Raw genomic sequence first — 125066 nt, 5'->3', positions numbered from 1 at the left:
CTTGTGAAAAAAATAATGATATTTTGAGAAAAAATATATTGTGAGGTGAGTGGGTTTTAACTCTTTCAATTCTGCTCAAGACACAGAGCTTCTACCCCCAGCATTTCTCTTCCCATCAGAAGCAACCGCTGGGCACAACCCTTGACCCAAAAAGTCACACTGAAAACAATTTTTTCATGTTTGCATGAGGCCTGGGGTGACTTTTGCTACAGACAGACACATGCTGAGAAATAAGTTATGACTCTGCAGATGTTAAGGGGACAAGTTGCTTTTCTCTGACCCTAAACTCCCCCTTGCTCTCCCATCCCTGTCAGCAAAAAAAGATTGTGTGAGCTTCAAGAGGGGTCAGTCAGGCTACTTCAATCCACCTTCCTCAGCTGTGTAAACTCAGCCTGCTGCTAAACAAAAGCCTTTGTTTAATGCCATTCCAGTGAATGGCCAACTGCAAGCCTGGTCAGATGGAAACTGATATGAAATGCAGATTCTTTCAGAAGCACAGCATTTAAATTTTACTACAAATTCCCAAAGCACTAGGCTGAGAGGGAGTGGATAAAACAATGCCAGCAGTACCTAGCAAAATCTGTGTTTTACAGCCTTCTTTTACCTCTTTAACTCTTTTAACTGCAGTGCAACTATTGAATCAATTATTTTTTCTCGTGGAACTTGCATCATGTGAACCTGCTGCTTCACAAACTCAGTTTGCTTAACCTCAATGCAAGTCAGATGAAAAGATGTGACAATTGAAAGGAGCTTCAGATACTGAGCTTGTAGGACCATGTGAATCAATCAGAAAATGGTAAGGGCTATATCCCATCTCCAAAAATGCCAAATGCGATACATTTACACTCAGTTTCCTTACTCTGATTGCTATAGTTAGAAAGATGCTCTAGAGCTCTAAAATTATCATGAATCAATCTTCCCTTTTACTTTCAGTGTGCAAAAAAGATCATCTACCTCCTTACACTTCTTCCAGCAGCTCCTATGGGGCCCATCTGCTGTAGTCCAAGGGAATGTGCCAGGACAGGGTCTGGGGGATTTTTACAGAGGTGTAAACTGCCAGGACTCTGCCACTGCTTTGTGTAATAGCAAAGCACCTGTGCTACAAGCAGCTATGAGTGACACTAGACATGGATGTGATGCTCCAGTCACTCCCTCATTTCCACACAGTGCTCTCCAGCAGACAGTTTTGCCTAGTGCTGGTCATTTATGGGTCAATAACAATAAAAACCACCTAGCTCTTCAAAAGAGGACAATCAGGACTTTCTCTGACTCCCTGTTTGCCTGAGGCCAGCTTATTTGCCCTGAGACAACTTGGAAACTTCAACTGTTTAGGAAGCTAATAAAAGATAATAAAGACTGACAAGTCTTCATCAAGGACAGATCCTCCAGCTTGTTCTGTACAGTGCTCAGCAGTTCAGTGTATAGCTGCAGAATATATTTTCACTGCAGACAAAGCAGAAATAGCCTTTATGTGAAGGGAATGGGTCAAAAAAACTTTTCAGGCATAAGGTCAGGGGTTGAAGGCACAAACAGGCTCTCCCTGGGGGGCATCCTTAAAGTAGTGCAATTAATATACCGGGTAACACAAGAGTATTGTTTTGCTGCCAAGTAGATAATAATAACAGATAAAGGGAGAGAAAGCTGCAGGCTCTGAATAGCATTTGCATGCCTTCCATAATGTGTCTGGAACAAGTTCCATTTCTGGTATGTCCTCGTGGAAAGAAAAAGCCTTTGCAACAACAACAAATGGATTTAGAAGGTAGATGTTGGTCAATGGCAAAAAGATCAAAGTACTCACAAGGACTGAGGCTCCAACGTTTAGTGTTATCAGTCAGTTGTGAGAGATTCCTAACCCCAAGCTCTCTTTCACATTCAAGTCCTAGCAATATCATGCCTACATTGAAGACAGACTTCAAAGAAATCAGAAGAGGTAACCCCTGCTCTAAAAGATGTAAGTCTTACATCTTGCATTCATCTCCTATGAACTTTTGGTTCTGATAACATCATTTTACAGCCTTAGAGTGAGATCCACACTTCCTTTCTCAGAGCAGTTGGATTAGACATACAGCATTTCCCAGAAAATATGACCAAGAAATTTCCTTTGGCCCACAAAGCTGCATCCAAAGACACATGTACAAACACTGCTCCTTCACAGTTCTCCCACAGACCAGCCTGCAGTTCAGAGTTCAAGTCTCTTATGTCAACAGTGGCTGCAGCTCCAGGAAAGGACTTTAGGGGTATGATTACATCAGTAAAGCCCTTGTAGGATCTGTAGGCTGATGGCTGAAATCCCAAGGGAAAGCAGAACTGTATGACCCTTCTTAAATCAATCCAGAGAAGAAGGGCAACCAGCCAGGGAAGGAGCAGAAAATAAGGACTAATAGAGCCTCAAACACTTACAAATCTGTCATTACAATACATTTATGAGTAATTTCTGCAGAATGAAATTTAAAAACAGGCTTTCCATAAAGCAGAGAAAAGCCATGGCAATACGAAAGCCTCAGAGAGCTACTTCTTTCCACATGTGTCTGTCATGAGTTTTCACCTGAAATGAAAGTAAATGCTTCTACCTTCAGAGTGCAGAAGTTGAAGCTGTAAAGAGAGGATAGTTGTGCACAGGTGTGAAATAGAAACAAAGGGTTAGGGGTTTGGTCAGAGATGAAAAGGTCAGAGAATGAGTTGGGCATCCCTCAGCATGCTAGAGATGGCTGGTCTTAGACACCTTTCTGGTAGCCAGGAGAGCCAATACATGACAACATCATGTGCAGCTTGTGTCAGCTCTTGGTACACAGGATGATTTCTCAGAACCAGTCATGAGCTGATTGCTGGCATGAGAGATTTAGGGGGGTAGCATGTAGCCAGACTAGTTGTCCCACCACAGGGGAAGGCTTAACTACTTACATTTTATGAATTACACGTCAAATGTTCCCCTCTTGATACTCATTGTAAAGTATTTTCTTTTCCCCTTGGTCATAAAAACCTGATTTATATTTGCAAGTGTGAAGAATGAATTACTAAGCACCTGAGATTTTTTGAGGAATTATTCAGATATTTTATTGGTAACCTCTTCACATTTGAACTGAACCCTTGATGCTGCCTATAAAGACCACAAAGAAAGAAGGGCTGAAAAACTCTGGTTCCTTTCCATGCCAGGACAATAAAACTGCAAAGCCTTCCCAAAAGAAATGCAGACTCTCTTATTAGCCTAACTGTAGCACTGCATTCGTAGCTTAGCCTGAAAGCTGCCAGGCAATCTGTGTATAACTAGGAAAGATAATTTAATTTGTATAGCCACTAGCATCCACTCTGAGGCTTGTGCAGGGGCAGTGACAGTACTCAGATTCCAGCTTCACTCACCTTTCTCTGGTGTCTGTCACCAAAGCTGCACAGCAAAGGCAGTCTCAGTAGTTCAGCTCACACAGTTATGCCTGCTCAGACCTCAGCCTCTACACTTACATGGAGAAAGGTCTCAGTTTTGAAAACAGGTTATGGATGACCCATCCTCACTCAACAGAGTCATTGGCATAACAGAATCCTTGTAACTGGCTGACCTTCAACTACCTCCATCTTTTATATGGCTGCTTTTTTCAGGCATCATAGACCACTGAAATAAACTGTGGTCCCCCCCCCCCACCACATGTTGTTGAAAAAAATTCCATCACTCATCAAAATCACTGCAAGCTGCGACTATTCCACTAGGGATATACTTATTTTCTTCTATGACCTCACTATCCTTTTAGCTTGCAGAGCTGCTAGAGGGTTTTGCCAAGGCTCACGTCTTAGAACAATGAAAGAAATCTTGCATGCTTGACTAGAGACCCTATTGACCGAGCAGGGCTTTATCTGTAGTTACCATGTTTCAGCATTGTTCCCCAAACACCTGGGCCAAACCAAGCATTTCAACCTTTACAATGTCTAAACAAATTGTTACAATCTAATCTTCTTAAAGAAGGTTTTATAGGAAGCAGTCATAGCCAAAATCACAGATTGATTCAGTGCTTTTCAACTAGTTTTTGTAGCTTTAATAGCCAAGTTTCTTTGTGTTGATCCTCTTCTGAATGCAGCAGTTAAGCCATTCACAAGAAAGGTGACAGTGCCTACACCACAAATATATGGTTACAGACCTTGCAGACACATCCAAGCTGGCTTTAGACTGCACGAGTGAGAAGGAGTACTAGAACTAAATGAAATGTGAGCAGCCACAAATGCTTCAAAAACAGGGAAAAAACCTGGAGCTCCAGAGACTGTTGTAATTTTCCCAGAGCCATTTGATGATTCCCACAGGAAAGAGATAGAGCTCTTTTGAGTAATAGTGAGTGAAATTGAGGTCAAGAAATCATACAGAAAGACAGAGAAATTACTGTAACTGAGCAGCTCTATATGAAAAAAATAATTGCAGCTTAGTAGTATTACTGTAGCTTTTCACAGCAGGACAGATTTTATTTGTAAAGATAATCTTTTACTGGTAGAATTTATCTAGTGCCTCAAATAAACCAAACCACAACGATAAAGGCACAATTTTTGCTAACTATGCCTGCAGCAGGACCCTCTCAGTGGCAGAAAACTATCTGTACTTAGCTGGTGGGACATGTTTTAATAAAGGTAAGTAAACCAAATTTAACTAAATCAAACAGCTCATTCTACTATTGCCAAGGCTTCCTCTCATTACTCTCCAGCTACAAACACACAGATCTCTCTCTGTGTGCTACAGCTAAGCACCAGGAACTGAGGTCTGAAGTTATGGCTCAGGTAACACTCAAAGTTAGGCTGGCAAAAAGCTCCCTTTGAGTCAAGAATGCAAGATAATCCGTCTGTATACAGACATTTCTCCAACATTACCCAAAACCAAGAACCTCTTCCAGTATCTGAAGCCACAAGAAATATGGAGAGATACAACTTACAAGCCCAGGTAGTGACAGGACAAGGGGGAATGGATTCAAACTGAAAGAGAGTAGGTCTAGGTTAGATATGAGGAAGAAATTCCTTACTGTGGGGTTGGTGAGGCACTGGCACAGGTTGCCCAGAGAAGTTGTGGATGCCACATCCCTGGGAGTGTTCAAGGTCAGGCTGGCTGGGGCTCTGAGCTATGTGGTCCAGGGGAAGGTGTCCCTGCCCACAGCAGAGGGGCTGGAACTGGATGGTATTTAAGGTCCCTTTCAACTCAAACCATCCTCTGATTCTATGAAATACAGTCCTGTGACCTGGTGTTGAAGTATCATCTGTCTAACTTCCCCATAGAGCAATCTTCACAAGCTCCTTGCACACATGCAGTTGAGTTAAAAAGACTGTGTAGGATCTGAAAAGCAAAGACATGCAGTCAGCAAATAGTAATGATAAAAAATCATTTTAAAAAAGTCAATGGTTTCATAACCCTGAAAACAACATTTTTGTTGTATCCAGTAGAACGTTGTTTGATTTTCCTGTGAAAGACAAATTGTTATATGTTACAGCCAAGAAGATGGGATGACCTCTAGTTTCCTTTGTTGTGTACAAAGGCTTTTTTTCACCCAGGAGACTTGTTTGGTTGCAAACATATTGATGCAATAACTTCCCTATTAGAGATGATTGCATTTTTTGTTTGTGCATTTCCTTACCACATGCACCTTCTTCGTTGTGGTGAGTGGAGGGTTTAAACTGGTGCAGTGAATTATCTGGATATGGGATGCATGGGTAATCTTTGTCCTTGATCTGGTTACTGCTCAGAAGGTGTATGTGCACAGAAGACATTGTGACTAGTGTCAGTTCTTGGAGATACAAAAGTGCCCCAAAGTCACAATCCAGCTTATATTTGGGGCAAAACCCCTGCTCATTATAACAGTAAGCTATACACAACTACCCTTCTCTACTTTTACAACCTTTGAATGTCACCTAACCTACCTGACCCTCTGATCAAACTTTCAAAAGCAGCCTCAGAAAGCTTCTGCATGGTAATGATTGTCAAATCCACTTGTTTGGAATTAATGCTTTGTTATGTTGCAATAAATTTGTAACTACCGGAGAAAGTCACAAAAATTAAGAACATGCAATTCTGACCATGTCTTTTTCTCACAATGTCAGCTCAAGTTCAAGCCTTCATCAGTGAATTTCTATTCTTGGCAGCTCCTGGTATGGGTATTCCATGGCAGAGGAAATAAAGCCTGATACTTAGTGAAGCTCCTAAACTGTACAGTCTGTAGAGATCCTCTTCAACAGAAATGACAGTGAAGCAGGCTTTCAGAACAGAACCTCAGACTGTTTGTGTTCTAAGCACCCACACCATGCCACAGAGAGACCTCTGAGGAAACACCTCTTACTTCTGCCCTGTTCCATTTCCATATGGTTTGAGACTTCTGTGAAAAATTTGAAGGCATAAGTGAAAAACATTTCACAGCCATCCTACATGTCCTGTGTTTCTACTGAAGAAAATTTCACACACTAGCAAGAAACTAGTAGGAACAGTCACAAAATATATCAGGATATTAGAGAAAATCGTGCTCCCATACAGGTACTCTCCCTTTGGACCCATAGCTCTCTGGCTCCAGGTCTGCAGTATTTAGCCATGTTGATAATGTACAGTGGTGTGTTGACCCCAGGGAGCAGCCAAACAGCCACCCAACCTTTCACTCACTCCCATTTTCCAGGAAAGAAGTCAAATACACTAGTGGGTTGAAATGAAAACAGTTTAAAAAGGAAAGCAGAAGGTGCACGTGAAAGAGAAGCTAAAAGAGGGACTTATTCACTTCTTCCCACTGGCAGGCAGATGTCCAACCACTCCCTGAGAAGTAAGGCCTCAGCATTTGTAGTGGTTGCTTTGGAAGACAAATGCTGTTGCCACAGATGTTGTCCCTCCTCCTCCTTTCCCCCACCTGTTAGTGCCAAGCATGGTGTCATACGGTAGGTACACGATACCCCTTTGGCCAGTTTGGGTCATCTGTCCTGGCTGTAGTCCCTCCCAGTCCCTTGCCCACCCCAAGCCTGCTGGCTTTTGGCTGGGAGGTGGGGGAAGTAGAAAGCCTTGACACTCTGCACGCTCTCTTCAACAATTGCCAAAACACTGGTGAGTTATGAACACTGTTCTAGCCTCAAATGCAAAGCACAGCAGGCTACTGCGGAGAAAGCTGACTTCATAACCTCATCCCAGACAGACACTGTACCCATATTAATAGGAAAAAAAATTAAGTACAATTATCAAATAACTGCTTTCCAGCATTGTTTTTCTTGTGGGGAGCAGCCCACCTGAGTGCTTTGTTTTCTCTTTAGAGAACAAAAGAACAAAAGACCTTCCTTCTCCCTAATAAAAAACTCAATTAGCTTCCACACAGGTGTGAAAACTGGAAACCTGGGGAACTAACAAATTTCCATTGACCCAGCAACTAGCTAATTCCAAGCTGAAATGAATCAAACTTCAGCAATGCTGTTAAGTGCTCAATGGCTAAGGTAGAAGTAACTAAGACTTTTTAGATCTCTTTCTGTTTCTAGCTTCTCTATTTTTCCATTTCATCAATTTTCAAAATACCTATAAAGCAAGGGAAAAGAGAGGTCAATCTATTATTTTAGTCAGAATCTGGTGACAAAGTATAGAAAATTAGTCTACTTCACCCAGACTGTCAATCCAGATGGTAAATTCCAAGAACAATGGGGAAAACTTTCAACTGTTAATCTGGTTTGACAGACTTATTTTGGTTTAGGTCACTTTGTGCTTTTCCATGCTGGGACAAGTTTCAGTGTAAAAACCGAAGCCCCTTCCCTTGAAAACAAGACCACTAAAGATATTTTGTGCAGACATTCAGAGAACTGCAGTGAAGTGTTACAGTCTGGAGACGGTGGGTTGATTTTGATTGCAGTAGTGTTAGGGGCGGTTCTTGCAAGGGATGGGATAGACTGGGATCTCCACCCCTTGCTGCAGTTATAAAGGCACTAACATCAAAGGAAGGAGCCAGGCAGGAGTTGAAGAGCCAACTTCCTCTCCTCTGGAGCACTGGGTGAGCAATGCTGCAGAGCTGTTAAACTAGTAGGCAAGGAATTGTTTCACAGGAAGAGAACTTATCTCTTTCTTCTGTTTCCCAGTGAGAAAAATGTGGCTGAAGTTTCTTTTGGCTATTCTTCTCTGGCATGTAACTGCTGCAAAGGAACCTGAGCCGTAAGAACTACCCTATTGCTACTACTAGTATTTATGGAAAGGCTTTAAAGACAGTGCTAATCAGTGTTATTCATTTTGCTCTAAATATTAAATACTGCCAGGGCTCATCTTTTATATCTGGAGAGCTGAAGTGGAATGGGGATGGCAAGTGAATCGTTCTCATATAATATGATCAGACCTCCTACCTATTGCAGAACTTCCATAGAAGTTGACATGTGTCCAGAAAAGGCAATAGCAGTAGTGACAGCAGGATGTTTTGCTAAAGCCAGGTGGGCCCAGGGCTCAAATAAAGGGCAAAAGGGCAAGAGTTGGGGGCAATACCAGAGTTGGGGGCAATACCAGGGCTGGGCTAGTTCAGAGCTGCAGGACAGAGTGAGGAGCACTGGCAGTGTGTCATATTTAATGTAAAGTAATTGCTGGGTACTGAGTAGTAACAGTGTTATGTGTTTGCTTTATCCTGTGGAGGCTGTTTCTCCTTTATATATGAGTGTGATCACTTTGATGTTTGGATCTCACAGACAGTATGTCCTGATGGTGCCTGCTGTCCTCCAAAATGACTCTCCAGGTCAGGTTTGCCTGCAGTTCCTTAACCTCAATGAGACAATATCCGTCAGAGTAATCCTAGAATACAGCTCTGTTAGTACCACTATTTTTAAGAAAACCGTGACAGCAAACAGTGGTCTACAATGCTTCAATTTCAAGGTAAGTTAATTTTCATTTATGTCCCCATGGAATAGAAATGCAAACGGGGACAAGAAAATTAAAGCAGAGAGCGCAGGAGAGGAACAAGCAGGGAAAGAAATAAGACTTGTTAAAGGCAAAAGGAAGCATAGGAGAGTAACACAGTAATGGACAAGGAGACATTTTTTATGGACAACAGTAGTAAGATGATGAAGTTGGTAGAAGCAAGATTGTGTCTCTTCATAGGAGCCCAGGCCACAGATATTGCTATCCAGCAGGTTCTGGGGCAAATTACTTCAGGACTAACAACCTCTCCATGTTTTCCTGTTTTTTTCACAGATTCCTCCTGTCCACTCTGCACCACTGGCTTTCATCTCCTTCTCTGCCAAGGGCACCACCATCAGCCTAGAGGAGCAGCGGTCAGTGATGATCTGGAACACAGACAGCATTGTCTTCGTGCAGACAGACAAACCCATCTACAGACCAGGACAGACCGGTGAATGTTCTCTTTGTCTATAACATGGGCCTTAGGAGGCAATTTCTTCAGACAGAACTTCTCTGCCTGGTGTTTTTCAGGCTGAGCTACACTCTAGGCAGTTTCTTCAGAGTTTCTGTTAAAACTATTACAGTTGTTTGCTGTGTAGCTTAGGGAATCATCTTCAGGATGTCAGGAGACCGTCATCCCATGATCTCTATTATTTTCTTTGTCCCTTCCTCCCAGGTGGCAGAAGCTATCACTGCTGCTGTTTCATTACTGATGACAGGCCAGGATAGTGGGAAGAGGTGAATAGATCACTACCTGGCATAAAACCATGCTTCCAGAGTCTTCCCTCTGTGGTGCTGGTCAGCATCAAAATAGTCTAAACACCAAGAGTGAAATCCATTATTTCGAAATTAATTATAAGTGGTTAAAGACAAAATCATACTATTTACCTTCTGGCTCCTGAAGTGTTTGGACTTTGGATTTTCATGTTGCATTCTTGCACTTATGCTATTCCCTTACCCATGCTTCTCACCTGGCCATTAAGCAGGGCTACATTTATCTAGATCCATTCTTCAATTCACTTCTAGGCGTTAAGGCTTCTAGCACACACTTTAGGAAATACTAGAAGAAAACTTCTTCCCAGAGATTAGTCACATAATGCAGCCATAAGACTAGATTAGTTTTACTTTAATTGAGTTCTATCTACATAGATACATAGTATGAAGGAAAGCTTACCAGTTGGAATTTGGTGCCACCAAGGTGTCCAACATGGGTTCTTTATTGGTCAAATGGCTTGGTTTTGAGCTGGAAAAAGCAGCAGACTAAACTAAATTATTAAAAGGTAATGCAGTTTTATTTGTTCAGTCATCCCCTTTCTGTGAGGTTAAACTTTTATGAAAGTAAAATTTTCACTAGTAACATTAAAGGAAACTTTTATGAGAGAGTACAAGAACTTCATGCTAGGGAAAAGTCCCTTAATCAAAGTCTGTGTAGGATTCTTCTACCTTCAGATGCACTTCATTATGTGCATCCTGTGCAAGTGGGACTGTTGGAATATCCTGTGAAACTGGGAGTACTAATGAATGCAAAAATCATGCTCAGACAAACAAACTATGGTCAATGCTAACACCCTGTTCCTTGCCTTTCCAGTGAGGTTTCGTGTTGTTGCCCTGGATTTCAATTTTAAACCTGTTCAGGAGAAGGTGAGTGACCAGTAATATTCCCCTGGATTTAAAACTTCTGGGAGACAACTTCTTCTCAAATTTTACATAAAGGATTGCTGTGGATAAAACGAGATGTTGCAGAGACTAAATGCCAAAGAATTTACCTGATTTCATAAGCACGTGCTGTAATCCACCCTGTCATTAGAGGCACAGGGAAGAAGGCAAGCGTGAAGCAGTTTGAATTCCTGACACAACAACTTCTGCTGTCACTGGGAAAGAGGCTTAAAAAACCCCTCCACTTCATTGCCACAGACATTATCTTTGCTCTGACCAGAAAGCCCATGGTTCAGTCTCCTGCTATTGCCGTTCAGCAATTGTTGCTTGCAGGCATCAGTAAATCATCCACCTGGCACTTTGCCCATTTTAGAAATGGGGGAAATGAAAGAGGAAGTTGTTATCACAATTGTTTATCTCCTCAGAGGTATTCTTTCCACTGCCAGCAGTCTCTCTTCATGCTCATAGTCCATAAGCCAATCAATGGAAGGGTCTCCACTGACCTCCTCTCCTGTGCTTGTAATGCAGGAGACAGCACTGCAGTAACAAAAGAGCTGGTGCTAAAACGAAGCCCAAATCATGGTTTGTGTGCACCTCTATAACTCTGCTCACTCATATGCTCTGAGATTGCACTAAAAACACTATGATCAGAAACTGTCCCACCATTCTCATTTCATCTCTCTCCTTTATGAAAGCTTCTTATTGAAGTAAAATTGCTGTTAAGCTGATCAAAGTAAGAGATGAGCACCTCTTATTAATGGTATTATACTGAATATTGGTTATACATTTCTCACCGTCTTGAGAAAAAATAATTTTTGTTTGATCAGCTTTCTAATCTCTTCTTCCACTTTGTTTTTTCCTATTTCAGTACCCACTGATTTCAATTCAGGTAAGAAAGTTTTGTCTTTGTACTGCATTACTCAGGGCACACGTCCTTATGTGGGTTTGTATGTGTCCATACACAGGCAAATTCTGCTGCTGAGTACACCAGCAAAAATTAACAGAAACTCCACAAAACACAGGGATGCTCTTTGAGCCTGACTGACATGGAAAGCACACCTATAATCATTCCAGCAGTCAAAAGTTGTAGTGTTCTTATATCTGCCTTTGACTCCCCTCCCCTTCCCCCAGTTTGCTCAACTTATTTTGGGATATATCTTTCTGTAACTCTAGTGCTGCTAAAAACAATGAACAAATATAGGTTGTGAATACAACTACCAGTGATCTTAGTACTTTCATGGCATTTTCTGGTGATTTTTAACACAATTGCAGTTCATGTCTAGACAGCATACAAGTTTTTTACAAGCATACAAACTTACAAGTTTTCATTTTACACTGTGAAGTGAGGAGACTTTATTTTCTTTGCAGTGAAAACATACATATTTTGAGCTCTCCACATGTTTTGCTTCCAGTCATTGCTGTAAAGAGTCAAGGAAATGGTGTGAATGTGTTTTCTTTAGTCTAACTAGCATAACATATACTGAGAGGAAAATGCCACCCCAGTTAATGCTTCCTTCCTTTTCCTGGCAGCTGAAAAAAAGTCTGGGGTTGCTAAAGGCCAAGATTTGCATGGGATAAACTTGTCTGAAGGGAAAGCACAAAGAAGATTTTCTTTCTCTCCCCTCGTGGTGCAAATCTAGAGCGACATATACTAAAGAGCAGGAAGAGCAGTATTATGCAACTTCCCCTGATGATTGAGACTAATAAGTAGGCTGGCAGAGGATGCCTAAATCTGAGAACAATAGATGAGAATCTAGCAACATCAATAATAACATGAATAATCCGAGTACAAAGGAGTGATTTAACTCAATGTGTTTGCATTAAGCAGCTTCTCCAATGAGTTAAAGCAATCTGCTCTGTTTTCTACTTTGTTGCTGGTTTTGTGTGCTAAAAGCAAAAGATTTCCAAGGCAAAAAGCCTGTGAGTCTGTATTCTTTTTTTCTTCAGGATCCAAGAGGCAACAGGATCTTTCAGTGGCAAAATGTGAAGTCAGAGATGAACATTATTCAGCTAGAATTCCCACTCACTGAAGAGCCTATCCTGGGGAACTACAAAATTATCATAGCAAAGAAGTCAGGAGATAAAACAAGTCACTCCTTCCTTGTGGTGGAATATGGTATTTTTTTTACTCAGTGTAGAAAACATTATTAGAGATGAGCCCATATCAAGCAACCCTTTTGACTGCTAAAACTTCAAACAGCTTTCTGGCAGCTCCAATTAGTTGCCATTAAGAACTGGAAAGATAAAAAAAGAAAGAGAACAGTAAAACAACCAACAAAACAAAAACAAAAACAAAAAAAACCCCCACAAACCGAAGAAGAAAAATTTAACATTTTTCACATACTCAGCCAGCAAAATAATCTCCATAAGAAATCAAGTAATTCGCAAATTTCAGTGAGACAAACTAAATTTTTCCCAGCTATGTCCATGAACTTTCTTGGACAAAGATCTGCAAGGAGTCTAGACATCACAGGATTCACTTCAGAAGTCCTGTCTTCTCTTCAAAATGTTGCAGAAATATTTCAGTAAGCTGTTGCAGATCAGGCCAGTTCTTAATCATTTTGCCACTCCAGTTCTGAGATCCCATTCCTTCTGTGACTAACAATGAGATATATCCTCATTTTTGCTTTCATCTTAAGAAGGTCTGCAAATTTACTGTATGCCAGTATTGGGTTTTTTCTTTCCATTCTTTGTCCTAGTGTTGCCAAAATTTGATGTCACAGTCACTGTACCAGAAAGCCTTACAGTCCTGGATTCAGAGTTCACAGTGAAAGTCTGTGGATTGTAAGTACCAAGTGCAGAGTTGTTAGGAAATATGCTGAAGAGGAAGAACTTCCCAAGAACTGGGGAAAAAGCCAGGGCTTGGAGAAGAAACCAAAATATGCAGGGCCCCAGAAGAGGTTGGTCAGGGTTGATGTGGTCATTGGAGCTTTCATTTATTCGTGTGCTCATCTCATTTTATTGTATGAGTATTCAGTTCCACATGTTGGATAAATCTTTTGAGAGGCTCCCTGGCAAAGTACGATGTGTCCACTCCCAAAAACCCACTTCAGAGGGAGACCTTCATAAAGCAGAGCACCATTAAATTCTAGCAGGGATCTTATGGTTCCAGCTGTCTAACTCTTCCTCCAAGCTTGGTCCTTCAGAAGGAGCTTGCTTACAGCAACACCAAGATCTTGTAATTTGAATTCCAGAGTTGAAATCCTGATCCCCTTGCAGATACGAGGAGCTTTGCTTTGATTTCAGTGAGTCTAGAACTCCAGTCAAAGCTGAAGATTGGAGACAACAGTCTTAATTTGGTCAGTAGCCATGTCTGTTCATTATGAAGGTATTTTTTTTCTCATTTAAGTTGTGTCTTTGTTTCATGGGTTTAGGTGCGAAAAAGAACTAATTTTGATTTCTGAGTTTTATTTTTTGTTTGTTACAGCTGGAGAGTTAGTAAAAAGCCTGTGAAACTACTTTATGCTCTGGCTCAGTGCTTGTCTTGGATCTATTCCTGCACACATTAGTTTAAGATTATTTTTCAACTGTTAGCTCACAGACCTCATCAGTTCATATTTCCTCTTCCCCTAGGTACACCTATGGCCAGCCTGTTGAAGGCAAAGTCCAGCTCAGTGTGTGCAGGGATTTTGATTCATATGGGAGGTGCAAGAAGAGCCCAGTTTGTCAATCCGTTACCACAAATGTATGATACATAATTTATATTCCTCTTCATGCTTGTCCTCTCTCCTCTGTTCTTGTGTCTCCCCCTTTTCCCATCACATTTTTTTTCTCTCTTTGATCCTTCTCTTCACTCTATTCATCTCTTTGCTTGTATCACTAGCTAGGAGCTCAGGGCACCTCATTTCTCTTCTTGGCTTCCTGCATGTTTCATCTTCATGACTCTGTTTCCTATAAACATGTGTAAATCATGTTAAAAGTACTGGGAAAAGATTTCACTCACTAAAGAGTCCTGTGTATTGTTAACACCCTTTGCAAACTATGAGCCTTGAGAACAGGCTTTTTCTTCCCTTTCCAGCTGGAGACAGACGGTTGCTTCTCCCGTGTTTTCAGCTCCAACATCTTTGAGCTACATCGCACTGGTTACATGAGGAACCTTGACGTGAAAGCCACTGTGACAGAGAAAGGAACAGGTAATCCTTTCTGGACAGTCAGAAACAGCAGCAGTGGTGTGGGCAAGGAGGAGAGTAGGAGATACTCAGCCTCTACTTGCTGAGTACAAGAATGTCTCCCTGAGGAAGGTCCCTTTTTACAAGCACAGTGACCATCTCCAGGCAAACTCTGATGATGCTCTGTGCAGGACAAAGTGTATCTTGTCTTGACTCTGGGCATGTCTTCCAGGCCTGCAATTTACAGCTGCTCAGGTTATTTCCATAACTCAGGTGATGAGCACCATACAGTTTGAGAACATGGATCACCACTACAGAAGAGGAATTCCTTACTTTGGACAGGTAAGCAAGAGCTTAGAGGGCTTGTATTGAAGATGATAGACAGGCAATCACATAACAACAACGATGGCAACATCTAGGGGACTGTTTGGGGGGGGGAGGGGGGGGGGGGGTGTTCTCCCCTAGCTTCTTCTGTTACATACAGTGCCCTATTGGTAATTCTGAATACTGAAGGCTATTTGTTTATTCTGAGTTTGATTCTGCCAGAAACACTTTAAATCAGAACAATTCATTAACTAGCATTTTTCTAACTTGCATTTTAAGCTTGCTATTAATCACTGCCTCTCCCCTCAGAACTGACCACCACATGCCAGCCAGACATGAATAAAAACACTGGTGGATGAGGGAAGAAAGAGGGAAAGGAATTTAAGACACACACAAAAAATCTAGGAGATAACAACAGTTTCTCTCTCAAAAAGGTTTTCCATTATTTTGTTTCATGATAATACCCACATAACTCTGTCAGTGGTTTAAAGGGTAGGGATAAATCTCTCTCCTTCAGTTCAGCTTTTGTCAATGAGGAAAGGATAAGGGGGACCAGTAGCACTGAAAGGAGATAAGATTGTCTTTCAAGTGTGGAGATTTTTCCCCTCTGGAAAGTCTATATAACTTTCTTATTTGGTTCCCATTCTCACTCTGTTCTCTTCTTTTTAAAAATCAAAATGAATGCTCATTTCTAGCAACATAAAATTTACTTAGCGGGGCCTGTTATTTTCCTATTTGTTTGTTTAACACATAAACAGCAGAGACCCTCTAGACAATCAGAAAAATGTTCAAAAAAAAAAGATGTGGATAAAAGGCTTTCAGACACTGAAAATAGCATCAACAGACTCTCAAAACTAAGGAAGAAAAAAAGGAAGGGAGAAAAGAAAAAATATTTTTAAACTGAATATGTATAGTCAGAAGGCACTGATCAGGAAAGAGATGAGACATGACAAGTTCTTGCTCCACAAAACAACATTATCAATGGTGTGGCATATGCTGAGGAAGCTTCTGCTCCAAACCTCATTAGATAAGTCAAATACTTGCCAGAAAGTGAAGAGAGACATTTCAGTTGTCAAGTATTGCTTTGAAAGAAGATGAAAAAACAATTTTGCTGTTTGGAGAGCAAAGGAGTGCAAAATATCAGTATCTACATACAGAAAGACAATATGCTCAACATGTTTCACGTTCCCTTTTACAGATCAAGCTGGTAGACAAAGACAACTCTCCTGTTTCCAATGAGGTTATTCAGCTATTTGTCAATAACAAGAACACAGACAACTTCACCACGGATCATAAGGGTGTTGCTGAGTTTAGCATTGACACATCTGAAATGTTTGATCCTGAGATCAGTCTGAAAGTGAGTATAAAACAAGGCTGAATAGAGACACAGAGAGAGATGACTGGTCTCAAACTGGACCAAAAGAAGAGATGGAATTATATTTGAGTTCTGGTAATAAAAATGTACTTTCTCCATCTTATTTTACAGTTTAGAGCTCTCAAAAATGACCATAAGAGGAGTGAGGAAAACATCTGAGTTGTTGCAATGCAATGGCTTGTTGCAAGGCTGCTTTTCCCTTACCAGTTTGGCTTTAGATGCAGTTCTTATCTATATGCATTATGTGAACTAATCATTCTGATGTCAGAATGTGATGATGATTTCCCTAGCAATACATGTTTGTTTTCCTTTTCTTCCCCACTCCCTCTCCTGATCAGGCAATTTATAAAACCAGTGACCACTGCCACTACGAAGGCTGGATAGAGCCTTACTACCCAGAAGCGTCTCTCTCCGTCCAGCGCTTCTACTCTTGGACTAGCAGTTTTGTGAGGATTGGGCCTTTATGGAAAGATCTGAAATGTGGGCAGAAGAGGATGATCACTGTGCACTATGTCTTAAACACAGAAGGATACAGGAGCATCAATGCCATGAACTTCTACTATGTGGTGAGTAGGAGGTTGTGGGTTGGTTTGCTGAAAGGGCTTTACTGGGCAGCTATCTGGCAATCCATCTACAGGAATTACAGCAGTGAGAGCTCTTCATGGTATTCTCTGCCTCTCTCTTCCCTTCCTTTTGCTTCTGCTTTGTGACCAGCAGCATTGTTCCCAGCAGCAGCAGTGGGAGCATTCAGTGTGCCCTAAGGCTTATGCTTAAGCTTTCGAGATCATCTCATTGTGGATAGTCCTATCAATGCACAACAAACCCGATTGCTGCTTTCTCCCTCCAACTTCTACCAACCCATACATGTCTTGATCTTCTCTGCACAGGGCATGGCAAAAGGCAAGATTGTCCTTACAGGGGAAATTAAAGTTAATATCCAAGCTGGTAAGTTAAGTTGCCAATCCATATTTTTGCATTAAAACAAACAAACAAACACCCAGATGGTTGAATCTAGAAGCTGTTGAGAGGGCTGTATCTCTCTTTGTCCATGCCTGTGTGCATGATAGTAGCACGACCACTAAGATCACTATAAGGTCAGGTTTAGTCCAGCAATAAGTTCAATTGATATCAGTCAAATAGCATTCTCTAAAGATCTTCCCAGAGGATGATGTAGGGAATGCAGAGTGTCTGCCTTAGGAGCTAATCTGAATATGGCCGCATGTTCAAATCTACAATAAATCTGAGACCACCTGGATTAAACCTTGGCACATCACCTCCTGTAAAATGTTTCAGTTTATCATCTAAATCTAGATTGCTCCACCGACTGGTACAATTCCATGCCTGTTGAGTTTGGCTACTACTACAGTAGTAGTACTAGTAGTAGTAGTACTAGTACTGTACTAGTAGTACAGTAGTACTACTACTACTTTACTACAGTAAATCTTTGATATTCCTTCCTTATTGGTGCCTTTATTTCTTCTAACAGGCCAAAATGGCACTTTCACCATTCCACTTGTGGTCAGTGAGGAAATGGCTCCAGCCCTTCGGTTGCTGGTGTACACCTTACACCCTGACAAGGAGCTGGTGGCAGACAGTGTTCAATTGCCAGTTGAGAAGTGTTTCAAAAACAAGGTGAGAGGCACTAAGATATAGCAAGTCTTACCTGCTGTCAGGTGAATACAAATTCTTTGTGTATACATTCAACAACAGATCTCCAGTTGTGTTTCTTGTTTCCTTCCACTTCTCTCTGCATCAGTCCTTTCATTTTTCTTTTTTCTCTTTGGCCTTACATCTTTCCTCTACCGCCTGGCCTTATTGTCAAAAGATAGATCTTCCTTTAATGTCAAAAACATTTCAGGAAATCCACATAAATCCTAAATAATTCTTGCCTCTCTTAAACTCTACTAGTGTTCCATCTAGTTTCTGCACTTTCTGTCCTTCAGGATACTGAACACATTTTAGACTTAGCCCTAGACTATTGAATCTAATTTTTCACACTTTTTTGTTGAAAAATGCATTTAAGGTTTACGAGAACTAAATACGCACAGAAAAGAAAGAAAAAAAAATCAATCTGGGGTTTAAGTTTTTCTTCCTTTTTTTTTTTTTTAATGGTACATTTTCATTTATAATTTAAAAATCAAATTTCATCATTAAGATTTTTCTAATCTTTAGCTCCTAAAAGCTAAAATGCATGAAATTATAGGACAAAGCAAACCAAGTGACATGAAACAAAATGTTTCTAGTTACCCACTTCTAGTTACCCATTTCTAGTTACCCCTCCTATTTCTTTTCCTCTTATCTAACACAAATGTGAAATTGATTTTGTTCTGAATGGGTCCAAAACAGAATCTGGTTTATATATTTGCTAACATGGGCCATGGACCTAGGAAAAACATTATTTGCTCACTGTAGTGATTATTGCATGTAGACAAGTCATAATAAGGTTTGATTTGATTCGATAATAACAGCAAAAGAATCACAATTTGTTTTAAATTACTTGAGGTGGGCTTCACTTAAGCTATCACAGGAATCTAAGAGTGCTTATTGCCTAGGTCCCTGCTATAAAAGAGGCCTGGTGGAGACCAGGCAGATTTTCTGTGCTTTAACAGAAAATCCTTGCCCTCTCCTTCTTGCCTTCCACTCACACAGAGAGTTCAGCCCCAGCAGCATGGATTACCCATGCCAACATCTGTTCAATGAATTTCAGGTCCACCTGGAATTCTCTGAAAAGCAAATGAACCCAGCTTCCAATGTCAGTTTGGTCATTGAGGCTGCTGCCAACTCCTTCTGTGCTGTGAGGGCAGTGGATCAGAGTGTGCTGCTCCTGAAGCCTGAGACAGAGCTGACCACGGAAATGGTAAGCTGCCAAATGCCTTGTCTCCTTCCATGGCTTCTTCCTCCTCCATTACAGTGTCTTTCCACTTGAGATTGTTAGACTGTGTTAGAGCTCTACAGCTTTAGGCCTGTGCTGGTCATAAACCATCTCTAGTAGGCAATAAAGAGATTTGTTTCCTGTGGATTGGAAGTCCTCTTTCATGTGGAATTCAGTTTAACCTGTGACTGGTCTCTGGCAGCACAGTCCTCCAGCATATCTGCCGCTCCTCCCAGTTTTGTGCCATCAGCAAACTTGCTGAGGGTACACTCTGCCCCAATATCCAGGCAATCAGTGAAGGTTCAAGACTGGTTCAAGACTGGACCCAGTATTGGTGCACCCTGCTGTCCACCACTAATTACTGGCCTCCAACTAGACTTCGTGCCACTGACCACTGCCCTCTAATCCCAGCCATTCAGCCATTTCTCAGTCCAGGAAACAGAGCAAACAGAGCCTGTCAAACAGGCTGACATCTCAGCTCTGGCAATTTGCAGTATTTGACAGTGAAATTAAGGTTGATCTTCACACAGACACATTTTCTGTGTTTCCTTACCCCTCACAGATATACAGCCTGCATCCCCTACAAGACTTTCAAGGCTACATCTTCCAGGGGTTCAATCTAGAAGACGACTCCCAAGAGCCCTGTGTCTCATCTGACCACATCTTTCACAAAGGCTTGTATTACACACCTGTAATGTCTGGATTAGGCCCAGATGTGTATCAAATCCTCAGGGTAAATGTCCTGTACATTACTTAAATATGCTGAAGTAAGTTTCTGCTACTGTAGTGCTAGATTCTGCTAATGATCCTGTTAGTAAAACCTATACATGACAAACTCTCCTCTTGGACCTCTATGTTCAATTGATTCTGGTGCCTACTGTGATTTTCCAACACGCACAAAGCTCCCAAAAGTCTCTGCATACATGTCTCTGGGCACCTCTGTGGTGGAAACACAGTAATGGGAAAGAGGGAAGAATGGAACAAACCTCAGTTACAGTATGGTTATGGCTAACACTGAAATGTGCTTTTTACAGGATATGGGAATTAAATTTTTTACCAACTCAAAGGTTCGACAACCAGTTGTATGCACTAGTGAGACTGTAAGACGTCAACCATATGTATTGAATGAAGGACACATGGCTTCTGCACACCATGTCAAATCATCAGGTAACACAGGGGACAGGAAGGAGATTTTACCTTTCTCCTTAAAGGAAGTGGTATTCATGTGATAGGAACATGGACAGTACTCATTAACCACATTGGTTTTGATATTGAGTACTGGCCTGGCACAGAATGAGATAGCTTAAGCTAATGGCCAATGCCCCAAAGAGTCTTTCAGGTCTACACTTCTGATTCATGTCCAGTTTCACACTGGGAATTGTTGGCAATTGGCAGTGTCACACAAAACTAACACTGTTAGTTATTATGATTCCCTTCTGACCAGAGCTAGTTGGGAAAGACTGTGTGACTGTGGGACAGCAAACTGAGTTAAGAGCCAAGTGACCTGAGTTCTAGCCCTAGGTCTCATGCTCATATTTGGAGACCAAAACTCTTCAAATAATGATTTCTTTTTCCTTTGACAGCAGGTTATACCTAACCAGGGATACATTAGTAACATAAAATAATATTTGTGTGGCATTGCATATAGTCTCAGTTAGAAGGAAATGGTAAAACACTCATTGTCCTTCATACTGGCCCATGTACATTCAAACCTGTCCTTTCTGGGAGTCTCCGTTCTGTGAACCAGGTTTTACTAAATTCTCATTATCTCTTACCAGCTGAAGCTGGTAGGGAGGAACGAGAGAGGAGACTCATCCTTGAGACTATTCGGGAATTCTTCCCTGAAGCTTGGATTTGGGATATAGTTCAAATTAAGTGAGTACTGCTTCTTTAATCCCCTTGCCTTGCTTAAGGAATTGGTAAATATGCCCCCTGATGTCCTGCAAGGTGGCAATCCTTTGCCAACTCTTCTTCGTTTTTGGCCCATAAGACCCAGTTTTTCAATCACCAGCTGCCCATCTGCCCTTCTCTTTTCCATGAACAAAATATCAAAGATGTCCCTAAAGACACCTGTCCCCACAATGTGTGTACCATGAGCCATATTCCCTTTCTCAGATGAAGGACACCTCTATTTAAAATACGGATTTGCAGTACAAGAACTCTGATTTGTCTTTCCAAACCCAAGGAAATGATGGGCAGAAGAACTCTCAAATGGACTTTTCTCAGATTTTAGTGATAAATTCCATGTGGGATGGGATGTCTGCAGATAGAATAAGGGTAGTTCTGGTTTTCAAAACATGTTGCCTCTACTGAGAAGCAAGTTATATGAAATTTACCCTTTCTAAAACTTTCATCCTTTCTCCATTCCCATCAGCTCTACTGGAAAAGCCAGCATCTCATACACCATCCCTGACACCATCACCAAATGGAAAGCCAGTGCTTTCTGTGTGGAAGAGCTGGCTGGATTTGGCACATCTGTGCCTGCCACCCTGACAGCCTTGCAGCCTTTCTTTGTTGATTTGACCTTGCCATACTCTATCATCCGAGGAGAAGATTTCCTGCTTAGAGCCACTGTCTTCAACTACCTCGACCAGTGCATTAAGGTGTGTACTTCTGCCCAGATGGTTAGACCTTACCCCATCTCCAAAGAAGCTGCAGCAAAATGATTGGTGCAGGTGGTTGGATCTGCTCTTGATTGAGGTACTGCTCATTGTAGCTGACAACAGGTATCATGACTGGATTTGTCCTCTTAAACCACTACAGAGAAAAGGGAGATCTCTGTGAACTATAACTAGAATGGGTCTATAAAGCAACTCTCTCAAGATCCATAGAGAAAAGAAAGAAGTGCTTTGCAGAGTATCATTCGCCATCCACAGCTGTGCAAGCTATCAATGGCTTAAGTGGGGTCTTTTCCTTAGGAATCAGGTGTGCATAGGATGGTTTAACATCTCAACGAGAATGTTGTGAGAAACGAGGGAAAAATGTTCAGGTCACATCTGATGGATGATTAATCAAACGCTATCATCTCAGGCATTAAATCTGCTTTACACTGTTTACTCTGGACATAAAGAGATAGTCTTTCACCCCTCTCTAATAATAAAGCACCATTTGCATATGGTACAAAACCTTCACCCCATTACACTGCTCTTTCTGTTCTCAGATTAATGTTTCACTGTCGGATTCCCTTGATTATCAAGCCAAACTCATCTCCCCAGAGGATGATGGATGTGTATGTGCCAAGCAAAGAAAGACCTATGTCTGGAATATTTTCCCCGAAGAAACTGGTATGTGCTTTGAATCTACTTGGTTTTCTGTTCTGAGATTGATACTCATTTAGATCTCACCTGAAAAAACTTAATCCTTTTCCAACCTAGGGAGTTTGGTCTACTACTGGTCTTTTCAGTTGGGTTAAAGAGCTTCTCCACAACTTCAGTGTGTTTATCATTCCCACTTTTAGAGATCAGTTCTCTTCCCGTATGTCTCACCTACAGTGACTGACCATTCATTATGTTGAACTACTTTATCTTATTCATCAAAGTTTTCTTACTTTCTCAATCATCCTCTATGATAGAGGTCAATTTTTTTCCTTTTCTGCTGCTATTTAAGGTAATGTAGTGTTCAGCGTTACTGCAGAGACCAAGGATGATGAAGCTTGTGGAGACAAAGCCCCTGGGAACATCAGTATTGACTACAGGGACACCCAGATCAGAACACTGCTGGTTGAGGTACTGCTGACAGCTCTTCCTGTTTGTCCTGTACTCCTTTTCCTGCAGAAACTAAAACACAGCAGAAGTACCAAAAGCAAGTAAAAGTTTTTCAGGTTCCCTAAAGAACTCCTGGTATGGCTCTACCTGTGTGGGACAGTGTCTGGCTGTTCAACCCAAGTCCAAGTCCACTCCCATCTGATGTCCTCTTCCATGAGGATCAGTGGGTGCATGTCTCCCTCGTGCAGAGGAGAAACTGGAAATGAGGGACTCCATCTGATGGGATCTCCCTTTTAGGAGTAGCCAAACTGTACATGAGCTTGTAAACTGTTGTTTCAATCCACCTGTTTTATCATGCAGCAGACTGGGCAAGGGTGTGGCCTTTTTGTCACTGAATTTCTTCTGCATGCTTTTGTCTCATCCACTGCCTGTGTCTCCTCTTTCCATCTCCATGCAGCCTGAAGGAATCAGAAGGGAAAAGACTCAAAACTCCTTAATCTGTACAGAAGGTAAGGGTCTTATATACTGCTGTCTCGAGAAGAACTGAAAGGAAGGTTGGAGTTTGCATTCCTTCCTGCAGTGCTTGTTGATGTTTTCCCTTTTTACCAGAGTTGTCCATATGACAGCTAGTATGAGTGTAATAGTGTAATAGTTCAATTCCCTGCTACCAAATTACTGTGTGGTCTGGTGCACATCACCGAGGCAGAGTCTGTGCCGTGGTCAGATGTGCTCAGATGCTGAAGGAAGACTGCTGTGAAGCTCTCAAAGGGAGATGACCTTTCTGTGCAAAGTATGTCCTGTGTTTCATTCACTCATGGTGACTGTTGTCCTCTATTCCTTGGATACCTGCAGCTTACAGCTTTCCACCTCTAGTGGGAAGGGTAAATATAATATTCCTTTCCACACCATCTCAGTGCTGACAGCAAACAGTTCCTAAGGTTTCCTGGCTGGCCTAAAAGAGGCAAAAAAGCAGTTCTGACCCCCACCAAACACCTCTTCCCACTCTGTCACTGAAGAAATCCCCAGGTTCACAGATACTGCAGCCTGTGAGCACTAATCTTTCCCTGTTTTACTGTTTTCTATTGAGCAATGACAGTGACTGCACCACTTGATCTGTTTTTCACAATTTTGATTTTGCTGTGTCCATTCTCTCTTCTCTCTTGCTGTGTCTGTTCTTGGTGAATGCTGTGAGTTTCACTTTATTGCTGTCTCTTGTGTGCAATTTTGTACCGTGCAGTTTGTACCAGGAGCATTTCACTGTTACAATTAATATTCCTATACAAATGACAAATATTTTTCTCCACAGATGATGTAGTTATTCAAGATATAGCTCTAGAGCTACCTACAAACGTTTTGGAAGGATCAGCCAGAGCCTCATTTTCTGTTGTTGGTAAATATATAATTAATAAAATATAAAAATAAAGAAAATGTAGAAAATATAAAAAGAAGGCTCTTTCAGGATTCAGAATGTGAGTTTCCACTCCTTGTGTGGGAAACTTTTGAGAAAAGAGTCTGATTCTCTTCTTGTCCATCAATGTTCTGCATCGTCAAGATGGAGTTTAGATATCACTGCATCACTCTTCACTACTCTGCTTAAATTTAGTGCATTTGAAATTCTTTGCATGAAACTGCAGCACAGTTCTGAGTTATGACCTCAGCCAGACTCATGCCAGTATGACTTTTTTCTACACACCCACCTGCAAATCAGAGATGCCATTAGAGTTTTTTCAGTCTTTTCAGGACATGGACTTGGTTACGTGAGTCACTAGCCATAAAATCCTTGCTTTGTAATGTTGGTGACTTTCAGAAGCTCATTCCAGAAATCCCTTTCTGGGTCTGTGCTACCTTTCCTAGAAATAAAAATTTAGAGGTGGTCTATCACACATCTATCAATGTCTCTTTGCAGCATTAGTTGTTAATTCTGCAATAAATGTTGCAATGTAGCAGCTCTGGCTATTCCCTTCCATCCTCTGGAAACAGAAGTTTCCTGCAAGCTCCTTTCATTTCCAACAAGAAGCATCTGCTTGAAGTGGCACTAAAATAAGTGTTTCTGGTAAGGGCAATTTGGACTAAGTAAGGAGAGGCAGGGAAGGGACTCTTTGTTGGCTACAAAGCACAACAGAACTCAGCACTGAGAGCTTCATGCTTGTTCGGGTGGCTCCCAACCCCAGCTAGGCTTTTATGACTCTGCCTGTGGAATTGAAATTACTGGTGATTTCAGTGGCCATGAGTTGTGCTAATCCCCCCTCCCATCTCCTGCTCCCCAGGTGACATCATGGGCACTGCCATGCAGAACCTGCACCAGCTCCTCCAGATGCCCTTTGGCTGTGGGGAGCAGAACATGGCCCTCTTTGCACCCAACATCTACGTCCTGGACTACCTGAACAAGACAGGGCAGCTGAGTGAAGAGGTCAAATCCAAGGCCACTGGATACTTAGTGAGCGGTGAGAGCTTTGTGGTTCCCTTACAATGTGTGCTGAAATTCCTGTTGAGGGCCAGTGAGCAGAAGCACCAGCAGCAGCATGGCTACCCTGGCTGATGGCATCACATTTGTAGCACAGCCCAGTGACCCAAGGATTTGCCCTGATCAAGATATTTTTTACTTTTCTTTATCTTCTTATCTTATGCCTTTTTCTGGCATTCAAGCGCCACGTTTCCTTTGCGGTTTAGTCTTTCAGTCCCCTTCTCTTTTTCCATTCAGGCACAGTATGTATGCTGATTCTGTTAGTCTAGTTGGAGCACAGAGCTGACAGAGCTCTGCCTACCCTGTGACTCAGTGTTTCTGCAGGACATGATGTTCCATACTTCCATTCACAGGATCCCTCAGGGCTCCCCTCCTGCTTGGTAGATATACATGGCCTTTCCATTCTCACCCGCTGTGGTTTCAGACAAATATGTAAGCAAACAAAATAGGGTTTTGCTTTTACATCCAAGAACACTTCCTTTTTCATGTTCTTGCAGGCTACCAGAAGCAGCTGTCATACAAACATCCTGATGGGTCCTACAGCATCTTTGGCACCAGAGATAAAGAAGGGAACACCTGGTGAGTGATTGGGAGCAGAAGTGGCTCAGAGGAGAATTTGCATTCAATATCATGATGCAGATAAGTGGCAGTTTACTGGCTGAATCAGATGCACAGAGCTGTCTAGGACTGGGGGTTGGTAAGTACTAAAGAAATGCCTTCCATCCGCTGTCAGGCAGGGTGTACAAAGAGATGTTGATCCCTAAAGACCCAGCTGACTTTCTGATTCACGCTCCTGCTGTCTCCCATGAAACCCATTGCACTGTGGTGCTCTGTAGACAGGATCAGCCTCAGAGTTGTGCTGGACCTCCTTCCCATGTCCCATTTAGCTGCTCATCCTGTAACTTCTCTCTCTTGGAGGAGCACACAAAGAGAAAGCAACCCACCAACATGCTGGCTTTAACTCTTCATGGTCCTCAACAGCACAAATAGGAGGACTGGCTTCTTCTGTTTCTTCCAGTGCTCATCTCACAGCTTCATCTTTCCCTTGCAGGCTCACTGCCTTTGTGTACAGATCATTTGCACAAGCTGGCCACTTAATCTATATTGATGACAGTGTCCAGTCTCAAACCCTGATGTGGCTGGCAAGCAAACAGAAGATAGAGGGCTGTTTCCAGAGTGTTGGGACACTCTTCAACAATGCCTTGAAGGTAGCAGAGAATTACTACTTGGCCAAATTTACACTTTTTCATTAAGAATATGCTCTCCTATTACTGCCAAAAACTATATTTCACTCCAAATGCCTGTCTTCTTCCAAGGGCTAACTCTCCACATCTAATAATGACTATTTTCAGCTCAGTCAGCTTTCCTACACCTACTTTACATGTTATGTGCACCTGAGATAGGGTTACAGGACTGTAAGCTTGAAGGAGTAGTGTTTTTGGATTTAATAGCAAAGGGCTTCTCTGGATTTGTGAGCTCTTCAAGAGCTATGAGAATGCTCTCCTTCCTTTTGGATTGCCTCCAGAACCAGCCACACTCTCTCAGCTGAGATATGGCAATTCATATTTAAAGGCTTCTCATCTGTGGCGTTCGCTGATTATTCCTCTCTCCATGTTGTCTTCAGGGAGGAGTAGATGAAGAGCTGTCGCTCTCTGCCTACATCACCATTGCCATCCTGGAAGCTGGACACTCCAGTTTGGTAAGGTCCTGGTATTCAGATGGAACTGGTCCCCAGTTGTTGACTTGGGTCCAGCATCTGCTTAATTGTCTGGGTAGTAAAGAGAGAGAAAGAGAGGGAGAGAGCTCCCAGAGTAGGTGACCATGCTCTGCATCTGAACTGGTTGCTGTGATAGAGGAGGTCCCCATCCCTATACCTCTAAACCACCAGTCTTTGAGTAGAAACCGTACAAACCTCAGTGGGGTTAGATCTTCTCATTTGACAGACACAAAATATGTAGTGACACCCCTTGTCTTCCAACAAAAAGACTTGACAAATAGAAACCCACACATGACAGGTAGTAACACACACACTACAGCTTAGCCTCAAAGACAGCCCAGTCAAGAAAGTTGTTGCAGGTTAATCTATAAAATCTACAAATGGAACTAAAAGCTATGTTGGAAAAACAAAGGTCCATCAGAGCAAAAGCTGATCTGTCCTTTTCAAATAGTTGGTAGTACAAAGGCGACTACAGAGATGTTAGACTTCAATAGGTGAGTTAGCCTCCACTTTGTCATATCCTTTCTGAGGACATGGAGTCAAAGTGTAGATTTTTTGTGGGTGTAAACCTAGTACAACATCACAGAATTAAAGTTACACCAAAGTCAGTGAGGATAGAAACTACTAAGTTAGATTTGTTCAAGACAACAAACTCTTGACTACAGAAATGCAGAGCAAATTATTATGAAGGTAAGTAGAAGGAATTATCTGTGAATGAAACAGAAGAGTCTTCTGTTTATAGACCAGCTTCTCTAAGAACACCACTGAAAGCTATTTGATTTGTTTGATGCTTCCTGTGAAATCCCTTTTTGAAGAATTCTGTATTCTCTCTCCTGAAGTCATTATACAAGCTGAAATCCCACTCTCATTGCTGTGATTGTGACAGGATGAGGAACAGGTTTAAGGAAAATGAATTTTTGAGCAGGTGAAGACTACTGTCCTGAATAGAGCCATATGTTTTTTTGTTTTTAAGTACCCTGTAATCCGAAATGCTTTTTTTTGTCTGGAGACTGCATCTGAGAAGAGAATCAGTGATGTTTACATTCAGGCACTCATGGCCTATGCTTTCTGCTTAGCTGGCAAGGCAGAAAAATGTGAATCATTCCTTGCAGAGTTACAGAAATCAGCAAAGGAAGTTGGTGAGTTTCAGTCACTTGGGGAATTGGGATGTGGGAAGATGGAACAGATCTTACTGATGGTCTAACCTTGACAATATTGAGAGTATGGGCACATGAACCAAACTGCACAAATAATCTGTGGAGTTAATCTGCAGTGCATTCATTGATCTGCAGAGAGCCCTGTTGAGGAAGAGGCCTGGATGCAGTGGGACACCGAGGCAGCACAGGGCAGTGACACCTGTAATCAATATGAGTTCCTTCCTCTCTTTGTTTATCCAGATGGCTCACAGCACTGGGAGCAGGAGGAGAGGTCTCCATCAGACAAATCTCCCTCCTTCCTTGACCATGCCCCTTCAGCTGAAGTTGAGATCACCAGTTACGTGTTGCTGGCATTGCTCTACAAACCCAACCGGAATAAAGACGATCTCACAAAGGCCTCAGGGATTGTGCAGTGGCTCATCAGGCAGCAGAATCCCTATGGAGGTTTCTCTTCTACCCAGGTGCCAAAACTACCTTCCACTCCACAGCCAGTCCTAGGAATTGGGGCACTGTTTCAGTGTTCCAGCAGAGCTCTGACTACCTAGTCCTGTTTATCTTTTCTATTTGCTGTCTCTGAGAGAAACCAAACCTTTCTGTTAGGAGACCAAAATACTTTTTTCCCCCCTCTTCTCAACTATAGAAAGGTTAAAGCAATACAAGAGTAATTTGACTAGCAACAAATACAGATATTTGTGTCAGGGATGAGCCTCGAAAACAGCAAGTCCCATCTGTTAGATGACCCATGAGTTCTGTGTACCTCCTCAGAAAACACAGGCTTTATCACCACAAAAAAATCTAGAAGTGTACTCTGGTGCTCAGATTTTATGTTCTGAGACCTTTGTATTAGGATTCTTCTACCCTAAAGCATGCATGGGAACTCTGGAGTTTTATACAAATTCAGGATGAAGCAACTGCAGTTGATGTTGCAACAGTGACTTTGATCTCCTCTGCACTGGTCACACTATGCAGCCAATTGTCTTTTATTATTTTCCTTTTTTTTCAGGACACAGTCATTGCTCTTCAAGCCCTTGCTGCTTATGGTGAGGCCACCTACAACTCTGCTTCACAAAACAGAGTCAAGATCACTTCCAAAAAGCCTTTTGAAAACGTATTTATTGTCAACAATGAGAACAGGCTCCTGCTGCAACAGACTCCCCTTCCAGAGGTCCCTGGGAAATACAGCCTGACAATGAATGGCAGTGGATGCGTATTTGTGCAAGTAAATGTCTTCTCCCTTCTTCATTGTGTCTCACATTTTGCAGACCAGATAGCCATTGTTTTGATGATTTTCTAGCTGATTTCTCTTTATTTTTCCTAATTACTTGATTTCCCTAGACCCTTTAAACACTCTTCCCCATCCCACATTCTGACTCCTGGGGAAATCTGGCATGGAAAAAAGAGTCCTTTCTGATCAACGTCTGGTTTCTTTCTGGGAGGTGACTCTGAGTACAAGCACCTTCATTGTTAAGGAGTAGAAGTCTGATGTGTTTATCACTGATGCAAGCAAGGATCTTCCACATAAAACCAAGTGCAACATTGCCAGAAAAGTTCACTAAGTGTGACATTTGTTTTTTTTGAATGCAAAGAAAAATCCTTAGCATGCTTGAACAAAAGGGGGTTTTTTTTGGTTTTTTTTCCTCTTCCAGACAGCACTGAGATACAACATTCACCTTCCAGAGGGGTACTTTGGATTTCTGCTTTCAGTACAGACACCAAATGCTTCCTGCCCACGGGATAGACCAGCAAAATTTGATATTGTCCTCATAAGCAGGTAATGTGCCCTCAGCAAACCAGCTGCACAGATGACAAGGCACACAGAGAACACTGCTGTGTGTTTTCACTTCAGCTTCTGAAGTCAAGAACCACAAGCTGATCGACATGCTGATGATGTCAGCCTGTGAGACACAGTATCCCAAAGGACCACTGACAGGGCCCTCTGTTGTTTCAGTTACACGGGGAAACGAAGCAGCTCCAACATGCTCATTATTGATGTGAAGATGCTCTCTGGCTTTGTTCCTGTTAAGTCTTCCCTGGATAAGGTAAACTTAGAGGAGCAAGACTAAATTACTCCCCACAGGGACAGAGGAGAAAACCAGAGGCGTGGTTAAGAATCATTCAGCCCCAGGCTGTGCGAGGTGTTTGCACGGCTGCACTGTTCCTCACTGGGTGGAGGGAATGCCCTCCAGGGAGCTTCAAACACACTGACCTTCCTATATTTAAAACTAGGAAGGGTTTCAACTCAAGCCAGAGCAGCTGGCAGCTGCAACTGGGAGCTGGCACTGCCCAGGTAGGGAAAGGGTGAGAAACCTCTCAGACTAGCTCTGAGATGTAGATCACACCAGAGTCAGGCAGTATTCCCCAAGGGAATTGCAGTGATCAGTGCATTTGGAAAACGCTCATACCCTCAGCTAAGTCAAGTGGTAGGTTTTTATCCATCCTTTCAATGTATTCAGCAACATTTGGACTCTAAAAGTTAGCTTCCAGCCCTTGATATTTGAATAGGAGAAGAATGAATACCACTGACATGCAGTGGTAGGGTCTGAGGCAGCACTTGTTTTTTAATGTTTTGCAAACATATTTATCTCCATTTTCTTGTTTCAAAGCTCATTGACAGTCATGCAGTGATGCAAGTAGAAAACAAGAAAAATCACGTCCTCCTTTATCTGCAAAATGTAAGTTCTGGTCACTAACAATTTGATTTCCACAAAGGATGGAAACAGCATGTAATAGGTATAACCATAATATGGATATACCCTATAAGGTGCATTTATCATGTTCTCTTCCTCATCAGTTTTTTACTGTAATCACTAAGCTGCTTACTTCCCAAACTGCATGTAACATCCCAACCTTCCAAATGGCTTCAAACTGACACCTGTCCTACCAGCAACTAGAAAAACAAAAAAGTTAATTAAAAAAAAGCACATTGGAATTAATCAAAAATCTTTCTCCTTTCAGTCAAAAGCAGGTGAACACCAGAAAAGAGGTTCCCTTGTGTGTATGTCTCTTTGGCAGGCTTCTCATAAACCTTAGTCCATCCAACAGGACAGGGAACACTGCTTTCATTCTCCTCTGGAAAGATTTTCATTGCCTCTCTTGTACATATAATCTAATCCCTGAGTCAGAGTTTTCTTAGTATTAATTTGCTCAGGCCCTGTAGAACTAGTAGAAGCCAATACCCCAGTGATGCACACTGTAAATTGATTCCCAGTTTGCTGGTGGCACATAATATTCATTTCTGAAATGGGAGGGATTGAAATACAAAACTTTATTGTCCTGACAATTGGGAGACCCTGGAAAATTAAACCCAGTCCCTTTGGATAATTTTCCACCTCTGGCAATAGGATATGTAATAATTACAGAATTACAGAATCATGTGATACAAGCAGGATAAAAAACCTATTAGCTTTTCAGTTCAGTTTCCCTTTGGACTCTCCAGGCATGTTGAGATAATGGCTGTCCCATATCTGTATGTGTGCCATCAGTGGGATTTGGAATATGCAACCTGTCAGTTACCACCCTCACCTGCTCCAGATGGTGTTGTACAAATAAAAAGACTGATGCGATCTCTGACCTTCCATTCCAGATCTCACAGAAGGAAAGGAAAGAAATCACTTTCTCAGTTGAGCAGGACTTTGTAGTGACCCACCCCAAGCCAGCTCCTGTGCAGATCTATGATTACTATGAAACAGGTAGGTCTTTGATTTCAACCAGTGTGAAGAGTGGGGAAGGGACAGGGACAGCAGAGACACTGTGTGGCTTAAGGGAGACCCAGAACCCAGAACCAGCCCTGCTGCAACCAGCACTCTTCTGAACTCCATCAGTATCTGAATCTAAGGCCAGAGGAGAGACTCATTTCACTTTAATAAACTTGGTCTCATGCCCAACCAAGTTGACCAATAGGCATGAGTAGAGAGTTATGAAAATACACGCACTAGAATAAAGGACATTTCAAGGATCTCCAGTTTAAGCATGCATAGGTTATATCCACCTTCAAGGTAACAGGAACATTTCTATTCCTCTCCAGAAGAGTATGCTGTTGCTCAGTACACATCACCTTGCAAAGAGGTTGTTGCAGAAGTGGACTAAGGATTCAAAAAGGTAAGTGAAAGCCAGAAAAAACCAAGCAGATAAGAAAGTGAAGTATAAAGCAGCAGGAGTAGAGTGAGTAGAACAGTAACCACTCTTGAAAAAATGAAGTCTCCATGAGGCTTCTCAGAGAGCAGGCAGAGACAGTGGCCAGATCCTGTCCCATGACACCAGTGGAATCCAAGTGGGGACCACGTCACTGCCTGTTGGGAAGAGCTTAGCTTTTAGAATGAAAGCCAAAGTGCAGAATAATGGAAAGACTGGGAAATACCTTCAAAGCTTCCTCAAAAGCATGGATACATAGCAAAGAACCATTTACCTATGGCCATCCTTGAAAGTCTTCCCTCTGGAGCCTATGCTTCCCAGGCCCAAGCAAAGTTTTCCATATGGACTAACAGAAACTTTTTTCTTGGACAGTTAATACATTATCTGAGGAGAACATGAGGTGACATGAATCACAGAGGTGGTTTATTAACTAGTCAGAAGTATGATGCTGCCTGGCTGTAGAGGAGGTCCAGGTCTGCATCCTGCTCAGCACAGCAGTTCTGCTGGCTGGTATCTGATGAGCAGTTTCTTAGGATTCCAGGCACAGCTTTCTGCAAGGCCTTGGTCCAGTTTTTGTCTGTTTTGCACAGAAAGAACTGACTACCCTGTATCTTGAAAAAAAATTCCTGTGTTTTGCAACCTGCAGCTATTGGTTTGATCTCATTGAGGTTATTTTCTTTTGGATTTTCACCTTCAGGAACATCATAAATATTGAACAAGTGGCCAAGCACCCTATTTTCTTCTGTCATGAAGTCCTGGAAAGGGCCATATCACCTTAGGAATCACAGTGGGACTCTGTGACATTGATGGAGCTGGTGTCTGATTCTCTGTTGCCTTTCACATCACATCTCTCCAGTTCTGTAGCATAATCGTGTATACCTTTCCACCAATAAACCTGCCTGTTACACTGGGCATTGGCTTTTTTTCAGCGTCACGGAACAGGCATTTTAATGATAGTCCACGTGTCATGACTGCTGGCTGGGGGAGGGAGAGGAACATGCTGGTCCTGCCTGCAGCACTCTGCCTCCTCCCTCAGCTACAGCTGGTAACCACTGCCCTCTACTGTAATACACATCGTGTTCAGTGCCTCCCACACCCAGAGATGGCACCCACTGCTCATGGCTGCTGCACAGCCCCTCACCTTTCCCCAGCCTGCGGGGACACTGTCTTTGCCCCTGTGGCATAAGAGTAGGGGTTTGCGTGTGGACACAACAGAGCGACTCCGTATCATGCTTAGCAGAGGACAGGCTGAGGAAAGGGGCAGCTTGCAGTCCCGGCCCGGTGAGTGCCCGGTCCCACACCCTGGATCTCACCCTGCCAGGCCCTCCAGTCCACACGCCTGGCCAGAGTTTGTCCAAACCACACCACGATGGATCGTGTTACCAGCCACCGGCAGCAAGCCTCCCCGTTTTCCTGCCCCTCCGGTCATCCCTTACGCTTGGAGTCGTGGTGGTTTCTGCAAACACAAACACACCAGCAGAGCAGCATCGGGAGGGCTCGGGAAAGAAATAGGGATGCTGCTCGTCTTTCCCGGCAGCAGCAGCGGCGCCGGCAGCTCTCGCCGGGCTCCCAGAGCCGCGGGTCCCCGCCCGCCGGCGCCCTGGCTCCGCGCCGCCCGCATCCCGGGAGCGGGCATGGAGCGAGGCGGGCACCGGGCGGGGAGCCGCGGGCACAACGGGACCCGCCGCGGAAGGGCCCGAGCAGGAATTTAAGTGCAAACTGCTCAAGTGCCGAGGGCTAGGATGTTTCGACAGGATGCATTCCGCCGGGAGATTTGCTAAAAGCTGCGTGCGGGCTTGCGGGTTTTTTTCCCCCGGTGAAAATTAATCATCAGGTCAACACAGAACACAGAATGTCACTCTGCCCAAATAATTTTTTTTTTTTTTGCAAAATGCACTAAGCAGTTTGAACTTCACAGGGCGAGCCATGCAGGATATGCATGATGCTGATGTTTTAAGAAGCTGTTCTCTTAAGTTCCACGGACAAGGAGTTTGTGGGGTATGAAATAACTCAGGCTACAGTGCTGATCTCCACACAAAGTTCCAGAATTAAAACGTCGCTGGCAGTAGGAGGAAAAGGAGGAAAAAAAGAACAAGAATTTTGCATTCCTGACACAGCCCAATTGTAGCAACTGACTTGATTTACATGAGCATCAGGCTGCACTAAAGCAAGAGAAATCAATAGTTACAGTAACAAGGTTGAAAAGGCGAGCAGACTGAGTGGATGTGGATACAGGGTATGTATCTTTCTGAGGAATGTAAGGCCAATTAAGTTAAGGCTTCAGCATCTCACATGGAACTCATAAAAATCTCCTCAGGTCTGGCCAAATATGTTATTCTGTTCTGCCAAACATAGTTTCCTGGGAAGAAACAAGGTCCTGGGGGGGAAAAAAGTGCATTTTTATCATTCTTTTGGAGCCTTACCTTCCCGCTAGGCGAAACCTGACTATTAAAACATGAAATGCTCATTTCCCACTGCAATATCTTCCTTTGCATGCTGAAAACATAATGTTTGTTATCCAACTTTATCCTTTGACACAAACAGATAATTTCTGGTTGCAGTCAGATCTAATATATATCCCATGCTCACACTCTTGCTCCAGATTTTTATCTAGATCATGTCTCCCTGGCTTCCACTCCCACAGGGAGCAGCAATATTCTTAAAACACATTCCAACACCTCCAAGATGTCTGGAACCTTGGTGTCGTGTTTCAGTTCTAGGTTTTGTGCCACACACCTGAAACTGAAGCAATTATTTTAATTGTGGACTGAACAAGCACGGGACACCCACTAGACTAGGATCCAGGGAGTGTTCCAGGTCCAAAAGGTAGAATTAGTGTAATTTTTTAGACATACAGATTAAGCAAACTGTGTTGTCCAAATGTGATAAAATCGGGCTCACTGGCCCAAGAGCTGCTACGAGGTACCACACTGCTGCCAACTCAAAGGCATATGCACTGGTTTACTGTGCTTGGTATTGCACATCCCAGTTTAAAAAAGCTGAAATTTTTGTGCAGGACCTTGGACTGAGTCAGCAACACTACAGTAAATGGGAAACTCCCAACTTCACTGTGGGTGTCTGCCAGTGTCCTTGTACCTGCTCTGAAGCTTTTGGATCTCCTATGGGTCCATGCAGGGCTCTGCTAGAAGTGCATTAAAAGCTGTTCTGAAATGCAATTCTTATTAATAAAAAAGAGTTAACAAAGTATAATCACGTCATAGTGTCTTTGACTAAAATGCTCTGTCAAGCTTACTTCCCTTTTGTGTTAAATAATTCTTTGTAGAGTTTATTTGTACCATGGGAATTGCTTTGCTGCTCATGTGGAGTCCACACTCCAGGATCTGCAAAGGGCTGATGTTATGGCCTAGTTAAGAAGAGGACTTACAAGGACCATACCTGCTTTGAAAAGTGAACATAAATTTTTTTACAGTAGAAGATGAGTCTCATCCACAGTGCAGGCAGCAGGATGCAAAGTCCAGAGAAAAAAATGGGTCTCTCGAGAAAGATGAATTCTAGTGTAGAGGCATTCTCTTGCTTAGCCCCTTCAAATGCTTAGCCAGGGTTATCACCTGTCTGACTTAGAAGTTCAGGCCTTCTTCTCAGCACCTGTCTAAAATATGAAGTGTGAGTAATGGCCAACTAATTCAATGATCAGAGAAGACCAGAAACGTGTCAGAGGAAACTTCAGTGAACAAATGACAATGTCAAATTGCTCTGAGGAAACAACTCAGCTTTGTTCTCTGATTATTTCTTCGTTGAGTTCATTTGTACCTGGTGGAGAGTTAGGGAGGTAGGGCTTCATTCAAGTGACCCCAACCATCTGATTCATCAGTCAGGTGACACAGAAGCACGGTCACACCTCTGGTTCTATTGGCTGTGAAATGTCTAGCATCAGAGAAGGACTTCCTGAGGAACATCACTCCTACATTTGAATTTTTTATTATTCAGAGCAACAATGAAAACTTGCCTTGAGAATTTTTCAAGTGAAAAAGCAACATAGTGTAAGCTAATCCTGTAGCTCACATCAAGAGAAAGCTTCTTTCTGCTCAACCTTGTAAGGGTCACCTATTCAGGGTCAAGAAAACCCTAAAAGCAAGGCATTACATTGAATAGAGGACCTAATAGCCTCCTTCAAGGGAACGTCTCACTCTTCCCCTTTCTAATACTCTTGCAGCTCAGCACACTGATCTCCATTCCACCACATCACTGTTCCTGCTGGGCAAACCAGGATCTGCCTAATGAGCATGGCTTCAGCGGGGCTTCTGGACCCCATATTGTCACACTGTTTTTATAACCTAGCAGATTTTAAAATTCCTGTTTGAGAGAGAAGAGGGGATACATATGAACAAGGCAGTCAGAGGTGAAGGGAATAAAAATCACCACTGGGTATTGACAGGACCCTGTGCATGCTGCTAAAGTGCTAACCTCACACATTTTTTCAGTCTCCTACCCTTTGACTCACTACCCACAGGGAGGTTAAGGCTGAGTTATTACTGGAAGCAATTGCATAACTGTGCCAGATGTTTTCTACTTCTCTAGCAGTGATAAGCTCTAGGTCCCACTGGTTTTCCTTGCTGTCCTTGCTGTCACGGCAAGGTGTGTCCCCAGGGTCTGTGCCAAGGTAAAGCACATCTGGGAAGTTCTGCACATTGGCTATGGGATGCACAGCTGGCTCTCTCTTTGTTGCCCATGGCTGCTTAGGCAAGGTCTTATCCTCTTCCCGGGACAGGCTTTGTAGCAGGACATTGTGTTCAAAAGGTTCCTGATAAATGGTGTGTTCTCCAGCTGTGTTACACTGTCATGGCTCATACACCTTCCCCTGGCCTGAAATGTCAGCTCTGCCCCGCCTAACAAGTTGAAACAGAACAAATGAGAGGTGCAGGGGAAAGGATTACATGTGACAAAATCTGATTTCCTTGCCTCATACTCCATTAGGACTTTCTTGTTTGGCTTTCGTGCAGCATCTTCCATCTCAAAAACCTGGACAAACACACTAGCTGAGCCCCAGCTCTTCTCTGCACTGGGAAAAGACTCATGTATTGGGTACCAAACATCTGGCTTAGCTGTAGCACAGAGAGAGCTTGATGGCCTTGCTTTATGTTACCCAGCAAGTCAGGCACTGAGCTAAGCACAAAGTCCTTCCCTTTTGTCACCGCAGCTGGGACAGCAGGCTCTGGGAGACAGGGCTGAGGAGCGAGAGCCCCTGCACACCTCTGCAGCAGGTGGGTGTCACACCAGCTGGGTGCAGCATGGGCCATGCCACAGGGAGGTGGCATTGGCACAGCCTTCTGCTGCCTTCTTTGAGCAGCCTTCCAGAGGGAGGCAGTGATTCGGAGTTTTACTGTTTCATAGCTAAGTGAACATTAATTCTAAATGGGACAAATCTCTGAAATGCCCACACACTACGAGTATGGGTTTTTTCTACACTGGCACTTCCACTCATGGCCTTGTGCTATGAAGTGTGGATGGTGTCTGGAGATGGATGTGTCATGGCCCCTCTTGGTACCTGTTCTATTGTTACATGGCCCTTGGGAGAAACACTTTTTCCTTCCATCTGCTCATTGTTTCTCTGTACGAAGCTTGGCCTTTGCTCCTGCCACTGTGCACCTCTGAGGAAAGTCTGGCTCCAACACCATTGAACCTGACTTGAGCATAACCTCAGGGCCAGCAGAAGGACCTCCATGAGATACCTGTACCTCATCTGAGGACAGAGGGAGCCCAGACAATAATTTAACAGCCAAACAGAAAATCTATATGCATTTAATATGTTTCTTTATACGGTAAATTTTTATCTGAAGAGCCATAAGACTCAAAAAGTTGATTGTCCTGAGTGCTGTTCTCAGACACATTTGTAACTCTTTTGGCTTTTCCTCCCCCCATCCTTGGCAATATTCTGAGTAGTACAAAAGTATAAATTAAAATGGCTTGTCATTTTTTACTACATCAGGGATTATCTCCAGTTCTCTGTAATATCCAAAAATATCTGCTAACATGCAAACAGTTTCCTGTTTACAGATTTTAAAATTATTAGATATCATTCACTAGTTACCTTAGATGGATTTAATAATGGGATTTCAGCAATTTATCCTACTCTGTGTGTGCTGTGTACTGTAAGTATCAAACAGACACACTGTAGATTTCTCATGCCTGAAGGTAAACAACCTTGTTTATAGCCTTTTTTGCAACATACTGTATAAATTTCTTTTAAGGCAAGACCAAGTTTATACATAGAAGGGATGTTTGTTATAATATAGCTAAGAAAGACAGAAAACCTCTACTTTGTATAGGGCTTACCCTACAGATGGCCACCTCACATCACTCAAAATGTGGTCACAGGACCATTTATAAAATTCAGCTACCAATGTGGTTTGCAATTTAATCTACAAAGTGCATTAAAATGAGAATAATTCATTGATGTCTTTGCCATGCCTGAATTTACTCATTTGTTCATATGACACCACAGAAATATGAGTTATATTTGACAGCCCAGCTGTCCACGTCTGGGAAAGGCAGTTCATCTGCCACCAGGCCCTTCTCTCAGGTTAAATTATTCAACAAGCAACTAAAGTGAATGATCTTTATTCATTCTGACATTTTCAGTGTCATTTGAAGTTTAGCTGATGAAACCGTTTTATGGTATTTCATTTCATTTAATTTCCATTTCATTTCATTTCATTTCATTGTGTATCTTCCGGTTCCTGCTTGTTGCAACTTATAAAGTGTTCACATTGTCTGAGGTTGTTTGATAATGACCTTCCCTTCACTGTAGCCTGTGAAGTATTTTGTCTCCTACAATGACAAACCCTTTTTTATGTTGATTTATCTGAGTACTTTTTCCTGTCATACTTTTTTGTCATATGAAATAAATTGCTTTGGGTTCATTTGATTTAGATTCACAGGCTGGGAAAACTAATATCATAATTTGGATTTCCTTTAAAATAACAATACTGATTTTTTTTCTCCTGTAGTATTTTTTCAGCCTTTAGCTGAACAGCTAATACAATTTTGTTAACTGGAGCTGTTAATATAAGTCTTGGGTTTTACAGTGGGGTTTTTTCTCACCTGTCACCATACAAAGTTCATGTAGGTTCTAAGGAGAGACATTCCTTTGCTAGAGCTGCTCGTTTCCAACAGGAGTTCTTAGGTGAAAGTGCATGGACCACCATAGGCACAATACCAGTGTTTTCAAGAAATGTTTCCACAGCTTTTTCTTTTCACACATGTTCTACAAAGCCAAAGGTTGAAGTTCACTTTATTGCTTGGCTTTGGCCTTGAGGGTTGAGTGTTGTGCTACAGTCCTTGATGAGACCAAACAGGATCATATTAGAGAAACAAGTGTCTTTCTTGGGACTATTTACCTTTGGTGGCAGAGGTTCCAAAATTGCTTAAGACTTCTGGAGCAGACAAGGATTCCCACATAAAATTCTGCTGTGATAGTACTTAAGAGTATTTACACCCAACCACAGAAAACTTTTCTTTCTGCAGTTGCAGTCACCAGCAAGCCACTCTGTTTTTGGACAATTGGCAGTCACCTACAAAGCTAAAGAACAGAAACTGAAATCAGTGGAAACTATACCAGAACTGGGTTAAGGTCATTAAAATCACACAGCTCAATATCCTACTTTATTTTCAAGGGAAAATGTGTTTTCTACAATTGTCATAAACTTGGAGGTGTAGGACACATCAAATCTTTGTGTCATCTTTGCCAGGCAAAGCAGTCAGGACAGTACTGCTCAGAAGAAACTTTGCAGGATAAGGCATGCTGTGACTGGGATTTATCAATATTCATGATGGCCTGTATTAACTTATAAATTTCATCTTTTGTGTCAGTCATTCCAACTCAAAATAATATATTTTAAAGTGCTGATGAAGAAGAACTGTGAAGGAAATATTGTGGAAATTTAAATCAGATTGCTGTGATTGGATGCTGCCCACAGGGAATATTATCATGTTGAACACAGTTCCTATCCCCAACACTGTGGATTTCTGATGGGTTAAGGAAAACAGGGTATGAATCATTCAAAGGTTTCTAAACTAAGCATTATCCAAATAAATACCCTTCCCCCACTTGCAGAGTCTCTGGCCAAATACTGTCCCTCTGTTCCAGCTCCTCCTTGCCGCCTCTCCCTGTTTCCGGATGGGCCCTGGCCCCCAGCCCTTATCTCCTCCAGCCCCTGGGCTGTTTGCAGAGAGCAGTTATAAAGAGGCTGACAGAGCACAGAGTGGAGGAGAATTACAAGGTGCAGGAAAACAGCAGCACTGCTTGGCTCTCCACGACCTGCTCTGCACCATGGGGAAGGACAAGCTGCCCAGCAAACCAAACATCTTCCTCCTTCTTCTCTTCTTCCTTCCTGGAAATACTCCTCTCAACACAGAACCGTAAGCTACATGTGCGGAGGGGGGAGGGAGGTCTAAGTGCTCCCTTTTTCCTTCCATTTTCTTCCCACTAATAACCAAGCCCTGAGTTTCCTGCACGGCTCTGACAACACTCCCCACTTCCATCCTGCAATCCCCTGGCTGTCCAGCCCTGGGACCCCTCCCTACCACCATCGCTGCCAGTGGCCTCCTTCTACCCTCCCCCCAGTCTGCCCACAGTGCCCACAGTCCTGCCCTGCAGCTGCCTGATAGTCCAGACCTGGATCCTCACAGCATCTTTGCCTAAGTATGTTTCTACCTAGAAACCTCTCAGGGCCTGTGATATTGTGGGCATGATGCTGGAATCCAGGTGCTTACCTTTCCTGGAATATTCTTGTTTCAATCACTGAGTTACTTCTTCCCATTCTCCTGTTGCTTTCAAGCCAGTTTGTTCCCCTTTCCCCTGCCAGTTTGTTTCCCTTGGCAGCATCAGATGTACTTGTTCTCAGAGAGGATCTGTGACCTAGATTCTCTTCCTCCGGCACGGAGGCTGGTGCCAGCGCCCTCCCCGGACACCCCACGCCAGGGCTGGGCAGCCCAGTAGCGTGGCTGCAGCTCGCACTCTGCCGGTGGCCCCGCGGAGAGGGGCAGCCTGGCATGGCACAGGCGGGCTAGAGTCTGGCGTGCCCACCGCAGCCTTGCCCACCACAGAGTGTTGCTCTGAAGCCTCTAGTCTGGGTGGGAGCAGTCTCCCTCTTCAGACCTTGGCTTTTGGCTTTGCGGTGCTGACAGAGGCACAGTTCTCACCAACACGAGTCCTGTAATGCTTGCTGCAGAAATTTTATGCCCACGAGCACTGCCATAGTGCTGACAGAAGGTGCAGCATTACTGCTGCCACTTACTGCGTGGTCAGAGGTGAAGTGCTAGCTGGGTCAGCCTGAAGGACCTTTGACTCACAGTGTACCATCAGCCCCTCATTCATCTGCCCTGTTTGGGTGCTTCTAGGGTAAATCAGCCAACCAAGTCTGCTTTGGGGTCAGGCAGCGCTCTCTGGTCTCCCTACAGTAATCTGATGTAACTAAGATTAAGTAATCTTAATTCATCCTTGCTCAACATCAGGGAGAAAGGGAATGTTCACTGTTCAGACCTGTGGGCAACATAGAATCACAGAACCATAGAATGGCCTGGACTGGAATGGACCTTCAAGATCATCTAGCTCCAAGCCCCCTGCCATGGACAGGGACACCTTTCTCTAGACCAGGTTGCTCAGAGCTCCATTCAACCTGGCTTTAAACACTTCAGGACGGGGCAGCCACAGCTTCTCTGGGCAATCTGTGCCAGTGCCTCACCACACACACAGTGAAGAAGTTTTGTCCCTAATGTCTAATCTAAACCTACTCTCTTTCAGTTTGTATCCATTCGCCCTTGTCCTGTCCCTTGTAAATAGTCTCTGTCCCTTGTAAATAATCTCTCTCCATCTTTCCTGTAGGCTACTTTTTGTACCTTACCTCAGCCCCATTCTGGGAGGGAAGAATGAAGAAAGGCTGAGAGAGATGGGAGAGAGGGGGGACGTTGTTGGGGTGCACAGAAGGAAGACAGGAGCCCAGTAGGGAGGCAGTTCTGAGCAGTGAACTGCTAGGTGGCATAAGGGTAGTGGTTTTGTTGTGGGTGCAGGATAGATCAGGTGCTGTATACAACACGGAAAGGAAGCAACCCTTGAACTGAAGACAAAACTTAAACTTCCAGTCAAGACTTGCTTACTGTGCCCTATGCAAGTAGGGATATCACTTCTTTGGGCACAAATGGCTGCTGCTATTTCTGTTTCAGAGGTGGCCAGCTGGAAAGGAGACACAATTTAGGCTCAGATTATATATTAGAAAAAAACATATTCAACAAGTTAGTGCAGCACTGGAACAGGTGACCCAGAGAGATGGTAGAAACTCCATCTATGGTGTCTTTTGCAAAAGTCCTGTTCCGGGAGGGAAGGTGGGCTTGAGACATCCAGAGGTCCTTTGAAACTTAAACTTCTACAATTTTGGAAGAATGCAGCCACAGGTATTGTTCTCCTACTCTGGTTGTGCATGCAAGCTGTTTTACAATGCAGTGGACATGCTTGGGAGTACTCTGCATATGGTCAGAAGTGTGAGGTCATAATGACACTTGAATTGGCAGGTATGGATTTGGGCTGATGAAATTCACTGCCTTCTTTGGCTGGGTGCTTGTTCTAGTAACTACCTGAGAGTCAATACACAGACAGACATTATTCCACCCTAAGCGACAGTATTACCTTCTCAGTATAGATAAACTCATCATTTTTGCCTCAGCCACTATCTCCAGGGTCTCCTATTCCTCCTTGATGCATGCCTCTGTCAGAGTCTGCCTCTCTTTTCAGAACTACTCATTACATGCTGAGGTCTCTTTTGTCAGCCCAGATGCTTTTTGTCCTGGAATGTCTGTACATGGATTTTGTGACCAAAGTTGCTTAAAATGCTCATAGTAATTTAATTCATCTGTCTCTTTTCAACAATGCATCCCAAAACACCTAAAGAGAGATCTATAAACAGCATGGTTTATATCTTTGTTTCAAAGCCAGGGAAGCCAGCCTAAGGGGAAGTTCTTCAAGCTGGCCAAAATTTCAGCAGAACAGTGAACAGGAAGAGAAATGAGGCCAAATTCCCCATGAACTAGGTCACGCTGTCCTTTCTGTAGACTGGATGTTATTGTCACATTGCCAGTGCCACTGACAAGGGACAGCAGGAATGACATTAGGGGAAGAAGCATGGGCTGAAACTGTGGTAAGAAGGTTGTAGAAGAAAGGAAACACTGAAGAAAGCAGAGTCACAAGTTGTAACTCACTCTCTGGGAGGCTGGATTTCCCTCCTTTCACAGCTTCTGCAGTAACATAGGCTGAGCAGAGTTGCCAGCAGGCTCCTCACTACTTTATCCCAGTGTCCCATGGTGAAGGCAATGCAGGTACTGCCTGGGTCCCACTGCCTCCACAGTAGCTTTAGGACCCCCTGAAAAGCTCAGGGCCCAGGCAAAAATGTAGCTCTGGATGGACCCAACTGAATTTGTACTCCGTTCCTTTCTGAACACTTCCTGACAGTCTGTTCATTACTTATTACTGATTGAGAATTTTCCAAGACTGACCAACAGTGCTCAAGTCTGAGTAGAAGTAGCTCGTCTATTATTTTCCCTTTATGAACAGTTCACTTGCTATTTTTGCTACTCAGTTCTGTCATACAAAAACATTTTTCCACAAATACGTAAGTAAATTTTTAGAATTTTCTTACCCTGCACAATTATGAGAAAATTGTACTTCCCAGATCATTTAGGAATATACTGAAGAACAAGGGTCTCAGCACAAACTCTGGAGATTTTCACTGGTTCCTACCCTTTCTGTCCTATCTTTTAACCAGTTAATCCAGGACAGAATTAATAATTTGATTTACTAGTAAAATGAACCCTTTTGTCGAACGGCAGCTTAGTTTAAGGGTCCCTTGTGAGGGACCTTTGTCAAAAGCTCTTTGAAGACGCAAGTACACTTGAGTTGCAATAAAACACTACACTCTGAAATCCTTTGTGTGCTCGTCTTAATAAGGTCCCCAACTGCAAGCACTCACATCTTTGCTCAGCATGTGAAGGATTTGGAAACCTGGATAGGCAAAGGCTGGAGCAGCCAGACAAGTGGGTGGGTTTTTTCCTCGACTGTTTTTAGCTAACGCCTTTGAGTCTCAAAAGGAGATTGTGGGATATACAAAATTCAATTAACAGCCTGAAACCTTTCAAACCATCCATACTCCCTGCTGTGAAGCCAAACAAAACATCTTTTGTAAAGCACTCTCTATTAGCATAGAAATTGTTCCTTCTACTGCGAGCATTTTCCTGCTTTTAGGCTAATTAGTTAGAGCATTTAATATGTATAAACCCAAAATAAAATGAATGCTCATGTTATATGCACTGCAATTCGCAGGGATAGCAATGGATTAGGCATGCAGATTTGTTAATTTCCCTTCACTTAATACTGTTGCCTTAAAACTGTTTCACATTTCTGGTCTTTCTTGCTTCCCTCTCTTTCTAGGCAGTACATGGTGCTGGTGCCCTTTCTGATACACACGAATTCTCATGAGAAAATCTGCATTCAGCTGACCCACCTGAACGAGTCTGTGACTCTCAGTGCCACACTAGAACATCTAGGGGAGAACAGGAGCTTGATTGATGATGTGGTGTCAGAGAAAGACATGTTCACCTGCATCCCTTTCTCTGTGAGTATCTCATCCTTGTGGGATGGTCTCTTGTGTTTATTGATGCGGCATAGTAGGTCCAAACAGTCCAGAAATGAGAAATAAGACTCACCACAATCAGAGACCCCTAAGCTAAGACAAACAAAAGAATTAATTCAATGCGGATAACAGACTGTGGTAGTATTTTAATGACTAATTTTCCCCCATTATCAAATTCTGCGTCCCACATGATACTTCTCTACATGCATGACTCAGAGAGGTATGTTGGAACTTTGACAGAATGTGCCCCATGTTTGTTTGATATGTATAAGCCTGAGATGAAAATACCAATGTGGAGTGAAAACTGTAGAAACTGGGGGAATGGTTAAAGACAGTGAGGTTCATGAAGTCATTTGGCTGCTTCTGGAGCTTATTCACAATTTTTTGCTGCAGAAGGCTGGTTGGTGAGTAATGTAAGCAACAGTTTCCACACTCTAATTAATGAATGTGGGTTAATTTTCATTTTGATAAATCATGTGGTGGAATAAAGTAAGATTCAATATTTCTCTAAGAAAAGTGTATAAATGAAGGAAGGCAATCATGTTTTTTCTTGCTCCCTGCACTGAGTCTTTTTTGTCCCTTTAGGGAGCTTTCTGACCCAGCTAGCACTCCTTCCTTCAAAGCTCGGTGCAATGGGGTGAATCAGTAAAGCAGTTACCCTCTTCATTCTCCTTAGCTTCCAAAATCCAATAGCACAGCAGTGGCATTTCTCACTGTGACGGTGACAGGGGATACACTGCAGTTCAAGAGCCGCAAGTCAGTGCTGGTCAAGAATTCTGAGAGCTTGGTCTTCGTCCAGACAGACAAACCCATCTACAAGCCCGGACAGACAGGTACTGGGAGCTGGGCTGGCGTTGATTCTGACAGCATAAAATCTTAAGGATTCCATTCTCCAGAGGTGCCACACTTGTATTAAGACTTTCAGATTTATTTAAGGGGGGATCTAAAGTACTCAGTAAATCTATTTCTGTCAGCTGAGGTCTAGTTTATGGTACTTTCATCATTCCTAATCGTCATTCTGCAGGCACAGCATCTCAGCCATATGTAGACACAGGCTCTGATTCCTTCTACTCAACTAGAGGCACAAAACTAGGATGACTGCAAAGCATAGTCTCCCTTGGCTGCACCAGAATCAACAAAGCAGGACAAGCACTCCCAAGAGATAATTCAGTTCAGCCAAGGCCTGATTATCCTTCTAAATTTATCTGCCCCTCACTATCTGCAAGAGAAGGAGCCTAGAGTAATTGTTTCTATTACTTAGAGATCTCAGTTCAGAACCTGTTGATCCGTGGAATGAATCTGAGTCATAAATTATTGAAACATTGACATTTCCTGGTGACAGCTACCAATTTAACAGTGGAATTTCCTTTTTTTCTGTGACACCCTTCAGTTCAGTTTCGGATCGTCTCTCTGGACACCAACTTCTACCCGCTGAATGAGAAGGTAGAGCCTTAATTCCTTGTTGTTAGCCAGGAGATTTAATTCCTAATTAACACCATTGTTGTCATCACCCAGAACCACTGAAGACAGCCTTTCAAGCATATGATGCTCTCTCACACCGTGCTTTACCTGTTCCGTATTCTGTCCTAGGACACACTCCACCCGTCTCTATTGGCTGAGAAACACATCCCCCTTTTCAAAAGCATATAGATGTTTAAAACCAGATTTGCAAATGAGTGTATGTGGCTAGGCATGTGGGCAGGGATCTCTTCACTGAAAAAGATGGGTGGGACAAGTTTCCATTGGTAGTGATAGGTGTGCAGGTGTTGCTGGCAGTGGGTGCAATCCCACACTTAAAGAGCAGAGTGACAAGAACTTGGTTTTATGGAACTGGTCAGGGTGCAAACCCACTTTCTATTTTATTTGGCAATCAGTTCCTCATGCAGGCAAGTTCTTTGAAAACTCGTGCTTCATCACATTTTCATGCTGTGGTAAGACAAAAAGTCAGGGCTCTAAAATGTTATAGAAAATATTCCCTTAGCCATCAAGAACCAAGGAAACAGAGCAAGTACAGAAAGGGAAGAACCCAAAGGACTTCTTAGAAGTTTGTTCTTCTGCTCTTCAGTCCAAATCTGGAAATTACTTCCATGTGATTAATCTTTCTAACACTAATTTTGTTTTTCTCTTTCCCCACAGTTTCCCTTTGTCTACATTCAGGTGAGTGGATAACTACATTGTTATTTGCAGAAGGATGTGCAGGCACAAAGGTACCAGTCTCCAGCAGTGGTGTTTTCAGGTTGAGGTGCAAGGGAAAAATCATGGGTGTGTGACCTTTTCCCTTTGGTTAAAGGAAGGCTGAGTAGTTATGTATCAAAATAAGTTCCAACAATGGTTCTTTAATCACAGAATGTGCTGTAGGAACAAACTAATTAACCATTACAAGCCATGCTGTGAGCAGAACTACACTTGCCTAGAAGTCATCAAAAGGGCTTATTCCTCTTCCCAGTCAGAACTGAGAGTTTCTGTCTGCCAAGTGTGGTTGAAATTAGAGATCTGTGTTAAATAAGCTATCAAAACCAAAGAAACAAAATTAGGTAAGTAGACATTCCCTGTCTTCCCAAGAATGTTGTTTTTGTCTGTTGGTTTTTTTAATGGTGGAACTTCAGTGGCAGGCTAAAGTTAATAGGAAGGATGTTTCAATAATTCAAGCACTCACTTTCTCAGATGAGAACCCAAAATTTACAATCATTATTTGGGATCTCTTATTGTTGAAAAAACTAATGATAAGGGCTCATGGACAGACCCTGAAATTAGCGTGCACAAATTTTATTTCGGTTTACATGATTAATGAGTCCTACTTAGTCAGTCCTTTCACTGTTCCTTGCTGCATGGGGTTGCTGTCTCCATTCTGCTCCATCTGTCTAGAGCTGAGGAGTCACCACAACAGAGGTGGCAGAAGGTAGGCCAAAACCAGGTTGTGCCCCTTTTTTTATCCTCCTTTCAGAGTGCTGTCATTCTCTCTTCCCATGAGCAAACATCCAGAAAAGGGCTGCAGAGCTGGTAGGCCACTGGCGGTCTGTGAATGTTGGAGAAGGAAGAGTAAGACAGTGGGTGGTGTGGATTAGCAGGCTCAAGGGCAGCATCTCAGAACTACCTTTAGCTAGGGCTGTCCCATGGGCTCCCTTCCCTTTCTATGAGATGATACTTTACTGAGTACAGGAATTTCATGAAAGGAGCATAAACAAATACATCCTCTCCACTGTCTCCAGAAATATGTCTTTGTCTAACAAGCTGAATAATTTCATAACCTTTGTGTATGTGTGTGTGTGTGTGTGTCAATACCAGGAAAGCCTTAGATTTTCAGACCCTAGGAAGGCCATCTGTTTTCAGCTCAACCTGTAAAGCATGGTGTTTGTCCACGCTGTTTAAGCTAGCTTATGTAGGCCTTGTCCTTCATCCCACCATCCCCTCTCTCTTCCTCAGTGCTCCTTCTCAGTCCAACAGTACCCTTTGTTTGGATTTCACAGCTGTCTACAAGGCAGTCTTGTAGAGTGGGAAACTCCTGTGGCAGAAAATTCACTGGTTTACTCTAGAGTACTTTTTTCAGCCAGATCAGATCTGTCAGTGCAGTTTTACCAAATGAGTGCATGAAATTTGGACTGGACCAAAGGAAAGAGTGGCAGGAGTGAAGAAAGGTGACAGCCTAAAAGTCAGCATTTCTCGGGAAATAAATCTACATCAACTTAATGTCCTTAATTTATCTCAGTGAAGCACAAAGGCAGAAGTTAGTATGAGTCTGCTACTTCTGAACTATTATCCTGACCTATTGCTCATGTAATTTAAAAAAAATAGAGCACTTTTCTGAGGAAAAACACACTGGCTTTCAGGCCTTACCTACACATCACAGGAATGGCAACAAGCTCACAAGCCCAGCTGTAAACATTTTCTTGAATTTTTCTTCCAAGGAAGCCCAGTGGTGTCCCTCACAATAAGTGGTGGGCTTTTCAGCAGGGTTGAAACTTGATTATGGAGAGGACTTGGTCAGAGCCATGGGATGCATTTTACTGATTGTGCCACCCTCCCAGGTGGCTTCTTGGGAACATGGCCCCCTCTTCTGCCCCCTGACTGATGGCCTCCATCTGGGAGATGTCATTCACATCCCCATTTTCCCTAAGCCCTGAGACAAAATCTCAGTGAAGTAAATGCACATAGTCACACACCTTGAGTCACACACCTATCTAGAGTAAATAAACTTTTGGTGACAGCCAAGGCACAATGCAAAGAGCAGGCAGAAAATGGAAGACTATAAATACTAACCATCCTGCTGAGGAGCCTGAAAAGGGTGCCTCAAACTACACAGCACCACTGTGCTGTTTCAGTGACTTCTACAAGAAATTTGGGGCTGAGGGGATTAATTCTTCATAGTTAATAATGAGCAATACACAGATGTAGTAGTGATGAGTCTTCATTCCAGCATTAGGAGCATGGAGACATAAGAGAGGGCTCTCAGCTGGATGCCTATATGTGGGGTATACTTTCCTCTCTTCCTGTCACCATTGCCCCGTCTCACCACTAGCTTAGGACCCTTATACATGTGCATTTCTTAGTCCCATAGATAAGTCAGGAGTTTGACTCCTCAGCAGATTGTGTACTGGTACTTCAGCAGTCTTCATTCCAAGGCAATGTTAGAAAAAATCTTTTGCAGGCTGTAAAGCCTGTCAAGGAAGCTGACACTTCCCTCCTTTCTCCATGTGCTCCACTTACTTCTGATGTCAATTCTGTTCCCTTTTGTTACCTTGCCAGTCTGTTTTGCCTAGCTTCCTGGCCCCATCCTTTGCAGGTAGAGCTGAGGGGGAGGCAACACCCCCAGGCATTAAAAGTGTTTAAAAGCTTTCTTGCATGCTAGTTTTGCAGAACTGACAGGTTAGTGCTTTCAGAACCTCACAGATTGTTGAATAATTACAGATAGGCATTTCCCAGCTGGGATGTGTATACACTGGGCACTGCACAGCTTGGTGCCTGGCACTCTCCTATCTCTTGTGACACTGTTACCCTCACCTGCAGGATCCCCAGAGGAACCGTGTGTACCAGTGGCAAGGAGTGGAACTGGAAACAGGCTTTACACAGCTCTCCTTCCCCCTCACCTCGGACCCCATCCAAGGCTCCTACAAAATAGTTGTGCAGAAGAGCTTCTCATCCCATGTGGAGCACTCCTTCAGTGTGGAGGAATTTGGTACGGAGAGGAATTTGACAGTAATGCCTTTTATTGTGACCACTCAATTTGGAATTTCCAGGGCACAAAATGGAGGAGGGAGGGACTGAATATACAGGCAATGGGGCTCATAGGGGCTGAGCAGAAAGTGCTAAGTATCAGAAGTGGTTGCTGACTTTATGGCATCTCTGCAACCTGCCTGAGCTTGTATTTGCTCATAGTGCTCTTGGGAGCACAGGACATGCCAGAATTCCTGTGCATGGCTTGTGGCACCAATCTCAGCTGACTTTGTCTCAGTTGCTTTTCAGTCCAGCAGCTTATTGCAAGTAGCACTGGATACGAAGTAAGAGATGGCAATATTTTGGTGACCCTATTTTACTTCTCTCATCATCTGCATAAGGTCTCTTTCTCTATTCGTGGTCCTCTCTATTTTTGCTCTTCCTTGTTTCTGTGAAAGCTTAGAAAACATGTTTGGTAGAAAATTTGTGACTGAAGAGCAATCCACAAATGTTACAAAGGGACTGGTAGCAGAGACTGAGTAAGGAGAAATATGCTGCTGCAGGGAGGCTTTTAACTCCCAGCTCTCTAATAAAACTTCTTGGGTGTCTGTAGACCTGAGAGTCTGTGGCTAGATTCACTTGAAAACTCTGGGTATGCAGGACAATATCCCATGGTGCCTCTTGGTGAGCCTAAGAGCAACTCTGGGTCTCCAGAACAGTAAGAATCAGCCAAGAGAATCAATGATTCAGGGCATTTCAATGTGGTAAATTACAAAGGTGGGGAATGTGCAGCTCCAAGTCCTAGCTACAAGTTATGCCTTGTGAACATGACACACAGGGCCAGTGTGTCCTTCTGAACTAACACAGGTGAGGGATCTACTCAGCTGTCTGGTGCCAATGGGATCACATAAGCCTGTGCTGCAAATAAGGGAAGGTAAGGACTACAAACTTCCTTAATTGCCTTTGAATCCAAGCAGTGGTGAAGGAAGGTTGAGAAATCCTATGGAAAGGGTAGACATCTGTACTGAAGACCACAGAGAGGTTCATATGAAGATGATCCTGGTTCTATGCTTGGGTTGCTGTGTAGTACACAGCTCTCATTCACTCCTCTCACACCAGCCTTTCTCTCTCCCATCTAGTGCTGTCCAGGTTCGAGGTCCTGGTGAAGGTGCCAAAGATGATCACTATTAAGGACAACGAGCTTCCAGTGTCTGTCTGTGGTCTGTGAGTCACAGAGCTCCAGTAAATCTCTCTTGCTTATCCTTCACTCTTCCCTACTGCTGAGGACCACAAGAAGAGCTCAGGGAAGGTTTTTAAACTTTTCCCAGGCATCTAGTGCAGACTTATTCATTCTGTCAATCCTGAGCCTGCTGCTTGGCCTGAAGGGTCAAAGTGAAGGGTCTTCCCTGTGTTCCTTAAAAGATTACATCAAACAAATCTGCATCTCTCTCTTCCCAGTTTATTTCACATTTTCTCTTTCTGTCTTTACATTTTATCAGTTAGAGCTTCTCTTCCAATACTGAACCATCAAATACTCTGAGATGTCAGATCAGACATCATTTAAATTGGTGATGCAACCCCAGTGTTCTCATTTCTAACTCATAAATAGCTCCTTCTGAGTACCTGATTGCCTTTCAATTTCTTCATTGAACCCTGAGCACTTTGTAATACAAGGATGTTCCTGGCTGAAAAAATTTTCTAAAGTCAACCTTTTTCTGCAGAGACCTCCCACCTAGAATAGGATGAATGTTTCTTCCATGGATGATGGAAGAATCTCACTATGGAAATGCTAGAAATGTAATCACTAGAATAATTAAAATATCAGATTAGTCAGCCTTTCAGAAGTATTAGGAAATCACCTACAGAGGTCTTTAAGGAGATGTGTCTGAGTGTGATTGTGACTCTCATCTGATACATTGTTTAACACATTGTGATTAGGTACACCTATGGGAAGCCTGTTCCTGGTTTGGTGAATGTCCAAGTATGCCGGAAATATTCCCAGGCTGCTTCAAGTTGTTATGGAAAAGAAACAGAATCTGTGTGTGAAGAATTCACTAGGCAGGTGAGTCCCAAGATTAAAATGTAGTGCTTTTTCTTAAGGTTAATGGGATATGTTGTCTCAAGACGGATCAAATCTGTTGGGAGATAGTCAGGCACCAGAGACAGCATTCTCTCCAGGGAAAAGCAGGGAATGTCACAGGAAGGCATTCTTAAGAGAGGGGTCATTAAACTGGAAACAGAACTGATGATGAAAACCTCACCCTGTTGAAACTAGTGACAGACCTCCAGTTGCCAGCCATGAGGTCCTTGTAATTGTTCCACAAACTGAGAAAAGATCTTTGAAAGAATTTCGTAACTGTGAGAGGAACTGACTGGGAGCAAGGAGCAAAGATGAGAAGAAAACAGGAAGGCAGTATAGATAAAGAAGAACAAAGAAGAGGAGGTGGTACTGTATATGGGTTAAATACAGGAGAAAGGGCAACAAGAAAAAGAGAGAAGAAAATGAAAGGAACAGGAAGAAAACCAGAACTAAGTCAGGAAGGAGTTAACAAGGAAACCAGTGTGTGCCTTGGAGAACTGTGTGTCAGCTACCTCACAGAACACAGAAAATGTGTGGATGAAACACTAGGAAACAGGCTGAACACAAGTACTGGTCTTGGAGACAGCCCTTGAAGATAAGTCTGGAATTTCATGAATAGAAGTTAAGCATGTTGGGTTTGGGGTATCTATTCTCATTCCTCAAGGCACAAACTTTGTTCACAGAATTTCAATTTTCTCTCCAATCCCTTGCTTAGGCAGATGCTCATGGGTGTATTTCTGTTGTGGTGAGGACCAAGGTGTTTCAGCTCCTACGCAAGGAATATGAGATGAGCATTGAGGTACAAGGCAAAATCACAGAAGATGGCACAGGTATGTAGCACATGGAGAAGGCAAAGTGATGGCAGACCATAACAGGAGGAACCGGAAAGCACAAGGAAGGTGGAGTAACATGACTAGAAATTCATCAATAATCCCTCTTTACTGCGCTCTATCTCAGGAATCGAGATGACTGGAACAGGCTCCTGCGGCATCACATCCACCATGAGCAGTATCAGCTTTGACCTGCTGGACAATGTGTACAAACCAGGGATCCCACTCTTCGGGAGGGTAGGGAACTTCTGAGACCATGGGCAATGAATGGCAGAGCAAACACACAAGTGCACAATCCCATCAGATGGAGTAGCGGGGTGTTACGTGGTTCAGGTGTTTCATGTTCATGGTGCAGGTTACATGGTTCAAGAGGCAGATGGTACGTGGTTGAGGTCCCAAATGAAGCTGGCTGGGGGAGTTAAAACTACTGAAGAACTTAGGATCCTGATAGATAATTTCCATGGGCTGACCGGGTTGTTTAGCTGAGAATTTTCTCAGTTGTTCCCTCTGACAGCACAGGGCATACCTCACACATTTCCACATTCTTTTCTTTTATTCTTTTCTATAAAGAAATATCCTGTCTGGCAAGGAGGAAAAGAGGGAAGAGGATGCATTACTTGGGAATTGTTTTTTGTTGCTAGTCTAAAACCTGAAGTTTGTTATTGCTTTGTTAGGTGAAGCTGGTTGATGGCACTGATGCGCCACTTGCCAATGAAACCATCGTGATTACTGTGGGTGGAAACAGATACAAAGGGAACTACACTACAGACGAGCAGGGGCAGTCCTGGTTTTCCATAGACACTACCAGCTTCACAGAACTCTCCCTGGAAATCCGAGTGAGTGGCAGAGACAGGGGTAAGCCTCTGTCTTTCTCTTCAACAGGTGAAACATCTATCCATCTTATCAGCTCTCAGTCTTTTCTGACAACTGGAAAATAAGGCAAGTTTCTTGTCAGATCACCGTACTTCTCTGCGTCTTCTCTGCAGATTATCCACAATCTCCTAAGAATGAGAAATATGGAACATATCCAGAGTTTTTCTGTGGACTTTTATGTGACTTTTTACCTGATTTCATTTGACTATCAACCTTCTATTTTTCTTTCTTAGGCAGATCATAAACCTGAACTGAACTGTTACGACAGTGACTGGATGACACCATCCTATGAGCATGCCACGCGCAGAGTAACTCGGTCTTACTCCCTCAGTAAGAGCTTCCTCAAAATTGAGCCAAAGCCTGAGACATTAAGTTGTGGCTCCTCAACAGAGGTCCAAGTGCACTATATCTTCACACCAGAGGCCATAGGGGAGCAGAAGAAAATTGTCATTTATTATTTGGTAAGACATATTTGGGGTTACTTTGATCTACAGCCACAGAAAGTACTGTGTCATCTCTAGCTCTGTTCCGTGATGAGCAACCAGAGCACTGCTAGATGGCCAGTAATGATGGAGAGGGTTTGAAATGGAAAGTGTGGCCTGCAACAGTGCAATCTAAATACATTTCCCCAATGTTTCTCATTTCTTTGTCCTCTGTGTGCAGAATTTTGGGAGACCACAGTAATTGGGGCAGACTATAACATGCTGACCTTAAGAACTATGAATTTGTTCATTTTGGGGATCAGAGAAGAGAGATAATTGAACTGTGACCAAACAATGACATGTCAGTTTCTCTAGGGAAAAAAGGAAGAATCAAATGAATATTCAAATAGAATGTCTTTCTCCCGAAATTTGTTTTTCTGGTTGTCCCATTTAATGCCACTAGCAGAGGAGATGAGAGTAGCTTTGGAGAACAAGAAAAATATCAGCGGAACAGACACTTCATTCCAGTGGACTGTACAGAACATCAGGGGGACTTAGGCTGATATTCAAAAGAGAGAATAGAAACCTGTGCTAGAGAGGTCTACATGCTCATTTTGAAGACTGCTAAGAATTAATGGAAGGACAAGATACCTGCTTATCTCAGTAGCCTGGGAAAATTGGGGTTAAATATGCACATACAGCAGGTAAACAAAAAGTGAAAGAACTTCCATTTTTTATAGGTGTGGATCCCACAACTTGAGATTCAAATATGGTGCTATGGAATAAATATTCCACATCAAAAGTAACTGAATAAAAGGCACTTTTGACTATGAAAAAGGAATCTTTTTCTAGAAATGAGGAAATTACATTTAGGCTATTGCTTACTGCCTGACTTCAGGTACCTTATTCAAACTCATATTCTTTGCAGCCTGAGGTCTTCTGTCCCGACTCTGTGCAGTTATAAAACTAATCCTGGTGAAATTTTTCTTCACAGTGTTTCACAGTGCAACTGAGAGAGGAATGAGGAGGTTTTTTGACCTCCAGCCTGTTCCAAATTGTTAAAAACGTGCAGATGACTCCCAAAGTTATGTGTGGTTAGAGGCAAAATGGACTTGAACCTGATCTATATATGTAATGCGTACAAAAGCAAAGATAAGAATGATCAGTGTGGAAACACTGGTCCTCCTAGGAGCAAATATTTCTGTGTCCAAAGACCCAGTAAATTCCAGCCTGGCACTTGTTTAGCATCTTCTTGGTGTTTCTCACACCCTACAGTTAACCCAGTGAACGTTCCTTCTCCCGCCTTTCAACACCGGTAGCAACAATTACAGGAAGATTTCTCTGTTACACAGGTGATGGCCAAGGGACAAATCATATTAGCTGACACCCATGATCTCACTGTGAATCCTGGAGATGGTGAGCAGAACTATGTTTTTTTAGTATTTCTGATGATAATTTGGGCCAGGGGGGATGTAGATAAATTACTTCATTTCAAACACTGTATTTAATATTTCATTCAAACTTTGCATGTAATGTTTGAATTTTCAAAATAAAACCTTTTTAGGTGAAGTGGCTTTGGTTAGTTTTGTTTTCTCTGAGTTCCAACAGGCGCTATTTTTTTCATGAGAAAATGTTAGAAAATTCAACCAAAAATAAACATAAGTTTTGGCCATTTCCTAAAACCAGCACTTTCTGATGGCCTCTCTACCCTATTCTGATTGTGAATTCTTACCAATGTTGGGAGATTCACGTGTACAACAAGCAGGAAGAGTGTGTCTCCTTTTCTTTGTCTCTCTCACATTCCTTAATTTATATTTTTTTTTTGTATTGTTCCTGCCTTGTAAGCATGCAAACACATGCATACCTATATTCTAATCAATAAATTTACATTTATTCACATAAATATCCAAGGATTACACATTTCAGGAACTGAGGCTGGGATGCAACTTAAAATGTCTTTTGAAAATGAGAAGAGTGAGACATTTTATAAGTCTGTGAGGAGGAGTTGCACTGCAGTGGATATAAACAGATTATGGCACTAAAAGATCTTGTGTGCTGTACAAAGTTCTGTATCCTCACTAGAAACAGTGACTAAAGTCACACCTGGGCTAATACCAAGGGCTGATCTGTCACCTTGTCTAGACTGTGACATAAAGCTCAGGCCCAGATAAAAGGGGTTTTCCAGCACAGAAGGGCATTTTCTACCCTGCTTGGAGCAATAGTTTGGTGTTCCAGATAAGTGCTTGCTTAGCAGTAACCTTGCCAAGTTATTCTTTCAGCCACTCCGCAACCTTGACTGCTGTGACCCTTTCCAACAGTCATGTTATCTTTTTTTTGCCTTGACTATTTTCTGTAGATCTTGGAGCATGAGGGAAAAAAGGGGTTGGGAGCATCAAGAAATTATGCCAGGTGTTAACTGGGGAGAATCTCAAAGGCAGACTGAGGCCCTCCAAACTCATCTCATTTGTCAATTCACAACCAGTCTTTGAATGCAGATGTCTTCAGCAACAGCCATAGATTTTAGTCACGTGTCTGTTTTCCAGCTCCTCATAACTAAAAACTTTCAGCATGAGTGAACCTGACCTTTTTTATCTGGGACGTGAACTTGACTTTTTTATCAAGGGAAGACAAATGCATATACTGGAACCTCTTGCATGTTGAATAACCTTTTTTCACTCTTAGCTTATGGGACATTTCGGCTGACCTTCCCTGTCAAGGCAGCAATTGCTCCTGTGGCACAAATGCTTGTGTACACCACTTCACCCAGTGGGGAAGTCATCGCCAGTTCAGAAGATTTCCGGGTTGAAATGTGCCTCCCCAATAAAGTGAGTACAAGCCATGGTTTACACAACCCATGTTTGTCTTGTGGACAGAAGTTCAGTTTAGATTTCCAGAATGAAGGCAGAATTCACAATGGGTTCATGAAATGTTCTGACCAGATGTTGACTGAGGATTGATGAACCTGAATAAGCTACAAAGCTATAAAAATAAAAAGTGGGACAAGACAGAAACAAAAAGAGAATCACTCATCCTTGTTAATTATATTGATCAAAGATGAATATGCATTAGACACTAGCAGAGCTCAATTCACAAGGCTAGAAGTGTCAGAATAATAGATGCAACAGTGTCTGGAAAAGTAGATGCTTGAACTTCCTTTTGGATTTGCAGGTGAGCTTGAGTTTTGCACCCAAGGAAGGTCTTCCTGCTTCCGACACACACCTGCGACTCCATGCCTCTCCAAGATCCCTGTGTGCCCTCCATGCAGTGGACAAGAGTGTTCTCCTTATGAAGCCTGAAAATGAGCTTTCTCCCAGCTCTGTGAGTCTTGGCTACTTTTGGTAATGAGCAAGTACAAGAACAAACCAAGTACCCACTAATACCACTGTAGACATGGGGCTATGTATTTTTACAGTTGCATTCCCTACACTTGCTTTTTAGGAGCTGGCATTCACCAACAGAGTGTTAGGTTTTGTCTGTCCCTGTAAGTGCTGACCTGCTGCATTTTTTCCCTGTTTTTTTGCATTTCCCCAGGTGTATCATCTTCTCCCACTGAAGGAAAGCCGGGGTTATAGCTTCATGGACTACTACCTGGAAGAAGACAACGTAAATCCATGTGTGTCACTTGACAATCTGTTTTTAAATGGATTTCTCTACGTACCCATTTCATCTGATGGTGAAGGTGATGCCTACAACATTCTCAAAGTAAGCACCAGCCTTTCATTTTTCTCTTTTGTTCCCTTTTGGAATTAAGTCTCCTCTCTTCTTCTTGCCTGTCCTGAAGGGCTTTTTAATGGAAAAAAAAAAAGCTCATTTGCTGTAAACTTGCTCACATTTGTATGAGAAAATAACCAGGACCAGTTCCTACATCTTAGCCCATAGGTAGTAACTATTTATCTAAACCATTTGACCTTTGAAAGGTTTCCTCATAGTAGAGACACCTGCAAAAGGGCTTGGGTAAGGAAACAGTCCTGAGAAATTACCTGTAGTATCATAATATTAGAAACTCCACATTCATTCATGTTTTCTTTCTCTGGTTTAAATAGGTCTCTAATAAAGTAGCAGTTAATTTGATAACCCACAAATTCGCATATACCCTTCCAAAGCGTCCTGCACAAATCTTTTTGGGTACCCTCACTCCAATGCATTTCACACAAGCCATTTTCACCCAGGCAGCTGTCCCCAAGGTAGGCCTATGGCCTTGCCTTTCCATCTGATCATCCCAGGATTTAGCCTTAGAATGAGAATAACATGATAGAGACCCCACATCTGTGTCAAACCAGCCCATCTGCGATTTACATACAAGCCTTCATTATTCTGACCAATACCAGACTTAGGTATACCCATTCTTGACATACTAAATAAAGTTTATTATCCAACCATTTTTTGCATATTTTTTGTTCTTCTTTCTCTTTGTTTACTAGGAATTGGGCTTAAAAGTCTTCACTAGCAGCAAGATCCATAAGCCTGAACTCTGCGAGCATTACCCAGAACACATCATGGAAAGGAGTAACAGTGGTTCTAGTACCTTTTTGGGTTTGCCTCTCACACAACCTCCTAAAATTTACCACCCTACTTCTTTCCTTCCCTCTTTGAATCTTTGAATATTAATTACACAGGCAGATCTGATTGTGTTCCTGTATGCAGACCTAATTCAGGATCTCTCCCTTCTGGACCTAGTCCTGAAATATGAAACTGATTCACCTCTGCCTGCACCTTACCAGGCAGCCAGATGAGCCTGACTAGAACTGTGCGTGCTTGGTGACTCCCATGCCAGCCCCTACAGCAGGGAAGGTCTTGTAGCACTAAAAGAGTCTTTCAGCACAAAGCAGTGGGGTTTTTTTCCCATCAGATCTGAGTCCAGCAATGAAAACCCAAAAAAAGGAGCATCTACTTCTAGGCAGCCACATTCTAGCAATAGCTAGAGGAACAACTAGGGCAAAAATGGGCCAAGACAAATGAGAAGGTGGTACAACCCATGGGTCAGTATTTTACTACTGGGGGCTGAGAAATTTGGTTCTGTTCCCAGTTTCCCTGCTTACATGACTATCAGGGACTGGGTAGGTCATGTCACTTCTCTGGAGGTTCAGTGACTGTGAAGATAGGAGAATGACATTGCTTTTGTTTTCTTGTTTTCTTAAACAGATCTGAGATTAGCAAGACTCACCTATATCACTTCCAGTTACTGATTTTTATGGTGCAGTATCCCAGCTCCAATTAAACAATTATAGTTTTTGGTCCAGTGACAGCTTCTATCCATCTACTCATAAGACATCAGATCTTTGGTTTTGAAATGGAGGATTTGTCATCAGAGTATGGCCCAAGACGGCTCTCTGCTTTGACAAGATGTAAAGTCTTCTAAGGCTGATGGAAAAGTCATTCATAAGGCAGAACAGTATGAAACACTGTGAGAAAGCATCTTTCTGCATATTTGCTAATGGCCAGAGATGTAAAGACCCATATTCATTTTTTAAAAATTCCTAGACAGAGGGCTAAGTGTGTCTTCTGTTTCTGGTCATGTATAAATGCAATCAATTCTTCAGCCAGATTATTAAACTATGTGCCATGGTAATATCTGGGGGCAGTATGTTTCACATTTGATTCTGTATTGCTATAGAAATATAACCTTAATAACACCATCATGCATGGTTCTTTCGGCACTGCTGGGTTTGCTGGCAGTGGGGGAAGAATGCTTAACTTCATCCAATCTCTGTAAGAAGAGCAGTGACATTAAGAAAAACTAAATACTGAGATGGCAACAGAGAAATTAATGATTCCAGTGGCCAAGATGTCAAAGCTGTCAGTTTTAAAATTTTACCTAACAATAACAACTACTTGGAGGGAAAGTATGTTCCTGGTTTAGAATGGAGTTTGACACATGTTTTCCTTTCTCCCTGTCCTTGAATGAATTTGCTAGTCTCTACAATGAATCTGCATGGAGAATTGAGTTATGTCTTGACAGAAGGTACAATTGATGACGATCCTATGGAGACTGTCCGGAAGTACTTCCCAGAGACATGGATCTGGGACATAGTTTCAGTGAAGTAAGTATTTAAGGGAATGTAGAGTGTGGTCACTAGGACAAAACCTTGAAATAAGTTAAAGCCTCAGTGGATGTATTGGTACTTCAGTGAGAGGAGTATTTCTAGTAGACAAAGGGATTTTTTATAGACATTAAGTATAGGATGCTTCAGAGGAACATGCAAAAGCCAGTGCCTATATCGCAGCTGGTCAGGGGTTTGCTGTCAGCAGATGTTGCACTATAGGCTGTGAGGAGAATAGATGAACATCAGAATATAACTGAAGTCTTGTTCTCTGTCCCTCACCAGCTCTGAGGGAAAAGCTGATCTAGAAGTGACCATCCCTGACACCATCACTGAGTGGAAAGCCAATGCATTCTGTACTTCGGCAGACACGGGCTTTGGCCTGTCCCCAACAGTGTCCCTCAGAGCCTTCCAGCCCTTCTTTGTGGAGCTCACCATGCCCTACTCTGTAGTGCGTGGGGAGTCCTTCACGCTGAAAGCCACCGTTTTCAACTACCTGCCTGCCTGCATCAGGGTAAGAGATGTTCATAGCTTTGCTCAGCCTAACAGCTTAGGCAAGACTACAGTGGGTCGCTTTCAACAAGGTGTTCCAAGCCAGATGACTGATCTGCAAAGATAATTTCAGCCAACATCCCAACCGATCTAACTGCTTTAATGCAACTACTGAGGCAACTGATGGCATAAGAAGAGATGTTCCAAGTCTTTTTCCATAGCCCCATGGGGTAAAATCATCTTTGCACTCTGGCCCATATTGATGTGGAGTAGATCTTTTTTGTCTGTGTCTCATGTTGGCAATTGTCTTCATATTAGGAGTAAATAATGCAAGCTCTCCTAAAGTACATGGACCACCCTCAATGTTTGAAGGGATAGCTGGCCATGCTCTGTCTCCACATACAAAAAACATTCCTTTTGGTGATTGCAGAGGAATAGAGCTAGGTGCAGATGAAACTACAAAAGTACTATTACACCAAAATGAGTGGTTCTTATACAAAGGGTGATGTATGTATGTACAAATCCTTGTTGTATTCGGTGAAGAGGGAGTATGTTTTCCCCACAAAGTTTTGAAAGCTACATTTGATTCAGAGCCTAAAGCTCTGCTATTGAGACCCCCAGCCTTGTCATCACAAATTTGTGTCATTGTTCTATAGAAATATAGAACTTGGGTTCTTCACAGATCACAGAATCATTGCATACCCACATGGAAATTCCAGCTTCACGGGGTGGATACCTGTGTTCAGCGTTTAGTCTCATCTCACAAAACTTCACAGAAGATTTTCTGGAATGTGCAGACCTCCTGTAATTTGTTGCATCTGTCTCTAAGACACTGAGTTATATAACTTCACCATTCTTACCGGCAATTTTTTCCAACAAAAAAAAAGAGAAAATTTGGTAAAGGATTAGTACAGAATCTCAATCACCTCTGCTTAGTTTTTTATAAATAGAGATTTTTATTCTAAAAGGAGTGAAGCTGGAACAAGGAAGGACACTTATCCAGTCATTCCAATACACTCTCATTTATGTCCATGTCTTTCCTATTTTGTTTGCTATTTTGAGGTTCCTTACTCCACTTTTCCTTGTTCCCTTATTCTACTTTTCTTTGTTCCCTTACTAGCTGTCCCATTGCTGATGTTTTATCTCTTCATCTAACTAATCATGAGAAAGATCTTGAATTCATAGCACAACTGGTCTGTGCTATTCATTTTCCCAGAATCGATTTCCTTGCCAAAGATCCTGTTCTTTACGCTTACCTCCCTGATCTCTTACAATTGTACACATTTCAGTCATTTTCTCCTTTATCAGGCAGCTCTTGCTCTGCAATACCCACAAGGTCCTCAATCCCCCAGGAAAACCAGCTCCACCACTTTTTTCCATGCATTGCATTGTCTGCAATAACTCCAGCTCCTCTGCAAGTCCAAACCTCATGACCCCTCTCTGTACAACTGGCAGGTCAGTGTGTCTCTGGCTGAATCTACTGATTTCCTGGCTGTATCAGTGGGGAAACAGGAAGAATCCTACTGCATCTGTGTGAATGAAAGAAAAACGGTTGCTTGGGCTGTAACACCAAGATCTCTAGGTAAGAGACCGGATGACAAGATACTGGGATCAGATATCTGTGTATGGCATCAGATCTTTGGTGTGAGGAGCTAGGTGACTCCAAACCTGTTTGGAAGGACCTTCTCTGTGTCAGAAGTGAGAAGTCCAACCCTGAGGTGAAGCACTGCACTGGGTGTAGTGTTTCCAGGTCCTAAACAACCATGTGTTACAGGCCTTGGCTTTCCCAACATTTTAATAGAAATCACAAATTCCCTTAATGCATGCAAAGCACCCAGACATTCCAGTTGGGAGCTAAGAATATCTTGTCTTAGTGTGTCTGGGTCTGAAATTTTTTAATCAATGCTTGCCTTCTCTGAAGCCTCCCAGAAAAAGACCATTTGATTTATGAGACCTTCCCCATCACTACTCTTCATGCTGATGGACTAACACCTGCTTGAGCAGCCATCACAAAAGAGGTGGTCTGGAAGGCTGCATCTGGATCAAGATAAAACCCTCTCTCAGATTTAGTTCTCCTCTTGGAAAAGCTTCTCTGTAATGCATCACAGAGTGCCAAGCACAAACACAGACCTGTATTTCCTTGGCTCTACCTGGCAGGACTGACTGACCCCTGTTTCCTCCAGGGCAGGTGGAGTTCTCAGTGACCACTGAGGCCCTACAGAACCAGCAGCCCTGCGGGAACTCCATTGTGGAGACCCCTGAGAAAGGGCGGAAGGACACAGTCATCAGACAGCTGCTGGTGGAGGTACGTGGGCTGCTAATTTTGGTGGCACAGAGAAGTAGCAATAGTAAGAGCAATAGCTGTGTGTGATAGAGGTTTTCTGGTTTAGCCGTGAGAGCAGCAATAACGGCTTGTGGGACTCTTATTCTGCAAGCTTTTACAAAAGAAGCACTGATAAATCTGACACAGGCCAATAGAGCCCATAACTCATAATGTTGCCATCTCACAGTCAAAGCAGGGTCTTACATTACATAGAGGGACAGGAATAATAAGGCAGGCAATAATGACAGGTTTTTCTGAGACACCTCATATCAGAGATAAATGAGAAATCCTTGGGTTTGCCTCTAGTAAATCACAGGGATAGGTTGTGAATAGAACACTAGACAGAAAGCTTATACTTCTCCTCCAGCCCATGGCCAGTACTCTGGAACAGTCATCACAACCTACAGATATTTCTAAGCAAAACTACCATCACTGTTTTGAATTGGTTTTATTACACTTTGAAGAATGATCCAAACAGTGTAACTAACCTTTTATTTTTCCATTCTTTTGTACACTTCTTTCCTTAAGCAGTGTTTTGCCATGATAAAAACATAGTTTTTCACATGGTAAGTTGCCAGTCATAAAATTAACCCACAGTATAAGTCTTCTGGAAGCTATTGGCAAACAAAAAGTACCAGCTTGTTGTATAGGGAAATCTATATAATAGTAAGTCCTCCTTACATGACAGACATTCCAGTTTTCAGTAAGGCAGAACTAGGATATATTTTGCTTCAGGAAATGTTTTGCTAACCTGAATGTAATGACAGAACAACCATCCTATCTGCTAGGTTTTTTTTTTTTTTTAATTATTTACAAATGGATTTGAATGTATAATACATGAACAACTGTTTAACATTTCAGGAAATTTTCCAAATTTGTGTACGCCTTCAGGAAAAAACTGTTTTGTTCTTTGAAGATACAGGAAGATAGAGCACTGTAAAGTCTTTTCTCCCAGATGGCAGGGGAATGTAAATTACTGAAAAAGTATTAGAGTTACTTCTGGCAGGGTGTCTGAGAGATTGCTCATCCTATCCTGTTATTGTAATGTGGTAATTAATCTACAGCAAGCCCTGACGGGATGGAATTGGAGATTAGCATCCAAGGCTGAACAATTAATTAACAGGGATGGATACAGTGTAACAGGCTTGGGGTGAAGCTGCATTGTCATGAGCACAGGGATGACAATATTCCCTGCAGCAGGCAGTGCATCCCAGAGAGAGAGAAGTGAGTGTGCCAGAGGCCCCAGGGCATCTTCTTGCCCCTCCAGAAACCAAGCCTCACCGAGAGGTCTTTGGGGAAATGGATTTTTTTTTTTTTTTCACCCAGGAATTTCTCATCAAAGAAAATCTTTCAAATAATCACAGTTTGTAACTTTTAATTGCCTGTTGAAATGTTCAAAATCAAACAAAACAATGGATTTCTCATTTAGTTGCACATCAGAATGGCATACTGAAACAAACAAGAAGGTGCCTTTTCAAACAGAAGCATTTTGCTCTATCACAGTTTATCCAAAAAGCTTTTTTTTTTTCTTTTTTCTTTTTTTTTCCCCTGGTCTTTTAATACTTTTCTGTCTTTTCATACTGAAGAATGAGAGACAATATGTTCTGACTGCGTGAGAAAGTGAAGACAATAACACCATTGTTTACATGCTGGGAAAAAATATCAGCTGGCAAAAGCCAGAAACCAATAAGGAAACACTGGGAACTCTCCTATTTAGAGGTTAAAAAATTGATGCAGGGAGCTCACTAAAATATACTATGACAAAAAAATGTTTCCTAGTAAACATTTGATTCCTGAGTTTCCTGCAAAATATTTTCACCCATTTCACCAGAAAAGCGGTGTTCTTTTCTAACTTCAAAGACTAGACTAGAAACTATTAACGAGTTGACTGTGGCATGTATTTAAATTCTGGTTGTTTTAACATGTCACTTGTGGTGCTTTGGAGTGCTCTAGCTGCCACCAGCCAAAGTTCTTGCATACATATCCTCCCAGTGTGCCAGGCACTCAGCCTTCACCACAGCCTGGAGAGCTCTGCCAGGCTGGGCCACAGTGGGAGGCACCTTGGATGGCAGGGTGCCATGGCTCTGTTGATAACATCACCTTGCATGTTATCTCCATCTTGCCCTGTGAAGATGCAGGGCGTCTCTCAGTAATAAGAAAGAAAAGAAAATATATTACATTTCATACTTGTAATTAGCCAGGATGTTACAGTCCTCAATTATCCTCAGTTTAGCACATGGAGGAGAAAACTTTCTAGGCAATTTTCAAAGAGTCCCTTTTACTTTCCCTTTTGATATTTCTTTTCCTCTGTTGCTGTTGTTTCTTCACTTTTTGCTTTTTTCTCTCTTGCCTTCTTCCCCAAGCCGGAAGGGACTGAGGTGGAAACCACGTACAACTCTGTGCTCTGTGCATCTGGTAAGAGCCATTTGTTTCCAAAGACTTTCTTTGCTGAGGTAGAAACTAAAGACAAAGGAAGAAGAAAAGGTTTGTGAGTGCTCCACTCTGAGAAGAAAGGTGTAGGGATCTGATAAAACTGAACAAACTAGATGCATATCCAGCTATTAGTGAACACAATTCTTCCTGGAGGAGAAAAGCTGAGGATGTAATAGTGTCTACAATTAGAGAGAGAGAAGCATATCTTTTAGGAAATTAGGCTGGCCAGGTCACTGCAGGGAGAGAATACCTGGGATTTAATAAGGTTATCTCTAATGCCTTTCATGTAACAGGTGTAAAATCACAAACCAGACTCTGCAGTAAGACAGGTGTGCCCACCAAAGCAGAAAAGGCCATAAAAATAGGATGGAAAAAGTGTATTTGTCAGTCAAGGCTGGTTGATGATGCCGTATAGAAGTCCATGACAACCTGTGTGTAAGGGTATTGCAGGCCCAACACAAAATTTGCAGGATGGGAAACTTGGTCAACAAAATTGCAGATGAATGGATTTGTTGAAGTCAGGAAACCCCTCTTCAGGAGATGGTGTCTCACCCAGGGATAGTTGCTGCTTGTGCATGTAGATACATCTGGAATTGTAATCAAATTAATCTGCTTTTTATCCCAGAAAAGTCAGTGTCAGACACAGTCTCCTTGGCTCTCCCAACAACTGTGGTGGATGGCTCAGCCAGAGCATATTTCTCAGTGCTAGGTAAATGAAACCTCCTCAAAGTGTCACATGCTAGTGTCACAGCCCTCCAGGCTGTGCTCAGTCTAATGGCAAATTTACACTGTGAATTGTCCCATTCCCCAGGTGACATCATGGGCACTGCCATGCAGAACCTACACCAGCTCCTCCAGATGCCCTTTGGCTGTGGGGAGCAGAACATGGTCCTGTTTGCACCCAACATCTACGTCCTGGACTACCTGAACAAGACAGGGCAGCTGAGTGAAGAGGTCAAATCCAAGGCCACTGGATACTTAGTGAGCGGTGAGCTTTTGCCTTTCTGTTCATCCCCTCCCTTGGCTACTGAATAAGGACACGGTTGGTCACTGGCCTGGATGATCTGTTGGAGGCTGTCTCTAGAAAGGAACAGGATACTGGCAGGTTAGGGGTATACAATGCAGTATCTGTGAGAAGGAATCCGATGCTCAGTTGGAGGTACAGGGTGAGAGACAACAGCATCCAAAGAGGAACACAGAAAAAGTCCAGGGCTGGCAATAACTCAGGATTTCTTTCCATGAGAAAAGGACTATATGAAACACATAAATCAGACTATAACCATTAATCATGGCAGCTGCTTATGTAGATGTTGAATTCTCCTTAGTATTGAGATGTAGAAAGTATTGCTCATCTTTGACCAGGGCAGAATTTTACCACATTAGCTAGGGCGTGATGACAGGCACAACACCAGTACGTGCGCACACAGTGGGCATCTCCTGACTAGCAAGGGGCTGTTGTGACTCGGTTATTTTTGCAGGAGAATTGCACTTCCTCCAAAGAAAATGATCCTGTTTTCTGCATTCATATCCTGTGTAGGACTCACATTTTTAATCAGTTCTCCTCTGGGAACCATTCTCTCATTTCTTTCAAGTCTGGGATGCATTACCTCTCCTCATGAAGTCTTGGGCAGAGAGCAGCAATGACCACAGCTACCCAGTTTCCTGGTGGTTTTGGTGAGAAGAAGAGCAAAAGAATAGAGATATTCAGAGCCAGTATTTGCCTGAACTTCCTTTGTAATACTGAGGGGCATAGCTCACACTTGTGCCAATAGTTAAGGGGCACACTGTGTTCCAAATGTCTCCTACATTTCCTTTGCATGGCTGCTTGAAAACCACTGCGGCAACTGAAATATTTTTTCACTCTCCATTTCAGGGTATCAAAGGCAATTGAAGTACAAACACTGGGATGGTTCTTATAGCACCTTTGGGCCACGTTACGGGAAAGTTGGAAATACCTGGTAAGACCTCAGCACCACTGGCTTTTTGTTTCTGCTTTTCATGCCCTCTCATTCCTCAGTGTTCTCTTGTTCTCTCAGTGCTTGGTCATTGTGGAGTTTGAAATGGAGGTGGAGATGAAGTTATATGGGCCCTATGACCTCTGATGGGTAGAGGGCCTACTCAGGATGTCTTGGTTCCCTCTATCACTTTCAGGCTCACAGCCTTTGTCCTCAAGTCCTTTGCCCAGGCCCGGCATCACATCTTCATAGAGGAGAAGCACATCCAGGATGCTTTGATCTGGCTTAGTCAAAAGCAGAAGGAAAATGGCTGTTTCCGCAGTTCTGGGGCGCTCCTGAATAATGCTATGAAGGTAACGTGTCTCCTGGTTGGCTCCACATGGGCTTTGTCAGGCTGGAGCTTGGCAACTTGGCCACTCTGGGATCAACAGAGTTATTTCAGCACTTGGGGGTTAGGAAAGAGTGAGGAGTTATATATGTGAGTTATCACAGAAGCGGGAAGAAGTCAGCAGCCTTTTCTGAAGGACCTAGCATGAAAAGGAGGCCAAGAAGAATTTGCCCCTGAAGAATGCAGATAAGTAGCACAGGGAGAAGCCAATGTTGTGTGGGATCAACAAGTACCTTTGTGCTTCCCTGCAGGGTGGAGTGAATGACGAGGTCACACTGGCAGCCTACATCACTATTGCACTGCTGGAGATTCCTCTGCCTGTAACCGTACGTGTCTGCACCCTAGCCTGAGCCACAGATGGTACTAACCTGCCCTACCAGTGTCCCAATGCCCAGATTAGCAGGTCCCTTTACCTCTGGAAAGAAGAAATCTTGTCTGAGTAGTCTTTCCATTTAAGCCTAGACTGAACTAACTTTTTCTTCAGTTTTTGTCCCCTGTCTAATCCTGTCTCCTGTATACACATTTCACTTGATATTTTTCTGAGTTCTTTTGTGGATGATAATGGATTTGCTCCATACAGCTTGGATTGACAGTGAGTTAAATAATATTTAATTCTCTGAAGTGAGACAAATAGGTTTTCTACACCTACAGAAATCTCGTTTTGTTTCTTAGAATAGTACAATCCTGTTAAACCACTCTTGGGCCTATTGTGCAGACACAACACCACAGGTCAGTAAAAAAGCATGGCACCCTCAGGCATTCATTCTCATTTTCTTTGCTTCTTCTAGATGGTTTTATGGGAAATCCCCATCCTTAATCCTTGAATAATAAGGTATACCTATAGGTAATAAAGTATAGGTATAGGGAATACCATCATGGCACTCTGTGAAAAACCTGAGGCCTACTTAAGAGCAGTGTGGGTTTGGTCATTCTGATCCCCTGACTTTGAGACAAGGTGGTGGTGCAGGTAAAATTGGGTTATGAATCACAGCAGGACTGCTGAGCCAGTGTGGTTGCCAGGCTGTTGCAGTCCCTCTGCTCCAAATGTGGTAGGGAATGTTTTGTGTCTAAAGTTTTCTCCTGTGTAGCAAGAACCAGCAGAAGGAATTATTTTGTCAGTAAGGTGACATGGATGACACTAACTTCACCAGAAGAGTATTCTTTCTTTGTTATGTGCTTTATTTAGAAGCCAAGCTCTCAGGCAGAACCATATTGGATAATGAGGATGTTTTCCAGCTCCCTGTCTGAGTCTAAAACTTCCTCTGAATGTGAAGGAAAGGGTTTGTCACAATCTGCATGGAGAATGGGTGCATTTCAAGTTAAGCTCTATGAACTAAGATTAGCACAGCCCTTAAGCAATTAAGGCTCATACAGAGTATTTCTACAAGTAAAATAAGCCATATTAGACCCTCATAAAAACCTTAATAGCACTGTCCTCAGCATGTGTGTCTACTGTCACATCCTGTCATTAGACTGGACTCCCCAATACTTACTTTACAAACAGTAGTAGGCATAGACACAACCAATTTTGGTTTTATTCTTTGCTTTCTTAAAACCAGCTGAACTGCTTCTCCAAAAGGGATCACAAAAGATTTCATCTTCCAGTAGACACACAGTGAAAGTCAAAGTACAAAGCAACAGAAAAATATGTCTTTTCCTTCTAGACACTTTATTAAGCTGTAAATATGCTGTTAGCTTTCAGGTCATGGCATGGTCTCCCTGCAGAGCTACTTTTTCAGTTTTATAGAAGCTTTTCCATCACAAGTGAGGAGTAGTCATGTGTCTTGCTGAAAGGTCATAGGGTAACAGTGTCTGTTAGTCATAACATTGTGTAAAGTAGCTACATTTTACTTTGCTGTAGTGATTGCACTCTTAAACCAATAGATGCATTGTTAATGTTAACATCACAAAAAATACTCTACAAAATACAAAGAAACCCACACTTTTTCTTGTGCAGAGACAGAGATCACCATCAAACTAGAAACTACATTACTTCCATCAAGTGAAATTTTTTCAAAACGCCCTGGAAAAGGGTAACCAAAAAAAATGAAAGGATAGAGCAGAGGGTAAAAGCACAGAAGAGTCTCGGGATGAGAGTAGGAGGAGGAAAGCAATTATTCTGTACACCTAAAGCAAGGAAGTATTTCACACCACTCCTCTCACCCCAGACACAATCAGGCCAGTAATTCTTCTTGAGGAAGAAGGATTGGAGCCCTGTCTTCACAGTCTTTAAATCAAACTAGGAAAAACCATTACATCAAGACATATTAAAGAAAAGTAGATTCAAAATAAGGAACAGCCTTTGGCTGCCCATTTGTTCTAGGAATTATTAGGCCTGGAGGTAAGGGATACACAATGGTAAAATCTTTGGTAGGCCAGAAAGTGGGGATACTAAGGGTCCACAGGTACCACCCCTATTCCTGGTGTTCTAAGATGGACGTCAGTAAGCCCACCTCCAGTTCAGTCTCTCTCTCCTTCCAGCATTCAGTGGTGCGGAATGCTCTGTTCTGCCTGGAAACAGCAGCAAATCAGAAAGAAAACCACGTGTACACCAAGGCACTGCTGGCGTACGCCTTCGCCCTGGCAGGGAACAGGGAGAAGCGGAAGGCATTGCTCGACTCACTTGAGAAGGAAGCTGTGAGCAAGGGTGAGCGTTCCTGGTGGGACACGGCTTTCACCAGCCTTACCTCTTCCCTTGGCAGAATGGCTTTTGTTGGTGGGGCAATGGCTGCAGGAATGGCCCCTGTGCGTAGGGAAAGGTGGAGGGAGAGGAAAGACTTGTGCAAAGGGATTATGTTTTTGAGAAGTCCCTCTCAGTCCTTCTTCTCTGCTCCAAGGCAGCTCCCCAGGAAGCAGCAGGCACCATCCCCTGGGTGCTGAGCTGAAGGGTGGCTCTGCTCCCACCTCTCCTCAGCCCACTCCTCTGGCCACGCCAGGCACTGCTTGGCAAAGGCTTAGCAATGCTCAGGGACGTTCCTTCCTTCCAGGACACGGGCTCAACACAGAACAAAGGTGACTTTGCCCAGCACAAGGCATGTCAGTCAGAGAAGAGATGGGTGTGCTGAGACAGAAGATGAACATACAGGGCATTTTGGAGGCCACAGCACAAACTCTGAGTCTTCTAGGAAAATCAAGTAATCACTTGGAACTAATCAGGTTGAGTCAGGCTGGCCAGAGGGTTTGCCCAAGCAGTGGGTAGTGGAACTGTGAAGGGATTATCCCCCACACCTTTTGCCTTCTCCACCTGCAGGGGACTGGTAAGCCCTGGTCGCATTCTTTGGGCCATTTGGCCTCACAGAGCTTCTCACTGCCCAACGCTGGCATCTCTTCTCACAAAGGGAAGGAGTGGCGTCTTCCTGAGGTCTCTGGTTCCCTGCGGTGCCCAAGCCCAGAAATGTCCATGTGAATGTGGGGTCTAGGACAGAGTGCTGTCTAGGCCTGGGGCTCAGCACTCTCACAGTCATTGTTAAGCTGAAAAATGTGTAAACCTGACCCTTCCCACTTCAGCCTGCATGACAGACACAACCTGGAGGCTCCGTCCTCCCAGCTGGAGCGGCAGCAGATGAAGAAGTGCCTTGCAATACTTAATAGTAATCATTGCTTGTTGTCTCGTCTCGCTGGCTCCTGTGAAGATGGCTCTGTTCACTGGCAGCGGCCTGGGAAGGAGCCAGAGGCTGATCTCCCGTACTATCGCTCCCGAGCTCCCTCTGCGGAAGTGGAGATGACGGCCTACGTGCTCCTGGCTCACCTCACCTCGCAGCCAGCCCCTGCCCAGGAGGAGCTGGCATTTGCATCCCTTATTGCAAAGTGGATCAGCAGTCAGCAGAATCCCAATGGAGGCTTCTCCTCCACCCAGGTGAGCTGCTTCCCTCCGGCCACCATGCACATCCACCTCAGAAGATGGGACGTGTCAGAGAACCAGGTGGGAGCACAGGAAGGTTTGCCAGGAAGGTGGGAACTGTAGTCCTGCAATAGATCCGTGCAGTACCTTCCACGGCGGCCAAGTTCCCAAGAGGCCAAGGGAAGTATGTCAGGTAGTGCCTCTGGGAAGGGAAATATGCTGAAGCTGCTCTTTCCCTCTGTCTTTTCTTCTTAACACTGGAGAAAGTGGGGCTGGAGGGGAGGGTGCCTGTGACAGAAAGGGCAGGCTGCAGGAGGACAGGCTGTAGGAGGACGGGCTGTGGAGAGGCTAATTGCAGCCCCTGAGTGCTGGGACTCATCTCTTTCAGGACACAGTGGTGGCTCTCCAAGCCTTGTCCCTGTATGGAGCTGTCACCTATGCCAAGAGCGGGGCAGCTTCCACGGTGGCCCTGCGATCTGGAGGGGACTTCCAGCAAGAGTTCCAAGTGGATGCCAGCAACCGGCTGCTGCTGCAGCGCGTGCCCCTTCCCCAGGTGCCGGGGCAGTACAGCGTGGAGGTGTCTGGTGAAGGATGCGTCTACCTGCAGGTGAGGGTGGCATCCTGGGAAGGGAGCCCCTTGCCAGGCAGGAGCAGGGAGAGGACAGGATCAGAGAACCATCCAGGCTGGAAAAGACCCTAAGATCATCGAGTCCTCCCACTGAGGTAGAGGAGAGTAAAGAGTAAAGGAGGGAGGGGAGAAGTGGAAGGCTGTGGGTAAAGGGAGAGGAGGAGAAGAAGAGTAGAGGTGTGTGGAAGAGAAAGAGTGGGAGAGAAGGAGGGAAGGCTCTGCAGCGTGGAGGAGCTGTGAGAACGGGAGAAGTGGGGAGGCAGGGTGGGGAGAGGGTCCCCTCTCTCCCACGCTGCGCGTGCACACACGCTCACACAGAGCTGCTGGCTGTCCCCTAGACAAGCCTGAGGTACAACGTGCAGCCCACGCAGGAGGAGGCACCCTTCATGCTTCATGTGTACACAGTCCCAGAGACGTGTGAGGACTCCAAGGCTCACAAGGTCTTGGACATTGGCATAAATGTCAGGTGAGTCTGCATTTTGATCTGAGCTTTCCTGTTGAGCCATGGGAGCTGGGGGAGGTCTGGTTGTCCCCAGGGTGAGCCAGTCTGGGAGAGCAGCACATTCCTGGGAAGGTGGGCAGGAGGCAGCTGTTCTGTGAGGAGAGGCTCTGGAGGAAGGACTTGTCCTGCCGTGTGGGCAGCCCAAGGCTGGGCTAGTGAGAGGCTGCATAGGTGACTAGAAGCACCTGGCACAGCTGGAGAAGAAGGTGCTGGACTGCCAGGACTCAGTGGGGTGCCAAGTGTTACAGAAATGCTGGAAGTGTGCCCAGCTTTGAGTTGATGTGCACTGAATCTTTGTTGCTTGGTTCCTTAGTTACACAGGGGAGCGCAATGGCTCCAACATGGTGATTGTTGATGTGAAGATGCTGTCGGGATTCGTCCCCTTGAAGTCCTCAGTGAGGAAGGTAGGAGCCTGTTTGTCATACAGGCAACGTTGAATCACAGAGTCATTAAGGGTGGAAAAGATCTCCATCTCCAAGCTCTGACCAAATGCCACCATACCCACTTATTACCATATTGCAAAGTGCCCCCTCTACTCTTTTCTTTAACTTTTTCTGGGATTGTGACTCCACCACTTCCCTGTGAAGCCTGTTCCAATGCTTAACCACTCTTTCAGTGAAGCAATTTCTCCCAATATCCAACAGGAATCTCCCCTGCCACAAACTGAGGACATTTCCTCTTGTTCTGTCACTAGTTGCCTGGGAGGAGAGACTAACCCTTGCCTGGCTACAACCTCCTTTCAGGGTGTTGTAGAGAGCAATAAGGTTCCCCCAAGGCTTCTTTTTTTCACACTAAGCAATCTCAGTACCCTCAGCCGCTCCTCATAAGACTTACATTCCAGTCCTTTTCCCAGCTCATTGTCTTTCTTTGTAGTTGCTCCAGTAGCTCAAGGTCTGAAGTCAGGGCTCCAAAACTGAGTGCGGAATTCAACGTGCAGCATCACCAGTGCTGAATACAGAGAGAAAACATCCACTTTCTCAGTTTCGAGACACCTTTCCAATGTCTGTAGCAAAGAACAAAGCTTCAGCTTGATTTTTCACTGTCATTTGCACATTTGACATGTACCGTGTTCTCTTTTCATACATGGCTTAAGGCCAGCGCAAGGGGAGGCAATGTGATCAGTCTAGGAAAAATAGACAAAGTAATTTTTTCTTTAGACTCGTGATGGGGACTTTTATTTTCACTGTGTCCCAACAGCTCCCCATAAACTTTGTTTGTGCATAGTACATTCAAAAATAGTGCTGTTTCCTTTTTTCCTCTGCTGATCTACAAACATCTTCTAGCATTGTAACTCTTTAGGTCTTGGGTAACTGTTTGGGATGCTGAGTAGGTGCCTGAACTGCAAAATAAAGGCTATAATTATGTGGTGCAGAACTAGCAAGCCAGAAGGAGCGTATTTTCATTTAATTGTTCCATCACTGTGCTTGAACCAGTGCTAAGTCTCTTCTGGAGAGGTTCTGGAGGTGGTACTTCTTCAGCCAGGCTGGTGAAGGGGAGGGCTGGAGACCATGCTACTGCTGTGGCACACCAAGGAGGCAGTTCTGTGCTACTTGCTTAGTTCCCTGAGTACTGCAGTATTTCATCCAGAGTACATCCCACCCACAGGGCTGTGCAAGGGGCACAGGGAGACCACCATCAATGCAGTAACATCTTGGTCTTCTTTCTTCAGCTGGAAGGCCACCCCGTTATTGAGCGCACAGAGCTGAATACCAACCATGTTCTACTATACCTGGAAAAGGTGAGGATGGGGCAGAAACACAGGCATTGGGACTTTTGGCTACATAGGGCAAACAATCTGGGACTCAAAACTACCATGGCTCTGACAAGAATGAGACTGAATATTTTACTGTCTTTTTCTGACTACAAACTCTAAGGGCTGCTTCCCTCCCAGCCCTCAGCAGGCATTCCCTGCACCCTGAGCGCAGATCAGGCCCTGCTCTCCCCACCAGCAGAGCCTCCCCCAGGGTGGGGGAAGGTCCCAGGGATTCCCCTTGTCCCTCAGCCAGTCCTTCAGCGCTGTGTCGGGCCAGGCACGGGTGGCCGGGGAGAGCGTGGGGGCCTGGGGTCAGTGCGGAGGCTCAGGGCAGCCCCTGCAGTGCAGAGCCCCCCTGAGCCTCCACTGCTTCCCTTCCCAGCTGGGCAGGGAGACCCTCAGCTTCTCCTTCACGGTGGAGCGGGACATCCCCGTGCAGGGCCTGAAGCCAGCCCAGGTGAAGGTCTATGACTACTACGAGACAGGTGAGTGCCAGTAGTGCCCGTGGGAGCGAGGAGGGGCAGTGGGACACGAGGAGGGGCACAGGAGCTCTGGGGACCTGCAGCTGCCCTGGCCTGGCATGGCCACCCCAGGCCTGCCGGAGCTCTGGGAGCGCAGAGGGGCCGGGGTAGAGCCGTGGGTGCTGGGGGTCCCGTGTTCATTTCTGGCCCCAGAGGGCGGCCGTGCCCGTGCTTCCAGGCAGACCTGCTGCTCCCTGTGCCGCTGCTGTCCTGGCTGCTGTGCCAGGGTGGCAGTGACAGAGCTGTTTGTCCTCACCTCAGCCCAGTGTGCTGGGAGGAGGTGTCTGAGCAGCCCTTGGGTACACTGGAGTGGAGGTGCCTGTGCGGGTGGCTCTGCCTTGCTGCCACTGCCCCCAGACAGGGCTGGGACTGGGGCTGCCCCTACCCCAACTGGGATCTCTGGGGGAAACTGGGGATGGTGGCACCAGCCTGCTCTGGAGGCCTGGGAAAAGCATCTCTCTGGCACCCATCCCTCTGCCAGCAGTGCCAGGGGTCATCTCAGCTCACTCTCTCCCTTCCCTTCTGTTTTCCAGACGAGTTTGCCACACAGGAATACAGTGCTCCCTGCACCACAGGTAGGGTACTGCTTCCTTCACTGCTCTCTACATCTTCTTCATTACATTCTTGGTCTTCCAGCCAGCACTTGTCTCTTCCTGTTTTAATTTGGATGAGATTGGCCCAACTTACATGCGCAGATCTTGCATATAAAACTGAGAGCATGGGAGTTACAGAGATGGCAAGTTTGCCTCTGGTAGCTACTGTCTGGAGGAAGTCTTCCTTCCTTCTCAGGTTCCCACTGCCCCAGGGTCTCTCAGGAGGCAGCTGTGCCTCATGACCCTGGGCAGCCAGCCCTCAGTCTTGATTTGGAGTCTGAGCTGGCTGCAGGACAGAAATACTTTGGGGGATTCTCTGCAATGCAAGACCAAGTGTGTTTGGCTTAGGAGAACAGGTAATTTAGGAGCTTCTGTAAAATCTCTGACCAAGGTTATTTCTCCTGTCCTTTATGGAGTCCTGCAATATGAAAACTGGCAGGTCTTGCTTTCCATTAGTTGCCCAGTTTCAGGTGTTTGGAGTATGGAAGCTTCTGGAAAGCAGAGTTCCTGGGAAATTGTTTTTCACAGGGCCTGACTGTGACATCTGAGAACAAAGTGATTTGGACTTGGAGAAGGCAAAAGCTTTGCCCCTTGCTGGTGGTAAATGGTGGTATCTATCTCCTTTCATGTTTTTATCTGATGTCTGGGAAGAGTCTGAACTACCACACTTCTGTTCCATACTGCTTGTTAACCTGGGCTGTGTCCATAGCTACAACTGTTTTCTGCTGATTCTGGACCTACAGCCTCCCTTCATAGAAAAATGTGCACAAGTCCTAAGATATTGAGTGGACAGTAAAACATGTCCAAAGGGTATTTTGGCATGGTCTGGTTGTCCAGTGTGAGACTCATTGGAAGACCTTAGATTTTAGGCTACTTTTCCCCAGTTCTGTTAACATGCAGATAAAGTCCTGTTCCCTTCCATCTTCTTTCATCTTTGCAGAGGAAGTAAACCAGGGAAATGATTGAAGAACACTCCCAGATGCTGGAACCCGCCTGCCTCACCACCACCACCACAGTGTGACAGATGAATAATGTCTGCAAGGAATGGAAAGTGAACTTTACAAATAAATTAACTGTACTCACCAATGATTTTTGAACACTTTGTTCCCAATTCTGATTTTTCCTGCTCATCTTTCAGTCACAGCTTTAATCTCCCTGGCTTCTTAGGTTAAAGAGTAACCCATCTAACAAGGCCTGTGTGCAGGGAAATAAGGCTAACAAGTGAAGAAAAAAAAAAAGAGGACAGAATGATTTAAGTGGAGATCAGCCTTTCTAATGTATCTATGTCTGTGTTATGTTCTCTGAACTCATCATCTGAGGTGCAGACTAATCAATGGAGAAGGACAGGTAGTTCTTGGGGACAATTTCTCTCCCCTGGCTTACAAACCATACCCTCAATTGAACTGGTCTCTGCAGAAGGCCTATCCATGTCTCCCACCATTAGGCAGCCTGGAAGATCAACTAATGTTACATGCAATCCAACCTCTGTGATCTTCCCTGTAGACACCCCTCCTGGGATTATTTCTTGTTTGTAGAAGAGTGGGAGGAGACAGAGTCTGCCCTCTTCAATGATTAGAGAGTGCCTGGGGGCAGGAGGGATGTGTGCATGCATTCTGCCTTTGGCTGCTAACTTACAGTGGTCTGTTCTCCAGTTGAAGCTTGGGTCTTCCTGTGGAAGCTTCCATTATCTCATGTCTGCTACTTCTGGGAGATTACCAAGGAGAAGCTAATGGCATTTGCCACTAACCTACCTGCCTAAGTCTAGTTTAAATGATACATTCATTTAAATCATATAGTTGCTTTGATGAAACTGTCTATAGGCCTCTTAGATACCTCCAGGAATGATCCCCCTTTCTTCATTTTGTCTCATGAATTTGTGGTTTTAACTTTTGAATGCAAAAAAATCTTATGTGACTGTTTATTCTCATGAAATGCTTATTGTTAGGTATCATGGCGTGTTGTGCATCCAAAGTATGCACAGCTAGCTGTTCCATCCAATTTTTGGCTTGGTGTGCCTGTACAAACAGTATTATTGAGAACAAATAAAATTCTTCATCTATTTTGCTAGATATTAATATTATGTCACTTTGTCTTCTGTGGTGTTTGGGGTTTGACACGACTTCCCACAGCAGTCTCCTGGAGAAATTGACTGCCCATTGCTTGTAGAGGTGCACTGTTTGATGGATAAAAAAGCTGTCTGGATAGCCAGGCCCAGGAAGTGGTGGCAAATGGAGTTCCATTCAGCTGGTCACTGGTGGGGTTCCCCAGGGCTCAGTGTTGGGGCCAGTCCTGTTTAATTATCAATGACCTGAGGACATCAAGTATACCCTCAGTAAGTTTGAAGGAAACACTGAGCTGGGTGGGAGTGTTGATCTGCTGGAGGGCAGGAAGGCTCAGTGGGTCAAGGCCAGTGGTGTGAGGCCAAGTGCTAGGTCCTACACTTGAGTCACAACAACCCCATGCAAGTCTACATGGTTCAGCAGTGGACTGAGCAGTGCTGGGTTAATGGTAGGACTTGACCTTACAGCCTTCTCCAGCTTAACAATCCTGTGAGTGACACTGTTAAGGTCCTAGTCCCTCTCTGATTTCACTTCAGCTGCTTAGAAACAAGCGGACGCTGCTAGAATGGGAAAGCCCACAGGTCTTCCCTTCACTTCTATCTGGTCTGCTGCAAAAGATCAGATTGGACAGGTTCACCCCATCCTCGCACCTCACAGCAGTGATTTCTCAGTGCAATCAAAGGGGGTATGTGATCAGAAGTTTATGCCCAAGGATCATCTTTCAGAAAACACCCTCTGTAGAGGCAGAGAGACAAACTTCCAGTGCATAATGGATCCGATACGCTGTCCTCTCTCCTTAGAGAACTGGCAAGTATGGAGAAAAATCTCCCAACTGCTAAAATCTATCTGCCTTCTGGTATTCTTGAGGAGTTCCCAAACACCACCTTGCCAGGAAATCTTAGGCCATGACACAGTCTGAACTATGGATAGGAGAAGAGACAAGAGTAACAGTAACAGAAAACAAAGCCAGAGACGTCTGATGAGAATCAAGACTTTATTTATTTATAGTGTTGCTTCCTTTTTGCTTATGAGGTGTCAAAGATCTTCTAGGGGCAGAGACACATAAACTGAGAAGGCAAGGCTCTGACAAGATGCATTCTTCAGGAATTTCCTTGTTCAGCCTTGACTGGAGGTGGGAAAAGGACAAAGTGAGGTAAATATTCTGGTGAGTGGTGTCCAGAGTCCTGGATATCTCTGTGTTCTGGTGGCTATGTGAGTTCAAGCCCTGTTAAACTATGGGAAACTGCTTCACCTAAAAATGCTCAGTTGCAGACAGATAACAGAATGGGAATGGCTGGACACATTCAAAATATCTATGCTACAGAGAGGGGAGGCAGATTCATCCTGGAGCTCCATGAGCTATTCTAGTACACATTCTCTTCTCAGCAACTTCATTTCCCTGGGGAAGAGTTTGAAAGGTCCTTGCTAAAGAGATGTGAAAAACATCAATATTGCACCATGATATTTGGGAGACAATTCCTCAGTACCTTTCAGTGCCTGCAGCATAGCTGAAGTGGCCCTAAAAAGGACAGAGACACAAAAGGCTGTGTGTGGTGTTCCATCCCAAGGGAGACTTGAATCTTATTTGCATAAAGTGACACAAGCAAAGAGGAAAAGACAATTGCCACTGTAAAATGAAGTCAGTAACACTGAGATTGCTATTCCCAGGGAACAAAAATAAAAGCTGTATCTGATCTTACAGAGGAAGCTGAATGGCAGCATTGCTTTTGATCTCTGTACTGAGATGGGGACTGCAGTAGGCACAGTGCAGATAAATGCTGAGAGTAGACACAGGCCAAGGAAACACAAAGCCTACAAAGACTCTAGTTGAAGACAACCTGCAATAATCCCTGCTGGAGTATCTCAGTTGATCATGTGCACCCTACCTGTGGTGCAGGGAGCACTGTATTCCTGTGTGGCAAACTCGTCTGGAAAACAGAAGGGAAGGGAGAGAGTGAGCTGAGATGACCCCTGGCACTGCTGGCAGAGGGATGGGTGCCAGAGAGATGCTTTTCCCAGGCCTCCAGAGCAGGCTGGTGCCACCATCCCCAGTTTCCCCCAGAGATCCCAGTTGGGGTAGGGGCAGCCCCAGTCCCAGCCCTGTCTGGGGGCAGTGGCAGCAAGGCAGAGCCACCCGCACAGGCACCTCCACTCCAGTGTACCCAAGGGCTGCTCAGACACCTCCTCCCAGCACACTGGGCTGAGGTGGGGACAAACAGCTCTGTCACTGCCACCCTGGCACAGCAGCCAGGACAGCAGCGGCACAGGGAGCAGCAGGTCTGCCTGGAAGCACGGGCACGGCCGCCCTCTGGGGCCAGAAATGAACACGGGACCCCCAGCACCCACGGCTCTACCCCGGCCCCTCTGCGCTCCCAGAGCTCCGGCAGGCCTGGGGTGGCCATGCCAGGCCAGGGCAGCTGCAGGTCCCCAGAGCTCCTGTGCCCCTCCTCGTGTCCCACTGCCCCTCCTCGCTCCCACGGGCACTACTGGCACTCACCTGTCTCGTAGTAGTCATAGACCTTCACCTGGGCTGGCTTCAGGCCCTGCACGGGGATGTCCCGCTCCACCGTGAAGGAGAAGCTGAGGGTCTCCCTGCCCAGCTGGGAAGGGAAGCAGTGGAGGCTCAGGGGGGCTCTGCACTGCAGGGGCTGCCCTGAGCCTCCGCACTGACCCCAGGCCCCCACGCTCTCCCCGGCCACCCGTGCCTGGCCCGACACAGCGCTGAAGGACTGGCTGAGGGACAAGGGGAATCCCTGGGACCTTCCCCCACCCTGGGGGAGGCTCTGCTGGTGGGGAGAGCAGGGCCTGATCTGCGCTCAGGGTGCAGGGAATGCCTGCTGAGGGCTGGGAGGGAAGCAGCCCTTAGAGTTTGTAGTCAGAAAAAGACAGTAAAATATTCAGTCTCATTCTTGTCAGAGCCATGGTAGTTTTGAGTCCCAGATTGTTTGCCCTATGTAGCCAAAAGTCCCAATGCCTGTGTTTCTGCCCCATCCTCACCTTTTCCAGGTATAGTAGAACATGGTTGGTATTCAGCTCTGTGCGCTCAATAACGGGGTGGCCTTCCAGCTGAAGAAAGAAGACCAAGATGTTACTGCATTGATGGTGGTCTCCCTGTGCCCCTTGCACAGCCCTGTGGGTGGGATGTACTCTGGATGAAATACTGCAGTACTCAGGGAACTAAGCAAGTAGCACAGAACTGCCTCCTTGGTGTGCCACAGCAGTAGCATGGTCTCCAGCCCTCCCCTTCACCAGCCTGGCTGAAGAAGTACCACCTCCAGAACCTCTCCAGAAGAGACTTAGCACTGGTTCAAGCACAGTGATGGAACAATTAAATGAAAATACGCTCCTTCTGGCTTGCTAGTTCTGCACCACATAATTATAGCCTTTATTTTGCAGTTCAGGCACCTACTCAGCATCCCAAACAGTTACCCAAGACCTAAAGAGTTACAATGCTAGAAGATGTTTGTAGATCAGCAGAGGAAAAAAGGAAACAGCACTATTTTTGAATGTACTATGCACAAACAAAGTTTATGGGGAGCTGTTGGGACACAGTGAAAATAAAAGTCCCCATCACGAGTCTAAAGAAAAAATTACTTTGTCTATTTTTCCTAGACTGATCACATTGCCTCCCCTTGCGCTGGCCTTAAGCCATGTATGAAAAGAGAACACGGTACATGTCAAATGTGCAAATGACAGTGAAAAATCAAGCTGAAGCTTTGTTCTTTGCTACAGACATTGGAAAGGTGTCTCGAAACTGAGAAAGTGGATGTTTTCTCTCTGTATTCAGCACTGGTGATGCTGCACGTTGAATTCCGCACTCAGTTTTGGAGCCCTGACTTCAGACCTTGAGCTACTGGAGCAACTACAAAGAAAGACAATGAGCTGGGAAAAGGACTGGAATGTAAGTCTTATGAGGAGCGGCTGAGGGTACTGAGATTGCTTAGTGTGAAAAAAAGAAGCCTTGGGGGAACCTTATTGCTCTCTACAACACCCTGAAAGGAGGTTGTAGCCAGGCAAGGGTTAGTCTCTCCTCCCAGGCAACTAGTGACAGAACAAGAGGAAATGTCCTCAGTTTGTGGCAGGGGAGATTCCTGTTGGATATTGGGAGAAATTGCTTCACTGAAAGAGTGGTTAAGCATTGGAACAGGCTTCACAGGGAAGTGGTGGAGTCACAATCCCAGAAAAAGTTAAAGAAAAGAGTAGAGGGGGCACTTTGCAATATGGTAATAAGTGGGTATGGTGGCATTTGGTCAGAGCTTGGAGATGGAGATCTTTTCCACCCTTAATGACTCTGTGATTCAACGTTGCCTGTATGACAAACAGGCTCCTACCTTCCTCACTGAGGACTTCAAGGGGACGAATCCCGACAGCATCTTCACATCAACAATCACCATGTTGGAGCCATTGCGCTCCCCTGTGTAACTAAGGAACCAAGCAACAAAGATTCAGTGCACATCAACTCAAAGCTGGGCACACTTCCAGCATTTCTGTAACACTTGGCACCCCACTGAGTCCTGGCAGTCCAGCACCTTCTTCTCCAGCTGTGCCAGGTGCTTCTAGTCACCTATGCAGCCTCTCACTAGCCCAGCCTTGGGCTGCCCACACGGCAGGACAAGTCCTTCCTCCAGAGCCTCTCCTCACAGAACAGCTGCCTCCTGCCCACCTTCCCAGGAATGTGCTGCTCTCCCAGACTGGCTCACCCTGGGGACAACCAGACCTCCCCCAGCTCCCATGGCTCAACAGGAAAGCTCAGATCAAAATGCAGACTCACCTGACATTTATGCCAATGTCCAAGACCTTGTGAGCCTTGGAGTCCTCACACGTCTCTGGGACTGTGTACACATGAAGCATGAAGGGTGCCTCCTCCTGCGTGGGCTGCACGTTGTACCTCAGGCTTGTCTAGGGGACAGCCAGCAGCTCTGTGTGAGCGTGTGTGCACGCGCAGCGTGGGAGAGAGGGGACCCTCTCCCCACCCTGCCTCCCCACTTCTCCCGTTCTCACAGCTCCTCCACGCTGCAGAGCCTTCCCTCCTTCTCTCCCACTCTTTCTCTTCCACACACCTCTACTCTTCTTCTCCTCCTCTCCCTTTACCCACAGCCTTCCACTTCTCCCCTCCCTCCTTTACTCTTTACTCTCCTCTACCTCAGTGGGAGGACTCGATGATCTTAGGGTCTTTTCCAGCCTGGATGGTTCTCTGATCCTGTCCTCTCCCTGCTCCTGCCTGGCAAGGGGCTCCCTTCCCAGGATGCCACCCTCACCTGCAGGTAGACGCATCCTTCACCAGACACCTCCACGCTGTACTGCCCCGGCACCTGGGGAAGGGGCACGCGCTGCAGCAGCAGCCGGTTGCTGGCATCCACTTGGAACTCTTGCTGGAAGTCCCCTCCAGATCGCAGGGCCACCGTGGAAGCTGCCCCGCTCTTGGCATAGGTGACAGCTCCATACAGGGACAAGGCTTGGAGAGCCACCACTGTGTCCTGAAAGAGATGAGTCCCAGCACTCAGGGGCTGCAATTAGCCTCTCCACAGCCCGTCCTCCTACAGCCTGTCCTCCTGCAGCCTGCCCTTTCTGTCACAGGCACCCTCCCCTCCAGCCCCACTTTCTCCAGTGTTAAGAAGAAAAGACAGAGGGAAAGAGCAGCTTCAGCATATTTCCCTTCCCAGAGGCACTACCTGACATACTTCCCTTGGCCTCTTGGGAACTTGGCCGCCGTGGAAGGTACTGCACGGATCTATTGCAGGACTACAGTTCCCACCTTCCTGGCAAACCTTCCTGTGCTCCCACCTGGTTCTCTGACACGTCCCATCTTCTGAGGTGGATGTGCATGGTGGCCGGAGGGAAGCAGCTCACCTGGGTGGAGGAGAAGCCTCCATTGGGATTCTGCTGACTGCTGATCCACTTTGCAATAAGGGATGCAAATGCCAGCTCCTCCTGGGCAGGGGCTGGCTGCGAGGTGAGGTGAGCCAGGAGCACGTAGGCCGTCATCTCCACTTCCGCAGAGGGAGCTCGGGAGCGATAGTACGGGAGATCAGCCTCTGGCTCCTTCCCAGGCCGCTGCCAGTGAACAGAGCCATCTTCACAGGAGCCAGCGAGACGAGACAACAAGCAATGATTACTATTAAGTATTGCAAGGCACTTCTTCATCTGCTGCCGCTCCAGCTGGGAGGACGGAGCCTCCAGGTTGTGTCTGTCATGCAGGCTGAAGTGGGAAGGGTCAGGTTTACACATTTTTCAGCTTAACAATGACTGTGAGAGTGCTGAGCCCCAGGCCTAGACAGCACTCTGTCCTAGACCCCACATTCACATGGACATTTCTGGGCTTGGGCACCGCAGGGAACCAGAGACCTCAGGAAGACGCCACTCCTTCCCTTTGTGAGAAGAGATGCCAGCGTTGGGCAGTGAGAAGCTCTGTGAGGCCAAATGGCCCAAAGAATGCGACCAGGGCTTACCAGTCCCCTGCAGGTGGAGAAGGCAAAAGGTGTGGGGGATAATCCCTTCACAGTTCCACTACCCACTGCTTGGGCAAACCCTCTGGCCAGCCTGACTCAACCTGATTAGTTCCAAGTGATTACTTGATTTTCCTAGAAGACTCAGAGTTTGTGCTGTGGCCTCCAAAATGCCCTGTATGTTCATCTTCTGTCTCAGCACACCCATCTCTTCTCTGACTGACATGCCTTGTGCTGGGCAAAGTCACCTTTGTTCTGTGTTGAGCCCGTGTCCTGGAAGGAAGGAACGTCCCTGAGCATTGCTAAGCCTTTGCCAAGCAGTGCCTGGCGTGGCCAGAGGAGTGGGCTGAGGAGAGGTGGGAGCAGAGCCACCCTTCAGCTCAGCACCCAGGGGATGGTGCCTGCTGCTTCCTGGGGAGCTGCCTTGGAGCAGAGAAGAAGGACTGAGAGGGACTTCTCAAAAACATAATCCCTTTGCACAAGTCTTTCCTCTCCCTCCACCTTTCCCTACGCACAGGGGCCATTCCTGCAGCCATTGCCCCACCAACAAAAGCCATTCTGCCAAGGGAAGAGGTAAGGCTGGTGAAAGCCGTGTCCCACCAGGAACGCTCACCCTTGCTCACAGCTTCCTTCTCAAGTGAGTCGAGCAATGCCTTCCGCTTCTCCCTGTTCCCTGCCAGGGCGAAGGCGTACGCCAGCAGTGCCTTGGTGTACACGTGGTTTTCTTTCTGATTTGCTGCTGTTTCCAGGCAGAACAGAGCATTCCGCACCACTGAGTGCTGGGGAGAGAAAGCCATCGATTAGAAGGCTGGGGAGAAATTAGGTTTTTGCCTTACTAAAAGCACATCAACCTACTGAACTTTCAGGAGGGGACTGCCAGAAGGAGGTCTAGAAACAAGTAGGGTACAATGTCTCACAGATATAGCAAAAATGACAGTTCTTATACCACAGGGCTCAACAACCAAGTTATTTTTCCAATCTGGAGCAAATTCTGGTCAGTTCTGTGTTGCCATAGACTGGCACAGCACAACTGGCTCAACTTAGGATGCAGACACATACGGTCACAGGCAGAGGAATCTCCAGCAAGGCAATAGTGATGTAGGCAGTCAGCGTGACCTCGTTGTCCACTCCACCCTGCAGGGAAACACAAAGGTAGATGCTGACCTCACCTAGCTTCATATCTTCAGTCTTTTCTCACACTCCAGAGGGCATACTGTATTCTGCATTGCAGACCTTTAGTTCACCTCCTTCCTCTTGCAGCTGATGTGAAGGTATCACCATTAAGTACAGAATGGTGTGTGGCTCCCTCCCCAGTGTTTGCTATTGGCATGGGAATATCCCATCTGCCTCTGTGCTCTGGAAGCTCTACTGGCCCCATCTGACTTATGGCCAAGTTCTAGCCTCACAAAGAAACAACCAGGGAGACATGTTACCTTCATAGCATTGTTCAGGAGTGTCCCAGAACTCTGGAAACAGCCGTTCTCCTTCTGTTTGTAGGACAGCCAGTTCAATGCATCCTGGATGTGCTTCTCCTCTATAAAGATGTGATGCCGGGCCTGGGCAAAGGACTTGAGGACAAAGGCTGTGAGCCTGAAAGGGAGAAAGAAAGGGCCTGAGCAGGCCTGTTGCCCATCTCAATTGATAGAGCCCATGTGCACTTCATCTGTCCTGAAACAGGCAAGAAGGCTTGGAGAGCTGTGGGTCAATTAGTCAGACCTTATATATATTATATCCTTACCTCAAAAAATTCTGTCAAAAAACTGTTTTTCACCCTGATTTTTGTCTGTCATTTTTGTCTCTCACTTGGCTCAAAAAACCCTGTGATCCCTTTGTGTTGATGCTACAGCTTAAAGGACAATGATTGTTGATCTGTCTCTAAAAAAACCTCTTCAAAAAATGTAGGCAATTGCATGCCAATTAGCTAAATATGCATAACAGTAGTACTCAAAATTACAGGGAAGAATAACTAAATTCCCACTAGCTCATGGTCTGCTGGTAGAACTCTTAAACTGTAAATCCATGCTTCATGGGTTTCCCAGAACTCCTCTAGAATTTTAAAGTAAAGCAGAACATGTTAAAAGAGTTTTTGTTAAGAGTTGTTGCAAGCAGTTATGGAAAAGAAGCAGGCATGTGGTAAGAAGACAGCATGCTGTCAAAAGCCAATTGCCACTTCAGAAACTAAAAGAAAACTGAGGGTGATGAGTTCTTCCATTCTTATCCTTACTTAAAATTGAAAACACATGACAATGATATACAGGAGCAAGTCAAAACTTTTCAATAAGTCAAAATGGCAACACACATGCTCCTCCAGTCTGTCTTTGCTTAGTAGCATACAAACATTTGAAAAAAACCATTCAGCACTGCTCTTGGATTATCAACCTTTCCACTTGTGTTTCCTCATATGTTTCCATATGGAATCATCTTTTCCAGCAGACTACTCAGCAGATGCTAGTCTAGAAGAGCTGCCACTACAACTCTTCAGCTTTCTTCAGCCAGATAAATCCCTGCTCCCTTCTTCCCTAATTTATCTCCATTGCCTTTTTTGTCTGTCATGGTCCTTGGAGCTGCTGGTGGGAGGAGGTACTTCAGCCATATATCTAGCTGATGTAGCCTATTTATTAAAAAGGAAGCAGCATAGGGACCACACCAGCTCTGGAAAACCTGCTGGTCTACAACAGCATTTCCTATTTACTATCCTGCAGTATTTATTATAAATGTGTGGGTGAGAAAGAGGAGCATATTGGAGAGGCGTAGGTGGCATTGAAGTCTCACCAGGTATTCCCTGGTTGGCCATAACGTTGTCCAAAGGTACTGTAAGAGCCATCTTGGTGCTTGTAGTTCAGCTGCCTCTGATAACCTGCAACAGAAAGATAAGGCAAGATTCAGATGCCAGAAAGAGTCTGCTGAGGGATGGGGAAATAGAAAAATATCTCCATCAGCAAATGCAAGTGAGAGAGGTGTAGGTCAGTCCTATCCTAACCAATACGAAGTGCTGGTACCTCCTCAGCTCCATGCATTGCTTGTAGTGCATGAGGAAAAGCAACACTTACCTCTCTACAAAAGGATGGCAGGACCTATTAATGACAATGAATGCACTGTACTGCCACCCCATGAGAAAAGTGCTTGCAATGATCAGGCACAGTAATGCTTAAGCAACAGAAAATAAAAGAAAAAAGCAGCAAAGGGTCGCCTCAGGCATAGAGCAGAGACCATTTGTCTATGAGAGAAGACATCTTTCAGCATCTGGCCAGCATCTGACAGACAGACCCATCCCAGGCAGGACCTAGAAAAAAACCAAAGCAGAAGCAAAAGCCATGTCCCAGCTCACCGCTCACTAAGTATCCAGTGGCCTTGGATTTGACCTCTTCACTCAGCTGCCCTGTCTTGTTCAGGTAGTCCAGGACGTAGATGTTGGGTGCAAACAGGACCATGTTCTGCTCCCCACAGCCAAAGGGCATCTGGAGGAGCTGGTGCAGGTTCTGCATGGCAGTGCCCATGATGTCACCTGGGGAGTAGGAGATACCAGAGGATGTTAACAATATCTAGGGCTGACTATCAGAATCAGAGGAAGCTACTGAATGACAGATGCAGGAGGTGTCAGAGAAGAACATAAAATAATCTAGATTGATAAAGATCCTGGAACAAAACACAGAACAGCAGAGAAAAAGAAAAGAGGGAAATGAGAGAAAGGTTAGGGCATTGTGAGAAGACTGAGAAAAAAGGCATGCAGAAAGGGAAAAGGAATAGCACAAACAGAAGGGAAAGTGCTCAAGACAGAAGAGATTAAAGACAAGAATGAGCTGTGCTAGAAACCAGGAGAAAAAGCTGTGAGGTAGGTCAACACAAAGAGTCAGAAACAGCACATGGTTCTTCTGTCAGGCTGTTAACTCACCCAGCACTGAGAAATACGCTCTGCCTGAATCTTGTACCACATTTTCAGGTAGCAACAGGGAAAACTCCTCTTTCACAGGCGCTCCTGAGAAAGAAACAAGACTACTTCAGCGCAGTTCCAAGAAATGGCTAATGGAAGGGGAAGAGGCCTCACTGAAACAACAGGAACTCTTCCTATTAGAAATGCCCTGATTTCAGTTACTTCCTATTTCCCTGGCTGTAACACAATCTCTGCGTGAAACCACTCCCAGGCACTTTTAGGCACTGCAGATGCATCTACTGCTTTCTCCTGAGCGTGCAAGAAAACAAGAGCACTTGTAACTCCAGTGTCAGAACTCAAGTGAGCAGGGATACAAACATTCATGCTAAATCTGTCCTAGCTCATACCCTGATGCTTAGGCAGGATGGTCAATTCTTTAGGACTTTCTTCTGTCTCATGTTTCAAACTCCCAACTGATGTGGCATGTTTTGATTACCCAAAAATGTCAGGCTACACAGAATATGATAGAGGCAGGCCTCCAACATCCCACCCATCAAACCACACAGGAACAAATAGAGAGTGTGGGAAGAGTGGGCATTACCTTTTACACAGAGCACAGAATTCTGGGTTGTTTCCTTCTCAACTCCTTCAGGCTTGGATGGGATGAAGGAAAACAAGAGAGGTGAGAAATTAGTGAGACAGGAAATACAGATAGGAATCCTCATAAGGACAGAGGGATATGTGAAAAGTGTAGGAACTGAAGAAGGAGAAGCAGTCACAAACATTCCCTGAAATACAGAGCTCTGAAATAATTTAAGCAAATAAAAGAAATGTGATCCTAAATGACTGGTGTTGTACGTGGAGGAAGGACAGGAAAAGGAGAGGAAAACACTGCAGGACTACCAAATGGATGACCTGCAACTACTGCTCACAGTGAGATACACTTAACATCCTCGTGACAAAGGGACTACAGCATTAGTGAGAGCTGTGCTGAAGAGAAGTCTGCAGTGCTATTTATTGTAATGCTGCAGATGCTTTAGGGAAACAAATTGTGTATGTTAACAATAGCAAGGGAAGATGTTGCACCCTGTAGTATCTGGTGACACCACTGATAGCATATGACATAGCAGGCAAACATTAGGGGGTTTTATGATACAGAGGAAAGCTCAGAACATAGAGCCTAACTGCCACATTACCACTTTCAGTATACGATAAACTAAAAATTTCCTATAAAGGATACCTAATACTGCCACTTAGTATTTCCTTGTGTTCCACATCACATCAGCAACACTTCCTGCCACAGGAAATGGGTAAGCTGTAAAATTTCAGCATGTTTTCAAGTGGAGTTTTAACGGGATTTCTCTACAGTCATCGAATTCCCATAGGCATTTGTGAGTTCCTCACCTTCATCCTGGTGCCAATCTACGTTACCAAACCACAACTGCAAAACACTCAGCTTAAGAGGCAGTTTGCTTGGCCATTCAATTAGCTGAGAGGCAGCATGTGCTGACCGGCACATTTACTGGGGATGTGTCAAAAGAAGGAGAGAAGCTGTAAAGACAGTGTATTGAAATAGCAGGTGACAGGTGGGAGCTAAAGGGAGGGATGGATTGCAGTAGGAGTCCTGTTACAGTAGAAGACAGGGAAAGTTTATTGTACCAGGAGACACAAGGCACATTATTAAGCTGAAGTCTTTATGCAGCCCTATCAAAGTACAATGATGTAAGACCATCATATTGCCGTGCTGCATAGTGATCCCATAAAATCATAGACCAGACCAGGTTAGAAGGGATCTCAAAAGGTCATCTGGTCCAACCTTTTACAGAACGGAAGCTAGATGAGATTATCTAGCATCCCATCCAGTTGTATCACAGTGTAAGCTGTAGCCCGTAGGAAAGGTCAGTCCTCCCTTCACACAGCCCACGTACCTCCACCAGCAGCTGTCTGATGACAGTGTCCTTCCGCCCTTTCTCAGGGGTCTCCACAATGGCGTTCCCGCAGGGCTGCTGGTTCTGTAGGGCCTCAGTGGTCACTGAGAACTCCACCTGACCTGGAGGAAACAGGGGTCAGTCAGTCCTGCCAGGCAGAGCCAGGCAATGGCATTCACTGCTACTTTCAGGAGTTTCAGCTTGCAGGTTCATGGATGGAGATTTCTGTCGTGGCTGGGCCCTGCTTCCCACAAAAACCAAGCTCTCGATACCAGAAGTCACAAGAGCTGTGCTGTCATTGAAAGGTTACTCTCTTTTGGGGACTCTTTTCCAGAACACCACAGTACTGAGTGTGACCAGCCCCACTGCTGTTCAGCACACTGCTGTCCTGCATGCACACCACAGCTGCTACCACACCAACAGTGAAAACCAAGTGCGAAGATCCCATGGGGAAGACATCTAATCTCTGGGAAGAATGGAGCTAACAGAACATCTCTGCTGGCCAGCAACATCTCTGGCTTCAGGAGATGCTGTCCAAGGCTTGATGGTACTGCATGTGATGCCAGACACAGAGTTGGACACTATGAACTCCTCAGTCTTTGCCTCCCAAATAACAGTCTTTGCCCCCAGATCAGACACACTCAACTGAAGTGCTTCCCAGGAAAATGTGTTGCTTTAATACCCAATACTGAATGGGGAGAACAGCTCAAAGAAACCCTTGCTGCGGTTTTCAGCACCCTGAGACCTTTACCTAGAGATTTGGGAGTCACCAGCCAAGCCACGGTTTTCCTCAAGTTCTCACAGAGACAATGAGATTCCTTTTCCTTTTCCACCAGAGTAGCCAGGAAATGAGTAGACTGAGCCAGAGTCACACTGACCTGCCAGTAGAGAGAGGTGCAAATAAGAAAGGGTGATCATGAGAGACAGGGAGCTAGGAAGCCATGGCAATTGCTGTTTCCTCAGTAGGAGAAGGGAACTGGAGCTGTGGATTCTGCATTTGGAGTATATAGGAGATATAACATAAAATGTCAGGGGCAAGGGGTCTAGGGCTGCTGAGAGACAAGGTAAGAAGGCTAGGTGAAGGCAAGGCTGCACAAGAAGGTACACAGCTACAGAGAACAATTTAAACCTCACAGCTACAGAGAACAATTTAAACCTCCCTTACCCTGATGCAGGCAGGCAGGTAGTTGAAAACGGTGGCTTTCAGCGTGAAGGACTCCCCACGCACTACAGAGTAGGGCATGGTGAGCTCCACAAAGAAGGGCTGGAAGGCTCTGAGGGACACTGTTGGGGACAGGCCAAAGCCCGCGTCTGCCGAAGTACAGAATGCATTGGCTTTCCACTCAGTGATGGTGTCAGGGATGGTCACTTCTAGATCAGCTTTTCCCTCAGAGCTGATAAAGCACAGACAGCAAGGACAGATGAGTTTTACAGCATTTTGGTGACTAGCTGTACCCCTTTTGGCCTACTGAACAGTATTTGCTGTGTGAATGATGGAGCACAGTACATTTGCTACTGTAGGACCACTCTACATCTTCTTCCAGTCCATTCTTTGGACAAACCTAACTATGGCTCAAAGTAATTTCATCTCAGAGTATTGCCAAGTGATCTCTGCAAACAATGAAGGACAAACACTTTGGGATTCATGTTTTCACCTTATAAACTGAGTTTTATTAAAAAGGAATGAACTAACCCAAAATACTCACCTTATAGGTACTAAACTCCAAATCCAGGTTTCTGGGAAATACTTTCGGACTGTCTCTGTCACCTCTTCAGGAGTGCTTAACTGCTCAGAAAATCTGTCTGCCAGAAGGCCTGAATGAGGCAAGATGAAAAAGAAATCAACTATTGATAATCCCAAACAAGACCTATATCAGCATCATGCTTCAGTCTGAGAAAAGTGTCAATCAATGTGGCAATCAGAAGCAGATGCTTGTGGCTGTAGTGAGCTATATTAGCAACAGCAGTGGAGTTTCAGGGCCAGGGCTTATTAGCAAGGAGAGCTAGCCTTCCATTATTTTCTGCTGGTCTCCAGCAGACCTCAAACTTTGGAAGGCAGCACTTTACAAGCTTAAAAATAAAGGATTTAGAGCAAAAACCTATTTAGGACCTTCTATGTAAGTGATGCCTTTTCCTGGTCTTAAAATCAAGAGTCAGACACGTTTAGAAGGGAAAAAGGGATTTTACCTTGGTATTTATTTTAAGGATTCTTAGGTGCACACATCCAGGTTGAATGCACCCAAATGCACACTGCAATGCACACCCACCCACAATAGATCTGGTATAACATTTTAGGTCTTACTAATTACTAATCTATCAAAGATTCCCCAATGAGAGGCTCAAATGAGGCCCCCCCCCCCACCTCCCCAAGGAGCCTTCCCCTGGATGGTTCTATCTTAGTTTACAGAATGTGTTCTGGAGAGGACCTTGGGATCTGGGGCACACTGATCCCTGACTATGAAGCTTCTAAAATGTTTAGTCTCCTAGCTTGACAAACAAGTCTAAGAATGTAGGCAAAAAGCACTAAGAATACAGAAGTTATAAAAAGGTATAACAGGGGTTATACCTGAAAATATAAAAGAATATATAAATATATATATATTATATTAGTATATATATTATAATAGTTATATATATAATTATTATAATTATTATTAATATATGAAATATAAAAGACAAAAATCATGGCATCACAAGCACCCTTTTCTCTTTCAGGTACAGCCTTGATGTGATGTTCTTCTCCATCCTAATCAGGCCAGCTAGCAATGGAACATCCCTCTGTTGAAGTGTTTTTTGTAGGGTCATTGTGACTCAGAGTGCCACCTTCCTGTCAAAGCTATGGCCTTCTCAAGAACTAGGCTGAAAATGCTCGAAATAAAAACATGCAGCCGTAATATGGGAAGTCATTTTGACTAAAACAAAGTTTTCACATACAAAAATTATTCCAAATAAAATATTCTGTGTTTGGGATTACATTTTTTAAACATTTTGTTTTGCTTTACTTTTCAATAACTGGAAAACAAAGATGGGGTGGGTGGGACATGGTTTGCTTGGCTTTCATAAACAGAAAGAGAAATGCATCCAAGCAGAAAAAGAAGAAAATTTCTTAGTGAAATTCTAATTTTCATCATCTTTACTTTGGCTAATTAAATTTCTGCATTTGGATAACAATTGAGTAGCTAACAAGTATTCATACTAACTGTGCAACAGGCATCTCCAGAGCCTGAGAAGGACTCAGGGACAGGTGAAAGATGCTATCAGAGCTATATCACATTGTTCCTGGCAAAAGTGGCAGGTGGCTAGCTTGTGTTTGTCTATTGTGGTGTTTCAGTCTTCTTACTGCTGATTATTTATATCTATCTGTCAGAAGTTGAAATTGTTTTTAAACTGGACACGTACAAAAGCACAGGTTCTAGTGCCAAGGGAAAACTCTCTGAATCAGCTATCCAGCTAGAATAACTTATAATTTCTAAGATATTTTCTTTAATATGAGACTGAAGGATGATAAGGCCAATTCTGTTGCCCAAACAGTTACAGTGTAAGAGTTGAGATAGCCCTTAAAAATAGGATCATAGGATGGGTCCATTTCAGGCTGGACTTCTACCATACGTGTCTTACCCTGCCTCCCAAAGCCTACCAACTCATCACTGAAAAATTTGTCACCCACTTCATGGTTTTGACCATACATAAAGCTGGCTGAGTCAATGAGAACAGCCTGAAAATGGTATTGGAGGATCTGTAGGTGACAATCTAGGAATAGAAGTTGACTGTAAAAACCTAATGAACAGAGAATTTGTCAGCAGAATTAATATCCTCTGCTCTGCCGGTCTTTGAACACGGTCTGGTTCTGCTGATTTCTAATGTGGAGTTACCAAAGCTTGTCTGTAGACCCACACAACCCATTGAGAAGCTGAAATCTGCAAACCCATCAGCTCAGTACTACTTGCAAGGTTTCAATACACAACGCCAGCTCTTGTTTAAGTTTTCACTCCAAAATACAAACAGGATCTCTGTTCGGAACAGCAGTGATAACAAAACCAAGTTCCTTTACCACTTGTCCTCATTGCATGCATGGGTCGCGGAGCCATGGTTTCGGGTGCTGCTAGGCCAGCTGCTGGATGGATGGTATGCCTGTGATTACTAGGGCTGCAAAACCAAGGCTTCCTCACGTTGGTATTTGTGAAAACCTTTAAACCCATTTCCTATGGGAGAGAAACCAAAGATGTTTTTCTGTTACTGAATCCTGTTGAGGTTTACACAGCAGACCTGACATTGGCATTTTACTGCCTCAAAATGGAAAAGTTGTTATTGTGTGTGGATTGGACATTGAGATGATCCCCTGATCCTTGGGTCTGAGTGCCTGGGTGGCTCAGAGAGACAAAAGGATATATCCCATCTGTTTCTAGGACACTGGTTCCAGTCCAATTTCAGCCTAGGGGTCAGGATTAGCCAGGAAGTAGATATACAGTTTTCCCTCTGGAATGAAATGTCTGTGGCTACAATGCAGCTCAAGGACATACCGATTTATTCAAAGTAACTATAACGGCATGGGATCATTTACTTCCAATTAGAACCTCACCTCAAGTCAGCCTCAAAGCTTTTCCTGTAAGAAAACTTCGAGGCTGATCCCTTTTCTACCAAGTGGGAAGCATATCTGGCATGACGAGTAAAGCTTATGACCCTCACTGAATGTGCCTCCGGATAGAAAGAAGTGTCAGATCATTCAGATGAACAAACCCTTCCCTTGTTAGGTTGCATGATGCCACAGAAGGCTAAAGCATTCTCAGTCATTCTCCCACCCCACTCCCTAACCATGCCAGGGGGCTATACCTTTAGGATGCTGTAAGTGTCCTCTTCATTCACCCCCATTACTGGAACATAGGTGATCCCATCCCGAACTATTGGCTCCACAGTCATGCAATTCCACATGGGCTCCTCCAAGGGTGCGTTTGAAGCATAGATATAGCCATGGAGTTCCTTCACTGGAAGTAAGTCATACACCTTGGAAGAAAGAGACAGAGTATTTGGCATTTTAGTGCCCATTGTTGCGAAGCACAGCTGAGGGAGTTCAATGCAAGCACCGTAACAGTCACATCACCAGCACATACAGTCACATTGCCATGGTCCTCCCTGTGCTGGGAGCAGTAAGAGTTTGGGAATCAAAAAAGGGATCCAAATTTGGAGATACTGCCTCTTTTTTTATGCTCTGCATGTTACTCTGGTTATTATGGCTCAAATATGTAAAAAATTACATTGGCCAAACCATCTGTAACACTTTGTCCCTACTCAGGGATTGTCATTTTCAGCTTGGCAAAAGACAAATAAACTCTTTGACACTTCCAGATGCTACCACAAAAAAATTAATCCATGGATGAGGAGAATAACTGAAAAATTATCATCAAACACAAAACAGTGTTTGGCTCTGGCCAAGACAAGCAGGCCCCTTAAAAGAGCTTTCTAATTCCCATCCATAAAATCACACAAACCCCTTAAGAATCAACTGCTGCCCAGTTCTCATCTTTTTGCCCACTGGAGGAAGATGAGAAGCAGCACAGGGGAGCATCCCTGTGTCAGCTCTGACAAGAGGGACTGTTCCCTGTCTCCACTCCAGCACCAGGCTGTGCTTGCTCTGACCAGGCTCCAACTTGTTCCACAGACCAAGAACTTACAGAGGTGGGTGACAGGTCAGCTTCTGGCTTCATGAGGAGAACACTCTTGTCCACAGCACGCACAGCACAGAGGGAGTTCGGGGAGGCTTGGAACTGCAAGTGAGCATCTGAGGAAGGCAGGCCTTCCGAAGGGGAGAAGCTTAAGTCCACCTGTAACCACAGGAAAAGCTATGTCACAGATGCCCAATTCTCACAGGTCCTTTTCTTCCAGCTGAGTGCATTCAGTTCTAACTTTACAAGGTCCCCATATCCATGCACACCTCCTTCTATACTTCATCTGTGCTACTGTTCCAGCAGTGCCAGGGTAATCACCACCAAGAGTTCTTGGCAACTTCAAGCATCACAATTGCTCATAAAACTCGTAAGGTGGTTTCAGGTTTTATGGTCACTGTGAATGTGATGAGGCAATCCCACATAGGGGCTAGATGTGATCAGTCAGTGGAGCATGTCCTTGAACCAGGAGCAGTCACTGTACTGCACCCAGAAACTGTATGTGGAGAGAAAACCAGCTTGCAAAGATCTTGCTTCGCAGATTCTTTGGTAACATGACGAGCAGCGATGCCCTGGAGAAATATTGCAGTAATCTGCTGGGTGGTAACGATTCTGAAGAGCTCACCTGCTGGCTAGGCCTTCCAGACTCCTGTGCCTTCTCCAAAACCTAACTCACAACCCTAAGTACCCCCCGCCTACCTCTGCCCTGGAAGTTCTTGCTAGCAAAAGTTGTCACCACCATCTCACATGATTTTATAATAAGACAGCTGCCCTGCATAAATCTTCTCTCTCCTCAGCACTACAAATCCCCCCCGAGCATGCCAGGCTCAAAGCATCCTCAATGTGTTGCCTGACAAAGCAGTATCAGCTGCCAGTCTCCCTCATGTCCCAACCAGAACACAGCATGCCTTCTGCTGACACCTTCCACCTTTCCCAGGGTGGGATCTTGAGACTGCAAAAACAATATTCTTCAGGCAGAAAAAGGACTATAGCAAGCTTCTTACTAGGAAAACTGTTTAGCATGGAGATAGCCCTAAGACTGTCCTATGTGGTCTGACAACAGCTTTGGATCCAACATGCTTTCGGAGAGGAAAACAGTATCAACTAATGTAAATCATTTGACACTTGGCTTGCACCCGGACCTTCAAGAACTGCACAATATGAAACCTAATAAATGAAAAAAATTCGGGTGACCAAGCTCCTACAGTGACACAGGTCTCAAGAACTCATTCAGCTTTGATTTTAGGACAAGGGACTGTCTTCAGCACGGTCCTGTCTGGTATCTTTAAGTCCTGATGGGAATTTTTCAGGTTGTTCTCTTTTTCTTAGTCAGGACCATCTGTAGGATCAGCTTTGACCAGTTGCTGAGGAGGGTGTTATCAGTGTAGCCCCTGCTAGCACATTTTTTCATTCAGTTGATCCTCTCCAGGCTAGCACAAACCAACAAGCAGTGAAGCTACCTACAACAATTGATACATTGCTTGTCCAGTGTTAGTGCATCTAAAGAAATTAGCTCAACCAGGCTAAATAAGTGAGCTTGACCACATTGCAGTCTGGTGGCTGCTCCCTCAGGAAGGGGACACTTACCTTATTGTTGAAACATAATTCTGTGTAGAACTTGGCTGAATCAGCAATCACCTCCCTGCTGGGGACCGTGGTGTAGACAAGCACTTGGGCCACTGGAGCAATATCAGCTTGTACAGACAGCTGTAGTGAGAAGACACCATTGTCTAGCAAACAAAACAATGGGAAAAATTTAAGTTGCAAAAAACTTTCTCTTGGAGCAGCCAAAATTCTAGGTTTGACTTTATGCTGAACTTTATCCTAGACATTATGAAATTTCAGGCATCCAAGTGGGATGAATTGGTGCTCACAGAGATGTGTAAGTCTCCCTGTCTGACTGAAAAGCCTGTTTTCCAGTGCATAAGTATGCTGAATTTTGCTTCAGCTTCTAAAAACAGACCATCAGATGTATCTCCAAGGAGTACTGGAGCTCCAAAAAATGTTGTGTCAGGAGAAAGATAATGGCACAGGGGATTAGAGCAAATCTGTGAAAAGCCTAAAGGCAGAGAAAATAAAGGTCAAACTCTTCCCAGATCTTAGAGGACACGCAGATATCGATCCCTGCATTTACATGGATGCAGCATGTATGTCTGCCACAGTTGCCTAGCCCCCATAAGAGTGACAATTTGGTAGGGGAGAGGAACTCACCACTTTCCTGGTCCAAATCCAGAAAGTGAGTGCCTCCTCGTTTAATGTTTCCCTTGGCCATCACCTGAATGGAAGGAGAAACTTGGTTGTGACTGAAGTTTTGCATTAGCCAAACCTTTAAGTGGGGGACCCTGCAAGGAGAGTTACTGAGCTGTATGTCTGCTGTTCACACCCAGCTCTCTGCCTCCCTGTAGCACAGTCCCAGTGCTCGCCCAGAGGGCACAGGGACATCCTGACTTTTTTTACTCCCAACTCAGACCCTCCTTTTTGTTTCTAAAGAACATATGAAGGATGACGAGAAAGTGTTTAAAGCCTGCTGCCACAAACCACAACATCTACTTCCACCCCCCTATAATTGCCAGTGACTACCTCACTGTATGGCAGGTGCAAACTTACCAGGTAGTAAAAGGTGATTTTCTTCTGCTCTCCTACAGCCTCTGGAGTAAGGATATAATGTACTCGGATCTCTGTGGAAGAGCCACAGCTCAGTGGCTTGGACTTGGGCTCAATTTTGAGGAAGCTATTACTGGGAGAGTAAAAGCGCTTTAGCTGGAGATAACTTTCTCCATAACGTGGAACAACCCAGGAACGTTCATAGCAGAAGAGGTTTTGTTTATGAACTGCCTGGAAAAGGAGAAAATACATACATAGATCCTCAAACACAGGTGGCCAAACTGGAGACAAAAATCCATGGCCTAATATTAAAGTTTTAGTATTTTTTTGGTACTGAAGTAACAAGGAAGTCTACAAAATGCAAAAAAAAAAACCAACCCAACACATGAGTTTGGAAAGTGCAAGACAGGATGGTGGTATCTTTAGCAAATCATTGGGAATGATCTCACTCCCAGAGAAGCTGAAGTTTGTGTCAAACAAGCTGAATCATATCAGATTTTTGTTTACTATCAGGGTCACTTTAAGGGCCTTTTACACTAATGCCTTGCCCTCTCTAATATTCTATTTAGTCTAAACAGAAAAAAAGGCAATTTTCATTTCTTTCCGTATCATAGGCACTGAAGAAGGGATAGTGCTGTCCAGTTCAGATATTACCAGTGCCAAGATCAAGCTACAGATGCTATAGAAAAGGAGGACAATCTCCACCTAATAATTCAAAACCTTAATTGAATAGAAGTTTAGGAGCTGAGAGAGTCCACGTCCTCCTAAAGATGAGATCAAGGGGAAGACACTTCACATTTAGAAGGGCCCTATTTCAGCATTTGATGTGCCTCACGTGCCATTTTTTCTTTATCTTTCTCATTATACTTGGGAATTCTTGCCTTTTCTTTATCCTGCAAAAATCTGAAAACTTCAAGCATCTAGTAGTAACTTCTGGAAAATTTTTAACGGTTTTAGTCTGTGACAAGGGAATTGTAGGGAGAAGAACAAATATAATTCTAGACACAAATATCCTCCCCTAGTCCAGGATGTGATATTATGAGATATGCACATTACACAACAAATTGCATTTCCCACTAACTAAAAGATGCTCAGCAGCACCTGTTTGTCCTAGACAAACAAATTCTTCAACTGGGAGAGAATTTATGTGAATGGTTCACACTCTATTTACAGCAGGAAAAAGGAAACCTTTTAAAAGAGAAAAACAAAAACAAACAAAAAAGCCCCACAAAACAAAACAAACAAACAAAAAAACCAGGAGCTGTATGTAGAAAGTTGAAATGCTAAATTAAACTCCGAAAAATGCAGATGGGAGATAGACCCACCCTTGACTAGGTAGGGCTGGTGATTCCTTGGAGCAGAATGGACTATTAGGATCTCTTGATGTTTCTTCTAACCCCATATTGCAATTGCCAAGCAGAAATCAAATATTTACAAGATGTTTACAAAATATTTACAATTTGTGACCTGGAATCTCAGTTTGCTGTACAACTACTTCCACCAAACTGGTGTCAAGGCTCACACAAGGAACAAGGAACAATAATCTAACTGCTTTTGCATATATTGTAGAAACTTTAGAGCTTCCCTTCCAGCCCCGTGGGGTGCTTCATTACCTTCTTTGTCCTAAGGACTTACCCTAATTCCAACATTTTCAAAGGCCAACGTGGAAGTGTTTAGGGCAAACTCTGCTATGCCTTCTTCATTTGTTGTATAGTTTTCTTCCTGTCTTCCTTGAAAAGAAATTCTCACAGTCTCATTGGCAATTGGAGCATTAGACCCATCCAGAAGTTTCACCTGGAGGAGGAAAACCAGCGCAGTATAGGAGAGGAATGGCTGCCACCTGAACAGACTGGTAGAACACCACGATAAAGATGTTGGGTCCATGTCAGACAAGGAAGCCTCAACAGCACTTTACACACATCTGTTTCAGAGAGCTGTGGATACAAATATGGCTGCTAGCAAGAATTTTTCTTGCTTCTTTCCAGTCCCGTGAGATACTTTTCTCTCTCACAGAAGATATTTGTAGAGTTCTATAAACTATGAACACCTGCAACCTTGCAAAACTTTGCTTATGGTACAGAAGAAAAATATTTTGACAATGGATGTTTTAGGATTTTAGCCAATCATCCCATGGGGTGGCTGATCCTTTGACCAATTAGACTATGAAGAAAAAGGTCTATAAAAGAGTTGTAAAATAATTAAATCAATCAATCTTGCTGCACAATTCCTGCCTGTTGGATCTCTCTTCTCCTCCCTACCACTGCGGGATACCGTGATAGACAGCTGCAAACTTTCTGAATGCTTTTTCTTTGCCTCTTTCTTCTCTCCTCTCTGGGCCAGGGGAGTTGATGGGGAGATTGACATGTACTCACACCCCTGAGGCCTCCAATTAAACACATGACTGGTAGAAGCAGAATTTTAGTGGACAGAAGAGGCAGAAGCACAAGGGCAGAATGAGGGCTGTGCTCTCAGCTGCTGTTCCCCAGCTCGAGAGCTTTCAGAGGAAAGGAGACCCACAGGGATTAGCAGCACTGAGGTCCAGCATCCTTGCAGAGCTGGGGCATACATCTGACCAGAAGGTTCAGTAGCATCATTGATTGGCACTCATGGCATTCCATTCTCATGGTTTCCCTACCTGCCCAAAGAAGGGGACTCCTCGCTTGTAGTAGGTATCTGAAAGCGCAAACTCGATTCTGCTAATGGTGGTTGTGATCTCAGAGAAGCTTGTTCCAGTCAACTCCACTCCTGCAGAAAGAAGCATGAAGAACTAACTTGCCTCTGCCTGACCAGAATTCCTTTTACTCTAGGCCAACTCTCCTTTGCTGGACAAGCTATTTTGTTGGTGGTCCTGGACTAGAGGCAGGAAAACTCTAAGATTCCAGAATAGCAAGAGTCTGGTTTTGCCCCTCATTCCTACTGGGCAGGCCCCTCTGCTGCTCTCTCCTGGTCTCATTACATGGCTCTTTCATCCAGATGATTCATACCTGTATCCTCCTCTTTAATCTTGGCCTCTACATGGAGCTTATTCTCATATCCACTTCTCTTGAGCTGGAATAATTTGGTCTTTACCACTTTAGATATGCAACCATAGATGTCTGTCTGTTGGAGGAAAACAAACAAGACCATTATATTCTCATTTATACAATGCTTATTCATTGAATCCATCACTGTGTGTTGTTCTGAACTGAAAGAGAAGACCATAACCTCACAGATAGTCTACCTCTGTTGATGTTATCAAAACTGGAAAAAGACATAAATAACTTAGCAAAAAGCATACTGAGGTACTTACAGCAACATTAGAGTGAAAAGCTTGCAAACTAGATGATTTTTGTGTATGCTTGTGAAGTTTGAAGCTGCCAACACTTGGTACAAGTGCACAGGGAATTAGTCAATGTATGCCACATAAGAAATGTTTGTCAGGCATCAGGCATGTTAGAAAATAAAACTGCTTACTTAAAATGAGTAAGCCATATGAGCGATACACAAACCAAAGCCTGTGTATTTGTAGAAAGGAGATGACAGCTGGAAAAGTATTTCCAAAGCTTGCCACCTCTCTTCAGCAAATTCATGTACAATGCAAGTCTCCACAGAAGAGATGCCTGGAACAGAGGTTAGCACTACAGTGTTTCTATTTTCTTTTGACATGGATAACAACAGCAATGGCAGAAGCAGCTGTGGACATCAAGCTATAGCAGAGCCCAGGGACCATGAGAACATCTTCTGTTTGCTTTCTTCTCCTGGCATATTTCCACAATTGCTATTACTCCAACTTCTCTCAATTAAGCCAGTACTGTTGCACCTCTTTGTGCTCCAAACACCTTTCAGTTTTGCTCTTGCCAGTCTAAAAGGTGAAAAAAGTGATTTTTTTTTCTGTATGTCTTAATCACTGCTGCTAAACACGTATTTCTTTCCTTCTTGCCCAAAATGTTTCAGCCTTTCCCCTGGTTTCTGTTCCTTTCCTTTCTCTAACACGAGCTTCTGACCCCATACACTGTCTCCAGTGTAAGCCAAGTCCAACTCTGTTGTCATTGCTCATAGCTTTTCTATCTCACTTTGCTCTTATACTCTCTACACTCCAACTGAACTTTCTGCTATTTCTTTCATCTCTTCATTCTCCATCAGATTCTGGCTTCTACACACACTGCTCTTACTGCACAGACCTTCCTATTTTTACCTTTCACATTTCATCTTGCACCCAATCTTCTCCCATTCTTCAGCCCTCCTTAAAATACATGGATTTTCACAGAATTGTAGAATCACATAATGGTTTAGGTTGGAATGGGCCTTAAAGGCCATGTAAGTTCCAATTCCCCTGCCACAGGAAGGGCTACCTCCCAACAGACTAGGTTGCTCAAAGCCCTATCCAGCCTGGCCTTGAACACTTCCAGGGAGGGGGCATCTACAACTTCCCTGGGCAACATGTGCCAGTGCCTCACCACACTTTTACACTATGTTTGTACATACTCAGAGCAAGCCTGTGCCTACAAGGCATCCTCAACAAACCACACTTTCTCCTATCACTCTACCCACCAGAGTAATCATGACTGACCTGTCCAGAGAACTCCTCACACACTGCTTTACCCTCTTCACCATAGCAGGACACGGCTGCACGTTCGTACTTCCGGCAGACACGGAAGCTCACGAGGCCAGGAACAGGCTTCCCAAATGTGTATCTACCAGCAGGCAGGATTGAAAGGAAAACAGAGACATTAGGAATGCAAGAGGGATGTAGAAAAATTACAGGCTCATCCCAATGAAGCCAGGATTCTTTCCTAGAGCTGCCTCCAGGATACACAGGGTCATCACAGGAAATAAAAAGCAGAAAGGAATCTGGTACCATACGCTAATAATGATTTTGTTGAGTCCCCCTCATCCTGGAGAACATGTTACAAGCATCTACCCCACCACCCAGTTCTGATGGGACTGGTTTGTGTATGTATGAGCACCGGGTCTTTACTCTCACTCTTCAGCCCAAGCCATGGCTCTCCCTACAGGGTGTATGGAACATTGCAAGGCAGAATTCAGTGAAGTGGCCCAAAGGAAAGAGGGCAGCTGCATCCCTTAGAGTTTCTTCTCCACAACAACAAGCAGAAGACACAGTTAAAATATCATTCCTGAATAAATTGAACTAAAGACCTCTTCCCTAGCACTGTAGCTGGTGTGAAATCCTCAATGACTCAAAAAATATGCAAGAAACAATCTCCCAAAAAAACAGATCAAAAATATGTTTCCATATGTTACATACAAAGTGCATCAAACAGTAACTTTTGTCTAATAGTAGATATGGTCTGTTTGGTCCTGGGACCCCAAAAGGATTGAGAAATATAATAAAGTCTCATCTCTCAGTCTCCCGACTGAACTTTGAGCAGCAACTGAAGAAAAACACTGAAACCAAGCAGAACTTGAAAGAATGTCACTCACAGTCCACAAACAGTCACCTTCAGCTCCTCATCAAGAATGCTGATCACCTTGGGCATTTTCACTGTCACTTCGAATTTTGGCAGCACTGCAGCAGAACCAAAGGAAAACACAGATTATCTATAAACCTTTTACATCTAAATGGTCAGATTTTAGAGGCTTCTGTCACCTGCACATCCCACTGAAGTCACTGAAAACCCCTCAGCCAAGCAGTGTGCCAGGTAAGAGGGCAAGATTATTACACCAGCTACTGAGGTAGCTGTGTAGTAGTTATCAGTCCCACAGCAGTAGGATACAGTACCATAGAGAGATAAATCAATAGAAGTTTCCCACAAATATACAGAGCTGGGCCTGCAGCCTGGTCTCTGCATTTCCAAAGCATGTAGATCTTATTGATGTTCAAAACAGGAGGATACCCTGGCTTCTCCAGTGACACAGCACAGGGTGACATCCCATCCAAACCCAGCTGCAGGAGGGGAAGTGATGGTGACTGTTTTGGGACAACTAGGAGGGATTCAGGGCACAGGACAGAGCACAGTCTTGCAACTGGAAGAGGCCAAAGGAGTTCAAGACTCATCTTCCAGGACACCTCTCTGCTGCAGGAGCCAGATCATGTCAGACCATGTAAGAAGGACTGCAGCTGGCTTGCTGGGGTGGGAAGCTACGCTGGTTGTGATCATGTGCAGGTATGTACTGGGATACCAACCTTCTAGCCAAGGAGATGGAACTGGCATAGAGGTGAGAGCACCAAAGGGAGGTTAAGGCACTAAGGCATCACACAAGCTATGGGCTTAGCTTATGGGGGAGAAAAGGCAAGATCTTAATTTACAGCCTAGACAGCCTCAGCCTAGACCCAGACTTATGGCAGGAAAATTGACAGGTATGTAGCCAAATGGAGATGAGGCTGTGGCCTAAAAGCACCTCTGAAAGGAGGTAAGGCTTGTGGCTGTCAGCACAGATTGATCCAAGCACTTTGCTCCTCCTTGCTGAGGTGGGCGTTCAGAAGAGCTGCACTGCATGGTCTGGTGCTTAGGGAGGATTGGAGATAGGTCACTCAAGTCTTCAGTCTTCTCATCCTAAAGATATGATTCTTGGGAGGGAAAGGACACAGAAACAATTTTCCAGCCATGCTGGACATCCCGGTCAGATCTGCAATGCTGTTCAATTAAGATTTCATGCCCCATGGGACTAGCTATTATGAACTTGAAACTGCAGTGACGGTTACCATACTCCTCCACGGAGAAAGAATGCTGAATTGTCTTCCCAGAGGCCTTCTGTGCCACCACTCTGTAGGTCCCTTGGATAGGTTCAGAGGTGAGGTTGAAGAACAGCTGTATAAATCCCATCTCTAACTCTACGTTTTTCCACTGGTACAGACGATTTTTCTTCGGGTCCTACAGATAATGGGATCACAAGGAGATTGTGAGAACCCTGGGAGTCTGCAATGAGGTCTAGCAAAAGCAGTGAGGGAAGGACCAGCCCCTGTGTTTCAGGAGGCTGCAGACAGTAAAGGGCACTAGCAGTGTTTTGGGGGGGAGTCCACAGCAAGGTGACAGAGGAGCTCTAGCCTGGGCCCAGGTACATGGTAGTCACCATATGAGTTAAAATTCTGTATAGTTGAATTAATGTAATGGACTGGCTTAATACAAAAAATAAACAAGAATCATCTTGACGCAACTGTTTATTCTGCCCAGGCTGAGGTGCAACAGATGTGAATGTGAATTAAATGTTTGTACATACCTCAATATACACCAATGGAATCTAGAAAAAGAAGAAAGGAAGCAGCATGCTTAGACAGAGTGCAAGCAACACAGTCAAATGACAAGGGTTATGATCACATTTCAGGGTAAAAGCTAATCATCCAATGGGGTAAGGAAAAAGGTTCCTGGTATGGAGAGGAGGGGGCCAATCCTTTGTCTGAGGCACAAAAGACAACCGAAATTACTATTTACTAACTCTGGATATCTGCAGTACTGGTAAGAACGGGTGTACACTGTGGGAATGGCAGATTGATCACTGTTTACACCAGCACTGCCCATTTGCAGTTTGTCAAACCTTTCCAAGAATGCAGAAGGCAGCCTTGTGCAGAATTTGACAACAGATCCTGTTAAAAAGATCTGGGGTGACCCAGAATTTTCACAGTTATCTCAGTGTACTGAGAGCTCTCCCCAGCAGAGACTATCTTTCCTCCCTTTCCCCACATTTGACTTAAGGCCAAATAAGTAGAAAAACCAGTATCATGTTTACCATTTCGTTCACAGGTCGGAACTCTTCATCCAGAGAAACAATTCTGAACAGGACTGGTGGAGAAAGACAGTGAGGTTCCACAGTGCAATCAGCAACCAGAAAAATCAGTTGCAAAAACAAATGGTATAACAGACAACAGGGCTGTTCCCTTCCAAGGAAATTCCATTTACTAGAATGCTAGGTCATGCTAGAAGGTTACCCGTCTACTATGGGTACATGAATAAGAGGATGTTAAGAGCAAATCCATGGCAGTGGGAACATCTTACTGATCATGGGCATCAGAATCTCATTAATTGGGACCAAAGTTAAATTTAAGTTGCCTTTGTCTGCTTTGCAATGAGGCATTTTTATGCCAGAATTCACATGGGTCTTCTAATTTTGTTATAACTAGACTAACTTCCTAGGAAGGGTGAATGCAAAAAAATTACTTCAGCACTTGGCTGCAAGTTTTTGTTGGCTCTGGATGGAGAGAAAATTCAGTACCTCTTTTAGGACATTTGTTTTTACCCAGGCCAAATTGAGGAGATCAGTGGCCCAGAAGAAATAAATAGCTTACATAATTCTTTCTGTCTTCATTGAGCAAAATCAGCTGCTGCTTTGAAAGCTATTTCATGATTTAGTCTGAGTTTTGGCCCTGTTCTCTATAGGATAAATATCCAGTCTTTCTCTGATTTTAATGCAGACCCCCTAACTGCATGGACCACAACAACAGAGCCCACAGTGAGAGAGGGAGAGTGTGCAGGTGCCCCAGATACATGCATGCACCTTAAGACTCCCCAGATTTTCCCTAGATGGAGCAATAAAACATAAGCCTTAGCCATGAGGTTGCAGTTCTGATCCCCACTGAAAGCAACTGACGTCTGGCCAGCATGATCCAGCAGTTTTAGTACAAATGTTTGTTTCAAATGCAAATCTCCACCCCTTTCCTGGTACCTGTCTGTCCGGGCTTGTAGACGGGTTTGTCTGTCTGGATGAAGACCAAGCTCTCAGAGTTCTGGACCAGCACTAATTTGCGGCTGCTGAACTGCAGCGTGGCCCCCTTCACCGTCACACTGAGAAACGTGGCTGGTAACGGGAGCCTTGATTTTGGAAGCTGGAGAGTAAGAAGAAAACTATGTAACAGACCACCTCTAAAGGCTTCCCAAACTGAACTAGCCTTCATGAAATAAGAGATCTAATAGAATCCTGATGGACCCAATACAGAGGTGAGAGGAACTATAATGAGGAACAAGAGACTGATCTGTATTTGTCCCATATTCCTACCCATTCCTCCTGCCGTGCAGTAATTGTGCAAGTATTGAGCAGCAAAGGAACTCCCAGCTCAACCACCCAATTTTTAAAAATTCTTACTGCCCTGACCAAACCTTTCCATCCTTTTCCTTTCAGCATTCACAAAGGCAATGGAATAGTCTGTCTTCTCTTTCAGATAATGTCCCTAGTCTTTGCAGAACATTTCCTTTTCCAAATCAAACATGTCAGACATCTATACCTCTCTCTCACAAGTGACAAAGTCAGTCTTCAGCCTACATCTGACAAACCAAGACAAAAATGCCAACCTTTTTGGTGTCCTGAAGACCAGTTCTTCAGCCTTCAGGCCAAAGACATAATCTAGGCTCTGAGCTACACAATCAGCTTTCCTAGTTGCCAGCAGTTTGTTATAGTCCCTGGGGCTATTAATTACATTAGATTATCAAATTCCTGCTTTGATGTTTTTTTCAGATACAGGCAATCACAGCTCTACGTTCTTATATTAATTCAGTATACGCCAGGGGAAAAGTATCTGAGGTCCAAAAGCTCTACCACAATTTGAAGGCACTCAAGTGACAAACTGTGGATATTAAAGGATGATGTGGAAAACCTTTTCACCAAACAGCCATCAGGAAACAGCCACTTTCTTCTCCTGCCCTAGAAAGAGGGTGGCTTTCTAGGATTCAGCATCTCACAGTCATTTAGCATAGTAAAGAGATCTCAGCAGTAAGAGGGTGTTGAGGATGGACATGAACATACCTTTAGCCAAGAGGTAAGTGAACATCTACATAGTGTTACTCTGGTCATTACTTCTCAGTGTCTTCATATTTTATCCCTGGCACAAAGGATCATCCCACAAGGATGAGATACTCACAGAGAAAGGGATGCAGGTGAACATGTCTTTCTCTGACACCACATCATCAATCAAGCTCCTGTTCTCCCCTAGATGTTCTAGTGTGGCACTGAGAGTCACAGACTCGTTCAGGTGGGTCAGCTGAATGCAGACTTTCTCATGAGAATCCGAGTGTATCAGAAAGGGCACCAGCACCATGTACTGCCTAGGAACAAGGGAGAAGGATAGGTCAGAGGAGGAGGAACAGGACCTGTGTCTAAAGAACAAATAAACCAATCTGATGACTACAGCCTTCGCTGCACAGGGAGAAGGGTGCATTTTCTAAGAGCATAACAAGATTTCCAGCACGTCTGTAGCAGCAGGAGAAAGCAGAGAGGTTGGTCTCAAATGTAAAATACCAGAGGAAATCCTCCACACAAACATCTGGAAAGGATAGGTTTTTCTAGGTTCTGGCACAACAGCAGCACTTCTTCCCGAGATCCTCAATAAAGGCAGGGGGGAACTCAATTGTCACCTTTGCTAGACACTGTTAATAGCATTCAGGAGCCACACAAATGCCAGTGCCCAGTGAATAAATTCCATTGACTACACACTGCAAAGCGTCTGTAGCACTACTCTTGTTCCTCGCAGAGATCCAAAACTGCCACAGCGTGGTGCCAGATCTTAAGCAAAAACACAAACAAGTTTCAGGTTTTCAGGGAAGCCAGCCTCTCTGTCTCAGCTCAACAGGGGATACCTGCTCAGCCCTACGAAGCCTCCTTCCTTCCCAGCGTGGCAACTTGCCGGTGGTGTCCCGGCGCCCAGCACTGCATCTGGGAATCAAGCCCAATCTATCTAATGCTAACCGTGCTTCCATTTCGGTGGATGCAGACTGGCCTCCAGTGGGCATAGCCAGAGCAGAGAGCAGATGGGAGAAGAGCCCTCAACACCTCAGCAGTAAGGCACCTCAGCAGTAGCAGAGGTTTTGGCACCTTTTTGTCCATCAGTTGGTCTGCAGGGAGCAAGCTCTGGCCCCTCAGATCCCAGTCTGTTTCCCCTGCGTTTGATGAAAGCACTGCAGCACAGCCTTGCTCAGAAATTCCTCTGCACCCCTTGCAGCTCTGCGATGGGTGAAGTGCCCTGTGCTTTGCGGGGGAGGAAGAGACATTGCCAAAAAGCCAAAGGAGAAAGTCTTTGAGATGTCAGGACCCTCCATGCGCTGCTTCTACCACACGTGAACACACATGCACACAACACAAATGCCCTTCACATACAAAAAAGGCTGAAGAAGAGGGGCAGGACAATATACCCTCACAGACCTTGACAGTCACAGTCTTACAGTGTCACATTATCCTGGGTGAGAAGAGAATTTTCATTCTATTGGCTGAACTGAAAAATGTGAGTTAAAAATTAAAGCCATTTCAGAGCATGCCAGATGAGCTAATTGTTCTTTTTCTTCTCATTATCGTCTAAAATAGCCACTCCCAAATCCTGGGCATTTCAACCTGCAAGTAGGACAGTCAACACAAAATTAAACCTTTCATTGTCCTTTCAAAACACTTCTTCTCTTAAGAAGAATTAATTGCACAAACATTTACGAAAAGTTGTCTTTCAAAAGAACTAATTTTGTGCATAAAATTTTGTTGAAATCCTGTCAATTCTCTGAAACAGCAAAAGGTATTCTCATAGACCTTTCCCTCTTCTTTTCCTTTTTTCCTTCCCCTGAAGTTTTACTGATATCTCAGTTTCATAGCTTGTTTTAGGTCTCTCTCAAGCATTAGAGTTCCTGTTTGTAGAAGGCACTTCACCCAGCCCTGGTGTCTTTATTCCTGGATAAAAGAAAATAGATAGAAGACAAGGGACAAAGGAATAGACACAGGAATACAGCCGAAGTCTCCTGCCTGGCCAGATAGCCCCCAGCATAGCTTACGGCTCTGTGATGGCTGAGGTGTCTCCCGGAAGGAAGAAGAGGAGGAGGAAGATGCTTGATTTGATAAGCAGCCCGTTCTTCCCCATGGCACACAGCAGGACGTGGTGAGTCAAGCAGCCACTCAGTGTGGTCCAGTGCTGCTTTTACTCCCCCTCTGCTCTCCCAGTCAACCCCTTTATACTCTCCTCTGCAAACAGCCCAGGGGCTGGAGGAGATAAGGGCTGGGGGCCAGGGCCCATCCGGAAACAGGGAGAGGCGGTAAGGAGGAGCTGGAACTAGCAGCTCCGAGTCCGGGCAGAAGGCCAGTGCTGGGGGAGAGAGGGAGGGGTGGGTTCCTGGCAGGCCGGAGCTGTGTCTCTTTTGGGGCAGGACAGAAGCAATGGAAGAGGAAAGATTGTGGCTAAGGAAGGAAGGGCTAACAGCAGAGCATGAGGGGAAAGCCTCCATTTCTGGCGGGGCTCTCTGTATGGAGCTGGACACAGCACTGGTCATGGAAGTTGCTGGAGGAGCAGGAGCTGTTTGATTTCCTTCAAAGTGGGAGCAGGAGATCGAGCTAGGATTTGGGGAACAAGCGTGGGTGTGTCTAATTCCCATTAACAGGTTTCGGGAACAGGGAATGAAAACTGATAAAACCTTCCCTCTCCACCCACACTGTTCCCTTTTGCTCTCCAGTTCCTGGTCCCATCAAAGTTAATCCCAGGAAAAGAGGCCAGAAAGTGCCTGGACAATCAAGTCATCTAAAATAATCTGGCCTTCACCCTGACAGAAACAGGGACACTGACATGATGGGAAGCTGCCAAAAGTTCAACCCATTAACAGGATGTAACACATTAACCAGCTGCCCAGAGCAGCAGCTCCCCTCACCCAGCAGAACATATGTGGCCTGGCTCTTACTTTCCTTCTACTGGCTCTTGTTCCCGGTCAAGTTATTGGTATATCTTAGATCAAATTATTGCTGCTTGATGGAGTCATCCTCGCTTAATTAAGTGAAAATTCATGCAATGCACTGTGATGGGCAATGTTATACCACAAAGGGAAATGGGGTTTTTAGAACACTTGGTCTGCAGCAGGAGGATCAATAGCTCTGGTAATTATTACCCTTGCAAGTGGCAGTAGAATATCTTACTTATAGCTCTAATGCAAACTCCAAAGCATGGAGATCTATGTTAGAGGATGTAAATCATAGTCTTCAGATTAAAAAGTGTGCAGGATAACATGATTTTCTGTCTGTCCTACCCTTCTCCTACTATAATCATCAAAACTTTGGTAAGCTCAGGAACTCCAGAGTTAAGATATCCAAGTGCAGTGCAATAATAAACCTTCATTACAGACCTCATTCTGCCCTGCAGTGACCTGCATAGGAAAAAGGAGGATAGTAGTGCATGTGCAATTTCCTTGGGGACTGCACAAAAGACAGCCCAGATTCGTGCTCTTCCTTCTGCATCTGATACCTAAAGATGGCTTTGCTTGCCCAGAAGTGTAACCCAGGAAAGTCTGCCTCACACACAGAGAAGAAAATTTGTACAGGTGCTGGTCATAGCCCTTTTGAAGGTGACAATTTACAATTTGCATAGATGGTAAAGGTCAGGAGCTGGACTGATGGAACATAAACCCAACAGGAACAAGATGCAGAACTGTACATGGCAGTTCTAGATCTACCCTTTTTGTCAAATAGCCAAACAGCTCCCAAGCCAGCTCCTGATCATTAGGACCTTGGTCAAAAATGTGCTCTGTAGCCAAAAACTGAAGAGAAATGGTTTTAATCCATACAGGCAAGGTAAACTAGGTAAGCTCAGAGACATGCTCATCTCACCTATCTATCATGATAATATGACAAGCTGTTTCTTCAGTGGTATCCTCTGGTAAGGTATCTGGTAAGTTCCCCTCTACACATGCTACCACCATTTTGACAAAGCAAGCAAAGTGTCCAGCATTATTTCATAGTGTCTGGCAACTTTCTAGGAGTCAGGAACAACCATCTTTTGATAGCTGAATGGACTCTGGCACAGATAAAATGACTCACCCAAAGTAACCCAGACAATCCAAGATGAAAACTCAAAGTTTTGACCTCCTACTATACTGCAATTTCCCCAGGTCTGCCTGTTGCAGGCATGGTTATAGGAAAGCAGACCCACCCTTACTGTAAAACATTCTCGCCTGAGACCCTCATCTCAGTGAACTCTGTATGAGGCTCAGCAGACATCCACTTAACTAAGTATGCTAAGATCTGGAATTTTGTCTTTATCTGCCTTGACACCTTCGTGTGTAGCATCCTTTTAAGCAGATGGAAGATAATGCCACTGGCAGCTGGCAAGGATTTCCTGCAATTATAATAAAAATATGAAGCAAATATATGTAGTCTGAATTGAAATGCTAAAGTTGGTTATTGTGCTTCTATGATTGCAGGAATAAGATCTCTCTTCAGCCTTCTCTGTTTTAAACCATCCCAGCTGTCTCAGTCTCTCCTCATAGGGGAGATGTTCCTTTCATCATCTTTGTGGCCCTGTGTTGGACTCCCCAGTATGCCCATGCCTCTCTTGTACTAAGAAGCCCAGACCTAAACACAGTGCTCCCAAATATTCACTTTGTTATTCATACTGTGTTTTTATGGTGTTCAAACTCTGAGACTGTCTCTGCTCTACTTGAGCTGAAAGATCATTGTATTAAGGGTTTGTCCACTGCTTCCTCTATCTGCAGTATAAAAAAGCAGAGGTAGGGAGGAAGACAGGATCTTGATGGATTAAATAATTACACAGAATTAGCTGTATTCCTTTGACACCTGAAGTCCAGTCTCTTGACTAGCTTGGTTAAACCTGCCTAATTCCTCCAACAGAGAGAAGAAAGAGCACAGGTACACACTTTTGGTCCAGTGCAGTCCTGGAGATTTATTTTCACTGCTGGATTTACAGAAGCTATAGTTTCATTTCACCCTCTTCTCTCCCACTCATACCCCCGAGATGCAAAAGCAGAGGCTGCCACTGGGAGCAGCCATATCTATTTATATGTTTCTGTCAGTGAACAGCAGGCTTCATTTTCCCAGTCCTTCTGATACCAGACAATGGAAATGCAGGGAATGGAAATGAAATCTGATGCTCAAAATTCAAGGAAAATTACTAGGTCCCCCTCAGAGATCTGAAGACACCCCTCGTGACAAAGCTTTTGTTTGCCCTTATAGGACAAATAAGGGAAAGACTAGGCCAGGGAATATGTCCCAGGTCTCGTCTGGTCCCAAACAGCAGTAATCCAACACTTGTGGACTGAGAATAGATCTACTGCTGAGCGTAATTCACCCTCATGGGAACAAACCTGTCCTTGTAAAACACTTTGCTCTTGTGTGAAGCTTCAGTTTGCAGGATAATGATCAACTCATACCACTGATGAGGTCGTTGTGAGATGAAAAAGCACATGGGATTTATCTAAGCAATTTCTCACAGATCCATGGAGTAGGAACTTCACAGCTGGAGGCATGAAACTGATCTTTCATCAGGACAGCACAGTTTTGCACAGGGCTGTTAGAGAGGACCCTGTAAGAGACATGGAACAGCAGTGAGAATGAAAGAAAATACTGATGTTGTCTCCTGGAGACAAGAAATTAAAAACATCTGATTTTGAAGGGTGTAGCCCAGAGGAAGAGAAACAACCGGACCTCCAAAAGACAGCTGTTAGAAAATAAAATGTATACCAAAGAACCTATCTACCTGCTACAACTAAATAATTTTGCCATCATAGAACCCAAATCAGAACCAAACATAGACACAATACCCTGCAGTGGCAGTGATATCCACCAGCATGTAAGTGGCAGTGGTGAAAGTTTCATGGAATGATCATTGCCTTCAAGGAGTTTGTAAGAACAGAAAGCTGGATTTATTCAGGGAATTAAGCCAAGTGTACTGACCTGTTGACAGTGAGATCTTGGGCAAGTTTTCCTTGCTGGAGAGGCTTTAGAAACTAACTCATTGCCTTAACTGCCATAAAAAGAAAAGGGCCAGGCAAAGTCACTGGATAAAAACATGTTTTCCCTCTTGCAAAACACTGAGTTTTGTCCAAGTAAAGACTGAGATGAAATTAAGGTTCTGACTTAGGTTGGCACTAGTAGGGCAGCAAAGGGCTGGGTCCTTGCACCCGTGACACCAGCATTCAACAGAGTGGGTGCAAGGTGGCTAAACCCAGTAAAGCCATATGCCTTTCTGACCAAGCATCTGTGCTGGCGCAGGTAAATAAAGTCCTTGGTCTGAGCAGCTGGAGGGAAGTAGAGAGAGAGAGATACTAACACTTGACCTGCTTTTCACAGGTATATGCCTTTACAAGTTGCAGGGCAGTAAAAAGTAAACTGTGCTGAGCTTAGTGCAGTACAGGTGACAGGAAGAAGAAAATCTGCCCAGAAAGAAAGCTCCTGACATCTGGAGGAGGAACTCTGGGTGTTCTGGAACACCAGGCAATCTGAATAAGCAGTATTGTTTTTAAAACAGAATGAAACTCACTTGACACTGAACATAGAGCCATCCTCCCAAATCCATCCAGTGCCTGTACTGTTCCTCAGTCCAACCCAGAAACATTCTGCTTGAATACGCTTGAACAGATCCTAGAAATGATGATGAATTACAAAGTGACTAATGAAAGCAAGCCTGAAAATGGAAGTAAGGATAAGTAAAGAAAACAGAGGGCAAGATACACCCCCTCACCTCACTGTTCCTTAAGTGACTGACAATACTACTTCCCCACACCTTGTAATGACAAAGCCAGGAGTTGGACTCGATGATCCTGATGGGTCCCTTCCAATTCTGCATATTCTATGATTTTATGATTCTATGACTGATTCTATGATTCTATGAACTGCATCCCAGTCTCCTGGAGTTTCCTGCATAGAGCTTTCTTTAGGAAGATATGCTATTAATATTAATATTAACACTCTACTAATACAGCTAACTAGCAAGCTAATATGAAGTATTAACAATTAAAGGTAAAATCAGGGAAGGGAAGGGCAGGACAGGGTAGGGTAGGGCAGGAAGTGCAGGCACTGACAGATCTGTGTAACAAACACAGTATAAAGGCTCTTTAAATTGTATACACATTTTCCTCCTATATGCTTTTAATGTTCATTTCCTTTTAGCTAACTTTTAACTTCTGAGTATTATTAAAAGGTGAAGCCTGCAACAGAAACTCGGTCCTGAAGTAAATTCCCCATCCCCAACCCTTCTCCGCACAAAAAAGACAAAGCCAGGAGAGGTAACCAAAGAACAGCAAGCTTTCAGGAGTATGGCTGTGCTCCATCCTTATCTCCTGCTGCCATAAACAAAGCTTCAGAGAAGACATCTTCACAGAGAAATACTAACAAAGCTGGCTTGGTAGAGTTGTGGGAATAGGAGCAGCTTGAGGAATCACTGGAGTGTTGCTGGTGGTTTGAAGGTGACTGGGCTTCTCTGGCACTTGGAAGTCGAGCAATCACAGCCTTTGCAGTACAAGGCATGGATAGCTAGGAAAGTCTTGTTTAGATGGGTGAGTCTGAGCAGGGATAATGGGTAACACTCTAGTAGCAGAGATGATAGTAAGAAAGCAGCAGGAGCAGGAAGGCTTTTGTCATGCAGAGAAACAGGTAATCTGGGGAAGATGCCTATTTCTTAAGGAGTCAGGATTTGTCAAAGCAAATGTGAGAGCCTGGTACATACTCCCAATCAAGCAGAGACCTGGCTTTGTAATCCCCCAGAGAACATCATACAATGCAACTTCTGTCCAGGGACTGGAAGCTGTCCATGTTCATTGGACCTGAGCTAATAAGCCCTGGCTTGAGCAAAACCAGATCAAGGTTTCTGCTCTACTTAAGCAGATGTGCCTCAGCGCCCCAGTAACCAGCACTACCCATTTCTCTAGTGACCATACATGCCCCTGCCCCCAGAGAGCACCTGCAGTGGAACACATGGTTCCTTATTTCACCAGCACAGCTGAGGTACTTTGACAGACAGAGGAAGTAAGCATTGAAAAGAGACTGAGAATGAAATATCTAAGCATGAACACAGGGAATGGCATGGGTCACTGAGCAGGAGGAGCAGGAGGAGCTGGAGCAGTCACAGGGAGGAGAAGCATCGCTTTTGCAAAGAAAGAATTCCTTGAGAGTAGGGAGGTATCGGTTTGCAGGCAATGAGTACAATGACTGCTCAGTGGCACGGTCGTTTCCTGTAATCATTCATATCAGCCTTATTGGGAATAGGAGGGGAGGTGGAGAGGAGCAGTGGAGAAGGCTGTCTCCTACCATCCTTCACAGGATGATTCTGAGTACCTGACAGTGACCCTCATCTCTCCCTTCTCCCCTTTGCTTCTCTGCTTCCTGCAAACTTTGTGATGTATAACATCACAGTTGTAAATCCTTCCTCTCCTTTAAAACCAAAATATTGCTGAAGGGACAGCACTGCTTGTATGTCAGTCACTTAGGTATCTGCAAGGAAATGGGAGATCCTCAAAGCCAAAGAAAACCATTACCATTTCCCAGGTATCACTGATCACCAGGAGGTGAGCTCCTTGTGCCCTGCAGGATTCCTGGCTGGAATTCCAGTCCTTCTTCGCAGTGGAGAAGGAGTAGCAGCTCCCTCTGTAGGCCACCCACTGTTGAGGGCAGTGTGGGTGGCAGTCACCTGTAAAGAAGTCAAAGTACTCGTACTCTTCACTACCATTAACCAACAGAAACACTTGTCAGCAAGGACTTCCTGAGAACCAACTCTTTTGGACAGTTAAAATGCAGGAAGCTCAAGTCAGGACAAGATTCTGAAAAAAACCAGTGTAATTTCGAAATCTTACAATAGTCACGTGCACTCTGATGCTGGTGCAAGCATGCACACACCTACCCTGCCCCCCAGGTTTCCGCTGAACCACTCAGATACCCAATAACTAAAACTGTCTATCTGAAAACAGATCACACTCTGTGGGTATGGTGTGATCACATCCCACCTTAGGTGAGTGGATTTTAAGCAGCTAACAGTAAGCTCCTCCACATGGTCTAGCACCTTCTGCATGCATGCAAATATATTACAGACCTGTTTGTTCTACAGTTTACCACAATCTTTACCAGGCAAGTCTAAAAAGGCTTTTCAATGTGTTTAACTGTTCTTTGCTACAGGATCTGAAATGGGTTGCCTGGAGCCTGCGTGAGGAATATATTCTTCAAAATATTCTGGATAGGCAGTGGGTACATAAGGCTGGTAGAAACCTAGAATAGCTTCTGGTTTTAACTCCATATAATGGAGTTCCTGGGGTTAGATGTGTCGCTGGTCCTTTGCTGTTGGTTGCTCATTCTCAGCAGCCCTTTGTGCACTTACTCATCTTCCAAATCAAAGCAATCGCCAGGGAGATGCTCAGTGTCCCAAAGCCTATGGCCAAGCCCTTCAGAACTGCTGACCACAGATGGGGAGCTGTAAAAGAGAAAAGAAACCATAGTGAACAGAAGGCACATGAAAACTGACTGTGGTTTTACGTGGTTTGCTTGTGTCCTTGGCATTTCCACAAGGAACTGCACTAGTTAGAATATCGTGTCTGTCTACACTCTGCACGTGGCTGACATCACTGTCCCTGCCCAGCCAAACTGGGGCCTCCCCGTGCCCCTGCCCTTTAGCCCAGGGCCCCATTTCAGCTGGGTTTGGGGCCATCGGTCCCTGCCTGAGCTTCCCAGGGGGTACCTGTCTTCACATCAGCCACAGCTCTGCCCCTGCCTGGCCACAGAGCCTGCTGGTCCAGCCTCTGTGGTGGCTGACCCCAGCAGAGGAAGCACCTGCCACAGGTCAGCTGGAGCCACCTAGGCACCATGTGGCACCTTGTGCTGGCAGGAGCCTCCCAACAAATCCACTCCTGCCTCAGCACTGAAGCTTGGGGTGGAAACTCAGAGCTGCATTGCTACAGCCACCATGTTCCAGCTTACATGTAAAAATAAATCCAAAGCTTTTCCCCTAGCTCTCCCAGCAACAACAATAGGTTTAATCTCAGCATCCTGTTCACAGGCTGTTCAGGTTCACATGACCTGTTCACACATGGTCATGCTACATCTTCCCAGGATAATCCCAAATCAGTCCTACATCTTCATCTTTCATGGTCTGGTGGCAGGATGGGAGAGCCAGCCTTGAAGACCTTGGGACATCTGTCCCTTCACACTTTCACCACCATTGTTTGCTGTTCACTGGCTGCCAGTGGCAGAGGGTGAGTCCTTGGGGCAACTTCCACTGTAGCCCAGCACAGCTCCCTTTCAAAGGGCTGGTCAGGACTGGCCTGTAGAGATCTGCTTATGTACAGCACAACATGTTAACCTCCAGGTTACATGTTGCTTTTCAATTGTCATCTCCTGGAGCTGTGTTTCACCTGAGAGGCATTCACTTTGCATAAAACATTTGAAATCTCAGCACTAAAATCTCCTCTTTCACAGACAGAGGAGAGAATGACACTTACTGGCACGGATGAGCTCCAGGGGAGTTTGGTTTTCTTGTTTTATTAATCTCAGTACAATAGCTGCACAGACAACAGCACTTTCTAAGAAGCAGTAAATGTGCAGCTAACTTATGTACCACATCCTGCTCTTGTGATGTTCCAGAGCCTTCTACCCAAATCTAGCAGCAAAGTCCCCATGGACCTCATGAAATTTGAGGTGCTTCTCTCTTGGTCATGTCACGGGACCCAAAGAAACACAATTAATCTCTTGGTGGAGGTTGAAAACAAATCATATATGAAGAATATTGTGAGAAAGACAAAGAAAGCCAGTGCTAAAACAGAAGGGGAAGGGACTTAAAAACAAGAATGCATCCTTAAAACAATAGAAGCTTTGTCCAAACGCAGAAAGTAGACCAGATCAGTAAATTAATAAAAATTAATTTCTTTTTACCTTGAGCAGTTTGCAGGCTCACTAATGTTAAGGTCATTTTCTCATTTATAGCAACACATTTAGGCCTGCAGTTTTAGCGAGAAGTTTCTAAGGTAACAAGGGAGATCATGAGTGAGCTTTGTTGTAAGCATCATTCTTCTGGTACAAAGATCTTTTCTAAGATAGAGGTTTTCTCACGTTTCCTGAGGCTTGTAGGATCTTCTAGCTGTCCCAAACATAGTTTAAAAAGTAACATTTCTTATTTTTTTTAATCATTACTCAATAACAAAACCCCATCATTTTTCAGAGACAAAATACAGAAAGACTTTTCAGTTACAACCTACTCCTTAGCTTCACGCAAAGGGGCAACAGGAGAACTGAAGGACTTGGACTGGGTCTGGAACTTAAACTTGACTCTGCTCTCTATTCCTCTTGTTTGTATCCCTGGCAGCTTGGGTTTTGTCATCAGATTAGGCCTCAAGAGAATGAAGTCAGCCCGAGGTTAAGGAGTAGGGTGGAGATTTTTCTCTTCAGATTACAACTGAAAACTTGGCAAAAGGGGATAAACATCTGATGGAACATAAATCCTGGTTTGAGATCGCATTTATGCTTTTGTTTTCCTTCCTCTCTTGACTCTCTGAAGAAGCTGTCTCCTGCATCCTTCAGATCAGCGTTACATTTTAGGAAAAACTACTGCCAGGACAAGGCAACCGGGATGGCAGTCTGTGAAACAGTTAATCCTTAAATGTCAGCACCGGGCACGGAGCTGGTCCCCCCTGGCAATGAATAGAGCAGTTCACTCTCTATTGTTTCAAACCAACTGCAGAAAAAAGGGAGTGACTCATCATCAAAACAAAATCCAGGGCACCTCCACAACCCCAGCAGTGGGAGAGTCACTGAAGTTCGTAAAAATGAAAAAAATATGGTATTAGATAATTTTGGAAGGAAAAAAATAATAAAGTGAAGTGGGAAAACAGAGAAGTGGAATAAAGTATTTCACAAATCAGGAGTTTTACCTGCTGCAAAAGGAGTCCCTGCAGTTCACACTTTTTAAAACAGGTTCAACAGCCCCCGAACTACACGTGAAGCTCTTGTAGGAGTGGATGGGACAAGTATCTAAGTTGAGTTTGAAACAGGAGGAAAATCTGACTGGAGCATCCAGAAATATTTCCATGTAGTTGTCTGAGGAACTGTGGAAGAGTCTATCCAAGGGGGGAAGAGGACTGGTGGACATTTAATGTAAATATCCAGTGTTACCACTTGCTGTGTACAAAACACCCATTAGGTCTCTCAGTGCTCTGGGGAAATTACTCTGATACTCTCCATTCATTTGCAAGCAACAAGACCAAATATTTTTAGGTTTGTGAATCCATATTCAGTTCAAAAACTGAAAGCTGTTAGCATTTTACAATTCAACTCATCTAGGACAATCTGAAGAATGTCATGGCACTGTCCCAAATAGCTCCCCTCAGCTCCTGCCTACCTCAGTGTGGAAGCAGCACGACTACCTAGAGCCAAGGAGGAGAATTTGAGAAACAAGGATTCTGTTCTTGGCTGTGGCACAGACCTGGTTATTGCTGTTACTCTAAGCACACTACACAGGCTAACACTGTCTTAAAGTTACCGCTGTACTGGCATTCTGGTAGTGCAGCACATCTAAGGCTCTCTGGAAGCCAAAAAGAAGAAACAACCAGGGCAACTCTGTTTTCAAGGAGTCCATAAGCACCAAAACCTGTTGGTTTGACCAGAGGACTGATCTACACACCCATGATACTGTGCCTACAAAGTCAGCAAGTGTCGCGATAGAGGGGAAACCCAGACGCTCAAGTATGAGTGATCAACAGGAATCCGATTTATTGATTGTACCAGAACTCCTTATATACTAACAATAATAGGCTTTATGCATATTCTTAACGGCGCATTCTAAGTGGTTCACGTCGACTAAGCTGATTCTAAACCCCTCCTTAGACCCCCTTCGTGGTCAGCAGTTCTGCCTTTTTCCCTGGCCTTCTAACCACAGATGTCCATTGTTTATACTGCCAAAACCTAACCTTGCTGGCTCTGCAAATAAACCCATAGTTCAGCAGTAAGACTCAATGGTGGTTCAGTTACTGAGCAAGATACATGTAATATTCTGTAACTTCAGTTGTTACACAGGATGTGTGGTGCTTTGTCTTATGAGACCTTGCTCAGCTAGCTGCAAGGGTCTATGTGCCTGTTCTCACGTAGCCAGCTTCTCAGATCAGTAAGCTGCAAAGAATCTGTATATCCTGAATCTATATGTCCCTTTTCACGTAACCAATCTCTCACAAGCAAGGGTGTGCATTTGAACAGAGGAGAAATACCTGAGAGCACATTTCTCAGAAGTGATGGAGGAAGGGAGAGAGTTGAACATAAAGATCTTCAAAAGACCAAAAGAACTGAGAAATAAATAATATGCACAAAAAGTATGTTCAAATTTCAGCTTCCTTATTTTAGGCTCTCTGACCATAGCTCAAAAAGATGAGGGTCCATAAAAGAATGTGGAGAGATGTTAAAAAGAAAAATGCAAACATCTTAAGAGGGCATAGGGTAATCCCCTTTCAATAGGATGGGGGTGAACAGGAATGGCAGGAATGAAAGGATGTCACTGTGTTTTCTGATGTGACAGAAAACATAATTTCTGATGAAAATATGTGCAAAAGCAAGACTGCCATCCAAACAGATTGAGTGTAAGTACCAGATAGGAACTTGGGGGTTTCTGTGCTGGCTTTGTTTCCATAGTGAAGCAAGTGACCAGGCAACAGGAAACACCACAGGTATAAGAAATTATTCTGATCAGGGCATAGAAATCTCGTATCCCACAATGAGAGTCCCCTTTTCTGTAACAGCTCAGAAAATTTAAGGGCAACCATTAGTGTTGCAGCCAATGCAACACAACTCATCTAAAGCACACTGACATTTCATAGAATCATAGAATCATAGAATGGTTTGGGTTGGAAAGGACCCTAAGATCATCTAGTTCCAACCCCTCCACCATTTTGCGTGAAGGAAATACTTACAAAGATTGATCACCAATGCAAAGTTTTACTCTTTGAAGGTGGTGTTTCTCAACTAAGCAGCCAGAGGAATTGTTCCATGTGACATTTGCAGGCCTAATCAAGGGTAATGAAGATGAAATAAGGAAAGAAAAAAATTAAGGAAAGCACTAAGAAAATCTTCCTGATACTAAAGTGCTCTGAAGAACTGTTTCACAGCAAAAGCTGAAAATTTTCTCACTGGGAGGTATGTAACACTAGAACACAGAAAACAGGAAAAAATGTATCACAAAAGAATCCTGCATAGCCCCACGGGAGAGAGGCTGGATGATCTCATATGCTTTCTCTGTCTCTGATCTCTGATTAGCATACGCCTCTAATTTATCTGTATTCGCATCTTGCGTGCCCTTCAAAGAACTATTGCTCACAACTTCTTACTGCTGACAAGCAGACAACTTTAAATCTGTTTTGAAGAAAAGGATGCCTGGGTTGAGTGCCCAGGAGTAGACACTGAAGGAGGTCGGTGAGACGGAGGGGAAAAATGCTGGGTCTCTAACTCATCAGCTTTCATCACATTAAAATATTCACGATAATTTTAGAACCAAAGCAACAGCTCTCAAAGCTGGCACTCAGAATCAGTGGCCAGTTCAGAGTGTTTCTGTTAGATCTTGCTTCCACTCAAAGTAAAAATTTCTGTTGACCTACCTCATCCATCTTTGCTCACCTCTTTTTCCCTGTGCAGCTTTGGCCCTTGGCGGAGGCGTCTGAGAGAATTTGACAGAAGTATATGTTACTTCTTCGCTCTCATCAGCTGCAGAAACTTCTGATCTGCTTCCCTCCATGCCAAAGCAAGGAGTGTGCACCACAAGATGTTTCGATCAGGCTGTTGAACAACAGGGCTCAACGCCTGTGAAACAGGAAACCTGACGCTATATTCAGAACACAAGAAATGTGAAGCCTGCAACCTCTATCTCCAGCTGCTGAAGATAACCAAATTCACAACAGAATGGAGCAGTGGAACTGCAGCAGCTTTCATTTTCTAACCTGATGGAGGATGTCTGAAGAACTGGTGCTAATGGAAAAGGTGATTAATAACAAAGTTCAGGGGTATCTAATTGTTGCCAATGCAAGAGGGTGTGGTTAGACTGATGCAGTAACTGGCAGGATTCATGATGCTCTGAGGAGCTCCCTTCAGGGCAGAAGCAGCGGGACAGTGACAGCACAAGGTAGAAAAGGTGAATAGTGAGAGTACAAGGTGAAACATGGGACAAGCAATGGCTACAGCAAACTGGCAGCCCAACTGCTGTCAAAATGGAAGTAGAGGTGGACAGCACAGGTTTGAAAAGGAAATCTTGTGAGCTTCGGACACTTCCACTTTGGACTGGGAACTCTGTCTACACCCAATACTGGTGTGAATGTGCTTAAGACACAAGGCAGGCATGGAGAGCTGGCATGCCTCGAGTCCCTCTGACTCAACATCTCAACAGCATCAAGAGGGCAAGGGAGACATGGACATACTGAGGAGAATCTACCAAAGGGGTACAAAGAGGATAAAGGGACCAGACCTTCTGTCCTGGGGGGAAAGACTGAGAGATCTGGGACTGTTTGGCCTGGAGAAAAGACTTGTTGGTTAGGATCCAATTAATGTATATAAATACCTGAAAGGATGGTACAAGAAGAGTCAAACACTTCAGTGGTGCCCCAGTGACAGGACAAGCGGCCATGGGCACAAACTGAACGACAGAAGGTGTTGCCTCTGAACATCAGGAAACACCTTTTTACTGTGAGAGTGACTGAACACTGACAGAGGTTGGCCAGAGAGGTTGTGGGGTGTCCCTCAATGGAGAGTTGCCTGGACACAGTCCATGGCTGTAGGTGGGCCAGGCTATAGGTAGCCTGGTATCCCTGGCTTGAGCAGGGGATTGGACCAGATGACCTTGAAAGGTCCCTCCCCAACTCAATCATTTAGTGATTCCATGGTCAGCAACAGCAGGAAAGACTACTTTTCTTTTGAAGTACTGACCATTGATAAGAATAGTTCAAGTTGTACCAGGGGAGGTTTAGATTGGAAATTGGCAAAAATTTCTTCACCAAAAGGGTTATCAAGCACTGGGACAGGTTGCACAGGGAAGTGGTTGAGTCACCATCCCTGAAAGTATTTTAAAAATATGCAGATGTGGAGCTTAGGGATGTGGCTCAGTGCTGGGCTTGGCAGGGTCAGGTTAATAATTGAACTCAAGGATCTTAAGGATCTTTTACAATTTAAAAGATTCTGTGACTTTATGGTGGGGAGTACTGATGCTTCCAGGACCCCAAGAAACCTCTTAGCTGCATGGTTGGCTGGTTTTTGTTTTAATCCACATTCTGATCCCTTCCATTTCATGGGGATGTTTGTCAGGCTCAGGTTGACACCTGACCATACAGTACAGTTAATTTCCAGTAATTGTTTGGGCATGCTGGACAAAGGAGTTAGGATGATTGCTACCTCCAACAGGGATGATTGTTCCCCCTTCTGGTAACGTGTTCTAAATTTGAGAAATGATTGCATGGGAGGATGCTTATCTGACACAGAGTGGCCAATTTGTTACAGTGCACATGTCTGGGAAGGGATTGGGTATTTCTGCAAATTTCTTCATTTGCCTTTAAGTGCAGCATATTGCATCCACAAGATTCCTTCCAGTCCTGGGTAGGGCCTGGTAGGACAGCAACATAGGGAGTATGTGCTTGAAAGGAAGGGGAAGGCAGAAAACAGCAGAGCAAGACAAGAGGAAGAAAACCTCTCCTAAATGCTTTGAATGAATAATAGAGAAGCCTAAAGAGCAGTCTCAGACTCAGAGAATTTGCTACACTCACAAGGAGAGTTTAGCTGGGAATATAATCTGTATAGCTGAAAAGTAATTTAACAGGATTCAGACACAGCTTAAGTGTCCAGATCTTATTTTGTCCCCACTTTGCACCTCTTTGGTAGATTCCCTCCAGTATGTCCTGTCATATTTTGGAATAAAGGTGTCTTTCCCATCTCCTGCCAATTTTGCCACTTTTTAAGTGCCCAGGCTGCCTGCCGGCCCAGAGTGACCACAAAGACAGCACTATTTGCGAGGAACTGGAGAAGTGAAAGCAGGTGAGAAAGAATGAAGAGCTCTGTTTTAATGGG

General features: G+C 44.3%; 4 protein-coding genes and 1 long non-coding RNA gene across 9 annotated transcripts; 2 read left to right on the top strand and 3 right to left on the bottom strand.

The window, feature by feature from the left end:
• Nucleotides 1-8039: 8039 nt before the first annotated feature.
• Nucleotides 8040-33258, top strand: LOC125321442 (ovostatin-like). Its single transcript, XM_048294301.1, has 36 exons — nt 8040-8119; nt 8638-8821; nt 9140-9296; nt 10434-10486; nt 11370-11390; nt 12449-12617; nt 13201-13285; nt 14075-14186; nt 14520-14634; nt 14843-14952; nt 16133-16291; nt 16648-16875; nt 17197-17254; nt 17796-17941; nt 19017-19166; nt 19744-19914; nt 20216-20348; nt 20960-21056; nt 21556-21784; nt 22342-22465; nt 22788-22906; nt 23343-23394; nt 24192-24275; nt 25153-25329; nt 25847-25928; nt 26401-26557; nt 26974-27048; nt 28040-28205; nt 28464-28684; nt 29227-29442; nt 29870-29994; nt 30172-30262; nt 30827-30895; nt 31807-31912; nt 32248-32321; nt 33052-33258. Exons 1-35 carry the CDS (start codon nt 8055-8057, stop codon nt 32307-32309), a joined length of 4368 nt encoding a protein of 1455 aa, XP_048150258.1. The 5' UTR covers nt 8040-8054; the 3' UTR covers nt 32310-32321; nt 33052-33258.
• Nucleotides 33259-38917: 5659 nt separating this feature from the next.
• Nucleotides 38918-41332, bottom strand: LOC125321447. Its single transcript, XR_007201549.1, has 2 exons — nt 41088-41332; nt 38918-39894 (listed from the first exon to the last, which is right to left on the bottom strand). It is a non-coding gene; the product is annotated as an uncharacterized LOC125321447 (long non-coding RNA).
• On the top strand, nt 40532-77893 carry LOC125321435 (alpha-2-macroglobulin-like). 5 transcript variants are annotated; one of them, XM_048294283.1, is made up of 36 exons: nt 40532-40733; nt 44791-44974; nt 45669-45825; nt 46383-46435; nt 47129-47149; nt 49997-50165; nt 51283-51367; nt 52082-52205; nt 52939-53053; nt 53181-53290; nt 53728-53889; nt 54160-54387; nt 55701-55764; nt 57031-57173; nt 57517-57666; nt 57880-58050; nt 58770-58863; nt 60263-60389; nt 60675-60903; nt 62337-62463; nt 63065-63186; nt 65568-65619; nt 66263-66346; nt 66449-66625; nt 67511-67595; nt 67789-67945; nt 68232-68306; nt 70462-70627; nt 71613-71836; nt 72210-72428; nt 72788-72915; nt 73265-73355; nt 74621-74689; nt 75087-75189; nt 75759-75800; nt 76759-77893. In XM_048294283.1, the coding sequence occupies exons 1-36, from the start codon at nt 40645-40647 to the stop codon at nt 76782-76784; spliced, it is 4422 nt and encodes a 1473-aa protein (XP_048150240.1). In that variant the 5' UTR covers nt 40532-40644; the 3' UTR covers nt 76785-77893. The 5 variants fall into 5 exon arrangements, with proteins under 5 accessions (XP_048150240.1, XP_048150239.1, XP_048150238.1 ...); XM_048294282.1 differs by having other exon boundaries at nt 58770-58869; XM_048294281.1 differs by having other exon boundaries at nt 58770-58881.
• Nucleotides 77894-78858: 965 nt separating this feature from the next.
• Nucleotides 78859-110277, bottom strand: A2M (alpha-2-macroglobulin). The gene is made up of 36 exons (XM_048294286.1): nt 110063-110277; nt 108175-108358; nt 106986-107145; nt 106053-106105; nt 105546-105566; nt 105031-105199; nt 103809-103893; nt 102937-103060; nt 101372-101486; nt 101023-101132; nt 100023-100181; nt 98391-98618; nt 97995-98058; nt 97371-97513; nt 95793-95942; nt 94954-95124; nt 94175-94325; nt 91830-91938; nt 91289-91517; nt 90875-91001; nt 90124-90245; nt 88797-88848; nt 88217-88300; nt 87653-87829; nt 87097-87181; nt 85758-85914; nt 85384-85458; nt 84938-85103; nt 83729-83952; nt 83137-83355; nt 82650-82777; nt 82210-82300; nt 80876-80944; nt 80376-80478; nt 79765-79806; nt 78859-79004 (listed from the first exon to the last, which is right to left on the bottom strand). Exons 1-36 carry the CDS (start codon nt 110146-110148, stop codon nt 78979-78981), a joined length of 4458 nt encoding a protein of 1485 aa, XP_048150243.1. The 5' UTR covers nt 110149-110277; the 3' UTR covers nt 78859-78978.
• A 2650-nt stretch (nt 110278-112927) lies between these two features.
• LOC125321446 (killer cell lectin-like receptor subfamily G member 1) lies at nt 112928-123021 on the bottom strand. Its single transcript, XM_048294308.1, has 5 exons — nt 122637-123021; nt 117370-117462; nt 116537-116688; nt 114544-114644; nt 112928-113586 (listed from the first exon to the last, which is right to left on the bottom strand). Exons 1-5 carry the CDS (start codon nt 122752-122754, stop codon nt 113475-113477), a joined length of 576 nt encoding a protein of 191 aa, XP_048150265.1. The 5' UTR covers nt 122755-123021; the 3' UTR covers nt 112928-113474.
• Nucleotides 123022-125066: the final 2045 nt, after the last annotated feature.

The sequence above is a fragment of the Corvus hawaiiensis genome, chromosome 2, assembly GCF_020740725.1.
Source record: "Corvus hawaiiensis isolate bCorHaw1 chromosome 2, bCorHaw1.pri.cur, whole genome shotgun sequence".
Taxonomy (NCBI): domain Eukaryota; kingdom Metazoa; phylum Chordata; class Aves; order Passeriformes; family Corvidae; genus Corvus; species Corvus hawaiiensis.
The sequence above is the reverse complement of the archived record's forward strand: the minus strand, read 5'-3'. Positions and strand labels throughout refer to the sequence as shown.

Excerpts from the sequence above, each read along its gene's own strand:
- LOC125321442 (XM_048294301.1), top strand. The coding sequence starts at position 8,055 with ATGTGGCTGAAGTTTCTTTTGGCTATTCTTCTCTGGCATGTAACTGCT. Across the intron at positions 14,635-14,842 it reads TGTGACAGAGAAAGGAACAG|GCCTGCAATTTACAGCTGCT; the intron begins GTAATCCTTTCT and ends CATGTCTTCCAG. Across the intron at positions 25,330-25,846 it reads CACTGGATACTTAGTGAGCG|GCTACCAGAAGCAGCTGTCA; the intron begins GTGAGAGCTTTG and ends ATGTTCTTGCAG.
- LOC125321435 (XM_048294281.1), top strand. The coding sequence starts at position 40,645 with ATGGGGAAGGACAAGCTGCCCAGCAAACCAAACATCTTCCTCCTTCTT. Across the intron at positions 46,436-47,128 it reads TCTACCCGCTGAATGAGAAG|TTTCCCTTTGTCTACATTCA; the intron begins GTAGAGCCTTAA and ends CTTTCCCCACAG. Across the intron at positions 67,946-68,231 it reads TCCTGAATAATGCTATGAAG|GGTGGAGTGAATGACGAGGT; the intron begins GTAACGTGTCTC and ends GCTTCCCTGCAG.
- A2M (XM_048294286.1), bottom strand. The coding sequence starts at position 110,148 with ATGGGGAAGAACGGGCTGCTTATCAAATCAAGCATCTTCCTCCTCCTC. Across the intron at positions 87,830-88,216 it reads AGCGTATTTCTCAGTGCTGG|GTGACATCATGGGCACTGCC; the intron begins GTGAGTTAACAG and ends CCTACTCCCCAG. Across the intron at positions 85,459-85,757 it reads TCCTGAACAATGCTATGAAG|GGTGGAGTGGACAACGAGGT; the intron begins GTAACATGTCTC and ends GTTTCCCTGCAG.
- LOC125321446 (XM_048294308.1), bottom strand. The coding sequence starts at position 122,754 with ATGGAGGGAAGCAGATCAGAAGTTTCTGCAGCTGATGAGAGCGAAGAA. Across the intron at positions 114,645-116,536 it reads TCAGTGATACCTGGGAAATG|GATCTGTTCAAGCGTATTCA; the intron begins GTAATGGTTTTC and ends CATCATTTCTAG. Across the intron at positions 113,587-114,543 it reads GGCTCTATGTTCAGTGTCAA|GGTCCTCTCTAACAGCCCTG; the intron begins GTGAGTTTCATT and ends TGTCTCTTACAG.